At 41.6% G+C, this 144,179-nt stretch overlaps 1 protein-coding gene across 1 annotated transcript; it reads left to right on the forward strand.

Moving 5' to 3' along the window:
• Positions 1-2,243: 2,243 nt before the first annotated feature.
• KCNK9 (potassium two pore domain channel subfamily K member 9) lies at positions 2,244-81,542 on the forward strand (the record flags this gene model as incomplete). The annotated part of the gene is made up of 2 exons (XM_079533104.1): positions 2,244-2,808; positions 80,701-81,542. The coding sequence occupies 2 exons, from the start codon at positions 2,244-2,246 to the stop codon at positions 81,540-81,542; spliced, it is 1,407 nt and encodes a 468-aa protein (XP_079389230.1).
• Positions 81,543-144,179: the final 62,637 nt, after the last annotated feature.

Here is a 144,179-nt window from a genome sequence, read left to right on the forward strand (position 1 = left end):
AGCAGGAGGAGCCCTGGCTGGAGGCTGTACAGTTGTATGGCTGTGGTGTTTGTTTGGGACTGTGGTGATTGGGGTTGAGTGTGTAGAGCTGTGGTGTTTGTGGGTTCCATTGTTTGGGGCAGTGCATGCAGAGCTGTGGTATTTTGGGCTGTGGTGGTAGGGCTCTTTAGAGATTTGGTGCTTGGGGCTGTGTGACTGTAGACCTGTGGTGTTTGGGGCTGTATGTGTTTGGATGCGGAGTTTGGAGCTCAGTGTATATAGCAGTGGTGTTTGGGGCTGTTTGTGTCGAGTTATGGTGCTTGGGGCTGCCTATCTTGACCCGTGGTGTTTGAGGCTGTGTGTGTATTATAACCGTGATGTTTGGGGCAGTGTGTGTAGAACCGTGGTGCTGGGGGCTGTGGTGTTTGGGGTTGTGGTGTTTGCAGCTGTGTGTAGACCTGCAGAGCTGTGATGTTTGAGGCTGTAGTGGCTAGGGCTGTGGTGTTGAACTGTGTGTGTAGAGTTGTATTGTTAGGGGGGTTGCAAATATAGCTCCAGTGTTTGGGGTTGTAGTGTTTGGGGCTGTGATGCTTTTTGGGGCTGTAGTGTTTGAAGCTGTGGTGACTGGGGCTGTGTGTGCAGAGCTGTGATATTGGGAGCTGTTATACTGGGCTGAGGTGCTCGAAGCTCGAAGCTGTGTGTGTTCTTGGGGTATTTGCCTGTACAGCTCTGAGGGTGCGGTGTTGAAGAAACTGCAGCGTTTGAGACCGTAGGGCTTCGCGTACAGATCGCAACGTTTGAAGCCGCGTCGACTGGAGCCGAGTCTTACAACCGTGCCGCTCGGGGCTGCGGTGCGCGGCCGACGGCCGTGCCGAGGGGCGGCCCCACCTGTCCCGCCCGTAACCCTCAGCCCTCCCCGTGGGCGGCAACGAGCGGTGCGCGCTGCTCCGCTCCCGCCGCGATCCGGACCCGCAGGAGCTCCGCACGCCCGGCCCGGCCCGCCGCCGCCGCCACCACAGCCGCCGCCCGGCCCCGCTCGGCGGCCGAGGCGTGGCCAAGCCCGGGGGAGGTGGGAAGGAACCGCGGCGGGGGAGCCCCGCGGCCGCTCCCAGACAGGACGGCGCCGAGGGGGTTAAGCCGCTCCCCGCGGCGGGCCAAGCCGAGTTCCCGCCTCCCGTGCCGGCGGCGGAGCGCGCACACCCGCACACACACACGCGCAGGCGATGGCTGAGGGGCGCGGGCTTCATTTTCCCCGAGATGATGTCAAGAGCCTGGGAGAAGGAGGAGGAAAAGGAGGAGGACGGTTGCTCTTTTTCTTAACGGCTTTGTTCTAAAACCATCCGAAATAAAGCAGCCCCAGCCCTTAGAGCAGCCGTGAAAGTAGCCCTTTTTTTTTTTTTTTCCTCCTTCCCTCCCTCTCTCCCTCCACCTCCCCCCCCCCCCTTTTTTTTTTCTCCTCCGGCTTTGTGAGCTTTCAGCCCCCCTCCCCACGCCGCTCTCTCTCCCCGGGGGAAGGCTCCGGCTTTTTCCGCTCCGCCCGCCCCGCCGCTTCCCGCCCGGGGCAGGTGCTCCGCGGCTGCCGGCCGCCTCCTCGCCGCGCTCCCGCCTCCCTTCTCCCGCCCGGCGGCCGGGGCGGCTCCGCGCCGCTCCTCCCGGCTCCTGCGGGGCGCTGGCTGCCCGCCGCCAGGGCCACGCCGCCTGCCCGCCGCCCCCTCCTCCCGCCGGAGCGGCGGCTCGGCCCGGTTCGCCCGGGGATGCTGCCCTCAACTCCCCGCCCGCCGCCTGACACCGCCGCCGCCTTCTCCGCACCGGACGTCGCTCCGCTGCTCTCTCCGCGGCCACCTGCAGCAAGCCGGCTTCCCGCTCTCCGCCTCGCACCGCGGCGGAAGGAATAAAGAGCTCAGCCCGTCCCGACCTGCCCGGCCGGCGCTCCCTCGGGCCGGGGCGGGCCGGGCCCCGCGGGCTGTCCCCGACGGCGGCCGCTTCTCCTCGTCCCCTGCGCGGTTCCACGCGGATGGACGCGCTGCCTCTGCTCGTTTCCCCCCGGCCGCGCCGCACCGCCGCCTGAAGAAAACTTGGGACGGGGACGGCCCCGCCCGGGCTGCGGGGGACCCTTCCCCGCTCCAAGTTCGCGGAGGGACCCACCCGTCTGCCACAGGACTCCGGGCCGGGACCGCCGCCCAGCGCTCCCTTCCCTCGGCGAGAGCTCGGCGGGGACCCCCTGCCCCTGGCCTCGGTGCTGGGGAGGAGCGGGGGTGCCCTGGATGGCCCTGCGCACTGGGACAGCTTGGTTTGGGCAGGTCTTGCGCAGAGTTTCCCGGCTTCAAGGCACCTGGTCCCGGCGCTCCAGCAGCCTCCTGTGCCTCTCCTCTTCCCAGGAGCCCGAGCAGGCGGGCGGGGAGCGGCCGCCGCCGCAGCACAAGCTGCCCCGGAGCAGCCGCCAGCCCCCCCGGCAGCTGCCCCCCTGCTGCGGCTGCTGCGGCCTGTCGGATCCCCGGGCGGCCAGGGGGGGACATGGTCCCCTCACTCGCCCCTTGCTGGCGGCCATGAAGAGGCAGAACGTGCGGACCCTGTCCCTCATCATCTGCACGTTCACTTACCTGCTGGTCGGGGCTGCCGTCTTTGATGCCCTGGAGTCCGACAACGAGATGCGGGAGGAGGAGAAACTCAAAGCCGAGGAGATCCGGCTCAAAGGAAAGTACAACATCACCAGCGAGGACTACCGGCAGCTGGAGTTGGTGATCATGCAGTCCGAGCCACACAGGGCTGGTGTCCAGTGGAAATTCGCCGGTTCCTTCTACTTTGCCATCACAGTCATCACGACCATTGGTGAGTGTCTCATTTTGGGGAGGGGGCAAAAGCTCTTCCAGATTGGAAGAGGGGCAGGGGGGCTGTGGCTTGCAATGGGTTAAGTGGTGGATGAGTTTTTTGTCTTCCCTCCCGTGTTATGCAATTTGTGGCTCTTCATGGACAACTTGTTGGACTTGGATTTGTCCCGCATCCCTTCCTGTGGTGATGGAGCCTGGGGGTTACCTGGGAGGGATGGTGGCTACTTGGTGGCTATTGCCAAGCTGTGGCACGGGTAGTGAAGAGAAGTAGGAGAGGTGTGATGACACTCTCAAGAGGGGGGTCACATTCTCTGGATGAGGCTCTCTGGGGGTTCCCTGCAGGAAGAATTAGGCCCTGTCATCATGCTCCTCCTGGGATGTGCATGCACCTTCACTTAAGAGATGCAGAGAAATCTTAAGCATAAGGCAGGTGGTTGAGTATGAAAATGATGAAGACGTGGGAACTGATTGAGCTGGGAAACCTCTGGCTGTAGCTGTGGCTAAGGGCAGCCCTACTTTGCCAAACTTTGTCTTGGCATTGTTGGCAGGGGTTCCCACAGCTGTGTTCTCATTGCTGGGCCTGTCCTGGGCATTCTCAAATGTGTTCCTGAAGTTTTCTTTGCAGTTGGAGTGTCAACAGGTCACAGAATGCATCTCCTGTTTGCGGGCATACAGCCCAGAGGAGTGATGTCCTCTGTCACATCTTCGTTGCCAGGTTTCCCTGGGTGTGCCATTTGCCAGGACAATAGAGTGGACACAGCCACAGACTGTCATTTTGTACTTCTCTGATTTGTTCAGCTGAAACAGGGCATTTTGCATAAAGTTTGCTTCCTTGTTATAAAAATAACTACCACGATAACTGGAGGCTGCAGCGTGCACGCAGAACTGTGCTACAACTCTGACTTTGGCTTGATTAGCAGGTGTGTTCTTCCTTATTTTGCATTCAGGGTGCATTTACTAAGGCAGTTGACCTGTCCTTCTCCCAGCTCTTTTAGGTGCTCCCCTCTAACATCTGGGGAGCTCTGAAAGACCCTTCATGCTCAGTGGCTGTTTGGTAGCACAGAGAGCAGGGCACAAAAGACTCACTTCCTTACTAAGATAGAAGGATTCAATTTTTTTTTTTTTACCACTTAGGGCTTGTTGCAGCCAATTTCCATATTGCCACCTGAAGCTACTGGTGATTTTTGGCAGAATATGCCATCCACCATACTTTGAGCTGCATTTACTTAAATTTGCACCTGATTGTCTTGTATGTGTTGCATTAAAATTTTCCTTTGAAAAACTCTGGCAACATGAAGCCTATTTGTCCTTTTAAATAGTAATCTCCTTTTTCTGATATTATATATATATATATATAATAAACATATTAATTATCAGATGGCTTGGACGTCTCCTATTCATTACAACATCAGAACTCTCTTTCCTCCTTTACTTATGGATACTCTTTTCCTTGCTTTGTGTCTTGTCATTTATTTGTGCTAAGTGAAATTTGTGCCCTGGATTACAGCAAGGCTTCCACACACATGCCTGTATACTCATAGTGCTCTGTACTCTTGCCTAAGTGGTGGCTGCAGTACTTTGTGTTCTTAAGCTTGGTTGGTAAGAAGCAGAAAAAGCTTTTTTAACAATGGTTTGCTCTTTTGACCATATTTTACCTGGAAACAAGTGCAACTTGCCTGGAAGCCCATGACATTCTCTCGTGCAAAGAGGTGAGATTCATTTAGAAAGCTCAAAGCACGTCATTGTGCAATGGATAGTGTACATTTCTGCAGGCAGAGGCACTTTGGGATGTCAGAATTGTTTAAGTTTTACATGTGTATAGCAACGGGGAGCCACTGTGAGGGAGGGTGAAAATAAAGAATGGTGGAGAAAGACAGACATTGTTTGATGATTGCTCATTTGGGGAGCTCTGCTCCAGGAGGATATGTGTTCTGTCTTTGGAAAGTTTATTAATAGTCACTATCTTCTTTTTGCCAAGTGTTTTTCTATTTTGTGTATCTCTTCATACTGAAGTAGTTTTGGAATGTTGTGAGATCTGTCGGTTGTCTGTGTAAATTAGCATGCAAGATTTTTCTTTATTTTTTAATTTTAATCTAAAAGAATTTGTTTCACAGGGGGAGAGTACAACTTTATATATTACGGTTATCAGGAAAATAAGAAAATACTTCTTCTCTGTGTTTCCTGCATTGGACAGTTATCTGAGATATTCATCTTAATTTTTTGTGATGGCTCCTATTTTTAGTCTGTGTGTATGCTCTCATATACATTTCCTTCTCCCTCTGAAACCTTCAAGAAGCACATGCAGCGTATGCATTAGAGAATGTGCTGTAATCAGTAAGTACTCACGTAAAATGCCCCTAAATAACCATCTCAGACTGACTGTTGAAGCAGAGTGAGTAAAAACAATCATTGCGTATTCCAGAGTAATAAATCTGTCCCTACAAACTTCTCTTCTGAGAAGTGCAAGAGGAATCAGTGGAACCACATAGTCTACCATTATGCATATAATAGCAGACTAATTTATGTCTGGCTTAATTATGTTCCTTATATCGCCGTGCTAGCAACGTATGCGATCACCTCTTTACCGCGTAGCTTTAATTAAATCAAAGGCGATCCTCGCTATTCGCTGACACCAAGCCGCGGTCTGCTTTCGCCGCGGGACGTGGTGCTGAAGGGACAGCTCCGGCATTCTCCGCGCCGCCGGGTCCGGCCGCCCTACTGGGCAGCCTCCGCCTTGAGTAGGGCTGCGGGGCTTGGTGAGGCTCCGAGTCTTGCCTCCCCGGAGAGCACTGCATTAAGGACCTGTTTGGGTTGTACAGAAAAGTCAAAGCTTCCCGCGTGAGGCAGAGAGGTTTGATCAACTCTCACATTTCCTCAAATCTTCAGCATTTTGCTTTTTATAAAGGGATGGTGAGGAGTTGTTGCTCACTTGTCATGAATACTAAACAAGAGGGAGTTGATCAAGTAAACAGAAGCAGGGTTTCCTTTCACCTACTCCCCAGGTGCACATTGTTGGTTTTTCTTTTTCTATTTTCTTGAACACAGCTCTGGGTGCTACAATATTGGATGATTCTGCTCTTAAAATCCAGTATAAGAAGAGAAATATCATGCGAAGTTTTGATCATATTTGAATTCTATTCTGAGAAAGTTTTTAGGTGATCAAATGAACTAATAAGCTGTTCTTGACTCTCACCAGTTGCTGAGTTTATTTCAGAATTGTAACTACTTTGGAGTTAGTATAATTTCCTATCCATTTACAATTACACAGCCAAAATGATGACAGAAAGTGATTTAAGCCAGTTCTCCATCCAGCTGTTTAACTTTTGTGAGATGCGCTGTAAATTTTGACAGTGAGTTAATCAAGAGGATACAGTGAATGAAAACGCCAACTTTTGAAACTAGAAAGTGGTTGCTAGGATTTCTACTAAGTTTTAATGCCCTTTTCTACAGGTTTATGTGTGGCTAAACTGATTCCATGTAAGAAGGTGTCGACACTGTCAAAATGTGTTGTTGGTATGAGTATCGCCCTATGATTTAGGCCTTAAAGGGTGATAGTCATACTTGATTTAACACCACTGAGCTCTAGTAAACAGTGAATATTTCTGGAGGCTTGTGCAGAATATAAAGAACTGAAGGCTGTTTATGTCACCCTAAGATGAACTGAAACAACAAACAGATTGAGGATTTTTATTTATTTTTTTTCCTGAGAAGTTACTGTAAGTAGAGCGAAATTGAAACAGTGTGTGCAGTGAATTACTTAGTCTCTTTTTCTAGCTTTTAGGCCTTTGTTTTGAGTCTTAAACTTGTTATAAACAGTGGCTGAATGTTCCTGGTGAGCAGAGACAAAATAGTTTTGTAGAATATGGTGCAAAATCTGCAGTGATGAGTGGAATAACAACCTACTGACAGCAGTTTGGCTACTGATATCTAAAGGTTCAGGAAGGGGATGGCTTACTTCAGGCAGATGGTGGCCTGACAGCCAGCTTGAACCTACATTAATGGACTAAGGCTCTCGTTGCTCATCCTTTCTCTGCATCACTTTCCTTTTCTGTAAAATGGGTATAAAATACTCACCAAGATGATAATGTTGCAATCTTTTCTAATTTGGGTTAGAAAAGGTTGTGTTTTTACATGTGAATTATTTTGTCAGTATTTCTGTAAGGCCAGCCTCCAGTGAATGGAGTCAATTTCTGATTTTTCCATAGCCAGTAATATTTAAACGCATTCCAGTGAAAAGCTTTGAGTAGAGAGTAGGGTCAGATGGATAATTTGACATGGAAATTAAGAGAAGAAAGGAAGAAAACAAAATAGCAGAGAAAAGACAGAGAACAAATACATTAATGCTTTTTTCAGTTACCTGCTGCATTTGTGAGTTACCAGGAACCTGAAGATCACAGCTCATTTAAAAAATCAAATCAAAACAAATGAACAAACACCCCAAACAACCAAGTTGTGGTTGAAGTCACTCTGTTATTAATAAACTCAGGTGAAAGTAGAGAGTAAGGTTTTCTGGTGACATGAATGCTTGTAGATCCGCTAAAGTAAGGAATCTATTCTGATTTATCCCATCTGAAGCATCAGTGGAGAATACTGGATGATCAGAATTTGTAAGACTTGCTTGTGGCAAAGGGGTGTCAGCTTCCATGAACCATTTTCTAGAGTTTGATCTGCTGCAAAACTAAGATAGTCTGCAATATCTTTTTGTACTTTATTCTTTGTCTCATAGAGGATTAACAAGAAAAAGATAATTCAAATAATATTCTACTAAGACAGAAGGGACTTTGTATACCTCCTTTGTTCACATGCTCACAGAAACAGTTTTTGAGTTCTTGAAAACTGGTTTTGCAATGATGCCTGACATTCCTGACAGAGGGACGTTAGCAAAAGCTTTTTAAAAGTGGCTGATAAGCAAGTTCAAACTGATGCTGAACTGCACCTACCAGCTGTATGGTTTATTGATGGTGAATATCCAGTAGAAGTTTGAAAACATTTCTGGAAAAGCATCGAGAAACCTCTAGTCACTCTACTTTGTGATGATGTCAGGAGATTTCCTTAGCATCCCCAGTCTTGAGAAGTTGGCATTTTGTATTCTTTTAGAATTTGGTGCCCTCTCTTTTCTTTCTAACTATTCCTCACTTCTTTAACTGAAGCAAGCGAGATTTAAATTAGGCACTAGCACACTCTTTCTGGTTGTCAGGGTAGTTCTGTACAGGAGGGGATTGCCTAAGGAGGCTGTGGAATCTCCATCATTGGATGGTTTTAAACAAGAGTTTAGACAAACATCTGTCAGGAATGGTTAAGTTACAGCTGCTTTTGCCCTTGGGGAAGACAATGGAGTGGCTGACCTCTTGGAGTCTTTATCAGCCTTATGTTCAGCAATTTTCTTTCGCCATGTCTCAATCTCTTAACAGTTCTTACACTGCTTGTTTTTTCTTGAGAAAGAAAACCAAAATATTTTCATTCTGTTTTCACCATTCTGTGGGCTTCTCTTATTCAGTATTTTTCTGTGCAGTGAAATAATTTGTGTGCCTTTGTAGGTGTCACCACAGAAATGTCTGTTTGCCCACTGATAAGGGGTAAGTTAGAGGTGTCAGTGAGTCTTTTGGGGTAGTAATTAGCTGAAAAAAAGTGATTCCCCCTGATACAGATAGCAGACATGTATAGAGCAATAACTGGAAAGGAGAGGAGGTTTTCTAGACTAAGGATATTGGATTAAGTTTGTCTGCTAGCTATTGGCTTGTTTCCACTAGAAAGTGGAACTCCTTTGCTTTCTGTGGCAACAGCAGCAAAACTGTGAGACTTGAATTAAAGGAAAATTGATTAATGGAGAGCTTTCAGTTTGGGCAACGTGTTTTGTGACTGACCCTATTGGTCTGGCTAAAGTGATAGCCAGGGTGCTGTCATCTTCTCTTGCAGGCAGTCTGAGCTGAGGTGCTTAGTTCCTTCAGTGCTGGAGCATATTCCTTCACAAATGCTGAAAACGATGCTCGTGGCTTCAAACTGGAGTTACATGGCACTTTATATTCAGAATGCTGTTCTGACATTAGGTGATTCATCTTCTAAACACCTCTGTAAAAATTACCCTCAATTTAGAGACAAGAAGATAAAATGTCTTTCTGAAGATTCAGGTTGGGAACTATTTCTAATTGCCTAGCAGCTCACTTCTCTGTCTTTCAGACCATGTGGTAGTTTATAAACAGATTAAACAGCTGAGAGGAACCAAAGGCACAGATCCATAATGAATTCCAGGTGATACTAGCAAAGTCCTGCAGCTTAGATCTTCTGACATGCAACAACAGCAGAACTTAGAGTTTTCATATATTAAGGAGCATTTACAATTCTGGCTGTTTTTTTAAAGCCCTTTTAGGGTTTTTAGTTACCTGGTTCCACTGGATTTTTCCTGAGAATCCTTGACTGGATTTGGATAATGGCTACATGAAATATCCTTTGAAACAGATGCTAGCAAGGACAGTTGCTGATGATGCAGAACTAATCTGTAAGAGACCGTGCTGCTTCTAAGTTGAGCTACAGCTTACTGTGAACTTAGAGCAGATGTTTGCTGTATGTAGCAGACATGTTCATCTCTTTCATTTGTAGAAGTTTTTGAATGAAGCCATGGACTAATTCAGAAATTCCACACATGTACATTAGTTTAATGCTAATTAATTGTAAATCATTCATAGAATCATAGAATCCTTAGAGTTGGAAGGGACCTTTTAAGGCCATCTAGTCCAACTCCCCTGCAGTGAACATGCACACGTAAATCAGATTGCCCAGGGTTTGATCCAGCCTTACCTTCAAAGTCTCCAGGGACATCAACCACATCTCTAGGCAACCCGCTCCAGTGCTTCGCTGCCTTCATTGCTTTCTCTGGATAGAGTCAGTGGGATATACTGACAGGTTACATGTATTCTCCAAGGTCTCTACGACTTGACTAGCTACAACTAATGTTGATGTTGACCATGTAGCTGTGGCAGCTTTTTTAATTAAAGCCAGATTAGGGAATCTGTGGGTTAGGGAATTCTGGCAAAAAAAAACAAAAACAAAAACCCAAAACCAACTAGGAAACTGAAATTAATGCATGATCCAAAGTCTGCTGTAAATAATGAAGACGCTGTTTCAACTCACAGTTGATTTGGATCAGGCTATTATTTGACATGACTTCTACAGTCTATAGCAAGGAGCTATATTCTGTAGCAAACCAATTTCCCCAAAATATTTTTAATAAAAATACTCGGATTTATTTTTTAATAATGAAGCAAGCAGAGTTAGTGGAATTTTTGTAAAATCTGAATTTCAAATTGTTGAATTCAACATTTATACTGGTTTTTATTTTTTTTAATTGAAAGTGGAAGGCTCATGTGTATACTTACTAAATACCTTAACTTACAGCAACAAAAATCTTGACAAACACTGATGTGTTTTTATTCTTTTTATCTGTTTTGGTGGTGATTTTTTAAAAATTTTGCTTTCTTTCATTGCAGCCTAACAATCTCTTCTGATCCACTGAGACATTTTTTTGTTTCTTTTTGGTAGTGCAACACATGCTTTCTTTTCAGGGGAAAAAACCTTCCAATTTCTTTTCAGTATTATTATTATTATTTTTGCTTAGGAGTTAACTGACCATTTTTTATTGTAATGCCAGTTGCTACAAGGGGTATATGCAGTAGCCAGTTGGTTAATTAGTTCAGTATCCTTTTTAACTGTTTTCAATAGTGAGATATTTAGGCATATCAGTGAAAGACATATCTCTATTAAGGACTGATGTATTTCTTACTTGTTAGGATGTTTAGCTGGGAATAGCCTGTATTGTCTTTCCTACTAGCTGCACCAGCAAGAAGAGCTTCAGAGAAAGGCAGGCAAATATTGAGGTTAAAAGGTATCTTGATGAGAAGTTGATTGTCTACTTGTTCTCCTGTCGCAGAAGAGGATTGCTCCATTTGCTAACTGTGAGATGTCTCTGACAGGAAAATTTCACAGGGAGCGTTAGGACACAGACTGTGAATGAAACCTACAGCAGCTCTCTGTAATTGTATAGTGCAGAAGATTAGCTGCAAGGAAATGTTTGTAGACTCTTAATTTAGGGATATTCTTAACATACTGAAGGAAGGTAGAAATAAAAGAAAGCTACGCCCCAGGCGATTGACACTGTCATCAGACATATTACCATTAACTCCTAATGGAGATGTTTGGGTGCAGATGAGGTCTTTTATTTCTTCCACCACCTTTTCTTTTGTTTTCCCATTGTGAGGATGTACTCCTACAATGTTTAAATCATCAATCATTGCTGTATTAGAATCCTCTTGCAATCATCTACTGTATTAGAAATTAATCACTGTAACAAACCGATGACCACTGAGAATTTTGAATTTTCACTTTGCTGCATCTGGGACTTTTCAGGACCAGACCCAGTAGGAAAAGGCATCACATACTCTATACTCTTGTTTCAGAGGTCTAGACCTCTACTGAATTAATAAACAGTTCGTGTTTGCTGCTAATTGTTTGGACTATATGGTGAAACAGGCTTGGCTCCACTGAGTGAAAATAGTGCTATGGACAGCAATAATTTTAAAAAATCTGAAGTGTGGTACATAGGTTGACTCTGCTCTGGAAGCTTAGGGGACCTGCAATAAAATGAGCTCCAGGAACAGGAGCCACATGGAACCTTAACTAGAAGCTCCTGTGTGATAGCTATATTGTACTGTACTGCATCTGAAATGCTTTAAAACTCTTGAGGTAGTAAAGGTGATTGATTATAATCTTGCATCAGAGAAAGACATCATACCTGCAGAAGTGACTCAAAGTCTCAGTGCTCCTCCACAGTTATTCTGGTCTTTGGGAACTTTTTGGGTTTTCAAAGGTAGACCAGAAGTTGTAGAAAAGTACCTTTCACTCTAAAAATACCAGTATTTTCTTCTGAGGACCAGAAATAATAGAAAGATGTCATTTCATTATTTTCCAGATTTGTTACAGGCTGACAAAAAATCTGAATTGCTGTAGAATCCTAAGGAGAAAAACAGCATGAAGGTTTGGTAAGCAACGTTTGAGAACTGAGAGGCTGTCCCAGCATTTGAAGACATTTATTCACCATCAGTCCAACATGTCCTCTGTAAAAGGACCTGATGTACTATTTGTTTGCTGCTGAACACCAAACAGGAGCTATACCTATAGCCTTTTCTGCAGTATTATTTATTTGTTTAAGAAATATGTTAAATGCTAGACAACTGACGGTTAAAACAGTGATGGTGGTCTGTGCCATTGGAAACACCTGGAAATGCCAGAGATTTTACCTGAATTCTTTAGTTGACCTTTCAACGGCTATATTAAGAATTCAGTGATGTTCTCAAGCTCTCTCCTTCAGAGTTTCTCCCTTCCTTTTCTGTTTAATGTGTCAATGAATCTCAAGAAGAGGATGGACATGATAGTTATTTGGTCTGTGCTGATGCTCTGTCAGATTTTACATTATTTTTTGGTATTTTTGCCTGACAAACAAATGAGCATTCAGTCTTTTGGCAGCAAAGGCTTAAGCTCATGATTTGCTCTTAAAACACATCCTGCCTAGTAGTAAAAAGCCTGTTATTTAAAGGACACTTTTCGAAACAATTAGGGCTTTAGGAGCAATGTGTTTGCCTTAATGAGTGCACTCTGCCAGTCAGAGCAAGCAACATAAGCTGATACCTACTGGTGTAGGCCAACAGAAACAAATTAGCAATGTTACAAGTCAGTTTGTGAATGTACTGCACATCCAAGAGGTTGGTTTTCATGTGTGAGAAGCATTTGATAGGTTTCAGAATGGCTTTGTTTTTGTTTTCTTCCTAAATATTCTCCACCAATTATATTTTCATTTAGAAGCCTTTGTACCACTCCTGTCCTTAATCTCTATGGTTTGTATTCAGCTCCAGTTTAACTTGTTGGACTGGCACCAGAGATAATTTTCCATAAAGCCTCAGTCTTCCTACACAGCTTTTGCTGTGTGAAGTTTGTTATCAGTGTCCTTACAATGTGGATAGGCTGGCTGCTGGCACTTCAGTATTTATTTGGTGATAATTATTTAATCTTGGATGGTTCGCTTCTGTATCACAGCTTCCAAAGCAGGGAAATATTAATATTTTATGGTATGGTTTTTTTCTTTTATTCCAACTGTTCTTTCTTTTTCGAGACGATCTGTAGCAAAGGCTGGTTGGCAATACTGAAGAGGTAGAAGGATTGGATGCAAACTTAATTTTGAGTATTTGGCAGTAAGTGTCACAAATGAAGTTGCTGGCATTTGAATATTTGAGGTCCCGATTTGGGTGACTTGTAGAAACCTAACTTGCAGGTTGGGTGCTGAGCAGTTAAAAATATTTGTGTGATCTCTTTGGAAAAAAATCCTGCCTGGGAAGCTTTTAATATCCAACTAAAGCCACAGTTTGTTCCTGAAGAGCTTAACTTTGATATAGTGAATAAGAGAAATAGTTAAACAGCAGCAAAGAAGAGTTAGAGTAGCCACAGAGGAAAGATAGTTTTAGTCATGATATCAGTGAAACACAACTATATTGCCTGGGGAAGGTGTGCTCTTCTTTGCTAAGCCTTGAAGAACAGGACAGACAAGCATCTGTCAAGAATGACCTATGCATACCGTCCTACCTCGCGGCAAGTTATGGACTCATCTCCTCCTGCCTTATTTTTTATGGTTCTGTACACACACAGACTGTTTGAAGTTTGTCTTGGATCTTGCTTGGTATCTACACAAGTTTATCATGTCCTTTTTTGCTGAAGGTTTCTGCTTCCCTGAGGGATTATTAGAGCATCCTACCATTTTGTCTCCAGCTGAATGTCTAGATAAGAATCAAACTTTTCTCTTAGCAGCAACTGCTCACTGTCAGCAGCGTCGCCAGTTTTTTTATGGCTATTGTTTGAACGGCTCTACCAGTGGCTGTTGTAGGGAAAAGCAAACACACTGCCAATCTCTAAAAAAGCAACACGAGGAAACATGGGGAGTTAATGCCCAGTCAGCCTAAATTTGATACTCAGAAGTATATTTGACCAAGCAGTTAAACAGTCAGTGTGAAAATACCTGGGGGATAGCAAGGGACAAGCTGAAACCAACACAGATTTTTCTTGAGTAACTCATGTCAGACTTCTCTGTTCGTTGTTTGTTGCTGTTGTTGTTTGTTTTTCTTGGTTTCTTTTTTTTTTTTTTTTTAAGTGGAATAGCTGGTTTCGTTGATATTGGGGGAGCGGTATTTAGTGACTTTTATTGGATATGCTGTTATAAATGTTGCAGAAAAACATAAGCAGGATTGAGTTAGTAGAGGAGAGTGCAAAGTCTGGAAGCAGACATGCTGTAAACTGGAGGTTGCAGTGCATCTGCATTTATCTCATCTGTGACAAAAGAATACTCTATGCAGGTGTATGGAAATTGGACAGAAAATACAAACTGGGTTGGCCTGTACTAAATCTACAACTGGATAATTTCACAGCAGGAGTTAAAAATGCTAAAATCTTTATTCTAGTTTTCCGTAGGGTTGGATGGCCATAACATGTACAGGGGTCTTACAAGGGTTTGTCTTGTGGCTGATACTATTCAATTTTCTCATTAATGGCTTGACTGGTAGAACAGAGAGAACACATATTATTAATTGTAAGGGGGGGTCGCTAGCACTTTGGCGGGCAGAAGCAGAATACGAAATGATTTTGATAAATTGGAAAATGGTCTGAAATCAATTTGGTGAAATTCAATAAAGACAAGTGCGAAGTACTACACTGCAGAAGGAAAAATCAAATACATCCAAAGAAAAATGATGTATACTGACTAGATGCAAGTACTGCAACCAAAACATGGTAATGAAGTGGATTGCAGTCTAAATATGGCTCTGCGGCGAAAGATGTTCGAAATAGGCAAGTATTGGATGTAAGTCACAGAAAGCAGTTATTCTGTTTTGTTGGTATTTGTAAGGCTTCAGCTTGAAAATTGGGGCCAGTTTTGGACAATTTTTTGAGAAAGGAACAGAAAAATCAAAGTATTAGAGAGGGAAGCAAAATGCTAACATGAAATGACCTGGCTTTCATATGAAGTTGTGGTTTAACCCAGCAGTCAGCTAAGCACCACACAGCCATTTGCTCATTCCCACCAGCCTTTGCCAGTGGGATAAGAGAGAGGACTAGAAACAAAATAGAACTTGTGGGTAGAGATAAAAACTATTTACTAAGACAGAAAAGGGAAACAGAAACAAAAATGTGATGTAAGTTACATGTAATATATTTTTATATCTCTCTACATCTCTATATCCACATTTCAATTACTCACCACCTGCTGGCAGATGCCCAGCTTTTGGTGCAACCACTCTCTGATGGACACCCTGCTAACAGCACTATGTCTCACCACCTGCCAACTGATGCCCTGCCAATCCCCGAGCAAGTGGCCCACCTGTGGCTACTTCTGCACAGCTTTATAGCCTTCTGCATCATGTCACATGATATGGAATAACACCTTGTCTAATTCAGGCTAGCTGTTCTGGCTTTGCCTTACCTCTGCTGCCATTCTGCAATGGTGAGCTGCCCAGCCTGGCACTGGGCATACACCAACAACCAAACATCACTGTGCTATAAACATTGTCTCAGATGAAACCAGGACAATACCCATTATTCCATATCTTTTACATCATATTCAGGTCCCACAGTTTCTCATACATCCTGATTAATTGCAGATTCATTCCTATAGTCTGTGGGCCATCTCTCTAATCTTACATATCCAGCCCACTAGTTTTAAGTTTCTGTGGCCAGTCAGAATGGGGTGCTTTTGCCACTAATTCCCAATTAAGCTCACTTTGGCCTCCATGAGTTCTGTTTTGTTTCCAGTTCTTTTATCCCACTTGGGGAGCAGTGAGCAAAAAGCTTTACGGTGCTGAGCTCCCTGCCAGATTAAAGCAAAACAGCCACATTTGGCAACTAACATGGTAGAGATGATATATAATATAGACTTGGGCAGTCAGCAGTTACCCCAATGTCCAGATGACCACAGGTGCCCACAACCCATGTGCTGGAAATTTCTATGAAGTGCACCATTACTGTATGGTAATACACTAGCAGCAATAGCCTGGAAAGTTCAAGAAAAGCCAGCGGTGCATGAGCTGTCTAGCCTACCTCAACAGTACGAAGAAAATCTCTCCTGCTTCCTACAAGCCTGTATCTCAGCTGTTGAGAGATTGTCCCTGGAGTTCCAGTAGTTCATAATTCGTATGATATGCCCAACTTTTCACTGTATGGACCAATATCTCATCTGTTAAAAGTAAGTGTTCCTCTGCTAAAGAGATGGAACATGATAAAGTACACACCATGTGCCAAACAATAACTTTACGTGCATGACCACGGAGGGGATATGAGAAAGTGGGAGGGGAAATCCACCTCGACCCTACAGGCACTGTATGTGAGTTACAGGGGATGTTCATCCAGGAAAATGGCAGCTGTAGTTTCCAGTGGGCAAGCTCTCCAAGCAGTGACCTACTCCTAGCCAACTCCCCACAGCTTTATAGCCTTTTGCATGTCACATGCTATGGAATAACCCTTGGCCTAATTCAGGCCAGCTCTTCTGGCTTTGCCTCACTGCCTGCTGCCACACCATAAAGGTGATAGCTCTTCCCCTTTTGAGTGGCCCAACCTGATCCTAAGTGTGCACCCGTCACTCAGCAACAGCCAAAACACTGGTGTACTATTAACACTATCTCAGCTGAAAGCAGTACTGAAATGAAAAGAGGTATTGTTGTGTCTGGAATAGCAGTATATGAAGGGGGAAATAGTAACAATCTTCAGATGTGTGAAAGTTGTTGTGAAGAGGACAGTGATAGGTTTCTCCCATGTATTTACCCAGAGTGTTTACAGTGCAGTATGTCAGATGCAGGCTCTATCAGCACTGAAAACAGCTGTAATATGATTTGCAGGGAGTCTCCAAAGTGCCAATGGTAGGAGAGTTATCTGAATAGGTTAGTTGCCCAGCAGACATGGGCTTGGTATACTTGAGCCTGCATCACTGCTGAGTGAACTAAGTTACCTGTTCAAGTTCTGAACAACCTCTCAGTGATGTACTGAGATCTAAGAATCCTGCAAGAGCTCAAATATGTGATGAGGTTCCTCCTAGCCCTCAGCTTCTGATCTTTTATACTCCATGGATGTTTCAGAGCACCATGCTAAATGCACAGTAATATTTGCTATGTAGCAGTGAACTTCAGTATGCTTAAGGCTGAACTTGTCTTTAAGAGAACTGTTTTGCTAGAACATGCATCAATATGCTTCTTGTAGCTCCTGCTCATTTTGCATTTTGGGTTACAAATTCTGTCATATTGAAACAAAGAGGTTTCTCCTCTTTCCCTAAATCTCATGCATACAAACCAGCAATTTCCAGAACACAGACAATCATCCAATCTGTTATCTTGGCAGACCCTGATGCCTTTCTACATTGGAGGAAAGATCTCTATCCCATAATACACCCGTGCAATATATGGTGATGGTGATTTCGTTGCTAACCCCTGCAGCAATCAGTTTATGCCCTCAAGCATGGGATTTGATTATCCTTGTCATTATCTTAGCCACAAATGTTATTAGCAGCCATAAAATTGTCCATTAAAGTGAGAGGAATTACTTGCCTGTACCAAGGGGAGAACAGATAATTTACTACACAGATTTTAAACCTAAATTTACCTTTTCTTTTTTTCCAAAAACAGTCCTCCTAAGCCCGTGTACAAGCCTACAAGTCTCCCTTTTTTTTTTTTTTTTTTTTTTTTTTTTTTAATTTTGGCTCTCACAGCTCACTTTCTCCTTAATGAGCTTCATGTCTTGTCTTTTCTTTATACCGTAACAGTAAGATAGATAGATACATGCTATTCTTGAAATAATCCAGAGTCATGACCATATAGTTTTTCATGTTCTATGGTTTAAGTGAATTCTTCCCTAAGTCTGGAAGTGCAGATGCCCAAACTTTATCTGAGTTCTATAATTTTTGGATTTCAGTATTAGCCCAGGCTTCATTACCACATGAACAATTCCAGAGGACTGAGGCTGGCTTGGCATGCATGAATGGACTGTGACATCACTGGCTGAGTGCAGAATCAGTTGATCTGTTACTGGTAGTGTCATTTTTCTAGGTTTTCTTGAAACTGCAATAGTATGTATTTATGAGAGGAAGAGATGATATATCACAGAAATCAAGAAAAGGTGCTGTGGCTGAGTGGGTGAGATGCAGTGTCTGAAGATTTTCTTTGTCTTCACTGGGACTGGCTGATTCATTCCCTTCCCACCACCCCTCTAATTCCTGTTCATATATCACTTCACCACAAAGCTGCTTTTTTATTCCCATGTGGTATTGTGTTTCCACCCCCTCCCATCAACAGGGAGTGGGAGAGATCACCCACGTCTTTCCCAACAGACAAAAATGGTGGAACCTGACAGACTGGGACAGATTCTGATCATAGTTACTCTTTGTAATCCTGTGGAACCTGGTTGCTTCAATGGAATTGTTGGCTTTAAACTGAGATGAATGCATGTAGAATCTGATCTTAGAGCCTGTATTTTAAAGGAAGTATCCCCTCCTACTCACACAACAGATCCACACACACACATAATACAGCATCAATATTAGCTCATGTAGCAAATGGAAAATGTTGCAGTAGCCTGAAAGGAACAGAAAATGTTCTCAAACAGGGATTAAGAAAGTAAATATAGCCAACGCAATCAATACAGCTCCATATTAGCCTTTACAGATATATCTTTGTCTTGATCACACTATGCACATTTCAGTGCTGTTCAAAATGTATAACCCAAGGGACCTCATTTCAGAACTTAGAGCTGATGTATTCAGTGCAGGGTCTTGGACAGAAGGTCTGACAGAGATGGATGTTTAATAACAGAAGAGGTTTTCCCCTTTCTCCCTTGAAAGAGCATTAACTGAAAAAAAAAAAAACCAAGTGTAAATATATATACAGAGTGGATGTATATTCATGGGTTTTCCAATATTATTAGAAACAACTCCTCAAGAACTCATGTTTCCTGAGTCATCACCACTGATTTAAAAAATGACTTTGCAAGAACAAGTATTTGTTTCAGGACATTCAGGAGGGGAGAGTCTTTTACCGTTCTGCATTCTAAAAGCTTTACATTCTTCAGCTGCACTTCTGCTTGAAGGAAATTCTAGACAGAGGAATATCCTTATGCTTTCTGGTCTATGTTTCATGTTCTTCCTTTACACTTGATATCTTTCAACTCTTTCATTAGCATTCAAGCTATTCTTTCAGGGTTCCCTATTGAATTTGTTCAAGCCAACCTGCTCTTGGCTGCTTTTTTCTTCCTTTGAGAATTTGGTTTTCCTTTTGATCCTAGAAGCAAGAGAAATGGACTGAGTAGATGGTTGATGATCTTCCTAACCAGAGGACCTCAATTCATCAGAAGACCATCAACTGTCTCAGTAGAAGTGATGTTAGATTTGAGAGGAAGAAATGCTCTCACGAGCAGGAACCATTCTTTGGTTGTTTGCCTAGTATACGAAATACAGTGGGAACATCCTGTGTTCTTTGGTGACTTTTGCTTCCATTCACAGTGCAGGGCTCTTTGCCATGAAGTGACCACGAAGTCACATCTTGCATAGCACATTGGTAAAGACTTTTAAAAAGAAGGGGAAGTTGAAAACGTATGCTAAGACAAAGTGGACCATTGCATGGAATTATTCGTTCAGTTGATTTTGTGAAACAGAAATATTTGGTTTTGCTGATCATCATGCACGCTTGTTTCCAGGAGACCATGCACTTCACTTTCTCATGACCAGCTTGAGAGAGCTGCAGCCTTGTTTTCTGCGATGAACTCAAGGAAAGCTGGGTCAACTGGCTGTTACTAAATTGGTGGGAAAACAGGTGGCCACAGGATCCATGATGTTGGCCTCCTTCGTAATGCATCCCCACACAAGTGTCTTTGGCAGGGATAGGAGAGACATGGACCTGTTGCAGCGGGTCCAGAGGAGGGCCACAAAAATGATCCAAGGGATGGAACACCTCTCCTGCAAGGACAGGCTGAGAGAACTGGGGCTGTTCAGTCTGGAGAAGACTCCAGGGAGACTTGAAAGTGGCCTTTCAGTACCTAAAGGGGGGTTATGAGAAAGAAGGGGATAGACTTTTTGGGAGGGTCTGTTGTGATAGGATGAGAGGAAATGATTTCAAACTAAAAGAGTGGAGATTTAGATCAGATATAAGGAAAAAGGCTTTTACGGTGAGGCTGGTGGAGCACTGGAATGGGTTCCCAGAGATGCGGTGGATGTCCCCTCCCTGGAGACATTCAAGGTCAGGCTGGACAGGGCTCTGAGCAACCCAATCTAGTTGTAGGAGTCCCTGTTCATTGCGGGGGAGTTGGACTAGATGGCCTTTAAAATTCCCTTCCAATACAAATGATTCTACAATTCCATGATTCTATCAGTCGTAGTATTTTAGTTCTGTATATCAGAAAATATGTGTATAGAATCATGGAATGGTTTGTGTTCAAAAGGACCTTAAAGGTCATCTGGTTCCAATCCATCAGCAAGGATACATTCCACTAGAGCAGGTTGTCCAAAGCCCCATCCAACCTGGCCTTGACCACTTCCAGAGGTGGGACATCCACAGCTTCTCTGGACAGCCTTTTTCAGTGCATCATCACCCTCGTAGTCAGCAATTTGTTCCTTACATCTAATCTAAACCTATCCTCTTTTATTAAAACAGTTAGCCCTTTCTTCTAACTACACTCCTTGATAAAGAGTCTCTTTCAAGCTTTCTTGTATGCCCCCTTTAGGAAGGCCAAAATAAGGTCTCTATAGAGCCTTCTCCAGTCTGAACAAGCTCAGTTCATTCATCCTTTCTTCATAGGAAGGGTGCTCCAACTCTGCAGTCATTCTCATGTCCCTCCTCCAACGGCTTCACATCTTTCTTGTGCTGGAGTCCCCAGACCTGCATGCAGGTAAGATTCTCACAAGGACAGTGCAGATCAGAATAACATCCCTAAATCTGCTAGCTGCATTTCTTTTGAAGATGTCAACAATATGATTGGCTTTTCGGATTGCAAGCATACATGAATGGGTCATGGCAAGCTTTTCATCAATGAATACCACAAAGTGCTTCTCTGCAGGGCTGCTCTTTCTCCACTTGTTGCCCAGCCTTTATTCATGTTTGGTTTTACCCTGACCCAGGTGCAGGACCTTACACTTGGCCTTGTTGAACCACGTATTGTTTGCCTGCCTCTGTAGTCTGTCAAGGTCCACCTGTATGGCACCCCTTCCTTCTGTTTTATCAGCTGCACCACTCAGCTTGGTGACATCTGCAAACTGAGGGTGTACTCAGTCAGATCACTGAAGAACATCAGTCCTCACTGGAACTCCACCTGTACGTCAGGCCTTGTGAGCATGCTCACCAAGACTGCTGGCAAGCCCACATAAGCTGTGTTTCACTGTGTTTGCTTTTCTATTAAATTCTATTAATTACCTGAAATTTGAACATTACATATAGGTAGGTAGATAGATTTCTTCCATATGTAACGTTTTAGTGTAAGATGCTCCAACTCTTTTACAACTGTCCATAGGCATTTTGGGACATCCATAGCCTTTCATCTTGAAGGGGAGACTGAAGGTTTTTGTCTCTCCTCTGGCTTCCCCTTCACCTCCCAGTTGCACTGCTTGATGTCAGTCTTGCTGCTCAGAGTGCCTGCAGTGTGAGTGAGACCTGGGGCCTGGGTTTCCTGTCTTTTTAATGGTGTTCTCTGAGTCTGTGCTCAGAGAGAGACAGAAAGATCAGAGGCTGTGTAAGTGTGCTGTGCTTGATTTCGCTTACACCAATATGAATCGATTGACTTCACTGAGTTATGAGGGATTTACAACTGGGGGAGAACAGATTCTGACCTAATGGCTCCAATAGAGGCTTTTCTTGGATGAGCAATGTAATTAGAGCACTGGAACAGACACATTTCATGACTCATCTGTGGGTCTGCAGTCTTTTCTTTGATTCTAGTAGGGTGTTCACTAATGTCACCACACTTTCATTTCACTCGTGGGCTGATCTAATGAAGGACCAACCTTTGCTTGAACAGACATCCTTGTTCAGCTGCAAAGCATCACCCAATCTTTGTGTCACTGTACAAACTTTATTTACCACAGAGTACCCTAAGAAGAGACCCATCAAGCTCAGAGCTAGACACTGAGATCATCAGGAAAATTTCTACTTCTTTTGTTGGAGTAAAGCAGACCATTAAATAAAGGAAGTGAGACAAGGAGCAAAGAGAATGGGTTAATGACTTCATCCATTCACTAATCCCAAACATCTGTTTTTTGCAAGGGGTAAAATGGTAGAGCACATAATGCCACCATGGACCTACTCTACATAACCAGCTGAAAGGCAGTAGATGGATTTTGAGATCAGAAGAACCTCTTTCAGAGCTGGTTGGAGGTCAGAGGGTGAAATACTTTTGTAAAAGATAACAGAGCATGTGTCTAGAATAAGCAGAGATCAGCATAGTCACAAGGCTATGATCATCATTTCCAAGTGTCTGGAGGCCATGCTGGGCACAAGGGCTTCATGGCCAGGTAGCAGAACTGAAAAGGTGAACATGGGGCTCCTTTGGCTGCCAGTTCTTTGTCAGTACCAGTGTGAAATTAGAGTCATGGGCCTGCTGTTGTAGCTTGGCTGGTGGCCATGACCACGACAACAACATTATAGGGTTGTGTAAAGGTTGACAGGCAGCAGCTCATAACATACATAGTCTCACCACTTCCTAACTCATCCCTTGTTTGATCTGAGCTTGAGCTGTGACAACTCTTTGACATCTGAGCTGTTGCCATGGCAAGAAGCGGTGGCCTTGCTTTGGTCCACCAAAGTGATAAGAACCACTAACTAGTTCCAGGGATAGCAGGGATATAGTGATGCAATGCATTTGGGTCATTGAAGGTTCCTCCAGAAAGACGAGAGGCCATTGATATAGGGAACCTGGGTGGAGTTGTCTCTTGTTTGTTCTTGTGTGTTACCTTTTGAAACTTTCGAGATGCCAGGATGCATCCGCTACAAAATTACAACCTTACTGCAGCTATACCCCTGCTAGCTTTAGCCTTCCTATCTGGGATGCTGCTGGTACGTGCTCAGCAAAGCTTGTAAGATCCACCCAGCAAGAAGGTGAATTGCTGTGTGCTGAATTGTGTGCCTCAACACTTGGCAGTGACAATAGCATAGCTATATCTGCAGTTGGATTTGATGTTAGTTTTCTTCTAATTTGCCACTCTCTGAAAGTAGTCATGATGATTGGTCTTGTCCTTGGATGCATGCCCTGCTGCACCGGGCTCTGTACCAGCATGAAATTCAGGGTAATTTTGAAAAAGTGTCTAAAAGATCATAGAACTAAGGCTCCATTTTCAAAAGTAGCTTTTGCACTTAGGAGGCTAGTTTTCAAGCCAAGTAAGCTCCTACCTGCCAAATATGAGTTTAGAAAACAGGTTGGTTGAGGTGCGAAGTCATTGAGAAAGATGTGAAAAATATGCCTTTCAGGACAATTTAAAGAAAGGATACTTTCTTTAAAGTTTTCAAAATGCTTGGTGACTGAGTTCTTTGGTAATCTCCCTCTTCAATCACGTGCCACAAAAACTTCCCATGGAAGAATTTGCTGTCCACTTGTTATGTGCATGAGGATCAAACTTCTATTGATATTCACAGAAGCTTGGTAAATACCTGTAAAACTTGGGAATAAGTAACTGCCTCGGAGAAATATCTATCACTTTGAAAGAAGACATCAATGGTTGCAACAAGTGATAGGGTGAAAGGGGAAGAAATCATGAAAATATTAAATTGCATGGGTTTTTTTTGTTCAGAAGGTCAGTGTATAAAACTACATTCTCCTAATTGATGTCAGTTGTCACCATCACTACTAGCTGAATAGCCTATCTCAAGAAAAACACCAGCCTCGTGGGTTAGTTCAGGGACATCTTTTCTGTCAAAGAGGCTGTGAAGAACAATGCCTGGAGAGATCTTTTTGGAGAAGCCAAAAAATGCTAGTCACAACTGGCACAAATGGCACTGCAGATGGAGAAGTGGGTGATGAGGTGAGAAATGGGAGCTAGGAAGGATGGAGCAGGGCTCTGAGGTAATGAAAAACTTGAAGATGTTGTAGGTAAGGGAAAAAAACAGATAGAAAATGAAGGGTGAAGTTTCTAGGGTATTGTGCTGCTCAGGGAAGAATTGTTGACATTGATTTGCTTTGGTATTTTTTTCAAGATAGGTGAGGTTATCCTACCTGAATTTGGTAGCCTGCACGAACAGAGCATTAGAACAATTACAACTTGACTCACCTGCCCTAGGATGCCAGTTGGAATTGTATTTGGTTGAGGGTTTTCTTTGCGCCTTGCTTGGTTGTGGGGATCTGGTTGCAGGACACATTTTCCATTCTGAGTGTCTGAAGGTACAGATATGATTTTTAAGCCTCCAGAGATAAACACTACCATAACCATTCCCAGGTTATTTGCACTACACAGCTAACAGTGTAATATAGCCCAATACAAAATAAGAGGTTCACACAGCACACAAAACTGCAGTATAAGCAGGGTTGAATCATGCTAGTACAATATTGCCTGAAACTATAGTTTTTGTGTGTTCTGTGCTATAGTGTTAGCATCAGCTTCATTAGTAGTCCAGCTCTTTTGAATGGTTATTGACATTTTTCAGCAAACTCTGGAGTTAAAGCACTGGTGAGACAGCTGTTAATCTGTTCCCACTATTCTGATCTGTGGAAGTACTTGGCTGTGGAAAGCCCTGTTTCAGCAGGATTAGACAATGTGTGGGGGTAGAAGTGCTAAATCTAAGGCTCATGGCACTGATGCCAGATCATCAATCAATAATCGGCAATCCTAATTTTCCAAGACCAAATATTGCTTTATAACTTCATCTGGATTTATGGATTCAACCTTTCAGGTTTGGGTGTCTTCAAAATGGACCTCCAAGGAGGGAAGCTGCTGTGGCACACACTCTGATCCTTCTTTCTTCAGTCTGAAAAGTGAGGACATGGCTATTTAAACTTTCTTGAAGCTTTTCTCTCAGTTTGGCCACACTTGGAGAGGACTAGATGTTGTTGCTATTGCTTGTGTGACTGAAGAAAGTAAAATTTCCTTGAGAAAAAAGGAATACTGAATCCAATATCTTGACCACTTTGCCCCAACTAAGAATTTTGACTGTGAGTAGCACAACTCCAAGATGTCACAAGGTCTGCTGTCATTGTAAAGCTGAGATAGGGTTGTATATTTTGATCATGTTTCAGTAGTGCTCCGAGTTAACTTTTTTTTCTTCTCTACAATGCCAGTCATTGCCTTTTCTTCATTTTACTGATTAATTGCTTTAAATGCTCGTGCTCCTGGACTGTGAGAGTACAATTTTTGAGCTGTATTTCATTTGAACTTGCTATGCAAGTACAAGTGAACTTGGGGGAGTGCACACACCCACGTATTGCTAGGTAGAGATGGTTGCCAAAAGGACACCAAGTAAAAGAACAGTTAGTTCTTAAACAAGAGTATAATCTAATAAGCCAAAAAAGAGAAAATTACATATTGGAATCTTCAGTGCCTTTCCCCTCCCCCTAGTTTCAAAATTACAGCTAGTACAACCCCTGACTAGAGCAGTGATTTAAATATATATAGACATCTGTGCTTCTAAGAAAAGGAAGAGTGTGTCTGTTTGGGGAGCCGTGTGGAATGAGTTGGTGGATCTCAGTCCAACTGCTGGCAGCCAGGTTTTCACATCACTCAAAGCCATCCCCCTCACCCAGCCCCCTCCAGGGCTCGTGCCAAGCTCTTCACCTCTTCCCCATATGATGCCACCTGCCTTAGCACCTTCTATCCAGATGGAGCATTTATCATTTTCCATTAGTTCCTTCTGGGCCAGTGCTGGGACATGTTGATGGCCTGTCAACCCTGTATGTGCAGCCAGAGTATCTTCTTGCTCTCTCCGCCACACTGCTGATCTTACACTCACGGGAAGCCAACTGCCATGGGATTTCTTCCTGCACACAGTTCCCATGTGTTAGACGCATTTAGCCATACCATGACCAGTTTTGTCTGGTATGTGGTGCCATCTTTTCAGCATGCCAACTAGAAGGCATGGTGTCTTGTCTTAGGATCACAGTGCATCCCCCATGCAGGGAGGACGTGTGGATACGCACCTCTTCTGGGTCTGGTGTTTCAGGCATATCAGGAACATGGGTGTTGTCTGGGATGTGTTAGGACAGCACTTAACCTTTTCTTTACTGTGGCTCATGCTTTGCTGCAGGCAAAAAGCTTCAGGACTTGCAGCAAATGTAGCAGCTAGGAAACAGAAGGTTTTTTTCGGCTGCCCGGAGGTTACAATTTCCTCCTCGGTTCCTAGGTGAAGAATCCATGGCTTGCTGCTGCCCTCCATCATCTGTTCTTAGGATGTCCATTGCCAGGACCCTCAATCTGGTCTTGTTTACGTGCTGCCTTCCAAACCTCACTGTGTGAGTTACTTCTTACAAATCTGTCTCTATGCCTGGATGTATTTAGATGTTTAACGATCCTTCTGTGCCTCTTGAAAAGCACAACAGCCCTTTCTGATGAAAGTGGCACTCTGCAGGCAGAGTGCTTTTACCTTCACTCAAAAACTTTAAAAGGAAATGTTAATTGCTTTTGTGGGGTTATTGTTGAAAAACACATGCTAGGCAGGCTATCTTGAAAAGATGAGTTCTGGTGTTGATAAAGGGAGAGAGCAATCTATGCAAGTCTTTGAAAAGTCAGTAACGCCCAGGGCAAATTCAGAAGTGGAATGAAAATACTTCAGTGATTTTTTTCCTGTTGCTTTTGTCTGGAGATGGCAGATCTGACTGGCATCTCAGCACTATGCTAACTTCTGCACTGCTTTGTCACAGGCTCTGGGCTCCATGTGCTGCTTGTGCTGCTTTTCACTTCTATGGCAGGAGGCCAGATGGAATGAAAATACGAAGGGAAGAGGGAAGAAGAGACTTGAGAGATTTGATAAGTTACAAGAATCACAAAAAACATGAGAAGGGTGTATGTCAGCTCTTCTTTTACGCTCAGAGATGTTTGGGTGGATCAGAACCATAAAATCCAATGTGCGCTCAAGCCTTGGGGATTGGTAAGGAAAAGGTCAAGTAACTCTCAAGGAGCACAGGCTCAGCACCAGAGCACACGCCAGAAATGTGAGGATGTCCCAGCTAGTTCCCTTTTCCCAGCTGCCATTTTGCCATAAAACTAAATCAGCATGGTCTTTTAGATGCTGGTGGTTTGAGATGTAGACACAGCATCTTCATTGCTCCGGTTTGTTCTTTGGTGCTCATGTGCTCTGTTCCAAGTAGTGAATTCTCTGCACTTCTAACGACTCTGCTGCTTTGTTTTGTTCATATTGTTTTTTTCTTCCAAGCCCCTAAGAGAAAGTTTAGAATTTTACTCTGTGAACTAGACACATAGAGCATAGGCATTGCTTTACCTCTGTTATGAGTGCCCAAGGACCTTTTTCTAGCCTTTAATCTCGGTTCCCTACAAATGAGATAGGTACAACCTGTTCCTCCCTTTTTTCTCCTTGTACAGTCTGCACTGAGAAGGAATCCTTCGTCTTTTATGTTTGTGATTGGTTGGGGTTTCAAAGCCCATGTGAAACCCAGTAAACTAATGCATTATTTTAATTTCTGTACACACCTGTTACCATTCTCCAAATTCCTGGAGTTTTGTTTTTTTTTTTTGTTTTTTTTTTTTAATGAATCCATTCTAATTCTCCCTGAAGAGGTCTTAATGGGCAGGGAGAATTGAAGTAGACAGACTGTAAAAATCCAGACACTTAAGGAAAGCAGCAACCTAAATTATTACCTCAAGTTATCGCTGTACTGTGTAACTGCTTATCCTACAAAGTGCTCTGAACTGTGATGAAGCAGGTGGTTTATAATAGTGGAGCTGTCTGGTATCAGGCAGAATCAGAAATACCCCATTGCATTCTAAGTGGTAATGGTGGTCTTCTGTATGAGAGCATGGTGTATCAGGAAAATGCTTCCTGTCATAACATAGCTACAATCTAGCTATAAATGGCTTTTAATTAACAGTATCTCCAGCTCATCCTACAACATACTCACAAATATAGCTCATAATCAGTTAACCTTAGTGCTCACTGGTGGTAATAAAGCAGCACAAAAGTCATCCTGGGGGACAGATGGGAAGGGAAAGAATCTGTAGTTTGTAGAATGGGAGATAAATTGGTGTGAGTTGAATGTTCTTCTTACTAACATAGCCAATTTTATTGTCTCCTTCACTGTCAAAGCAGCCTCAAATTCAGCACGAGGGCTTAGTACCCCTGTGCAGGGTGCAGAGGGCAGAGAACCTCCTGGTGCATTTTGGCTGGGAGGATTGTGCAGGAGGCATGGACATTTGGTTCCAGTGCATCACAGGGCCAGGCTCTTGTAAAAAAGGTAATCTCATACTCTACAGAATTCTAGGCAGCCAGATCATCCCCTACTCTTTTTTTTTTCTTACCAAACTCACTCCTGCTGTGTTACTTAGCTTTTTTTGACTGTACCTGAAGCCATACCTCTCACATACTCTCTTTTTGATCCTTAGTCCATGTAATGTGTAGTCCATGTTTCTATGCAGGATCAGGTTCCAAAGGATTATACAGAAGGCAGCTGTTATGTCTCTGAACTATGACTTGCAAGTGAACTATGATGGCTAAGATAAAAAAAAAAAGCCAATTAATGCTTGTTTGAACTACTTGGTAGCCAGAACTGGATGCTAGACATTCATAATATTCCCAGGAAGACCAGGGCTTCACGTTTCACTGGGAACTAACTCTTTTTTTTGGCATGTGACTTCATTTGCAAGTAAATGAAGACCACAACAATGTGATAAAAATGCTATGGCAGAGCAGTGTGGCTGCTTGAGTTCAGTGCCACAGTTGTGATGGTGACATTGGTTTGCCAGAGTTTCCCTGGGCTTACAAATAATTTTCTATTGTCAGAATGGTCATTTTTTCTTGCTTATCACTGCTCTGAAGCAAATGTTCAAGAGATGGGTGAACTAGTCCAGTAGCAGATAGTCTTTGGATGAGATTTGTTTGTGACTTACTGCTCTACTAATGTCTCAGTTGATTGCATAAAGGAGAACACGTCAAAGGGAAAGGGAAGGAAGTAGTGTTATTGGGAACTTGATACTGTGAGGCCAGGGTTGAAATCCTTCATGAATGGAGCTGCATGAATGTTTCTAACAATAACGCTTTCCAACCTGAAATTTCATCCTGCTCCTAAGAGATACTGAATGCCAAAAGTAGTGTATTCCCAAGCAAGGAGTCAAGGGCTGAATGGACACTTCTAGTGAGAAACACTAGAAAATTACTGTATATTCGTTATCAGTCTCGATTGCTGCAAGGGACTTCAGCTGGCCTGTGGGCACTAGTTCTTCCCTACATCACTCAGGGAAAGCAGCAACCTTTCTAGTGCTAAAGTTGAATGCAATCCTAGTGCAATCAGTTCTGCCATAGGGTGAAAGACAGTCCTTAGTATGTTCTTACAAATTCATTCTGAGGTCAAATCTAAGCAGGCAGAGAGAAAGAAAGAAGAGTGAATGTCTTGTTCAGCTCAAGTGATAGGGACAGGTCTGTCCTCACAACTTTGCTTCAGTTGGTGACTGTAATTAAAAGAGCGACTGCTCTCCATACTCTGGAAGAGTTGTTACTACCAGGCAGCCACAGAGAACAATCCAAATGTTTGTCACAACATTACAGCTGCTTGAGGAAGTTTGCTTTTTGAACCATTAGTGAGCCATCTAACTGCAAGAGGAGCCAAAGGGAACCATACAGTGGTTTAAAAGTTTTGGATGTGGCCACAGTGATCCTGGACACTGGGGAAGGCGTCTGGAGAGTGTTTCCCGAAACATGCCCTAATCTATCAAGGTAGGAGCTTTGTTACGACAAACTTCAGGGAGACAAGCATTGTGCTTCAGCCATTTCAAAGTCATCTAATGCATTTTCCAGTATCCCGTGAGCAGGAATATTGTAACTGTAGTGCTTTTTCTTTTATTCCTGACATTCATCACAAAGACGAAAGCAATGATGTTGTGACTCAGCCAACCTGAACGAGCCTGACAGTTCTTCTCTCTGATGGGCTGTGACTGGGTTATGATACAGAGTCATTTACTCCTAGTTGACTTTCAGGCAATAAGGACTTCAGAAATGTCCCTTGTGGGGTAAGGATGAGGGCACTTAGCAAAAGTTGATTCTTATCTAACTGACAAATAAAAGCTGTAAGAAGCTCCTTATTCCTGGTAAAAACCTAAGGTTGACACAAACAAAAAAATGGAGTTGAAAAAATGCCTCATACCAAAGTGTGTTTATCCATGGTAAAGTGCTTCTACAAAAGGTGTCTTGGGACTCCATGTTTACTCCCCCTCAATGACTTCTAGAATGGATTTGCTTGATTTTCAAGTCATTTTTTTTTTTTTCAGCTACCAAACATAGATTTCCAGTGAGATTCTTTATATCAAACAACACTGTTTTCCTCACAGCTACCATCTCCAGCAGTATTCAGCAATCAGCACATAGGAAACACCTTTACTGGCAGTACGTGAGCCAGTTTAGGAACCAATTCATTCCCAACTGCAGTGACCTTATAGTGTTAAGGTTCCTCTAAACAAATCAGGAAGACCTATTTTAGGGACATGTCACCTTGAGAAAGATGAGGCTGCTCTTTACATTGACATGGTGTTAACTACAGAATTCTGTCTTTCATTTTCAGTTCTCACATTCATATCTATAGTTCACTGTGGTAAAAAAAGTGATGCATCTGTATCTGTTGTGTAGTGGGGAAGGAGAAAAGCCCACACATTTAAGTTTCTTTCCTCTTTCTAGAGGAAAGAATTCCCCACTTGTACATTAGAGAATGTGTAGGTTAGTGTGTGCTGTGTCCTGATGGCTGCTGTTCAGACAGTGCCTCAAAGAGGAGCATATAAAGGTGGCATTAGATTTTCATTTCTATCCTTGGGGCTTGAAGGGGATGTTGTGGCCAGTTTAGAACTTGAATGGTATTACGGAGATGGGGAAGAAGGAGAAATTACTTCTGACACAACTCTAAATCCATTTGGTGTTTCCTGTGGGCTCTTGATCCCAATCTTGATTCCAAGTTTGGATTTGGTTGAACTCTTTCTGTAAAAAAAGAGTGTCTTGGGTTGAAAGGCACCTCAGATGGCCATCAGTCCAAGCCTTCCTTCAAATCCAGTCCTGGATCAGAGGTTTGTCTGGCTGCATATTGATCATCAGTCAGCTGGAGATCTCACCTTTTCTGGGCTCCTATTCTGGCATTTGTTGTATTTTTTACTATAACTGAACTGGAATTTCTCTTTCCACAATTTGTGACCATTGCTTCAGTGTGTCCCTCCGGGTGTACAGCTCTTTCTGTGCTAAATAGAGGGGAATAATCTCTTCTCTTGACCTTCTAGTTATGCTCTTACTAACGCAACCTGGTGTGGCTTGTTCTTGTTGCTGCAAGGGCACACCACTGACTTCTGCTCAATTTATTGTCTACTGGGACCCAGATCTTTTTCTGTGAAGCTGCTTGCTAATCAGTCGTGGTGATTTTTGGGCCCCTCATGACTGTTTTCAGCATTTCTACTTCCAGGGAATTATAGAAAGGGCTGGAAATCTGTCTGGATGAAGAAGAAAGGAATGGAAAATCATCAACGCAAGATCTGACACCGAGATGCAGAGCAGTGTTGCTTCTTTATATGGCTGAAGTGACGCTTTTTTCCTCTCCTACTATAGGGCTGCTAAAAAATTGCACATTATCAGTTGTAACAGTAGTGTTACAATTTGTGAACATGCTATGTTAAGCAGTTAGTGTGACGCTGCACATCAGAGCCTGCAGTTCCTCGACTGATTTCTGCCGAATCCTTGTAGATGAAAGATGTTATTGAGACTACATCCATATTAAATAAAATCTTTTGTTTTTTTCCATGATGACTTTCCTCGAGAGACTATTTCACTGATGTATAGGACCAGTGTTTGGCATGAGCTCCTAATTTTTAGCCTTCTTTGTTTTGTTTTCATAATATCCTACAGTTCTTTCTAGTTTTACTGCCTCAAATGAAGTGTTTACATCCTGCCAGTATTTACTGACTGCTATAAAATCCACACCGTATTTTATATTTGGTCAAACTGTATGTTTATTTGATTGTGTTAATCTCCCTTTGTTTGCCAGTTCTTTCCAGAACTGAAATAATTTTTCATGCCTATCTTTGGATTTCCATATCTTCTACAATTAGTCATCTTCTTCTGGGACTAGGGGTACAGTGGAGAGGCAATCAGAGATGTGCTTTTCTCCTCTTGTTTTTTCATCAGAATATTGACTTCAATTATACCTCATCAATGTTTTTAGTTTTTGATTATGCCTTCCCTGATGAAGGCGTGAATGCAAGAGTGCAGCTATGCCAGCAAAAATCTCATTGAACTTGAGTCTTCTAAAAGCCACATCTATGACTCAGGTTGACATGGAGGAGCAATGTGCAGGCATATTTCCCTCTGTTGGGAAACCTCATTGGAAAAATGGCTTTTCCCAGACTTAGCTTAGCTTACGTCAAGGACTGTCACAGCCCTAAGACAGATCTGCAACAGGGATGAGGAAAGCATGGCCACAGATTTCTTGTTCCATGGAGAAATAGGATGCACAACATGCATTCCTTGGTAGGCTCTGTTGGGGATGGTAGTGCCACGTCCTTCACAAAATCATGGCAACTCCTTCCTTCTCCCACCTTGAAATGGCAGAGCAGGAGAGTCCACGATTCAAGTGCAGCATCTGAAATGTGTGCAGTGCATCTTCAAGGAACCTTTTCTGGGGGAGTTGCTTGAAATGATTGCTGTCAAGCTGGCACTTTTATATATACCTTGGTGTGCAGACCTTGTAGGGTCCTTCTGAGCAGGAGGTTGTCAAGTAGCTGTGATTCACCATGGGTACACCAGTGAACTAGTCTGCTCCTCAGTGATGGTGATAGTTGGGATGGGTGTTGAATGACTAGGGTGGCATACTTTGAGATTAGTTCATTCCAAAGCTATTGGAAATGCCCAAGGCTCTGAGGAACCACGCAGGAACTGGTGGGAAATGTGCCACGTGGGAGCAGGTGAAGCAGCATTGGCATCCCTGCTGTTACCTGTGGTTGTATTTGAGTGGCTTAGCCAGGGATATTGCCATCGTGGACTTAATCCAACGAGCACCCCAAAGAGATTCTCACTGAGAGGAAGGTATCAGGGCTTGATTTTTGTGCTCAGCCCTTGTCTTTCTATTTACTCGAGCTTGCTGACAAGAGGCTGTAACACTGATATCTGACTTTCCAAACTGAATTTCAAGGGAAAGAGGATGCTTCTTTTTTAAACGAGAGATAAAGGGGAGAAAAAGCTGTTCTCCTCCTGTAATTTAACAGCATAGAAAGCGAAATGGTAACAGCCCCGTGGGGGGAGAACTGTGGTTCCCGAGCTCCCCCCAGAGGCGTGCCTGCTCCCCTCCAGCCTCGGCAGGGCTTCCAAGCCATTTTTCCTTATTTATTCCCCTCTTCCTTTCGTTTCTTTCCCCCCTAAGCTGTAGATAAGTGAAGCATTTCTGATCTTCGGCAGAAATGAGTACTGCCTGCACATTATTTATTTCCTTACAGATGGATGCTTTTTTTTCCCATAGAATAAGGCATTCTTCATTATCTGCAATGCAAAAAATCCCTAGCCCCAAGTACCAACCCAAAAAGAGAGAGAATAAAAGAAAATAAAGGAAAATGAAGGAAAAGAAAGGAAAAGAAAAGAAAAGAAAAGAAAAGAAAAGAAAAGAAAAGAAAAGAAAAGAAAAGAAAAGAAAAGAAAAGAAAAGAAAAACCCCAAATTCTATTTTAAACAATTTTAACTGCTTAATTTTTGACTTCAGCTTTTTACAAGAAACTTCAGGTTAAAAAATTTATAAATGGATGAAACTCATTTAGACAGACTGTTCCAGTACAATAGAGGATATAGAGCCAGACGGGGTGTTTGTGCATAGTCCTTTGAGGGATACAGTTGTACTTTAGTTTTGGCTCTTACGGCTTTTGAACAGCTTCCTGTTAGAGATTCCTACTGACTCTGGGTTCCTAGTCAGTGTAAACTCCCACTTTTGGGAATCACAGTCTTGTTTCTCCAGGTAACACTCGTTCCTGCCTGAGTCCTTAGGACTTCCACAGGTTTGTGGGATGTGCTTGATTAAGCTCGTGTTTTTCTTTCCATTTTGCTGTGGAATTTTGTATCAGTGCCTCCCCCTATCCCACTCCTTTTGCTTGCCTCCCCAAAATGGTAGTTGATGGTGGAAAAGAAATATAAGCCAGAAAGAATAGCAACATCAGTTAGACTAATATGTTTTGGCCAAGTGAATGAGTGGAGAGGGCCAATACAGTCATGAAAATAATATTTCCCAGGGTGTCTTCAAGTTCCGTGGGTTTCATGTAAGGGATTGTACAATGAGAGATGCTAATGCTTTGCCAGTACTAAACTCCCAAGCCTATGTTACAGTGTTTGGTACGTTAAGATGACTTTTGGTTGACCCCGTTAGCCTCTCTGAGATGAAGGAGGAGAAGACAGAAATCTTTGCATTGCCACCAAGACCTTGGCCAGGCCTCAGAGAGTAAGTGAGATGAAAGTGAAGTGCCTTATGGGGATGCCAGTTTATTTGCAGTGAGTTCCCATGTCAGTCTGGTGGCTTTATTGACCGTCATTTCTCAGCTTGTATTTGTTTTGTTTGACGCTCTGTGTACTCATTCTTCCCACTGTTAAATTTATTACATATTCAGCTGGGATGTGCACAGACTGATGGATTCTCTATTGGATTGCTTTTTGGCACTTGGGATAGACTTTTTACAATGGACTATACACTTACTAAGGTTTGTGTTCTGGTATTTCCTTCTTCATTTTGTGCAGTTTGACTGTTGCCTGTCCTGCTTGAGTAAAGGCTTCAAGTCAGGCATTTTTATTCAAGTCACTTAACTTGTTGTACTGTTTAGGGAGTAGAGCTTGAGGTAGTTTCTCCTTGTCTAGTGAGGAGTTCATTCACTTCTTTACTGTAGATTTGAGGCCAATGGGAAATCTGAGCTCCAAGCCCTCAGTAACTCTGTCAGTTAAAATCTTCTCGGGGTTCCCATTCTCATGTGTTGTGGGACAAGATGTTTTGTGGTAGAAACTACTGCGTGCTGTATGGATCAACCAAGGTAAACCTCTGAGTTGCTGTCAGGAGGTTCTCCATCAGGCATTACGTTTTTCAAGTCAATGGAATTTATTTAGAATTTGCTTGAATGCTAAAGACTGGAGCATGTTCTGCAGTGACTGTTTGATGTCAGTCCAGTTCCCTAAATGAGCTGTGTGCCATGGCATCACTGCAGCCACTGGTTAACAGAATCATAAGAGTGGACATCGGAGACGTTTTGGCACTTGCTGCAGTGAAATATCTGCCAGAGCAGAGCAGACCTAACATTCACTTGTCTGGCATTTCTTTCCAACAAACCTGCCTTCTTCTTTGTCACCATGCCCAGTGGGGATGAAATTGGAATGCCTTTCTTTTTCTTCTCTAAAATATAATTTCAAAAGTTTTGGTAAGTTATAATAAATTAACAGGTTTTTTGAGGTGGAGACATATAAGCAAGAAATAAATAGTTGGTGTCTAAGAGTAATGTTCTGAATGCCTCTAAGATCTGAATGCCATGAGTGATAACGGTGAACTAGATGAAGGGAACATTAGTAACGTGTAAAACTGTTTCAGGGTGTGCAGATCTCATATTGCATTTAAGATGTGTTGTTTGTTAGCTAAAACCTAGTTATATTTGACCTGCTTACTGACTATGCAACACCTAAAAAAAAGATCGACCTCGTTGAATGTTCATAAGCAAATACAGATCAGATTATATTCTGGTTAACAGATGTTTAATAAAACTCAGAACCTAAGTAAATGCAGCTTTATACTTTTCATTTAAAAGATTATAAGAGAGCATAAAACACTGTGGAAAATAGACTTTTTTTTTTTTTAACAGATGCACTGCTTTAACTCGAGGAGATTTTAATATCTGAAACCACTTTAAACCATTGCAGTACTTATTTTAAGTATATTACAGACTCACAGAATTGCAGAGGTTGGAAGGGACCTACAATAGATTGCACAGGTAGGCGTCCAGACGGGTCTTGAATCATCCCGATAAAGGGAGACTCCACAAATAATGGAGTCAATATATAGTCAAACACATGTTCACAATGACCTAAGCATTTCACAGGAATGATGCAGAATTAGGTCTCTGTTGATATTTTGTTACAGGATTGATTTTTTTTTTCTCACTTTCTAAACCACAAGGTTTCAATAAAAGAAAATAAAATTGAAGCACAACAATGGCATTCACATTCTGAAGGAGTTGACTCAAATAATCAATTCTCTTGTCTGAATCATTCAACTTTTCATCAACAGATTCATTTCTCTTCTTTTTTTCCTTTGATTTGACTATTCAGAAGTGCTGCTACTTTATCATAATCATAAGTGACCATTTTTAGTATCAGCAAAATGATTTTTGGTGGGAAGAGGAAATGAAATAGTGAATCCTAGTGAAGACAAAAGATTTTTTTTTCTTCCTAGCCAAGGTGCTACTGAAATATTAGGTGTAAATAATGAGATGTTTATAATTAAAGCAACACTTGCTGCTTGTTCTTTCAATTAGGAATAGAAATCAGTCACAATCTGACTTCTACCCCACACTCTGTGATTCTCATCTCTGATGCATCGTGATTCTCCTCTAAAACTAGCTCCAAGCTCACACAACCTTGCAAGAGCATAAACCCCTCCAACCGAAATCCACATAACCCTCATTTAGTCCTCATTTGTTCTTCTTTCAGACTTCTATCTGCTGTACTATCTATTGGATGCAGTCTACTGACAGCCAGCAAGGAGGAGGGTGAACTTGTATTTATGGTATTGTTAGAAGGGGTGACCACACTGGTTTTATTTTTCTCTCTACAGACATTGAGAGGGACAGACAGACCTTCCAAGGAGTCCTTTTCTGCCCCATGGGTGGAGATGGCCTTTTGAAAAGAGGGAAAAAAGCTATTTCAAATAAGTGCAGATCATTTTATTAAAACCTGACTAGAAAGTTGATTTAGTGGGTAAACTGGGGTTGAGATTCTATTTTCTTCTTCTCTCTTTTGTCTTATTGAGTCATTCTGAATAAGTGGCTTATATTTGTTGCCTCAGTTTCTTCTCTGGCTATAATAGTACCCCCTGCTTTTCTTTGTCTATGCTTGATGAGGATTATTTAGCTAACATTTATACAGATCTGTGGGAGGGAAGAAATATCGCTGAAAGTGCTAATTGTTAACCCAAGTATCGAAACACTGTTGTGCACAGTAATTCATTTTCTGCTGAATGAAATTGGCTAGTGGCAAATTAGCTAAAATTCAAAACAATTCAGTTGCTTAGCTGGGTTTATCAACCCACTGAATTATTAGCCCAGCATATTGTTACCTATTACACAATGAAGCTATCACATATGTATCCGTGAAGTCTCTATTAGTAAGACGGGATGCTGTAATACTGTAAGTTGCAGCCAAGCCCAATTACCACACAGGAACACCTCTTGTGTTTGGTGGCTGCCAACCATTTCATTGCATATTCATTCATTTATTCATTAACTTCATTTAAGTGCCTTTGCTATCCTGTTCCCAACTCCCTTTTCTCTGGCAGTGGTGCTGCATGTCTGAAAGCCTCCGTCATTTGGGTGGGTAGACATAGCAAGCCTCCTCTGCACCAGTCTCCCCACAACTTTCCTTCCAATCAACTCACATCTTTTCCCAACTTTTCATTCTGTGTTTATTTCTGCTTGGATTCTGAGCAGAGAAAACCCACACCACTGGGCAAAAGGTCAGATTTTTGAAGCCAAAGCAAGTGGATCCATATGATGTGTCCTTCTCTATGTTAGCCCTCTGGCTGTTGGTACAAAAGAGAGATTAAGTCCACTTTTGATCCTCCCAGGTGTTCTGAGGCCAGACATGGTCTTTTCTTTCAGGAATAGTTGGTGAAAAGATTTTAAGGATTTTATCACAGCTATGCTCACAGGCGAATGGAGCGTTTTGGCTGTCCCAGGCTGTGAATTGAGCTCTGAGAGAAGGCTTGAGGCTAACTTCAATTTTTTTTTTTTTTTTCTGATGATGAGCAAGATCTGCTCTAAAGAAAATCTCTCAAAACTTGCTTTCCCTACATGCTTGCTTTGCAAACTGAGGACCAGCTTTGACCCAATGGAGAATGAAGTTTGTGCCATGAAAGAGTCTGTTTTTGTCTGATTTGAGATACTTTCCATAAGCAAATAAACTATTTTAGTCTCTTTTCAGCTTGTGGAAAAGCACTCAGAGTAAATGAATTGCCTTGTTTTAATTGCTGTTATTCTATAGCTAGGGATAGTGCTCTTTAGTAATATAAATATGATATATTAATTTCAGTGCAGGCTATGGAAATTTTGTGTAGGATCTGGTTGATGAGTGCTACTTCTGAAGTTACTCCTGAATAACAAAATAGTCAAACTGTAGTGTGTGTGGTCTCTCCAGCCAGTTTCTCATCCTCTTTATGACCAAAGGTACCTGCTTTGTCCATCCCTGTGAGGATTGCGTTTGCAGAGCCTAAGGGAGAAATCTATGCTGGTTACTTGGAATCAGTCGCTCTGGATATCAGCGCAGTAAAAACCTCTGAAAATGACTTTGAAAAGTGCCTTTACCCTTTGTTGGTGTTGTTAGACTTGCCAAAAATATCCTCGGCATCTACTGTAGAAAGTGAGTTTTGGGGATCTTCTGGAGATGGACAAAGGTTTTATCCCCAAGCCACAGAGATCCTGTAATACTCCTAGGGAAGTGTCCAAAAATGGACAGGATATTGGTGTGAATGAAATTTTTGGGAACTCATATGGAACTGCTTTTTTTTTTTTTTGCTTGCTACAGACAGATGGTTGCTCAGAAGATATTTTTGCACTCATACAATGTCTTTGCATGAGTTTAACAAGAATTCAAATAGGTCTCTTGGTATCAGATCAGTTCATTAGCATACCCCCACACTGCTAGTCCTTCAAAAAGCTTTCTCTCTTTTTTCTTCTTTTTAGGAGATCCTCACTTGTAACACCTCACTTGTAACATTTTCATTCAGATATAACCTGAAACAAATGCTCAGGTGTCAGAAGTATTTAAACTAGGAAAGAATTATTACAGAATTCAACCTTGAACTACCAGGGGTTACAGGAAAGTACAGAACCAGATATGAATTATGGGGAAATAGATGTGAGGTGAGTGATAGGTAATAATTTTGGTGTCTTTGTGATTCCAGGAAAGTGAAATGAAAGTTGAGCCAAAATTAGAGACCCTTTGGTGACCCTAATAAATCTGAGGGGTGCTGATCAGTGCAAGGTTTGAGAGCAGCTTCCCATCTTTTGTGCAATTGAGGGAGAATTCTTCCTAAATCAGTGCACGCTAACCTGGTTCTCACCTCATACCATCATTTTCCACAGAACTGGACATAAGTCACAGAATCTGTTTCAGAAGCATTTTACCAACCCTGTGGACAGATGAAAGGGAAATCAAAAATCATGGCAGTTTTACAGAATTTTGTCCTGTGACTGTAGGATTTCATTACACAGACCTGGGTCCTTTGGCATGAAAGGACAGGCATAGCCTTGGCCATATAAAAACTTGAACTAAATCCAGAGCAAAAAAGAATTTTCTGGCCTGTGACTGACATGTGGAGATGCTTCACCCCTTCTTATGTTAAAATAGTTAGAACAGTAGCAGATCAAGGGTCCTGTTGGGATGTAATTTAGATTTAGATTTAGATACTGCACAGAATAACACTGTGTGCAGCCTTTTGCTGGAGCTAAAGCTCTCTGTGACCTTGACGAGATCAATCCTCACGTGTGCAAGTGTGAAAACAGAATCCAGTCCATATGTTCAGCCTTCCATGTGGCTCCAGAAGTGGAATGGTTGGTTCAATATTAGAGTCATATCTCTATCTCCTTGGGTAGATGGAAGATTGCCAGAACCAGAGGGGAAAATGTTAGCTGATATTCATAAAAGCAAGGACATTCATGATTTTTTTTCTTTTCCCACCTGAGTTAGATACCAGGAGAACCTGAAGAGTTTTCTCTCTTGTTAATGAGAAAAGAGATGGAAAGATGGATTATGATTTAAATGTCAGATGACAGAAATAATTGCCTTGCCAATGCGTTGGGTGCTCTTTTATTTAAAAGAAGCATCTGTGCAAGAGTCAGTGCTCACAACTAAGCCAAGGTCTCAGACAATGAAATGAAAGTGATTCTAACCAATTAGTGAACATAAAGCACAATTATGACTTAATCTGACTCAGAAACTTCAGCTGCTCTACAACTGAAAGATAGGAGTGACACATTTTCCTAATCCTTGAACTCCATACCAAATTGTTCTGCAAAGATTTATTAGCCATGCATCTGTTTACACGGGAGATGAGAGGCTGGGAAGATTTAAGAATAGTTTACAGTGGGAATAATATTGTTTTCTCAAGGGTTGGTTACTCATTTGGTTTTGATCTGATGGGGTTAGTAGGTCACTGTCCATTTCTAGGCTCCCCAGTAGAGGAGAGACGTGGACATGCTTTAGACAGTCTAGGAAAATCCACTAAAATGGTGGAAATCTCTCACTAAAATGGCTGGAGAATCTGGGTGTTCATGTTTGAACAGGATTTGGATCAGATGGATCTCTATTTTATTTGTCTGTGATTCTTTGTAAAGCTAATGGTTCAATTTACTGAAAGCTGTTCCTCACTTGGGCTTGTTTCTGAATTTCAGCTTGGCCTCACATTTCTTTGGGTTAGAGGTGGGCTTCACCAAAATAAAGATCCTGGCTATTGCAGGGTGGGAAACAGAGCATGTTTCATATCTGGCAGCCTTTGCAAGGATAGATGTTGCCAGCCATAAACAAGGAAATACATCCTGATAACCACAGTTATGTGACCACACCAATATCTTTGTTACACAGATCTCTAGTAGAGGATATCTCAGTTTCTAGAGGTCCAATTGGAAGTGTGGATCTAGCCCGAACTGTGAGACAAAGATGGACTGGTGTTGAGGTGGTGCTTCTGTAAGTCATCATTTCACTCTTTGTTCCTTCCATAAATTGGCTTTGACACAGGGATTTCCCTGCAGTGGGAAAACCTGGCAGCACCAGGGGTTTGGGTAGCAGCAGTGTCCTTAGGCAAAGGGGGAAGCTGCAAACTCTCAGCCTCCATCCCAGGTGGGCAGGATGGGAACTTTGCAGCATACCAAAATAGCAGTACAACATGCCTGAATAACCTTCTGTATTACTGAAATGCAGGTGAAATGTTGCAGGTGACCCAGTAAGGGTTAAATAATATCTGCAAGCCCACTGATGTCGTGTGGAGAGGTCTGAACTATTGGTACTGTGTAGCGTGTTGGAATCATAGGAAATGAGTCTTGATGCGAGGGAGGGTAACAGTAAAGACTAAAATCCCTTCTAGATCAAGAGTTAATACAGGCCAGACCAGTGAAGCGTTGCTGATAGAGGTGCAGACAGGCCATGAAAAGTTCACAGAATAACAACTCGAGCCTCTGTCAGTTTGCAAATTGTTGACCTCAGTCCCCCAAGCCCACGATGTCATCACCAGGCGTTAGATGCTCTGGAGAAGAGCGAGATGGGGAGCTGATGGCTGTTCAGCTCTCCCTGCAGTGTTGTTCCAAGATCTGCTGCCTCACTCGGTCACTCACTCAAGATCAGTGTCTCACTCAGTGTCATTCTGAATATGGTAGGATGTCTGATCTGTTCACTCTGAAAACGTATGGCCAAGGCCTCACCAGAGGGTAGTCAGAATGGGGTGGACTAACTGGATTCTGTGCTGCACCACAGAATCATAGAATCTTTGAACTGTTTGAGTTGGAACAGACCTTCCTGCAATGAACAGGGATGTCCACAGCTAGATCAGGTTGTTCAGATCCTGATCCAGCTGCCCTAATTGTAAAACATTTTTTACTTATATCCAATCTAAATCTTCCCTCTTTAAGTTAGAAACCATTTTCCCTTGTCCTGTCACAACACAAAAGAGTCTGTCTCCTTCTTTCTTATAGCTCTTCAAACCATGGGCTGTTTGACCACCATCGCCCTCACTGGAAACAGCAAGATTACATGTAATCCTAAAATATCTTAAATATATAAATTCATAAATATCCTAAGTCCCAAGTATCTCTCCTTCACTCTATGGCACACACGGTTCTATTTGGCACAGCTCTGGCATTATAACTACTTAACATTTCTTTTTCTTTATTGATTCATTTTCTTCTCTACAAAATTGCTGGTCCTGTTTCTCTATCTGAAGGAAGCACTAATGGAAGTTCCCTGTCTCACATCTCTGCTCACCTCTTCATGTGCCCTTGGAAACATAGGTTGTTTTTATCTCTTTGAGATGTAATTCTCTGTGCCATGCCCCGCTTCTTTACCTGGGCACCATTGAACTATGACCAGAAAAGCCAAATCCAGCTGATCTTCAAAGATCCGTCAGCTGACCACTTACTCTCCCTGGCACTGAAAATATGATGAGGGTATAAAACCAAAACACTGAGGGATGTTTGTGTTCTTTCTGCAGACAGAACTCTTCCTCTGTCTAAGCCTGATGGTGACAGATGGCCTTGGCTGCTGTGCAGTACTAGATTTTCACCCTTTGTGCTCAGACCACCTCTGCCTGCTAAGTGTTAGTCTCTAGCTGGTGTGCAAGGCATTATCACAGGAGACTTTGGCTATGATTCTTGGCAGAGAGGTAAATAGACGCAAAACATACAGCCCAAGCAAGTTGGAGTCTTCTTAGCAGTTTCCAGCAAGGGTAGTGATTAGGGATCTATGTGTGTTGTGAAAGCTGAAGTGTCTGCTTGCAAAGTAAGTCAATCAGAAAGATGTAAAAGATCCAATTAAAAAAATCTCCTAATACATATTGATTGAATACTGGCTGTTTAAACACAGATTGCAAAGCTTCCATTGAACTGTGTCACTGCAGACCTCAAAGATTTTACTGCTGGAAGTCATGGAAAAACTTGAATATGTGAAATGGTAGTAAATCAGAGCCTGAGAAAGTTTTGGTTTTAGTGAGTCAGTGAAAAGCATGGAAACAAGCCCAAGCATTTCACCATCTTTCATATCACTTTCCTCCCCATCTCCCTTCAGCTTTTGTGCTTTGCTATAAGGAATACTGAGGAAGGCTGCATAACATCACTTTTCCTAAGATTAGTCCCCAGGTGATTTTTTTTTCTTTCATTTTGCACGTATAAAATTTACTATGACAATAAATTGATAGTGGTAATAAGCTCCCCAATTTACTGGTGAATTCATGTATTAAAATGGATGTGAAATACAGCGTCTATACTTCTGAATTGTAGCTTAGTAGCAAGGTTGCTAGAAACTGTAGATCCCCTTTCCGCAGAGGTGGGGACCCCTCCTACTGGCTTAATTCATGCAGAGGTTACTGGGCTTCTCATAAAGCTTTGTGGGCTTCCTAGTGATGCATCATTCAGATTCATTTCTTGCTCAGGTTAATAAACAGTTGATTCATGTCATTCTTCCTGGCTACAAGCTAGTTGCAGTGATTCTAAATACTGGACTGTCAAGGTAAAAGGGAGGCAATTGTGGACAATAAAATGGCTGCAGAGGAGTTCAATTACTTGTTAGCATCAATCTTCACTCTAAAACTGTGCTCATATTGTAACTGGAAAAGGTTTGGGTGACAGGGCGAGAAGAGATGTGTGGGAGGGAATCCCTTCCTTACCTGGGTTTGGATTTCTGATCTGCTCCTACAAGCAAAGCTCAGTGCCTGTAAGCCAGAGTATTTCTGACATAATGTCTCCCCTGCAAATGCATCATATCAAAGCAACTAACAGACTGTCCTGACACTGGGTGTTTAGATAATCTGGGATCCCATTTTCTGGCTTTTTTCTTTCTTTGCTCATGCTTTGCCTACGGAAGAATTAGTGAGGGGAGGACAACACAGAAACTGAAAGGAAGCCAAAGTCAATATGGCAGAGGAACAAATGGAGATTGTAAGGCTCCAGTTCTGTTAGAAGCACATTATGGGCACGCCGCCATAACCATCTGGTGAAAAGGAAGAATGATGCAGTTAAAATGTAGTTTTTGTATTTTGTGGCTGGGATCATTTACCTTTCTTCAGTTCACTTTGTTCTCCTTGCAAGTACGTTGAGAGTCCCAAGAAATTAATGAAAGCACCTTCCAATTTTCAAAGTACAGTGACATTCAGTGTTTCATCGATGATAAATAAATTTATCACCAATCAAGGATTTTCCAGCGTAGTGCGTGACTTATGAGAGCAGTTATAAAGGATCATGGATTTGGGGTACCAACCTGGAGCTGATCATTACAAGTGAAGAGTCAAAGAAGATTGGTTGCAAATAACTTAAGGTCTATTGCCAAATCCTTATAAATAATCAATACATTTAAAGAAAATCAGATGGTTCCAAACATTCTGATAACCAAAAAGGGTTTTATTCGTAATAAATACTATTTATGATGAATAATTTGACCAGGGAGGACTGGAGAGAGGCCAATGTATCCATCTATTTAATAGAAACTAAGGGTGATCCAAGGAATCACAGACTTCTCAGTTTTATTTCAGTTGCTGAAAGGAAAACTGAGAAATTAGTTTTATAATGGGCAATAAAGCACCAGTATAAGTTAGAAGTAACAAATTTCTGTGGTTTTTAAGGGTAAAATTCTGCATGCTTTCATTTACATTTTCTAAAGTAGAGTAAAAAATTGTTCCTTTCACTGTCTTTTCTCTTTTGACTAGGGTTGTGAACAAATGGATGAGGACTTTGCCTCGGTGTAGACAGTTTGCATGTTATGGTCTAATGTTTGCTGATGTCTTTGAATGCTGCTGTACCTGAATACAAATAATAAGTGATGTCTCTATTGTTAATAACCCCCCAATCTAATCTTTAGAAAGATTAACAGCACAGCAGATAAAGGAGGACTGGTAAAAATTATTAATTTAGATTTTCAAGATGTTTTAGAAAAAGCTCCTTATGAGGAGCTATTAAAGAAATTTGGTGACTGTAGAGGGAGAAGGAAGGTACAGACATGGCTTCAGTATGGTAAAGAGGAGGGCTAAGAGTTCAATTCTCAGCATGGGAAGAGGTTAATAACAAGGTCCACCCTGAATCAGGTTAGTGAACACTACTGAGGAATGAAAGCTACTCCATAAAGGCCAAATAAACCTGAAAAAAATGCCAGTATGAATTTCAGTACAGCCAAGCACAAGGCAATGGTTCTCAAAAGGGCTGATTTAAATGCCTTGTACTCAGTGATGATTTCTGCATTCATTTTAACCTAGACCTCAGGGCATCGTTGTCAACATCTGAAAGAAGGGATTTGCTCAGTACACAGTGGAGGCTTTCAGCAGTGGAAGGACCATTCAGCTGAGTTGAGAAAAGGATGGAGGAAGCTGTGGCTAATAGTAATGATGTGGCTAATAATAATCAGATGAACTACTGTTTCATCTTTACCACCTGCTGTATTCAGTCCTCTGTTGAGAAGGGGAATGACAGTGCAAATAGGAAAAAAATGAGAGAGGAGCAGCATGTGGTTCATCTGTACAGCAAGAAAGGAAAGTGATGGGGCTTAATCCATGTGGAAAGATGAATAAGTTAGGTCTGACGAATTTAGCAGGGTTAATACTCACATGGAAGAGTTCGTTTGCCACTTCTTTTGTTTTGCTTTTGGCCTTTTAATCCTTTTCATGAAGCGGTAAGTACAGAGAAATGTGCAGAAAATTAAGGACAGCTGGTTTCAGAAGGGAGAAGTTCTCAGAGGTTGTATGACAGCAACTTTCAGTTTGTGGACCATGGTGAGTACAGTATTTCTTGGAGGCAGATGCATATTTTTGTAATTTATGCTTATATATTTAATTAAAATTTACAAATATATAAATATTTATAGTAAATATTTAGGTAAGTATTGTTGAATACTCAAGATGTGGACTAATGTAGACCAGGGAATGGGAAGGTATATCAATGTGCAAATGTTACCCTGTTCACAAAAGCTGCTACATGTAAAAGCCCTTGTGCACAGCTAGTATCACAGCATGGGTCTCCTCCTTCCAAACTGCAGATGGCTGAGATCTGATGGTAGTTTTGAACTGTAGTACAGGCTTCCTAGATGTGGACCCAGTGCATAGTGTACAAAGATACGAAGATAATCAGGGCACTGGAGCTCCTCCCCTATGAAGACAGGCTGAGGGAGCTGGGCTTGTTCAGCCTGGAGAAAAGAAGGCTGCGGGATGACCTCATTGCAGCCTTTCAGTACCTAGAGGGAACCTACAAACAGGAGGGGAATCAACTCTTTGAAAGGGTTGATAACTGCAGGACAAGGGGAAATGGTTTTAAGTTGATGGAAGGGAGATTTAAGTTGGAGGTCAGGAGGAAGTTCTTTAAAGAGAGAGTGGTGAGGTGCTGGAACAGGCTGCCCAGAGAGGTTGCGGATGCTCTGTCCCTGGAGGTGTTCAAGGCCAGGTTGGATGGGGCCCTGGGCAGCCTGGTCTAGTATTGAATGTTGAGGTTGGTGGTCCTGCATGTGGCAGGGTAGTTGGAGATTCATGATCCTTGAGGTCCCTTCCAACCCTGGCCATTCTGTGATTCTGTGAAATCATAGAATCATAGAATCCTTAGAGTTGGAAGGGACCTTTAAAGGTCATGTAGTCTAGCTCCCCTACAATGAACAGGGACATCCACAGCTAGATCAGGTTGCTCAGAGCTTGGCCCAGCCTGACCTTGAGTGTCTCCAGGGATAGGGCTTCCACCGCGTCTCTGGGTAATCTGTTCCAGTGCCTCACCACCCTCACTGTAAAACATTTTTTCCTTATATCTAATCTAATAACATTCACTGATAATGTCTGTCAGTCTTTAAAAAAAAAACAACAAATAAAACTCTAACCAAGATTCTCTGTAGTGCTTAATGAATCGTAGAATCATAGAATCCTTCGAATTGGGTAGTCAACTCATCAAATCCATATCTTTCCTGTTTGAAGAGAAGGATGTTGTGGGGTGCCATTCCAGAAGCGTCTCTGAAGTCCAGACAGATGACATCAGTGGCTCTCTCTTGTTCAATGATGCAGTTACAATATCATAGAAGGCCACTAGGCTGGTCAAGCAGGACTTGCCCTTGGTGAAGCCATGCTGACTTTCCTCTGTCACCTTCCTGTCTTCCATGTGCATTAGCAGAAGATCTACTCCATGATCTTTCCCAGCTCAGAAGTGAGACTGACAGGTCGGTAGTTCCCCTGGGTCATCCTTTTTACCCTTCTTAAAAATGGGTGCGGTTTTGCCTTTTTTCCAGTCACCAGAGACTTCATCAGAAAATCACTTGAACAGTGGTGTTTTTTCTTTGCCTATTTATGGCTGCAGCTGGGAGAAATCCAGCAGTCCTGATTCAGGCTCACGCTCAGTTTCTGAGCTCATTTGGATCCCAGTGATAAAATTTGTGCTGTTTGATTCAACCCAGCTCTCAGACAACTAAGTGGCAGATCTGTTCTGCTGAAGAGGTGCAAAGGGAAATCTACCCAAAGGTGAAGAGTGCTTAACTTTGACAGTGTTAAGGATTTTGTAATATCTCTACAATATGTTTATCAGAGGTTTTATTTTCTCCTTATTATAAGTCACCCGTGCAGATGTTCTGTTTGGTTTGAAAAGCTTGATCTTTCTGCACCGCCCTTTTATTTTTTGCTCCTGCCAATGTTGATTACAAAAGCACAAATGGTTTCCTTGGAGCTGCAACGAGGAAAGACGAAGAGAGGAGAGTTTAATGGATATCATCAGGGCAGAAAATGCAGAAGGACTGTCAAGGAAAAACACAGATGTTTGTGGCTCTGGAGGTGATGTGATAACTGCGCATTCAAAGTTCCTCCTCACACTGATGTGCCTTGCTGCACGCAAAGCCATCATTTCGTGATAATCCCCACTGCTGTGCTCATGGGACAAGGCTATGAATGCTCAGTCCCAGATCAGAAAGAAAGCAGAATTATATTCAGCAGTTTCTGGCACTTTTATTCATATTTTTCCTGTAATATCTCCTGGCCACACAGTCAGGAGTTGTTTTACCAACTCATTTTTGGAAAATCAGAAATAGAATCATAGAATCATAGAATCACCAAGGTTGGAAAAGACCTAAAAGATCATCCAGTCCAACCGTTCACCTATTCCCAATAGCTCCCACTAAACCATGTCCCTCAACACAAAATCCAGTCTTTCCTTGAACACCCCCAGGGTCGGTGACTCCACCACCTCCCTGGGAGTCCATTCCAATGCCTGACCACCCTTTCTGAAAAGTAATACTTCCTAATGTCCAGCTTGAATCTCCCCTGCCGTAGCTTGAAACCATTCCCTCTGGTCCTATCACTAATGACACGAGAGAAGAGGCCGACCCCCAGCTCACTACAACCTCCCTTCAGGAAGTTATAGAGAGCAATGAGGTCTCCCCTGAGCCTCCTCTTCTCCAGGCTGAACATTATAGAATATATAGAATTATAGAAATAAGAAAGCATGGAATTCAGAACAGAAATTCTTTATCTCAATCAGGAATATACTTCACCAGGAACTGAGAGCTTATTGGCTGCATTCAGTGTCCAACTACCAGAAGTCCATTGCTGAAGATTCAGAGTTTCCTGCTCTTATAGCATGGTTGCACTGAATATGTAACACAAGCAGCTGATTTTGGTTTTAACATGTTTTCAAGGCTGTTTCACAGGCAGCATTGAGATCCCTATATATATTAATGCTTAGTGTCACTGTAGAGTTCATTCTGTCATGAAGATCATACAGGGAGAGCACTGCTTCAGTACAGACCCAGGAGTATGAGTTTGAGTTTTCCTTTATGTCCTTATTTGCAGTTAAGCATGTTTCAGGGTGGTGTGAGGAAAAAGTCCGTAATCTGAAGAGCTAATTATACAGATGGACAGCATTCAAAGGCGAAGTGAGCAAGTATATCTCTAAACTTCAGCCAAGTGGGGAAACTTGCTGCCTTTCCTGGGCTGTCCAGTGTTGGTCAGATTTTAGTTGCAGTGCTTAGGTGACTGGATCTCACAGCCTTTGATTAATATAACATGGGAAAGTGGTAGCTGGGTAAAAATATAGTTTCATGGTGCTTAAAGGGACTCTTGGGGATTCTATGCCTGTGTCTGCTGTCTTCCTTCTGAGGAAGGTCTTGAGGAAGAGGAACTATGCAAATTTAATGGGATAAGTTAGTAATTGTCTGAGTGTCATGCAAGACCCAAAGTGGCTCCGTAGAATGGAAAAGACACCCTATTTGCAGGAGTCATGCATTAAGTAAAGTATGGAGGCCTAGGAATGCAGAAGGCAAACAGGTATGGACAAATTCTTCTTGTTTCATCCTCTAACATTCTTTCTGTATGTGCTCTTTTAACAAAGAAACTGTTCTACAAACATTTTAGACAGCTGTAATATATTAAAATTAGATTTAGATTAGTATCCTCCCACTTGGAAATTGAGGTGCTTTACTTACTGTGAGTTGAGCTCTGTAGAGCTTGGAAACAACCATAAAGCTTCTGTGAAAAACCTTAAGTAGCTGTTCTGCACATATAAATGCTTCTCCTTTGAAATCAACGACCTCATTTGAGAACGAGTGATATGTGCTGCTGTGCACAGCTCTTCTTCCCTGGACGTGAATTGCCCTTTTCTTCTGCTGCAGAGTCTGAACCAGGGCACAGAGTGGCAGTTGTGTACTACATACTTCTGTCTGGTTGAATTTCCCTTCTCATTTTTATGGAAGGTGCAACTGGGCAGGGGAGAATCTTGAAGGGCTAATCTTGAAGAAGGAAGGAAGAGGTATACAGAAGAACTTTTAAACAGAAATCAGTGTTAGTCATTTGGAGGAGATAAGATGGTTGAGGGGTAACATCACAATGTTCTTGTGATCATCAGTGTTATCATAATTATCATAATAATCCTGCCAGAGTACTGTAATTAAGCTTGTGAATGCTTAGAAACTGTACAGCTTATGTGGTCATGGCTCTAAGTTTCCCTTAATCCACATGGCAGCACATTGGACAGAGCAGCTCCTCCTCAGCAGCATCTCTGCTGGTCCCTGGGTCAGTACTGCTTCCAGGGAAGGACTGCAAATGAAGGGGCTATTGCTTAGTGTCCATTTTCTTTTGGCTTAGTATTGGGAGGCTAGATGTAGAAAGCTCCCAGCTTGGAGGAAAAAAGCAAAAAAGACAAATGGAAAAGGATCATTGGATTTTTCTGTCAGCCTGAGGAGTTGAGTAGTTGGAGTGTGGAGTTAATTCTGACAAGGAGGCCTAACCCAGTGGTCTTTGAAATCAATGCGAAACCTTTATCTGGCTTCAGTGTCTCTTCATTCTGAACAAGCAGAAGATTTTGGAAAAGGGAAACAAAACAATCGCAAGTCTTAGACCTGAGGAGTGCTCATGTGGCCTGGGCTATACACAGGCAGAATTATCTATGTCGTTTTTTTTTTTATAACAAATAATATGTCTGGGGGAATTGGATAGAGATGTCTGCAAAAGTTAAGGATAAAAGGCTTAGTTCTTCCTGTTCCATTCTTCACCAAACCTGAGTTTAGAAGCACTGTAAAGTAGTTCAAGGAGTGGAGGTACCAGCTGGAGTTCTACAAGGAGATGGTTTGTATAGTTGGCTAAATGAAAGCCAATTAATAACTTCCTAATTAAGCAACTGAAAAGATTTGTTGGAGAGTGTATAGGAGGGAGTATACCCAAGATGGCAATAAATTGAGGATAGACAAGTTGTCTTGGAATCTTAAACCTTTCTGGTTGTCTGTGAATATAGCAGCCATCTCCTCCAATAATTAGAGCAAGACAGTCATCCTATAGATAAGGTAGGAAACCAGAGCAAAACATGATGTAACAAGAATGTTGCTTTGCATACGTGCACCTGAGCAATGCCCAGTTACTTTGATGATGGGCACCAAGTAAGGTTCTCTTATGCATTCCTTACCAATCTGTAATGCAGAGAGTAGTCTGAGAGATAGAAGTGAGCTCTGAACACAGGGGACCCAAACTCTCCAGCTAGAGTATTTCGTGAGGCATGGCGAGACATCAGCTTATAAGCTTACAGGCACAAGAGTAAATACCCTGAATTTTAAATTTAACAAGGTGCATCAGCTATTTAAACATGTGTCTGCTTTTAAGCAGCCAAATCCACTATGTAGGTGCTATTAATATCCTAGAACAGCCAGCGAACTGAGGGGAGACCCACAGTCATCAAGTTGCAAAGGCATCTTTGGAAGTTGTCACTCCAGTCGCCCGCTCAGACAAGGGTAAGCTGCAGCAGAAAATGAGCAGGAGAGGGAATAACTGTACTCATCAAGTGTCCCAACTTGATGCTTTGATGGCAAGACCATGTTTTCTAGCCGGGCTCAGATATGGTTCCCTTCTCTGACTTTTTTTTCCTTGCTTAATGAAAACCTGATTGGACTGATTATCAGAGGTGGGGAGTTTGATGAGTCACTGTCTTGCAGAGCAATGCAGTTTTGTGTGAAGCACTGCCCCAATCTGCCTACCTATCTCTGGTGAAGATTTATTTATGGCGCTCTCTGAAGTGATACTGTAATATCCTTTTCTAGCCCACATTCCCTCTGGTGTCTGTTCACTACAATATTTTTTTTTTTTTTTTCATTGTGTTAAATAAGATTATAACGCATTGAAGTTGAAGGGAGCAGGATATTGTTAGGATTTTTATCATCAAATTACTACTTTAAGCAAGCTGTAAGTCTCTGATCAGTCATTTAGAGCACAATGTACTGGTCCTGGCCTTGATGTCCTCTCTCCTCCCAAAGCCCCAGCAAGATTTAGTAAGAATCTAAGGGTTACCTGAGGTAAAGGTAGAAAACATATTGGTATGAATAGCTGCTACTTGTACTGGCTCCTTCACTCACAGAGAAAGTTCAGAGGTGATAGATTTGTTTTTCCTGCTTGCTAAGTTGTGCTTTACTGAAGTACTCCTCTACCAGGTGGCTATTTGCAGTCTGTGCCCATTTTGACAATAACAGGAGCTCCTCTCCTGAGTCCTCTTCAGACCTGAGAGGCATCAGATGTTTGCAGGCAAGCATGAGCACTTGCAGCACATGCTGAAGTTCTTCACCTCGAGTCCATGCAGCCTTGCTTCCACCAGTGAGTGTAAGCACCTACCTGAAGGACAGGAGCACCCGAGGTTTTGCCTCAGCGGTCCAGGTCAGAGCTGTTTTCTCCATTTTTAATGCAGCATGAGAAAAGGGATCCACAGAAGATGTCTGTGACAGGCAGAGCTTGCTGACTGCCAGCTTGATCTGTTGCAGGCACAAAGGTGCTCCAGTCGCATTTAATTCTAATATAAAAATAGGATGCATTTAGAGGCAAATCCATTGTGCTTCCTGGCAGGGGACTTGTTTTGCCCTCCATGCTGAGAAGTGTGGACTGCTATGTGCAAGTGATAATGTGGTAGTTTCCATGTCTCAAAAGAATGTCATCGTTTTCCTTTCTACAGCAGACTGGTGGATGCATGATGGTGATGTTCCTCTCAACATCTGAAACCCAAATTTGGACTTACTTTGACTCATATTGTCCCTCAGTACATTCAGTATCTTCAGTAACTCAGAGGGCAGCAGTGAAATAGTTAACAAGAAGGGACCACAGGGAGATAAATGAGATGAAACAGGATTATCCAGGCTAAGTTGTTTCAGTTTGCTGCAGAGGGATGAGTCACTGGTGATGGTGGCTAATGTAGACCGTGAGAGATACATGTCTTCTTTTCTGAGTGAGCTTTTCGATGGACAAAATGGTTTATATGTGAACTCATATGAAACGATGCAATGAGGACAGTAAAGTGCATATGCTAAACTGAACAGCTTTGTAGCGGACCACATGGTGAAAGGGCTGATAGGTTATTTATTTTAGATTACAGGGGAAGAAATCAGGCTCATCAGGGGCAAGGGAAATTAAATGTTATTCTCCTGTCTCTGTAGGTGTTGAAGTGATTCTCTTGAAGCATGATTTAGCTCTTACCTCTTTTGATCATCATGCAAAGCAGACTATTGCTCAGTGGATGAGGCCAAGTTTTGGGAGTTCTAGCTGACTAATTTTGAGGGCAGAGATAACATATTTGGTTATGAATTTCAGAGTAAAAAAATGTTTTCTGCATAGATAAAGAAAAAAGACATTCCTGACAGGTAATATATCAATTACTCACTATGGAAGAGTTTTTACGTGAAGAGAGCTCCTCTTTGAACCGTTGTATAATGGTGCTGCTAGAAGCATAATGCTGAAGAAGATCTACCATTTTCTTTGTGTGTGATTGGTACAAAATTGAGATTGTTTTAAGTTTCAGGCTAGATTGCCCTACTTCCTATAAGACTTAATCTTACTTCTGTGTCTTGTAATTCCACACCAGTAGAATACTGTCTTTACAACAAACATGTCACAACATTGATCAAAGTCCTAAAATCCCATTCTGAGAATATGTCAGCTAATGGAGTTGTAGTCATATGCTTAGTATCCAGCCATTGATGCTGCTTTCCAAATCCTTCTTAGATATTTAAGCCTGGTTATGGTGAAGGATCTGCACAGAGAGCTAGTGCCCTTGGTGACCAATTTGATTGGTCCACTAGACATATCTCACCTTGGAAACAGTCATCATCAACAAGCTCATCTGCCAACACTGTTGAAGACCCATTATTTCTGAGACCTGTATTTCTTAAGTGGGTGTTCATTCTAAGCATCTCATGCTTTATCACCTACCAAAATCCAGGTGTAAAAGAACTTGGTACATGCCTATAAGTTCTGTGGGCCATTGCTATACAAATGATTAATAGTGATAGTGTGTATGCCATGGCTTCTGTGGATGTTAATACCAATATCTGGCAGGTTTTGGCAAATTGCCTGATGGCCATCCTGTACGTGTTATGTAGTGCAAATAAGGGCTGGCAAGTAGCTAAGAAGGTAGAGCTGGAAAGAGCGACTGTTGCTTTTTCATTGGCAGAACAGGCAACAAATCCAAATCTATCCTATGGTAACAGCTAAGATTTTTCTTGAGTCTGTGTGCAAGACTGATCGCTTTTTACTAGAGGGACATTTCTACTGGAAACAGTCCTGTGGCTGGCCAATGAGGTTCATTGCATTTTGCTTATAAAAATATTTGTTATATCTATACAAGTACTAAGGACCCGGGTCTGTTCCTACCAATGGCTGTGAGTTTACCAACCAAAGAGCACTCAGCATTACAGAGTGATTCAAGAATTCCGGACAAGATCAGCAGTCCTTGCTGGGAGCAGTCTTGGCATCACAAACAAGGCATTTAAACGCAAGCTGAATAGATGGGACATATTGCTTTATGCAAGAGACAATCTTATGGAGTTGGAACATGGGCAAAAAGCAAGCTAACCAGTTTAGGAAACAATTAGGCTGTGGCTGAGCAGAAGGATAGTCCTGTACTTTAATTACCAGCAGAGCTGTTGGATTGGGGTTTTGCTCCTAACTCGGCTGCAGGCTCACAGCCTCCTTCATTTGCTATTGATGCTGCCCTCAGCACATCCTCATTTCTGCTTCAGAGCTGCTGAAATACAGAGGTGGTCATATATGGAGTGAAATGTTTTGCTAAAGACTTTAAGCTTACGGCAGTAATGGTTGGGTCTTGGTTGAGAGAGAAATGCTGGCAGCAAGTTTGGTTAGTACTGTATAGCTATATGTGTATATATATGTGTATGTATACATATGTGTTTATATAGTGCTGTGTGTATGTGTATGTGTAGCTGTAAAGGCATCATTCTTGCCTCTGCCTGTCACTTGGGCATGCTCTCTAGGAGATGGTGGGGAGATAAGAGTGTAGCTATACCCATGTCTTCTCTACTCTGACGTCTTCTGTTGGCCATGGAGAACAGTAAGACTTCCAGCAAGATAAAACAAGAGCTGATCATGACCACCCATCAAAATATGCCCAATATCCCTTGCCAGTCATTTCTCCATGACACAACCAAGAAAATAGGAAGCTAACCAACTTCACTGCATGCCAGGTGCCTCCAACACAGCAGCATCAGCCACAGTATGCCATAGGCATGCTGTGCCCCAAGTTAGACCTTTTTCTACCCTGTCTTACTGTACCCTAAATCAGACTTTGTCCTCTGTTGGTTTGGAACTCCTTGCTCAGATGGGATGAGAGGATCAGACTGCCAGGAGACAGAGTGTGAAAGGCTCCACTAACCAAGACAGCCTTGTTTCATGTATTCAGGAGCAAAGCTGAATATGACATCATCAGAGCTGAAACACAAGACAATGCGAGGACCACTATCTCTAATCTATCAGTCATCCAGAGCTCTAGTGATGATGAGGAATGGCAAATGATGTACCAATAGAGAGAAGGACTGAGCATGCATGTCCTGCTCTATGTTAGCAGTGCAGTTATTTCCTGCTAGCTCCTGCTCCCACAAATGCACCAGAGAAGATCTGCTGAATAGGCTGAGGAAGCTGTTTCCATGCAAAAGTCAGTGAAATAGCAATTCTGGCAAAGAACAAGTTTTCTGGAAATGATTTGCCAAAAATTTGACCACTGTCTGGGTAAAGAATCCTGCAGATTCCAGTATAATGTTTGCATCACCTGATGGATTTCTCCTTGTTTTGACAAATGCAGCAGAAAACATCCTGTGAGACCAAATTTGGCATCTCTTCCCATGCACCTTTTCTGCATGGCCAGTGAGGCCACTGATCTTGCCACTTGATTACATCCAGAGATCAGAAAATGATAGTCATGTTTAAGTGGATTATGTAGTTTTGCTCAATGGCTTCATGTGGAGAATAGAACCTGGGAGCCAAGATTTCTCGTTCTCTGCACTTCCTGTTGGCAGTGGCTGAGTTCTTGCAGCATGTGAAGTTGCTGCCTGCTTTATCATTTGGTAGAAATGTTGGGCCTCCTTTTAATTCATCTTCCTAGGAGCCTGTCTTTGATCCCATCCACAGAGCTGGGAACCTTCTCTGTTTATTCCTCACCTCTAGCACTTTCCTGTACTGAGGTGCCCAAAACTGAACACAGTGCTTGAGGTGAGGCCTCACCAATGCTGACTACAGGGGCAGGATTATCTCCCTAGTCCTGCGCATCACACCGCTCCTGATACAAGGTGCTGGAGCAGGTCCAAAGGAGGTCAACAAGGCTTGTGAAGAGCTTGGAGAATATGGCCTATGAGGAGAGACTGAAGGAACTGGGGCTGTTTAATCTGGGGAAAAGGAGTCTGAGGGGAGACCGTATTGCTCTCTGCCAATATCTGACACTGGGAAGGAAACAAGGAGGCTGGTGTTGCATCCTGTTGAGAAAAGGGATTCCCCCTTCTCGTGCCTCCAGTAAAAGCACATATTCAGACTTCATTGCACTGAAATAAAAAAGATATATATATAACCAGGAAATGCAGAAAAAGCACTGGGAAGGTAGTGTGAAATATTAGTGGAGGGTTAAATCTGGAGAGTTTATCCAAGGGATGAGTGAAAGGGGTTTTGATACCAAGCTGCAAAAATACAATGGATGTAAAAACCAGGGAAAGAGGGGAATGATTTGGCTTAGTGAAAGGGAATAGCACTTAGCAATAATAAGGAGAAATTATGCAGTGTTAAAATCCAGGTTGAGTACACTATGAATTTGTGGTCAGATGTGTCAGTTTAGAAAATAACCACCCATGACGATGTATGGTAGTTGGCTGGTATTTTGTAACTAGGTAAGTGCACAAAAGGGGTAAAGGTGATTGGGCATCTGGAGAAAGGAACAGTGTACAAGCAGGTCTCTTGACATACGAATGCATGTGAAGCTGTGTTGTGAGATATTTTGCCCATAAATAACATGAACAGAAGAGCCTGGGAAAATCCAGTGGGATGGTTGCCCAAGCTGCTGTCTCAAGGAGGACTCTAACAAGAAGAATCACAAATCATCACACTTTTTTGGGAACATTTTTGTGTTTTCACATTTTGATGGACAGATACCAATTTACAGAGGCAGTAAAGAGCAGGTGTGGAAGACCAGGACTCTTTGTAGTCACTTTGCTGGTTTGCAGCTGGCCAGAAAAATGATCTTATGTCCTATAATGCAGTTTTTTCTCTGAAGCATATCACACATATCCCTTTTTCCATTTCCAGTCAGTACTGGAACCTGCTGTACCAAACTGCTGCTGGGAAGCTATCTTTTGGAAGGAGTTAATCTCCAACTGAATCATACAAAAGATTGCACCTGTCAGGCTTCAGTACAATTTTGGAGACATTTTAAAACGCCTTTTAAAAATATTTGAAGTTGTAGATGACCCTCCGGACCCAGATGAATGGATGTCTGAAGTCCTTTAAGCAATCACATTGGCAACATCATCCAGGGGACAGCAGCTTTCTTTGACTTCTTATTGAGAACATCATCCAGGGAACAGGCAGCTTTCTTTGACTTCTTATTTTTACCTTTTACTATACCCAGTGTGAAGGAGCTGTTGTATTCTAAATTTTGGGAAGCCAGAAAGTTCATGTGTTCATTCACTGATTTTTCATAGATACAGTGAATAGGAAACAGCCAATGGCTGTTGTTGCACCACGATCCAGAGAGGGTGATGACTGGAAATAGGGGATTAAAAGTAAATCCCTTGTCTAGTTGGAAGTTTGAACGATTTGAAATGGTCAGAAACAGAGACGTCTGTACTTGGAAGGGGCTGATCAGTAGCTAAGAAGTTAGTCTAGTGAAGAGTCAGCCTAAGCTGCAAACAAACGTCCAGAAAATAGGACCAAAGGTCCCTTTTGATTAACAGGCTCACAAGTGATAGTAAAAAATGACTAAGTACCACATCTCTAAACCTTTACAGACCAATAGAGCCATGCCCTTCCACTCCATCTGCCTTTGATATTGATTGATGACAAGGAAGGAGAAGTCATCTCTCTTTCTTAAGGTCTATGTTTGATCACAATAATCTCCAAATTGTTACCTGGAAACAGAGTGCCACCAAGTTCACAAGTGTACAAGAGAACTAGTATGATGGTGGTGTGAAGGCAGGATTTGCTATAAATACAGTTGGCAGCCCAGGAACCTGCTGCAGTATGATAGTTGCTGCGAACATACCAAGGGTTTTATTAGCTACATAAGGTTAAGCTGAAGAAGGGCTATGTAATGGCTTCCAGGAATGTCTATGAAATAGGATGCAGTGCTTGCTACGTGCCTCGATCTGAATGTGACTGTATCTGACACCCTCTGCTTACAGACTTTCCAGGAGCAAATATCCTAGGCATGCAAACAGCAAGATCTTCTTCCTGCCTGAGATGGGATTTTTTTCTTAATTGGTTAATGCCAATTGCCTGTGCTTCCTGATAAGCTAAATAATTGCAGTTCGGATCATCTTCGTGGAAATTTCCATATGCCCCTTGTGGAGAAGCCAATAACCAGCTGTCAAGCAATGAACTTCAGCCCAAACGCCCAAGGAGGATGGCTGCTAAATGGGTGTGAAGGGAGCAATGACTCCACAACCACATCTAGTTCTTACCCCCATGTGACAGGAGAGTTGTGGGGTTGCACGACTGCACTGTGGGATCATGTTGCTGTCAGGTGGATGTCACAGTGGTGCGAAAAATTCCCAGATAAAAATGTAGGAACTGCTGCTGGACTGCTCGTAGGTTCAGCCCAGATGAGGAGAGAGAGGATGCCTTTGTCATTGGTTCCCATCTTTTTTTCAACAGAGAAGTAGAATGAAGTGCTGTGATTAGCAGTGGTGAGTTAGTAGTCTTTCTTGGTGGCCAGCAGTCTGCAAGAGTGGTCTTGCCTCCTCTAGCACCAGCAGAATTGTCAAAAGTGATAGCTGGATGAGCCTGGCTTTCATCATTTACCAGTTGTGGACCAACACATTTATTGCAGCTTTGCTCTTTCTTCTCTTGAAGTGTAAGCTAGTATCTTCTATGTCCCTTACGCTGCTCTAGGAGTGCAGAGATGGTGTCTTTGGAGTATTTAGAGTAGAAGTTTACAGTTATCTAATCTGCACTAATATCTGTCAGGATATATTCAGGAATGTAGAGATTTGTTTTGTTATTATTTTATTAAAAGTGCATTTTTTGGTAACGGGGATTCTTAGCCAATAATCAAATAAGAGAAGCTGCAGATCATTAGGAAAACAATAAAGGATCAGACTAATGACTCTTAGGGCCTCATTTGCTCTCCAGTTAATTAAACAGACAACACAGATGCTGCTGCTGTTAATAATATCATTCAATTACTGTGCAGCTAAGTATTATGGTCCCTGGGAAACCATTACCCAGTGCTGATTGAGAAGGGGAACTGTGAAGGGCTACTTAGGGGACAATAAACCATGTCTCTGTTGAAAAGGGGTCTGAAAGCAGTGTTTACTGAAGACACTAGGTGCTCTAACACAAGGAAGGGCAAGGTTGTTTGAAGTGATGGAAGAACTGGAGAGCAAATCCAAAAAGCTGTGCTCCTCCCCAAGGCATGCAAGCGAAGGTCAGAAAAGCTGGGCAGGGGTCAGTGGTAGATGATTTTGTGAAGATGGATCTGGGGAGGAAGTCTCTTTGTTTGTGGAAAGATTAAAAGGGAATTGGAATTGGAAATGAGTGTGTCTCAATACCCCAGTGTATACTAAGCATCTCTCTTTGGGGGACAGGGGATTTCAAAAAAGCCTCATTGAGCAGTGCAGGTAATAGATTCCCTTGCCTAATATTTCCACTACTCTGGTTTGCGGGTGAGTGTAAAATCCAGAACTAACAGTGCAGGATTGCATTTCATCCCTTGGGACTACATCAGATTTGTCTTTCTTGTTCAAGAACTGCAGCAACAGGGACTATTGAGCTGGAGGAGCACAGCAGATAGCAGTCCCAGGAGGCTCCTGCTGCTTCTCTGCAGACTCATGGCCTGAACTCTCTTCAGTTGACAACTCAGAAGTGCAATGCGCAAATGTGTGAGAGTGGAGGGGATATGACAGCTTTTGAAAGGAAACATTCTTCCAGAGTCCTCATGCCTTCTTCATGGACTTTTTCAGGAGTTGGACTCTATGATCCCTATGGGTGCCTTTCTACTCGGGATGTTCTATGATTCTATGATTTTCCTCTATTCTATTCTATGATTTTATGTTCTGTGATTCTATTTTATGATTTTCCTCTACACCTGTCTGTTCAGTATCCCTCTTTTCCCCCACAATAGCTAAAGGATACTCCTTTTCTTTTTTTTTTTTCTTTCTCATTTTCTCTCATTCACTTGTGCAAAAGGAACTTTTATAGTATTTATCTGTATTGTGGTAGCAGCTGGAGACCCTGACAGGATGCAAGGGAGCTTGTATTCTGTGATACTCAAGCTGGGAGGTGGCAACAGTCTGGGGTTAATCATCTGTGTGCCCAGTACTTTCAGTTGTTCTTTGGTCCCCTGGAAGTGCCTTGGGTAATGAACATAATAGCTTAAGTACTATGAAGAAATGTGTTGGAAAATGCCTGCCAGTAACTCTGTGAAAGAGAACTATTCCTGAGTGGATGCACTGACATTTTGAGCACAAATGCAATGAGTTTGCTTCTCTATCAGGCTATGTCTTTGTGGATGCTGAGGGTAAGTGAGCAAATATGGCGGGTTTGGGGTGGCAGTACTCCATCCATGAGGAGGTATGATAGTGTGAGGAGCTGCATTACAACTGGTTTTGTTAGTTGCTGGAGAATCTGCCACTGGCAACGTAGAAAAAAACAGGTTGCACTTTGTCCACAAAAGGTGAAAAAGATGTTTTTGCATGAGTTTGTATATTTTAATAATGCTTCAATCCCAAACTAATAAAAAGGGAATACTATTCACTTCTATGGGATGCTCTGGAAAAGTAGTCAGTTTTCTTTAAATGAGAATTAAAAAAAAAGAAAAAAGTTTATTTTTTTATCCAGACTTGCAGGTATTTACTCATGTTTTGTTTTGTTTTGTTTTAATTTAATATAAAAGGAGACTATAATATACTATGCTGAAGTCATTTTCAAAGGCTTTAATCTCACGTACAGCTGTGCCTCCACTGACTTGGTGTCTGAGCACCTTAGATATAGACCACAAATATTGTTCTGTGCCCTGAGTCTTGCAGTTTGATTGGCATCTCTAAGATCTCCAGCTAAGTCCTGGGTATAGACTTGGGAATACCCTGAGATCTGAGATCTGGGCACGCACCACCATCTCACCAAGCCTGCAGCTGGAAGGGACCCATGAAGGACAGAGGCCAACCCAGATCTCATGGTGCTGTCACAGGGTAGACCTGTGGCTGTATGTAGGAAGAATCTCGTACTGGGACTATCCAGGTCCCATGTCTTCAGCATCTCCAGCTCTATGTGCCACCTCTTTCTTGCGAGCAGGAGAGCGTCTCATCAGCTAGACTATGCCAATGGCCAAGGAAACTCCAAGACTGAATCTATCAGAATACTGCACTGTGGCAAACACAGGCAGTGAAAAATTTAAAGAGGAGAACACCATGAAGTAGTAACAAAGGAAATTTGGACCCAATTCTGCACTTAAGTACCTTAAACTGGGAATAAATGCAATCAGTAGAATTAAATGCATGGAGGAAGAACAGCCCAGCTTCTTGTTATGGCTGCTGTTATGAAAAGAGATTTATCGTGAATGAAATCACTCTCTGGGATGCCTTGGAGTAAGCAAAAAATCTCTCATTTTCGTACAGTTTGTCTCTGCTGGCTCTGACCTGTTGAAGGACAGCTCTGGATCTCCTTTGAGATCCAGGGCAGGACTGGGACATGCTGCTGTGTCTGCCTGTTCACTCGGAATGCACTCAGAGATTAAAATGTTTATACCATATCATTTACAGACTAGGGGATGAAAGGTTGGAGAGAAACCCTGGATAAAGGGGTCTATGGGTTCTGGGCAAGACTTGTAACGAATGGTTGTGGTCCCTTGGTTTGCTCAGCCCAGAGCAGAGGAGCTGAGGGGAGGCCTGATGGCAGCTGCAGCTCCTCACAGGGAGCGGAGGGCAGCGCTGAGCTCTGCTCTGTGTGACAGCGACAGGGCTGAGGTAACGGCATGGAGCTGCGTCAGGGGAGGGGAAGCTGGGGATTAGGGAAAGGGTCTGCACCAGAGGGCAGTGGGCATGGAATGGGCTGCACAGGGCAGTGGTCAGACCCTAAGCTGGTGGAATTCAAGGAGTGTTTGGACAGTGGTTTGAATTTTGAGTTGGTCCTATGTGAAGCCTTGACAGTCCTTGTGGGTCCCTTCCAACTCAGGATGGTCTATGATTCTATGATTTTCCTTTCATTCAGCTCTTTGTTAGTCTTCAGGCTGTGTCTTGTAGCAGGGAGGTCTTGCCTCTTATACTGTCAGGGGTATCTGGAGACAACCTTCCTAGTGCTCGCTGTAGTTTTTGGTGGTATGAGCCACAGACTCCTCTTTGGCTGTGGGTGTGTTTGTGATTCACTAGCTGTCATCTCTCATCGCTGGTATCCCACTTCTATCCAAGAAATGAACATATTAGCTAAGAGGAGCCCTACCTGAAGGAGCTCCATGTGTTCCTGCAGGGATGGGACCTCTCTCCAGCTCAGCTTTAGCTTCAGAATCCACCAGAATCCAGCCCTGTGCCTGCAGCCTGCTGTGGTCCATGGATAGCTGCCCCTGCATCATCTTCTCCTTCCTCTGACGTTTGTTTGCTTATCCATTGTCATGCTGAAGTCTTGTCTTGCTCATAAGCTTCCATACAGAGGCATCTCTTTAACCACAAAACACATCCATTAGCACTTTCTGGGCCAGTTATCTTCCTTTCCACACAAAATGTTGGCATTTCTTATTTAATCCGTTAGCATTGCTCATTTTCATTAGGGATTCTGCATGTGGAGCATGCTAATTATCTCGCTGGAATGCAATAAGGAAATGCCTGCAGTTTCTTTTTTTTTTTTTTTTTAAAACGAGAATTCTGATATGAGGTTATTCAGTTTCTACATTTGAGGCACTGGGGAGCTGTTCAGGAGTTGTTACCTGTTCTCTACCCCAGTTACCAATCTCTGTTTTGTCTGGGTATCAAGTAATCTCCTTTTTGCCGAAAACCAGAGCTCTTTCCTTTTGCTCTAGGTGCCTTACTTCCTTACGCATCCCAAACCCCTTCTCTATTTCCTTCAGTGTTAGACAGTTCTCATTCCTTCATATAGCAATTTAGCAGATATGTATTTGTTGATTTGTCATTTTCCCATTCTATTTAAATGCTTCTGTCAATTATTCTCTTGCAACAAGTACTGCAATCTTGCGATACATGGCAAGATTTATTGCAATAAGTAATTATTGTAATCTAGTCCTAGTATTCTTTGTGCACTTGTCATGGAGAAATTTCATGTCCTCTTTTCATCATCCTTGCTCTGTTTGTACCAATTGACTCACTCCCTAATCCCTTTATATTTTCATTAAGGATTGGGTACCTGCTCTTACTTATCCTTCCCTGTAATTTAAATAGAACTGGTCAATACTTGATCAAGCACTTTTCCATAGTGTCCTCACTGTTCATCTCAACCAAGTCTAAAATAGAATTGCATCTTGCAAACTGATACTATTTCAGGGGGGAAAAATCTGTTTCCTTTTCTTTCAGGCAAGACAGAGCCTAAGCATTGCTATCTACAATAATTCTCCACTTGCAGTCTAGAAAATTGCCAAATGACACATTTCCCAGCATTATGTATCTTTCTAATAATTTCCCGGAGATTTCTTATCTTGTACAGATCCAACAGCATAGATCCGCGACAGCTTCTCAGAAAATAAGTTGTATTCAGATGTATCCTATTATGACCATGAGATTTTAAAAAATCCTTACAAGTGATCGTGTTATTCAACTGCAGCTCTACCGCAGTAGCTTTTATTTCTCCTCCGATGATGTCCCCCAGTGCTGTGCTCTTTTCAGAATGTTGATCATGTCATGTTGCTGTTAACAGAGAAATGACTTACTTCAAATCCAGCACCAGCAGTTCTAGTCCTTCCAAACAGTGTGTATCCATCATTTTCCACAAACTTTTCCTTGTCTTTTCCTTCTCACTTTCTCTACCTCTGTTTCTTCATGTGTTCTATTTACACCTCTTCTCTCTGTCCATTTCAACATTTTTTCCCTATCTTTTCCCATTTCACTCTGCTCTTTTTCTTTCTCTCTTTCCTCTCTCACTGTGAAATAATTCCCATGTCCTTATAAATCCATTTGCACTTGTCTCTGTGCTTTAAGTTTGCCTCCAAAAGACTTGCAGGGAAACAAAAGTAAAGGCATTTAATATGTTCTTAGTCCATAAATTGTGGAGCACACTCAAATACAGTGAATCTGTCTTTGCTAATGTCCTGGCATGTCAATGAGAGTTAAACAATTGAGGTCTCTGCCATTTGGGGCTTGCATGCATGCTGGATTACTCCAAGCCCCTGCACTTGTTACTTCTGTCAGCCCTGTTTGACTGTTTTGCTCATGTTCCTTAATCTTGCTGATTTTTACACCAAATTGCCATTGCTACAAGTGGAGGAGGGAGTGGATGTGTCCAGTCTGAGAAATGGAGGAAAATGTGTAGAAGAGGAGAAATTATGATGAGGAAATGAGAAGAGGGTGGAAGGTATTGTGAGTGGGGAGGGGAAAACAGGTATGGCCAGAGATAGGGTGAGAATGCTCATTTGGGCATCTGTCAGCTGCTGCCATATTTCTGAGTGCTGTACTACATTTCTGGGTGTCAGGGAAGGGAAGAAAAGAGGGCACAAAATGAAGAGGATAGTGAATATGAAGGGGAAGGTCCTGGAAAGGGACTGAGAGCTGTAAAATGTAGAGTAGAAGGGAGAGGGGAAGTGGAGCACTCTGAACTCTGCACACTTCTTTACAGCAAGAAGGTGCCATTCCCTTCTTTGGTCCCATTCAGTTTGTGGGGGATGCCAGTACTGTCCAGGCAAGCCCTTAGTGCTTTCTCTCTGCATTGGAAATGCCAGTAACAGCAAAACAACAGGATCAGAGCCGGTGACCTGCTATAGCTAAAAACTGAAACAAAAAGAAAAAAATTATATGCATAAAGAAAAGAAAATGAAGCAATGATGGGTTGGGCAATTAAGCTAAAAGCATTTGAGAGTGTAATCCAGCTCTCTCTATCAATAATTCAGGAGTCCGAGATCAGTCTAATTGATTGAACACCTTCCACAGTAGTCAGCCACTAATAAGACAAATGAAATGTCTTTTTTATTGTCAAATCTCCATTTCACATTCAAGCAGGCAAAGTCCTGCAGGGCTTTTCATTTGAGGAGGTTGGGTATTTTTTTCTCTTGATGGAGATAAATAGAGGGCCAGCATCTGTTTTTAAGCAGCCATAAATTAAACTGATCTGCCCCTGAGTTTTGATCCTTTGGCTGTGGGTGGGTGGAGAGCTGTGCAGAACAGGAATCTCATGTAAAACTTGTGTAGGTCATCACAGCTTGAACCAAGTTCCCAAAGGACATGCTATCACTCTGTAATTATTTGAATGCCAGGATGTTTGGCCTTGACAAACTTCAGGAGATCTTACTCTAAAAACAGCATCTTGTCTGCCCTTTCCTCTAAAGGACAACTTCAGTAGGATCCTTGGTTTCCTAGTAGTGGTACTAATGCTTGTCTTTTTGCATTGGAATAGATATGGGGACCAGGCAGATGTTAAAGTTTTCCAATTCACAATGAACAAAACATGTTGCAGGTTGTATAAAAACTGTTGGGTTGAATTGTTTTACGGTTTGAAACCTTATTTCAAAATCATGTCAAACGCAGTGATCTGGGGGACCTGTGTGATGAGAAAATAGGGCATGCTTTGCAAATGTGCATATTTTTTTCCATTGAATCGTATGCAGGGTAGAGGGATGAAATCACTCCAGCAGGATGGAGCTTGTGGATGCCAGCTCCAGAGCACTATCCACTGAGAATCAAAAGCTGATTTGGAGAAGAGGTGAAGCTTGGGTTGTGATCCATATATATACAGATTCATGTTCTAATGATGAAAATCTAAGTGAGCAAGGCTTCATTAAACCCAGATTCCTACCAGCTACGCTACCATTCTGCTATGTGCGTAGAGGTTTGGGAATTGGATTTTTAGCTGATGTAAATCAAAGTAGCTCCTCTGGGGCAGTCTGCTGACTTATCTGAGCTGGGGGTCCAGCCCTGAGGTGAGAGAACGGCTCTTATTATGATGCGTGTGTGTGTGTTTAATTAGGAAAGACCGCAAGCTGTGTGCATTGCTCTAGTGTCCCCATGGAGCTAACCTTTTTGCTGGAGTGGTAGATGTTGCCTTCTAAGCAAACCCAAAGTCTGGGGATCTGAAAGTGACATTCCTCTGCATTTCATTTGCTATTGCTACATGAGTTCCCCACAGTTTGTTAGGGAGGCAAGAAAGGAGGAATATGCCTAAGAGCGGCTTCATTTTGCCTGTATTACCTCTGAAACGCTATATAATGTGTTCAAACACTTGAACTAACTGAGACGTGGTTGTTTTACTTCCTAATCTAATAATTTCATGATATCTGTCTCCTCTTAGCTTTGCTCTAGCTTGACTGTGCAAATGGTATTTAATTGGGTTCTTATGAAAACTAAAGGCCAGAAGCTTTGCCAAGGATAGCTAATTTTATAATGGATCATGCCAGAATTAATCCTGTCTGCAAAGATAAGGCCGATGGTTTATAATTGGCAATTATGGTCATAGAACAATTGTTGTATAGATTGGTTATAGGCTGTGAAGTTCTCTTAACTATTGTGAATTGCCTAAGGAGGCAGGTGTAGTCAAGAAAAGAAGATAAAGAAGATGAGAATGAGAGAGGAACATGGGCAACAGAGGGGAAGAGTACAAAAACAAATGAAAACCAGTAGAAGAAAAGCAAAGAGAATGACGTGAGACAGATTCATGTGGAGCAGGAGAAGAAGAGGAATGGATATCATCAACAAGAAGGGAGAGGTTCTGGAGAAGCAGGAGAAAGAAAATAGTGGAAGAAAAAGGGCAGCAAATATGGGAGTATCTGAGATGCTGTGCAGTCATAGATGATTTTGTTTTAATTTGAATAAAGACAGCTTAATTGTCTTCAGGCTGCTTTCCACCTAGTTGCCTAGTAAGAGAATCAACTGTTAGCGATCAGATATGCTGATGCTTACTGGAGTCTTCCCCTGGAGACACGTTTTTTTCAGGCTGAGAGCTGGCCCTCAGCAAAGACAAATAAAACATTGCTAAATTTGAAATTCTGCCTCTGCAACACAGTCAGGAAGTCAGGAGGTCTTCAGTACTCAGGAACAACTTCAGCCTCAGTGGCATCAGCTCATCAACCTGCTTCGGGTTTTGCAAAGCAAATTAGACCCAGCAACAAGTGAGGTAGCAAGTCTGAAAATGCATCTGATATAACAACAACCAACCAAGCAAATAAAGAATAGCTATTGATTATGTGTATTGATTTCAGGAAATGTGCAGATGGAGAATGAACTCTGACTTCACAAAACTGTTCTCAGATCCTTACTAGGGTCTGGTCTGTATTCTTCATGATCAGATCCTCTTGCTGTCTTGTATCCCCATTTGAAAAGTGTGGATGGTTGCTTCCAATATGGGAGAATTTTGAAGAGTCAGGGATCATCTTGTGTTATTCTGGTTGTTGACAGTCACTACCACTCTGGTTCTCAGGTATAAGAGTTGTTCAAATGTTGGCTATGTCTGCTCAGAAAAATCACGTGGAGTATTTTGTCAGTTCAATTTATTGGGATACATTATGTGGAGGAGTTCAGGGATTAAATGAAAGAAGGAACTCAGAGAGTTATGGTACTAGAATAATGCAGTAACATACTGTTTGCAACCCAGCAAAAGAGAAGTGGTGAAGGGTGGGGTATGAAGAAGTTTATGGAAGTGGCTTTGCATTTCTTCCCACTCATTTTGACTGTTCCTCTTGGCTGGGAGTAGAAAACTGAAGTGATGGATTGCTCTGATTATGCTTAGTCAGGTGCATTAAATGGTGTCTCAGTCTGCTGCCTCCTGCAATCTTGCTGCTCAATGTGCTTATCGGGGCTGACATGGAAAAGGTAGATGTCTGTAAACAATAAAGAAATAAAAGGGGAGGTGAAAGATCTTAGACTGGTCTCAGCAAAGGAATTTCCCGAGAATTGGAAATGTGTGGAAGAGGTTTAACTGAGCCACTTTTAGAATAACTAATTGGGACATGCCTGTCAGCTTCAAGACCATCCTTCTTTTCATAGGGTGTTCACTGGAGAGACTGACTTGCAATTAATGCAGTGTTTCTTCTTAGCATCCATTTAATGCTAGCATATTAGCTCAAATACTTGCCTTTAGTTAAACCATAGTCTTGTGTGCATTTGAGTTACGGTGATATGAGCTCATGGTCTCCAAGAATTACTCAATTTTCATCAGTGTGAGACAAATTAAGTTCTCATGGATTTTTAGTATTGAGATCCAAAGGCTGATAGGCTCAAGATTCAGCACTTTATTTCAAATTAAATGCAAGTTCTATCTCCAAGATATGTCTAAAATGGTATGAAATATTATTCTAAAATTGTATGGAATACTATTCAAAGTCTGCACAAATGGAGCATTGTATTTCTGTTCTTCTGTATCTAAATTTGGGTTGTTGATGTACAAAAAATTGTATTGAAGCTGAAAAGACACAAACTGCTATGAAAATGAAACTGTCTAATGCAAAGATTAGCAGGGACTGGTTTATTCATCCTAGAGGGAAAAAAAGGCTGTTGGGGTATATCTGCTATTAGTCTGTGAATAGAGAAGACACACTGGGGGCTTTGTTTTTTATGTGAACAATCCATGAACAAATTTGGTTTTAGAATAGAGAAATTTTTAGCTGTAACAGCAATGAATTTAGGGGCAGCCTTACAGCTTGGTTTGTGGAGTCAAACGTCTTTGCTGAGTTGGAGCTCCACCTGTTGAGGAAGGAGGTTTTCATTGTATATGAAGACAAGTTCTGGATTTACTATCTCTCAGTGTCCAGTTTCTAGTACGCTTGACTGCTCTTAGACATTTTCAGCTGGCTGGGACAAAATGCCATGGGAAGAGGCTCTGGTTTCATCTTGATGCAGAAAAGTATTGGCAGTGTACACTCCTGGCATGTGCTAGCTTAGTTGAGACAAATGGTGCTATTAGTAAAAAAAAAAAAAGAGCATGGTGAGGTGACTTCTTATGAAAGTGCCAGCCTAGAGAGTTAGACAGGTATAACTGCAGCAGTGTTACTGCGATTCCAGAAAATCTTCTTGTAGACAAACCCAAAAATATTGCAAAACTTTGACCTTCACGTTTTAGCTCAGCTATTCTGTCTTCAAAGTGCAAAGATAAATTTAACTCTGAGGTAGTACTGGCTCAGTGGAGAACTGAATAGGACAGTCGAGTTGGGAAATATATTTTCATAAACTTTTTTTTATGATATGAAAAAGTGCTTTGTCAAGAATAATTTAATTTCTTTTCTCACAGAAGTATTGTGGTTGAATTGTTTCAATTTTTCAAAGTCCACTGTGAGAATACACTTAAAATTTGTAAAGGAAAATTTAGACATCTCTTTTTACGTGTATTCCCAAATATAAATCTGTTTCGGGAATAAGAACAAAAAATCTGAAATCTTACATTGGTGAGAGTGAGCTTAATCCAAAGATTTGAACAAAATGTTTTTCTTTTTTTCATTAAAAAAACCCCAAACGTGTATCTCTTGGATGAAATCTGTCTATAAATTCAATTGAATCACTGCTCGATCTGTATGTGATGTGATGTAATGGGGGAATTTATTATCAACTTCACTTGCTTTGGCTGTCAGTTCACTGAAGTCAAGTTTCAGCTAATAAAGCTGCTAGAAAATTAGTGTCTGTGGGGAAAATAGCCTTGGCCAAAAATGCAGCCAGCCAGATTGAGGATACGTGTTTGAGAGCTCCTTGTTCAGAGAAGGGTACAACAAATGCTGTAACTGATATGAAATCTGTAATGGCAGAGACCTAGAAGCAGGGAAGCTTGTGTCCATTTTACTAATTCCTTACAGTGGTCACGAACAAAGGGTCAGAGCAAAGAAGGAGGAGAAATTGGTGCTTCCACCAAGCTAAACTGCCAGGACGCACACTATAGTGCTTTTGCATCTGTATAACTATGTCCAGATCAGAGTTCATATAATATTATCTGTGTTACTAAAAGTAGTTCTCTTAAATGATTTATTGACATGGTTATCTAGTGGGGACCAAAGCTGAGCACAGTGGGAATCTTTAGTTGCCCCTTTACATGGCGGAAGCCCTGCTTTCTCTAGCAGCAGACAGACTGCTCAAAATATTATGTGCCTATTAGTATTTTTGTGAAGATTTTTTCTCTGGTATGGGAACAATCTGCAATAAACATGTCACAGGATAAAAACAGATAAGCAAGCAAATTCATGGCACGTTGTCTGTGCTCTTCCGAATCTCTTCATTGCGCAGAGGGAGTCGTGGAGGCAAAATGCAGTTGCTTGAGTGAAATCACAGCTGAACAGCTTCACTGAAAGCCACTTGCATCTTTCAGCAGCTCTGACAGCTATGGATATCATTAATTTGCAAATAGAGCTGCGTGGACTGCTACGGATAATGACATCACAGGTACTGGGAAGGTGATTACTACAGCAGGAATGATTTGTGCCTGATGTTTTGAGCCACTCTGCTATGTGCTGGCCTTTGGTAACATTTATTTAGTGGGGTTTTATGCTGAGATCCCGCTTCCAAAGCCCTGGGAATGTCAATTTGAGAGAGGTCTCAGGCAAGCCTGAAAGACTTAATGCCATGAAGGCTTAGAGTTGGTGTGCTTTTAGTTTGAAAAGAACTAACCCTCTAAACAAAGTGAAATCAGAAATTTCCTATATCCTGTTTTCTGTCATCAGAACAAAATGAAGGAAGAAGAAACATAGTCATTTTGGTCTCTTGTTAAGGCATAAGCCTCTGTGAGGCTTCCTTAGGTATTTCTTCCTAATCCCCTGGAGTGCTGGTTGCATCATCTTGCCAGCCCTGCAAGTGGAGAGTGCTTTCTCTGTCTCCCCTTCTGGAGAGTTCCAGATCATTGCCAAAAAACTGGGAGCAACCAAAACAACTGAGGAAAAAAGTTAGAATTGCTGAAGAAAGCCATTTATAGCAGAGATTGAGGAAAAATGATACTTACAGCAATAATGTGCAGTTTGGAATGTGAAGAGATCATTATGTCATAGTGATGACCAGTCTTTCAAGCCCAAAGAGGGTATTTAGAAATTCGGGGAACTGATAATCATGCTACCTTGTCCATTTGCGTATGAGCACTGCACATAACTCTAGCATAAAGCTCCTGAAAGTTTGTGGAGAACAGAACGGATCTCAAAAGTTATAGAGTAAAAATAACCACATAAGCAGTTGCTTCTAAAGCAACATTCAAAACCTGAATCTAATCTGTTTTCTTCCCTGCTGCAGGACCAAAACAACTGTTCATAGCTAATATTGACTAAGGGATGAAGCTGTTACTGTTTCCAAGAAGCATAAAGGAGTGAAGAATGATGTGAAGAAATGGGGTGTGTTGGAACGAGGGCAATAGAAGAACACTGATAAAAGACAGTGTAGAAATATACAGGCTGTGTATAAAAAAAGTCATAATAGCTGGATTTCTTAGATGAGGGAATAATTTCCTAAGGGAGAGAGCAGAAACCCTGTTATTTCAATCATTTAAACAAAACTGGACAAAGCCCTGGAGAACATATTGTAGGGAACAATCATATGCTGGCCCCTGGGAATGCATAACATGACCTGGTAAGTCTTTTCCTAGTTGTTGCTACAATTCTCTTCAGATTGAGATCTTGTTCTGGGCATGATTTGTCTTGGGACTATATGTGATGTGAGCCTCAGGTCAATCCTCAAGACTGTTTCAGAGAACAAAATGGAGATGTGGAGAATAGGCATACAGGAGCAATCAGAAACAGAGAGCACAAGTTGAGCAGGAAAACGTTGACTCAGAAATGCTTCAGGGCTTTGTGCACTCACGTATCTCAGTGCCAAAGAGATACAGAACACATTGGTCCAGATACAAAAGTTTTATGCCCAACTGGTGACACACAAGCTCCAGAGAACCTGATCATTTGGTACTTACCACAAAGCTCCTGACATATAAAACTAGAGTCACTGTCAACCATCCTGTCATTGGAGTTGGAGGTTTGTTTGGCTTGTCATCATGAGAATCCAGCTTGCTGGCTGATATGTCTTTCTAGGCCTCTGTGATGCACACTTGTTCTCCTCCTGGTCTGTCTAGCTGCAGATTGTGTACTGCTGTTGATTTCTTCAGAAAAGTGGCCAGGCTCAGCCGCAGTCCAAAGAACTGTTGAGCCGGAAATCCAGAACAGAGTGTCTGTTGGTTTCAGAAAGTGCTGGAGAAAGGTATACCAGAAACATGGCCCAAATCACTGCCAAATCAGTGCCAATGTACTCGTGGAGCTGGAGAAGAACATCATTTCTCTTCCTAGTCTCTTTTTCGAGGCAGAAGAAATTGCGGTAGAGATAATGTTGTCATGTCTGGACAAAATGAACTGGCAAGTGTTGGCATCCCCTATTTCCTGTGTGGTTCACCAGGTGGCAGTTACCTTACATGCTCTGACTTCTTATCCAAAAGAATTGACAGTGATTGCAGTTATTTTTTGTGTAGCAGTTAAAGTAGACACTTTTCAAGTTCAACAAGAAGAGGCTTCAGATAGTGAGATCTTCTGCATCTGCAGCACATTGATAAGCAGGAAGATTGATTGTGATTAATTGAAAATATCCAATTTCCTTCATTTACTGGTCTTTTTTAGTGAATCCATTTATAACATAAATTTTAAACACACTCAAAGAAGGAAAAGTTTCACATGCAAAAGAAAAATAAGCATACAAAGCCCAAACAAGCACAGAACTCTATTTTTATTTTTTTTAAGCAACATTTTTCAAGTTTTAGTTTTTCCTGAGCACCGAAACTAGCAAAGCCTGGTTTCATGTGAACTCTACTATAATTCCCCAGTTTTCCTGAACTCTTATCTACATCCTCATCTTTAGGGGCATCACATCACAAGGAATCTTATACAATGATGGAGATATCCTGTTCCTCCAGTTTTCTCCAATGCCCCTGCTTCTCATCACATCGTGTAGGACCTCCAGCTCCTGATTCTTTCATGTACATGAACAGAAAAGGAGTTTATCACATTGCAGCTGAGTCTGTGCTATGTGTATGTTGGGTTTTTGGCCCATTTAGTGTATTCACAGATCAGCCAGATGGCATGCCCAACAGAACAGATTACTATCAAGTTCACATTTTCTTTTAAGTGGTAGAAATGGATAAGTAGCTTCAAAACTACTGGGAAGAAAAATAGAAAAGAAAAGAAAAGAAAAAAAAAACCCAGAATGATTTAGAAAAACAAAAGTTTCTTGTGTCTTGGTTTAAACTTGTTAGACTGTCCATTCTGGGAGCCTGAGAGGGGGCAAAAGTGGCCAAATCTGTGCTTCCTATTTTGAAGGAGATCTGAAAAGGGTGGAACTGTGTTCTGTTGTGGGTTGAGGTTAAGGAAGAATATCTTTCCCAGAGTCAACAAAGAAGGACTCTCAGCTGTGGGGAGGGTGGCAAGGCTGGGTCATACAGCTCTGATAGGCACACAAGTGAATGATCAGCACTTCCAACTACTCTACCCCAATGAATTGAACAGATTTTTATCCCCACTGTCCCAGGTAGGCATCCGGCAGGGCATAGGAGAGACTATTCTGTGTACAAGTTGATGGTGGACTCCAGGCAGGGAAAGAGGAGGAATATCCAGTCTAAGCAGTCTGAGGACTTCAGAAACACTGTTCTCCAGCATGTCCCATGGAAGTAACCTTACTGAGAGCCTTACTGGGATTGGGACACATTATTTGCTTTGATCTTCTAAGAATCCAAGATAAATCAGCAGAGTACCTTCTTACAGGTAATAATACTGTACTATGCATCCAAAAGGAGTGTAACAGTACATGACTACATTTCACTCAAATAAATTAACTATCTTTGAACCATTATAATTTAAGGTAGTCTAAGAAATATATTGTCTTCCAAGCTGTGCCACAGAAGCACTACCAAGAAGTTTGGCCATTGCATGGTTTTGGTTCTTGCTCTATCATGGCTACAAGACTTCAGGATTGTGTTCTTGGGCAGTATGGTTTACATATTAGTTTTCCTATGGTTGTGACTTCTAATGATACGTAGTCAGTTAGTACCTGTAAATTCTACCAGCAATTTAGGCAATGAAAAATATTTACCATGCTGATTTTTACTGCAAGAAGGTGTGGAAGAAAAACTGTGGAAAACAATTGCTGTCAGTAATGATTCAGAGCAGGAGGCTCAAGTTCTATAAGAATTCTGTAAGGTGGGAGATGATGTGTGGTGACTGCAGACCACACAAATGGAGGCAGTGAGGATGGGTGGCGTGGAAGCTGCCTTTGGATGACTTGGTAATTATTGGTCTTATCAGTCTTTTTCTATGAGCCCTTCAGCTCTCCTGGTGGGCTATCATTTGCTGAGCTTGGTGACCAGCAGAAGTTATTGTTCTGGGGCAGTTTTTGAGGCTGAGACCTCTGTCTGTCCTGACTGATGGGTCAGAACATGGTCAGGGTTGGCCACTCACCCATTATAAGAATGGCTTCAGCTTTCCCCGATGTGCCAGTCATTAGATCACACAGCAAAACTATTTCTTCTCATTTCCTTGCTGGGCACTGTCTATGCTTATTTATTAAAAGCTGCCTTGGAATCTGGTTTTTATGAATGCTCTCATTGTTTGATTCCAACATCAGAAAGAAAAGACTTCAGTGCTCATGGGGAGAAGAAAACAAGAGAAGCCAACTGTGTCCTTGGGCATCCAGAATAGATCTTCTGTAGGGCTTGATGCAATGTAAAGCAGTGCATGTAATTTCCAGCATGGCATGGCCTTACCTGTACAGTTAGGATGTGGTAGCAGTCAGAAGAGAGGTGAAAGGGATTTCAGATCTTACGTTGCACATTGGGTTAGCACATCCTGTCTCCTATTACACAATGTCCATTTCTTTTCAGCACACGGTGGTATCTTCCCAAACTGCTCCCTATGCCTGTAGAGAGCTGTGTACAATGCTTTGACCTGACAGCTGTTTTTTTGGGGCAGGATGGAAGGGGAAACCCCAACAAAATTAGGAGAGATTATGGAGGTGATATTCTGCAGTGATATTGACTGAAAAGGGAATGAAAGAGAAAGGGGATCCTGCAGATGCTTAAGGGGTAATGTAGCAGGATTAGAGATAGCCCAGACCTAGAAAGAAAGAAGGAGAGTTGCTTACGTGCTAGGAAGTTGGCATTTTTAACACAGCAACTTTTATCCACATACAGCAGAACCAGTGATTTGTTCTTGATTTACTTGCAAGAGAATGCTTTTGTCCTATTAAATGAGTTACTGGTGAGTATCAGTTATCAGATGATTTATCTCCCCAATCCATCCTGTACTGTGGAGACAGTTTTGTTTCTTTTCCACATTGAAAGCACAAGCAGCAAATCCAGCAAGAGCCAGACTGTTTTCGGTGGCAGTTTCCCTGGCACAGCTGAGCCTCCAAAGTGAGCGTATGACATCAGGAAGATGTTTTAATCTGAATTACGTTTGCCCATTGGAGCAACGTTGCCACTATCTTCTTTTTGCTATCTCATGTCCAGAGTTGCTGTCAGCACGAGTAAGGAAGGTTTGACTTATGGGGATGGAGTAGTTCATTTCTTTCTGGAGGCTGTTGTCAAAGGCGACCATGCCCAAATGTCTGTCACAGGAGCGAATGATGTGTAGATAAATGAATGGAGAAATCTACTCCTGAGTGAAAAAAACATCCCTCATGAATAACACAGTGACACAGTGTTGCTTCAAGATTCATTACATCTAAAACCTGTTGTACACTGAATGTGAAGTTGAGACTTGGCCACGCTGCAGCTACACACTCTCCTGAACATGAACTGTAAGTAGCTTATCACTGCCACATTTCATTTTTAGTCTTTAACGATGACTGATATTTTGGTCTGGTACCAGTGCTCATCTAGAGACACATCTGGACAATACTGATTGGCCCAAGTTAAAAACGTGGTGGAATGATGGGATCTATGCTGATATAACAGTGTGGATCGCCACAGGTTGGTGCTGGAATCAACACATTGTCCCAGTTTAGTTTGCTAGCACTGGAATCACCATGCAGTCTTAGAGGTAGTTACAACATACTAAAAGTATTCAGGAGTTTTCCCAATAATTCTTTATTTTCGTTGTATATTCATTTGTTCTTTGTAGTCTGCATCACTGCAAAAGCACTGTTTATTCAGATGATTGCTCTAGAAGTAAAGTATTATTCAGGAGCAGTTATGTTGGAAGACATGACAGATCTTCTGGGCCTGTCTGTACCCTGCAGCTGAGCATGGTGCAAAGATCACTGATGTAGATCTAAGCAATCTGCTCTATCCACGTGAGACTGTCAGTGCCAGAAATATTTGCTTAGGGCCCGAGTGTAAGATACCAAGGCATGACACTTGTCTTGAGAATGTAAATAAATTCATGAGTGGCACAAAGAAGGTTAAGAATGACTGTCACTGGTCTCTTCCATAGTGGTAGTGGGGATTCAAGTAACAGTGGGAGAGAATTTTAGAATGAAAAAGTAATGGTAATTTTTTGTTGATGTACAGACCTTCTTGCTGCAGTTGCTGAAAGTTTATACAGGGTGAAGGAGGAATACCCAAACCCATGGGTGAGAAATTCATTATTCATTACTAAAATCAGTGAAACCATATCTGGGTTTGGAAGTCCATGAGCACCTGAAGAAAACTGGGTACTTGAATACTTGGAGGCATAATGTTGCATATAGTCACTCTGTTCTTATAGTCTTCCCTGTCCATCTTCTTTTGGTCACTGTTGGATTCAGGGTGGGTGAATGAGCACTGAGTTCTTCTGCATACTGTATTGCACAGTGTCCCTTAGGAAGTGAAAGGAAGCAGTTGGGGTTATCCACCTCACAAGTGAATTGTAATGAAGTGTTTCATTCTGTGTCTCATTTGAAAGCTACCATGGAAAATATAGTTGAAGGAGGCTGAGTAGATTTTCCATTGGCTTTCATAGCTATGCTCTTGAAAGCAAGAAAACAGTTTTTATATTGGTGCACTTGGTCTTTAAGAGGTACGGTCAAAGAGTACAGAAGGGCTGGAAAAAATTAATGGCAGAAAAGCCATCAACAGAGTACTAATCTGATGTCAGCCTCCGTGCTCTGACTCTTTGTCTGTCCTGCCTACACCTTCCTGTAGTTCTGCTTGATGCTTGTAGCACAGCTCTTCCGTAACTGGGAGAAGATAGTTTTTGTGATGGATTGGTGCTCCATCCTCCAGAACTGGAATGACACTTTGAGACTATATTTCTTCATGCTTAACTGTTCTTCTTCATGCCAAATCAAATGAGTTCTGTCTTGAAAGCCAAACCATCTGAGAGGGATTATAAAAGAGAGACTACTAATGGCTGCTGTTGATCATTCAAATGATATCTCATTGAATAGTAGATGAATCTCCCTGCTGAGGTCATATTTCTGTATTGTGGGACCTCAGCAAACTTGATAGTGTACTCGAGGAGTATAGCTAGTATTAGCCGAGCAGTGACCCAGTGACTTTTCTATATATTTTTCACTGCTATCCCAGTTTCTTGGCTTATTATGTGATGCATTTGCTATATCTCATATTCAAGGACTTCTGTTTGGTCTTCCTCCTTAGTCACAGAAGAATAAGAAATACCAGTGTTGTGTTTCACCTTTATATTTCTCTTGAAGCCTTGCATTCTTGCATTTGTTGTAGTTCACATGTCTTTACACTTTGGCAAAGGGCAGTAGCATTTTTGTGGAGGAAGTTATGCTGAACTTAAAGGCTGAAATCTGCTACCAAAGCAGTTTCTTCTGCTTCTGTCTTTCCCTGACACAAGTAAGCTGCAATGCACTGTAGGGAGATATTTGATGTTTTTGTGCCCCTCTTGCTCTTGCAGTTACTGACCTTCTCAATTTTCCTAGGGGCACTCTCTGATGTTAAGACAATGGTGTTTTGTTTTAGATTTGAGATATACTGAATTTCAGAGAGCATGCACTGACGGAGCTTGCTTTTCAAATATTATTGTGTGTATTGGACTGATTCTTAAATAGAGAGCTTAGTCTTTCTTTCGCGTGTTTGGATTTCTCTCTTTCTAGATTGCTGAAGGCAGTGACTAAGGTGACTATTCCATAAAGCAGCATTACACTAGAGAAATGCATTTTTCTCTGATCCCCTGTATATGAAAGTATTTGCAAAATCTAATGCCAGCTTCATGACTGAAGTCCTTCCTTTTCTCCAACGTCGTAGTCAAAATATGGTAAAAGGCATGTATCTGATATTGTAGTATTGAGTATGGAATGGGATGAAATAGAAATACAGATTTCTGGATTTTTGTCTACTTATGTGAACTGGACAGAAATTACAGCCTGCCTGTGTCTGTGCTTTGCTATCTGTGGAACAAGGATATAGTATATTCCTTTCTTAAGAGTACTAAATTTGAGTTAATTGCAAAGTCTGTGATAAATCTTAGAAGTTCAACAATGACGTAGTGTGAAAGTATATAATATTAATATTTTATAATATCTCTAATCTGTCTCTGTGGATATCTCTAGTAAGAGGGATATAGTATATCAATATATAGGATATCCTATATATTAGAATAGAATATATAGGAATATATATATATTATATTATTATTCTATATATTAGAATAGAATATATAGGAATATAGGATATCAAAAGAAGTCTTTTTTCACCCCAGCCGTTTTCTTTAGAACGCAAACTGAAAGCTGTTTCCACCAACTGCCATCTCTGTAACCATCTGGAAAATAACATTTTCTGAAGCTTTCCTTCTCTTTATCAGCTGTAACTAAAACTATAAAATGAGAAGATGTCCCTGCTTTAATTAACACCCCTGTAGTTCAGAAGCTTAGTAATGAGAGGCAATTATAGCCTTTATTGAGGGACAGTCAGGTGGAACAAATTCAGCATCCATATATTGAAGACACTTCCCCTTGCAGGTAATTTGGAAACTGCTTTTTACAAAGAGCAGGCTACCTATCCCATTATAACTGGTGAAACAATTTTTTTGTCACCTGAAAAGTTTGCTGTTTTTAATCTATATATTTGGTTTGCAAATTATTTCTTACCTCCCATGCAATTCCCAATAACTAGCAACTGAGCTAAGGAAGTAAGTGTAACTTTTTGGAGGATGTTCTTGCTGGTTCTTTCATTTTATCTCCTTTGTTCTGTTGTTGCTTTTCATTTTGAAGTTTGTCGGCTGTATACCAAGTATTTCTTTAACCATCCCTGTATGGATATCATGGTAACTGAGGGGTTTCAAGTTATGCTAGATGCCTCTGTGTGGATTTAAATCTTCAGTATCTACAACGCAGGCACCTACGTTGTGATAGTCACTGAAGGTGGAGCTGTGCTTTTGATGAAGATGCCGATGTTGGGGTGTTTCCATGTGGTTGTGAGCCTGTGCAGTAGATACCTAGAATCTTCTGAAGTCATTAGGTATCTACTCAGTCTAATGGGGACCTAGAGAATACAGTCAATGGAACAGTCAGTAGTGTCTCTACAGCGTAATGTACAGTAGACAGGTGTTGGAATGGCAGTTAAGTAACTCATCGCTGCCTATTTTCATTAAATCTTTGTTGACTGTAAAAGTACCCTGGACTCTTAGCACACATGTAGATACCTAGATTTATATATTTTAATCTTCAGCTGAAGTCTGTTGTGTGATTTCAGTTATAATCACTGTAGAGAAATAGGTGTATCCTGAGAATAAGTTAGTGACTTGTTTTAGGCATCTAGAGGTAGATGAGAAGTACTGCACTTGAGAGGTATGGATTTCTATTCATTGTCTTTAAGGGAAATCTATATAGTGGTACCCACATGGTCATTGCATACCACGTCTGCATGATTCCCAGCCATCCTATTTTGGAAGCTTCGGTACTATCACTTGCAATCTTATGAAATGTAAAGCAGTGTAATGTGAAAAAATTGACATCATTTTGAAACAGAATCCTACGCTTGTTGGATTTAGAATGAGGGTCTAGCTGTGATTTTACTTTCTGGAAAATATGCTGTGAACATTCTCTGTCCTGGATTAGTTTAGCATTGTGGCAAAATAATATTTCCCAGATTGTTTGAAAAAGCTGTAAAACTCTTAAGAGATGCTGGAAAGTTCTTTATTCTTCAGTAACTGAAGGTGGAGCAGATATTAAACCCCTAAAATCCTATGGCATTCCAGTTTTCAGAAGTGAATGGCTTTTAGAATGGTGCCTGTGAGAAAGGTTTATTCTGTATGGAAGACAGTTTTAAAAAGACTTCCATTGATCTGTGTCTGCTGGCAACAGTGCTGTTGACTCACCCTTGCCAGCAGACACAGAATTCAGATGCTATTGGTGTACTCTGGTTTTGGGGCAGGGCAACACCAACTCCTTTCAGAAATATTGTCGAGGTCACCTATTTTCAGTATTTCCTGTACTGTGTGTGATGCAGGATGGACATGAAATTTCTTTAGCAAATAAATGCAGTATTTAGAAGACTGCAGAAGTAAGGTGGATTGCTGATTCTTTCATCTTTCCCAGTCCTGCGTGTACAATTCTATTTTAATGTGTATTGTTTGCTGTGGCTAGGGGATACATGTGAAGAAAATGTGAAAATCCTGTGACGGTGATGCCCTCATAGCCGCTGTTGCTTTGGACCTGCCTGCAGCATTGGAGTCACTGTGATTTGTGCAGCCTGTCTGAACAGGGAGCTGTTAGTGATCAACTAATTGCTGACTGTCCTGTGTTTTCATTCCCCCTCCCAGGTTACGGGCATGCTGCCCCAGGAACAGACGCAGGAAAGGCCTTTTGCATGTTCTATGCGGTCCTGGGGATCCCACTGACACTCGTCATGTTCCAGAGCTTGGGCGAGCGCATGAACACCTTCGTCAAGTACCTCTTGAAACGCATCAAAAAGTGCTGTGGGATGAGGAGCACCGAGGTCTCCATGGAAAACATGGTCACTGTGGGTTTCTTCTCCTGCATGGGAACACTCTGCATTGGAGCAGCAGCCTTTTCCCAGTACGAGGAATGGAGCTTTTTCCATGCTTACTATTACTGCTTTATAACATTGACTACGATAGGTTTTGGAGACTATGTGGCCCTGCAGACCAAAGGGGCCCTTCAAAAGAAGCCTCTCTACGTGGCTTTTAGCTTTATGTACATTCTAGTGGGGTTGACAGTCATTGGGGCATTTCTAAATCTGGTTGTTCTCAGGTTCTTAACCATGAACAGTGAGGACGAGAGGCGGGATGCTGAGGAACGGGCGTCCCTGGCAGGGAACCGCAACAGCATGATTATCCACATCCAAGAGGACTCCCAGCATGGTCGGCCACGGTACAAGGCCGAAGTAACAGACCTTCAGTCAGTTTGTTCCTGCATGTGTTACAGGTCCCATGAGTACACCAGCCGGGTGGTGTCCCACCAAAATTCGTTCAGCTCGAAGCTGAACCCCCAGTACTTTCACTCCATCTCTTACAAGATAGAGGAGATCTCGCCAAGCACATTAAAAAACAGCCTTTTCCCATCTCCTGTCAGCTCCATCTCACCTGGGTTGCACAGCTTTACAGATAACCACAGGCTGATGAGAAGGCGAAAGTCCATTTAAAATGATTTGTCTTTTGCTTTCCTTGTTTTCTCCAGTCCTTCTCTGTTGTTTTGTTTTTTTCCGTTCCTTGAGTGAGACGGAGTGAGGCCAAAGGGAGTAGAGAAAGCCAGTCCTCCTCTGAGACTCAGCTCTTGAGCATGAAGCATGGATTATTACTGTTCCAGCAAAGTATGCCTTACATTACCCCCTCGGTGGATGTCAGAGGATTCAAGGTGACGTGAAGTGGGTACCAAATCCAAAGTTGCACACACAGCTGGGAGCCTTCATGTGCCACTGGCACTCCTGACCTAATAAACTATTTTCCTCATGGGCAGGTTGCAGCGTGCGTGTGTGCTTGTGTGTGTGTTGGGTGTGTGTGGGTGTGTGAGCGTGCAATTCCACAACTAGTGCCATGCGACAAAAATTAAAGCATCAGGTATTATTTTTTTTCCCTTGAGGCAATTGTGTTCCAGCCTGCTTTTATCTTTTCGATTGCTTCCAAACAGAATGGGGAGGTGGGGAGGGGAGCCAATTTTTTTTTTTATTTGCCAAGACAAGCATGCGCCATAAGCAGTCAATATACCAGGTGTATCATGGTAAATTTTTTAATGCTAGATTTTAGACTGTATTATCATTACAAAAAGGCAGGAAATGATGGATCATTTTAACTTGCCAGTTCAAAATTTAAAAAGTAAAATAGAGCATGCACTTTGTAAAACTGGTATGCATAATAAAAACACAAGAAAAAACTAGCAATGGAATTAATAATCAAAAGCAAGTAATCCTATTGATTTAACCATATTTACTTTCATCATTTGAAACTGTTCCAACAATTTGCAGATGGAATTATTTAAGGTAAATTGGAAAACCTGTTGGAACTAAGGAGTGTGTTTTGTTGTTTTTATTTTATTTATAAAAATTATTATTAATAATATTATTTTTATTTTATTATTATTATTTTATTGTGCAGCAATTACCTGCATGAATAGGAATTCTATTTTTTGGAATGCTTGGATTAGGATGGGTATAAATAGGTGGATGTATATTTTTTCTTATATAATAGTGACAGAGCATTCCTTGTTTTAAATAAAAAATAAAGATGATTGTCTCTAAATGCTTTTGATTTGTAAATAATGGAAAGCCTTTGTTGGTCTCAGGAAGAATTCAAGGGACAGTATCTTGTGTTTGGCTCACTGGGAACTTGTGAGATTAGATGTGATATTGCTTCTTTCCTATGTGGAAAGGCAAAATGCATTTAGCACTCATGGGCAAAATCAGCTTTACTCCAGTATTTAGAGGTTACCACTGGGAGTAATTGCATTGGCAAGCTGTAGTAGACAATGTTGAGACCATGTGATAGAGTTGTTCCTTGGAGATCGTCCATTGCTTGGTTACTCATCTGGACCAAACAGATTTTACAAAACCAAATTAGAGGCCTAATCCAGCTCCCTTTTAAGACAATAGGAATTTACAGTGATTACATAAGATTTAGTGCTTTGGGAGATTTATCTTTGATTTGACGGGGGCAGGACTGGGAATTTTATAAACCTGCAACGTTGTCTTTGATTTAATCCTATCTTTTAAATCACCTTCTGTGTTAATTTGTCATACAAAGCACATCTTTTTTTGGCACTATGCACCTCCTGCTGATTCTACTATTTTGTGCTTTCAGTGTAAAAGCAATAATCCTCTATATTTAACCGTTTTTTTTTTTTTTGGTAGATAGTGTGTTTTCACAAAAAAACCCAGCTCTAAGCTCTGTGTGCTAATGGACATTGATATCCTTTCAAAAGGGCATCTATAAAGAGCATTAAAAGGGAGAAATAAGGAACACCCTTCTTTTTCTGTTCTCCTTGACCTTAATTTATTAACAATATCAAACACATTTGTGTTCTCCTAATTTTGATATTTGTGTTTCAACAGGTAAATGAAAAGCAAGGATCCATACCTTTAAGTTCAACGTGTAACTTCCTTCGGGATTTTAAAATGCTGTGGCATGAAAATCTCCATTTAGATTACTTAGAATTCGTAATGAGGATGGATGAGAATGAACTTTTCCAGCCTAGCATATGGGAATAAATTTTGTCAGTGTAGTAGGAGAGCATGCTGGATGCATTAATGATGTGCTGCTTGCACCATGTCCTGAGGCAAGTGCTGATGGCAAAAGTGTTGAAGCAAGAGTACCTCAAAAAGCAGCTTCAGGATGTATTAAAGCACTCCAGTCAAAACCACCTAGAAGCTAGTTTCTGAAGAGTGGCCCATAGGGTTCACAGTGCTGTCAAATTCTCTTTGATAGCTTTGCTGACAGTATCCCAGAACTGCAAATAATTGTAGCTTTCTTTTCCTGCTAAGGAGAATAGAAAGAGTATATACATGTCCACATCATGTAGAAGTGCTGATGTATACGTGACACTTGGGAAAAGCAGGAAGTCTTTGGGATGTTACGGATTTCAGGAGGGTGAAATGCCGTCTGCCTATTAAAGAAAAACATTTGTAACAGGACTTGTAACCAAAACTTTGAACAGTTTGGTCAAAAAGCAGTTACGTTTTTGAAAGCATCGCTTCGCCTTTCATTTCTTCCTTTTAGAAAAAGAAAATTCTGTTTCTGCTGCGTACAAAAATAATTCTAAATGTCCTGTAAATCATGTTGAACTCCAGAATTTCAAAGCTATATTCCAGCTGAGTTATTACTCATTCTCTTCTCTGAAACCATAAACGAAGTTAAATGAAGGGTATATTTTAGTACAGGTGGTATTTAACCAGGGGAGCAGCTTATCTAGTGGGTCATGGGCTGTCTGCCAGTTGGAGTCTTTGTGTTAAAGCACAGTGGCCTTCTAAATGCTCTTGTGTAGCGTAGTCATAGTTTCTGGATGTGGATAACAAAATGTATGTGTGCTGATATGAAGGGGCCATATCCACAGTGATGCTTTTCAGACGGTGAGTTTGTGGGAGGGCATTTGGGAAAAGTGTCTGCATTCCTTAGGATTTAGAACTATTTTCATATGGTTCTACTTTCTGTCTGAAGAACTCACGATTCTGTCCATTCTGTATTTCTGGTGCGCATGAGATTTTGAAGTGGCAGGACATTTTCTTTGCAAGCCTCCTTGCATTCAGATACTCACATGAACTCCTACAGAACTTTTCTTTGTGAGCAGCCACAGATACAAGAATGCTTGTGTGAAGCCTCGGTAAACCAGGCAAAATATGCTGAAAATGCTTCTCTCTCTCTTTTTTTTGGTGGTACTTGACTGATGTGTGAATAATGACTTGGGCTGTCTGGAGCTAGAACAGGCAGCATCATAAAAAAGTTGCTTTTGTCAGGGGTTAATACCAGCTTTCCAGCAGAACATGCAAAATCAGTCAGTGAAAGGTGATTTTTGCCTGTTCCATTTCTGACTACTTACTGACCTATGTGAATATCAGCTTTCTTCCACAGTGCTGCTTTTCACAGCATATTTTCTCTGGTACGCTATTGGTTTTATTCCACTTAAGGTATTATTTCTTTCAGGAGAGCCTTTCTTGCTGTCTAGTCACTCTTCAGAAGCAGGTCTAGTCATGAGAAGACATTCTAATATCCAAAGTACCTAACCTATGTTTCCATAGCACACAGACTTTTGATATCACTTTGTGATGCACTGTCATTCCCCAGAGTCTCATTTCCCCTATTATTAAACATTAGAAATAATAATAATAAATCAGATTAATCTATTTATGTCACACTAATGTGCTGTTCATCAAAACAACACAAATTTAGCTCCCTGCTGTCAACTTTGATTACATAACAACCCTATTATCCTATCATATTTCATATTATTATCAAAGGAAAAAAAATTAGTTTGATCAGTACAGCACCAAAATAGCTTTGTCTGAGCAGGCTGCGATGTGGAAACAAAAGGGGAAACAATAGAACTGTACAGACACAACTCTGCTTGGTCTGCATCACTACACAAGGAAGGTCCCAACTGACCTAACTAGGGCTTCTTTGCCAGAACTTTGTATGTATATATATGCTTTACAAGGATAATTGTAATGGGACTTATCTAGATGGGGTGTCTGGATGTTAGTTATAGGATGCAGAATAGCTCTTGGTTGTTACTGTATGGAGAAGATGTACAGTGGTATTCAGCAGTAGACTTCTTTTTGGATTCTTCTGTAGTAGCTCATTAGAACAGAATCATCAGCTTAAAGGAAAAAAAAAAGAAGTGACTAAATTAATCTACTGTAATATAGGTTGTCTCATCAGTTTCTTAGTGCTTCGGTTGAAGAATCATGATTTCTGTGCATTCATCTTGAGCAAGATAATTTCTTGTTTTCTGTGATAGGTTTGAAGCTTTTGTTATGGAAAGAAAAAAAAAAAAAAAAAAAAAAAAGGAATCATTCATTGTAGAAAGCTTAAGAAAGAGCAGCCAATGTAATCGGGATGGAGAAAGGAAATGTTCCTTTTCCTTGCTCCTCTGCGGACCAGAGAGCAAGGGCTTGGGTGGAAGTAGCTTTCAGTTGGAGTTTATGTCCTCATTTAGCTTTATGTAATATTCCTGTTAATATTAGGATCCAATTAAGACAGTCATTTAAAATCTTTATGAGGAAGCCAGACCACAGAGATGTGTTGGAGTGTGTCCATTACACTAATGTTATGGACTTTTTAATGCATATTTCAACAAGACACTGTTATTGACTGGAATCTGCACAAATTGCAGCGAGAATCATGCCACCGCTACTGTCAACAACTAGAACTGCATAATACTCACAGAGCTGAAAAAGAAATAGTCTTTCTAAGCAGCCTGCCTGTCATCTGTCTTTAATATCAAACTTTATTTTAGGAACTTCAGTAAGACAAACCATGTGAAAAGGATTAACCACCATAATGATGCACCAAAATAAAAATAAATAGAATAATGACATTGGACACAGAGAAATTGATTACAGATGGAAGGCACTTTGGGACGCTTACACTAGTTAATCTGAGCTCTGAGACTGAATTAGAGCCATGAAAACTGTTGGCAGCCTTCTCCAAAACGCAGTCTGCAATTATTTAAGATATAGATAACATCTACGTGGCAGAAAAACTTTCACCATGAAAAGAAAAGAAAGACATTGTTCTCAAGAGGAGGGGTAGTCTCCAATCAAAAACACCAGTGAGGTAATTCTGAAGACTGTCATGCTTTGATCTGGGTAGAATCAGACTGGGAGATGTTCTCTGCTCAGACATAGTCTATGCTTGGCCTTACTAGCTTGAACAAAAATTGTCTTGTGGATGATTTTTGCTCACCACTCCTGTTTCCTAACCCATATCTGAGTTCACATTCATGACTCTCCTGATCCGTGGGTCAGGTTTTTACTGCTTTCTTCAGTGAAAGCAAGACACTATTCAGCCTGAGTAATGCTGGGTTGTTTTGCATACCTGAGGTGGATGTTACAGCTGTTGAGCTGGCCCTAGCTGGACTATCCTCTGGAGTTGCTGTCTTTATGTTGCTGTGAACTGGTAAGCTGAAGAGAAATAAAAGTCTCAAGGGCAATTTTTTTGTCATGTAGTCTTTCAGTATGGTAACCTAGCCAATTTGGTTGCAACACCCAAAACTAGGATGAGTCTCTATTTATACATCTCTTACTGAAACTGCAATCAGAGACTTTTTCTACATACTCTGAGATATATCTGTGTCTCCAACTAGTGCTTGCCGTGAACAAATTTTCCTAAACCTAATGATGGGAGTAGAAAGACTTGAAGATAGCAGTCAACATGTACAACTTATGCAATTGTAGTTTGCTTTATGGAATCCAGGCAACCAAAGCTGGCTGCTAATTTTAGGCTTGAAATATTATCCCCAGAGCCTTCAGCATTCTGTTGTCTCTCCTTTTGTGAATAATGTAATTAGCAAATATCCCAGAGCCCTCCTTCACCTTATTTTCTGACCATGTAAGGAGTGTTGTCATATATCAGTACTCAAAAGAGATTGGAAAGACAAAAAAGAGAGAAAAGAAAAATTAATGCTGCAGTTTTATTAGTAATTAATATCTACAGTTCGAAACTCTTTCGTCTTTTAGTTCACTTTGAGAAATGCAGAGCAAACAGCAGCATGATAACATTTATTATAGCTGGCTAATTCACAAGTGGAACAAGCAAATATAATAATTGAAACTATGCACCATAATGCATCTTCCTTGTGCATGAGTTCTGATACCGCTAGCCTGGCTTTGATTCATCGTTTATCTTGTCTGTGGAACAGCTTGCAGTAATTGCTCTATCCTGAGCAGTATACTTGAGGCTAGAAGAAAGATCCATTGCACAGGCAGTGTCCCCTTTGGCTTTTTCTGTATTTCCCCCCCCTTCCCTACTCAGACATTAACTCATTAGCTTGCCATTTTGTAGATGTATGTTCAAACCCAGGATCACCACATTCTGTACTTTCCCCCGTCATGCATTAATGAAAAGCATTATGTTACAGAACTGCACCCTGGGGAAGGAAATGTTCCACTCTAATTACTACTGACAAAAGAAATCTACAGATTGATTAAAAACAAGATGTGGGGAGTCAAATACAAAATGCGAAGTGCACAAACCTGCATGGGTGAAATCCACTTTTGCCCTGACTGGGATGCCACACATTAGCCTGCGTGGAGGGCTTGGGCATCAGCAGAAAGTGCAAACAGTGTAAGCCTGCAAAGAGGCACAGTGCTTTAGTCACTGTGTGTAGATAATGTCTGTGATGTGGTTCCAAATTAAGGAAAAAACACGTGTCTTCTGTGTTTAGCCTTTTTGCTAGCCATCTACCATCGTCCTCCGAGGCAGGAGTGGCAGGAGATGTGGGAAGGATGGAGCAGTTTCATGGTGGAGTGGATTGTCATTGGTGAAACCACATTACAATGTTGATGTTAAACTGGGAGCAGGAAGGATTGTGTCTCCTAAAGCCTCTTTGCTCCACTGTCCTTTGGAGAGGTCAGCAGCATCATCCATCCTGTCGCCCAATTAAAATCTGTACAGTGGCTCAGAAAGACTTGGATTGTGGTGTCCCTGCTCATCTTTGATACCACATCCCCATAATTATTCATCATTATTATTCATAATTATTGTTAAAAGGCTAATTAATTTGATAACATTATTTAATTAGATTAGCTGAAGTAGAGCATGTAAATGATTTGGCCTCCCAGAGTCTGAGATCTCAGTCTGAAGTCTACTTTCCAAAAGGCCTGCTTGGTAGTGTCACCGCTGACATGGAGGTCATGCCACAGGTGTCCTGTTGACAGTGTCATCTTGGCACATTGACTGGAGCTGCTCATGGGAGCATGCAAGGAAAGGATTTCAGCTCAGATCTGATATATGGAGTGATGTGTTTAACTCCCACTGAACTAAATAGAGGTTTAAATGTATTTGTGGAGGTCGGCTTTCAGCCTGATGTCTTACTTGCAGAGAAAAGAACCAGAGGTGTGTCTTTGAGAGATGGCATGATCTAGAGGGGTGAGTATTTCAGGATGGAGCATGGTACTGGTACCCTTTTAGAGCATCTCTGAAGGTTCTCAGCTGTGCTGTGTGAGATTGCTCGTGCTTCTAAGGGAGAGCCCAAATCTGTCAGCCTGGGAGGGCTAAGCATAGGGATGGTTTGCAAACTGGTGAATGGAGATGGTACAACTGAGTTCCTCCATCACAAGCTGGATTGACGAGGGAGCTGATTTTATAGTTTATCTTCCCAAGCCCTCTCTGAGTAAGGTTACAGAACAACAGAGTGGATTTCTTCCTGACTTCTGAGTGAAGGTGCTGAAGGTTGAGGCTTATTTCTAATACACATTTCTAGTGCACCGGGCAAGAGCTCAGAGCAGCAAATGCCTGGGAATCCAAGACCATCTGCATTTCTTTTGTAAAATATGAATAACACTGCTTGTCTTCTTCATAGGTGAGTTGCAAAGATTGACAAGCAAGTGTCTGTCTTGGATTGTGAAATTAGGGCGTGCTGGGTCTCATTGCTCAGCATTTGGCTTAGTAAAGAACTGTGATATTATGTAGGAGAGGGGGAAAAGCAACACTCTAGCAATTTGTACTTTGAAAAAGGAGGCAGATTAACATTTATCTTTTTCTTTTCTTTTCTTTTTTTCTCATTTGTGACTTCTCTTGAGACACCATACCTGTTACAGGAAACAAATTTTCCCGGTGTCACAAAGAAGCCAGAGTTTCTGTTGTGTTTGTGGCAGAGCCTTTGGACAGATCCATAGTCTTTTTTTTCTCGTGTTTCTTTTAAAGAGCTTTATATGCTCCTCTGATCTCTCTGATTTGAAGCAGTTTTCAGCTTCTTGGCTTCAGTTGCTTTTCAATGACAGCTCTTTCCATGTGATTACTCTTTGTAGAATTCCTGTCACATACATTTTCCAGCAAAGGTGGATATCATACTGCTCCTTCTTAGCATATATTTTCAATTCCCAGCGTGGAATGATACTGCAGTCAGAGATGACAGTAGGAAACTTCTCTTTGTTGTTAATACTGAGCTGTTTCTATTTTTTTCTGAAGATCAGTGCAACTGATCTGGTGTATTCGCCACTGAGAACTCAACACAATTTAGTGATCCTGATCTCATGCTGATTTACCTCCTTTTTGACTGCTCAGTTGCATGTACATTTTGCCCAAGTTGTTAGTTGTGCAGGAATATTATGCAGATACTGCAGAGTAGGTACACTAACTGTGTAACAAGATTGAGATCCAGGTATCCGGGTTACATGAGGATTGAGACACCGTTCCACTAGCAGTAGATTTTATTAAGATATTTCCTGGATATCTGGGTGCCTCTCAGTCTTTAACAAGTTTGGTCAGTCCACCCAAAGTTAGTTTGGATGCAAGCACTGTTGGGTTAAACCCTGTATGATAAAAGCAAACTCATGAATGTTTCAGAAGAAGTTCTGCCTACTACAAACCTTTATAACAAGTACCTAATGAAGAGAAGTAATGAGAAACTGGCTCGTTCTTTAGAATGCAACCCTAATCTGAATTTCTTTTACAGAAGGTAAAAGCAGGAAGGTTCTTATAATGTGCTATACAACCAATAATCCATCTGCTGCTTTTCTGCCTGGTCAGGAGTGATCTGTGGAAGAAAAAAATGTTTTCTTTTTCCTCTTCCCTTGACTTGTTAAGATTTGTGTGGCTGTTTGTTGCCATTGAGGAGTATGGACTAAAACTTTTGATCTAGTGTTATAACAGCAAACAAAATTATTTGGAGCTGGATAGGTCAAAGGAGAATGGGAGGGGGGCTTAAAAGTTGTTTCCAGTAGGCCAAAAGAATGTGGATACTGTCTCTTCAAGGTGCAATTTCTTACTTCAACAAATTGTTCATCTAAGAGAAACAGGGATAAAAGTGTTCAATTTGGGACCTAAGGAGTTTGTATGGAAATTCTTGGATTTCTTCCAAACACACATACATGTTGAAATTAAATTGCGATTCCTACTTTGGAGACTGAGCCTTCCTGCTCAGACAGAAGCGCGTGTGTATGTGTGTGTTTGTGAGTGTGTGTTGATGCTATGTCTCTTTTGGATCTCTTGACACTTTTTGGTGCATTTTTGTACTTCTTTGAATGTGCATATGCGTACTTACCGATGGCATATTGACGGCATTCTAAAGGCCCTTGACAACCTGAGACAGAGCAAAAGTCCCTACATTTCTGCCCTGGTTGATACATTTTCTGTGCAGCACACGGAGCACTAGAAGCACAGTCCTTTGGAAAGAGGAATGCTATAGATGCTTGGCTGTGGACTGCACTGAGAATTTACCTCCTGTAAGCAGTTTTCTCTGCTCATTTCAGACCTCTAACTTCAACATAGTTGTTGAGCTGGTCCTAGCAAAGGAGAAGGAGAAGGTCATAAGCATCAAGATGTGATTTGTGAAATCAGTGATAACGTGACTACAGAGAACCAAATTAAAAACTCTTCTGTGTTTTCATTTCCTTTTCTGGCCTTCTCCATAATGGGAGAGGATGCCTTCACACATGGCCTTAGAATGCCGTACTGGAGTTAGAATGCAACAACAGTGAAATGAAAATAAGATGTATTGCAGCTTACATAAAGAATGAAAACTGTATCACACAAATGTTTACAAGTCCAAGTAGACAGCGAACCCCTGTACAATATGTAATTTATGCAAGGGATTGCATCTTTCTTTTGTAATGAATGCACTAAGCAACCCTGTATATATTTTACAATGTCTTTACAGAGAAGAAAAAAAAAAAAAAAAAAGAATCATTTACTGTAGTGTTGTAAAATAATGCACTTTTCTAATTTTTTCATTAAAAATCCTATGGCACGTTTTCAAATGTATATTGTTTCTTTTATATTGAATGTGGAAATGTTAACTTCCTGTAAAATTGCACTACAGAAGTAAAATCCACTGATGGAACCTATTTTGTTAAAGAAAAGTTCCTTGACAACCAACAGATGTTTATGATAATACAATATGTATGTGTGTGCATATATGTGCATACAGTGTATATATGATGTATATATATGTATATGCACACACACACATATCTAGTGCTATGTGTATATATAAAAAATGATATAGGTCCAGATTTATATATGATTGTATTAATATAATATCTATAGATTGATAGATATATAGATATGTATATATATTCATACATACACTCAAGAAACACAATGTAAAAACCCAGAAAGGATTACTCATTAAATTTAAGGGGGTTGGGGGGGAAGAAAGATGTCATATACAGAGGATATTTTGCATTGCAATAAAAGCTTTTTTGACAAAAGTACGTGCAGAGTGAAGTATGAACCTTCATCGAATGTCCAACCATGCTGTGCCCAAAAGATTGCAGCACAGAATAAGGAAAAGGAATGTGTTTAGGGAAGCACTTCTAAGGACAGTCAGTGTATGGTGGTGAACTGTTGGGACTGCCCCCACTTCACCTTTGTGGAGTAAGATCTTAGGACACTGAATTCAACAGCGTAACTTCTCCTGTGAGTTTCGCTCATAAAATTATCTACTGCTTCCTAACAGAAGATGGGAAATGGGTCTCCATACTAGTTTTAGCTCCCTGCTACTGCAAGGCACAGGCATGATTTTTCATTTGGGACAGAGCTTTGGGCAGCCTTTACTGTTGTTGCCTTCCAGGTAAAACACAACTGATCTCAGATACAGGATATCACACTGTCCTTATCATGTGATTTCTGCCCACTGCAACTCACTGGCTGTCGTAGCCTTAATCTGTAGATCAGATGGTCATCATTGTCTTCATCTGATCTTGTTTATGAGGCTCACTTACAAATGAATGAACAGGGCAAGCATATCCTATATGGTGGGACACAGTTTTATGTACAACCTGGCCTACATTAAAGCGACAATGAAAAATGTTCATAAAGACTTCCTAATGTAATGGGGAAGACAAACTCTTAAAGCACAGAGATAAATATAACTGAGTAATCTCATATACATTTTCTGTGCTACATCAGATAACATCTCTGCAATCAATTAGGGTCAAAAATTTCTTTGGTTTGGAAGTGGTATTTACAAGCATATTTTATAATCTCAATTTATCCAGCATAGAAAGACAAGCCAAAGAGTCATTGAACCCCGTCCACTCCTTTTGCAAGCAAAAAAAGCCTTTTAGAGTAATTAATTGAGCAATCACTAATAAAGACTTGAAAACCACATTTTAAAAGGGACCCAGGTAGCAGAGGCATACACAGAAGAATCTGAAAAAGAGCATGTGCTCTGAAATTTTCTTAACAGCTACAGGAAAATTAGACATCTCGAAAACAGAAAAATAAAAATAAAACATAGAGAAAAGAAATCCAGCATTTTGTCTATAGGCATAAAAATCTTGGTGAGGTATTGGAACAGGCTGCCTGGCAGGGTGGTGGAGTCACTGTCCCTGGACGTGTTCAAGAAAAGGGTAGATGTGTCTCTGAGGGACATAGTGGTGATGGGTTGATGGTTGGACTTAATGGTCCTTTCCCACCTTTATGATTCTATGATTCTATGAGCTTTATAAATCTGAATCAAAGTCACATATGCTTGACTACTTGAAGTTTGTCCACCATAGCGTGCCCGGGTCCTGTCTAAGAAGTGGAAAGAAATTAAGCATCCTACAGCAAAATGTGAGAGCCTGCTCAGTATGCTTCAACTGGCTGACAGCAAACAAAATATTTCACTTGCTGAAAATGGGTTTCTGTCTGTAGTCACGCTGTGACCATAGAGCTGCAGCCTTCTCACCTAAGGTAATGTCTTCAGTTCAGTTGGCCTATTGTAAAAGCAGTGACATTTGACAGGGAAAAAAAATGAAGGAACTGTGTTGGTGGCATACAAAATAATGAGCAGTACAGAACAGGTAGATGAGCTCTTCTCTGTTATGCTTTCTCACTCCACCAGGACAAAGCAATACCCTATTAAAGAGAAACCAAAACATTTAGAACCAAGAGAAGGAAACATTTAGTTCAGTTACATATATATATTAAAAGTTTTTTAGGAAAAAGAAAGTTACATTTCTAGGATCTTCAGAGTCAAGAAAAAAGAAAAAAGATTATAAGGCAGAAAACCAAAGTTCTGGAAAACCTTTAGTTGAGATTTCAGTTGAAGTTCAGCCACTGAAGGAGATACAAAGGACTTGTTGCTTCTTATATTCTGCCTAACTTTGGCTCTAGCAGTTCACTGCTGGGAAATTCTGACTTGAAGGAAGGGAAGAAAATGTTCCCATAGATGAAGTCGATGTACTGTGCCGCTTACATAGTGACTATTAATGGAAACTCTTGGCTTTAACACTTGATACAGTTTCAGACAAGCTGCCATTTCTTAGCATTATGGTTATGTGTTACAGCTCTGGCTGAGCTGGGAGTGAATAAAAGGAGGGCATCCAATACATTTTGATCACAAGGAATTTCAGAGCTGGCCCATGCTCTGTACCCACTCTGCACAATTCTGCTGTACAGGACATGTGAAAAGGGAGCTACATCATGGTGCTCAGAGCCCCATCCAGCCTTACCTTGAATGTCTCCATGGACAGGTCATCCACCACATATCTGGACAAACTGTTCCAGTGCTTCACCACCCTTATTGTAAAAAACTTTTTTGATGCTCACATTTGTCCTATTGCTATGCTGTCCTTTCATAATTTCTACATTATAAAAATTTGTTTGTATAAATAAAAGGATGCTAAAACATGCACTCAAAGATTTCCTTGGGAATGTACTCTTCTCTGTCTTTGAAAATAAGAATTGAAAGAATTTTCTCAAGATAGTGCAAAAACACAATCTTCTTCCATTCTATACTGGCTTTGCCATTGTAAAACACTGTCTGTCCAGTATGAGTGTTGGGATGGTATGAACCAAACCAAAGTGTTCCTGTTGACTGGGTTCCAGTTTGTGCTTTTGTCCCTTCCCCTGTCACGGGGCACCACCAAAAAGATTTGACTCCAACTCTTTTAGATATTTAAAAGTATTCATAAGATCCTCCTCTCAGTCTCCTTCATGCTGAGCAGTCACAGGTCTCTCCCAGTCCTTCCTCATATGGGAGATGCTCCAGGCTCTTTATCATTTCTGTTGCCCTCTGCTGAACTCTTTCAAGAAGTTCCCTTTCTTGAACTGGGGAGCCCAGAACTGGACACAGTATTCTAAATGTGGCTTCACGAGGGCAGAGTAGAGGAGGAGAATCACCACCTTTAATGTGCTGGCCACTCTTTTTTTAAGAGTGTTTTTTGTCCTTGGCTACAATTGTACACTGCTGGTTCATGGCCAACCTGTTGTTCACCAGGACACCTGGGAGCTCTGTGGAGCTTCTTTCAGCAGGTCATTTTCTAGCACTATGTAAAGCAGTTTAATCTTCGTACATCCTAGTCTGACGCTGAAGTTTGCTCATTTGAGTAAATCTAGCAAACGTGCAAATTACACCACTGTGCTCGTTCTATCTGTACGGTGTTCCTGCCTGAGCTATTCACACTCTTCCCTGTTGTTTTTTTCTCACTCTTCCAGGACAAAGCAGTACCCAATTAAACAGAAACCATAACATTTAGAACTGGGCAAATCCCAGCACTGTTTGCATCACCAAAGGCCTGAACCGTCCTTCGTTCTGATTTCACACTCATGTTATCTTTCTCATCCTAACACTAACAAAATTCACCCTTATTTTTTTTCCTTTCCAAAATGCCTCCTGAAAAGACTTTTTCATTCATATTGTAGATTTGACTGCTTGTAAGATGTGGTCATAAAGGAAGAGCCCTCATGTAGCTGTAAAATGTGTAGATGGTGGTTATGGATGCTAATAACTTCTGGCTCATTAACACAAATGCAAGTATCTGTGGGAGGTAATTGCTGAAAGGGTAATAATGTAGAAAACATCCAAACCATCGATCTCTGTGTGAAGGTGAATCCCCAGGCGCTAAATCACTTATATTAATCACCCAGAGCTGTTAGAGGCAATGATTAGTGTCTGCTCTCCTGAGGGTGAGGGACAGAAATAGAGAAATCCAGAACAGAAATCATACCATGTTTATTGTCCTGTAGATGTTCTCCAGTTGAGTCTCTTCCTGCAGTGGCCTGTAGAGCAATGTGGCTTTGCGAGACACCTCTGTGAGGCTTCCAAGAAGCAGACAGGTCAATTGAGTTTGACAGATCCACTAACAAGAAGTACAACTAGACAACCAGAGACTGAATGACTGAGCTCTGGAAGCCTGCCCTACAGGTATGTGAAAGTCCAAATGAATTGAAGACCTGTTCTATAGAAGCATGGTGTAAGATATTATTCTGTCAACGTCTGTGTCTCAAAGTTTGCTGGATGGACTTGTTCAAGTCCAGACAAGTCCCGAGCAAGGACGGTGAAAACCTTTGTCTTAAGGAGACAGATGGACAAGTCCAGGCAAGCCCTAGGCAAAGGTTGTGAAATCCTTTGTCTGGGGGAACGCAGATGGGCAAGGCCAGGGGCAACGAGAGCGAGATGAACTGCAGCTAAATAGCTGTGAAGTGCTCCTTTGTGTGGACCTATCTCAGGATGATGGGCCATCTTAGAGGGTACTCAATGACTCTTGCTCGAAGCCCATCCTTGTCACGTAGGCAGGAGAACAAGGAGGATAAAAGAGGAACTGAAAACCACGAGGAGAATTCAGGGAGAGAGGAATTCAAGGAGAGAGAAGAATTCCGGAAGATAGAGGGATTCCTGACGATTGAGGTGATTCCTGCATACTGTTGAACTCTCCTGAGCCTGCTGACGGACTGCTGTTGCTGCTTCAAGAATTGGCTCCTCGACTTCCTCGTCTACCTGCCTGCTGCCCAAGTCCGGCCACGCTGCTGCTCCCCGTCTTCTGCTGCGTTCTGCCCGTGACCTTCAAACACCGTGCAACGGGACCGCTGCTGGATCCTGCTGGTGACTATCCCCGCTTTACGCAACTCCTGCTTCTTTTCCATCTTTTCTATCGCCCTCCTTCCCTTCCCCATCTCCCTGATTAGGTCTTAGTAATAAACTGGATGCAACAACATATGAACCGTTGTTTCTTAATCTCACACCGGGTATACAGATATTAAAGAACCTCATCTCCCTCCTATAAATTGGAGCGAGACACATGGATTCATAAAATGACTTGGCTTGGAAAGGAATTTAAAGTTCAACTATTTACAAGCCCTCTGCCATGGGCAGGGTTGCCTATCATCATATTAGGTTGCCCAGGGCACCGTCAATCTGGCTTTGAATGTCTCCAGAGGCATCCACAACCTCTCTGGGCAACCTGTCTCACCACCCATGGAAAAAAAAAATTATTCCTAACTTCTAACCTAAATATCTCCTTTATTAGTTTGAAGCCATTTCTGTTTGTCCTGTCTCTGTCAGACCATGTAATAAGTTGGTCCTCCTCCTGCTTGTGAGTTCCCTTCAAATACTGGATGGCCATAATAAGGTCTTCTTGGAACCCTGTCTTCTCCAAGCTAAACAAGTCCATCTTCCTCAACCTTTCTCCATAGGTGTTCCAGCCCTTGGATCATCTTCCTGGTCCTCCTCTCGTCTTATTCCTACAGCTCTGTATCCTCCCTTGCTGGGGGCCCACGGCCTGGACACAGTACTCCAGCTAGGGTCTCACAAGGGCAGAGTCTGTACTCACATCTGGGTTTGCCTTGACCCGAGTGCAACACCTTGCACTTGGCCTCGTTAAACCTCATTAAGTTCTCATGTGCCACTTTTTGAGCCTGTCTAGGTCCCTCTGGATTGCATCCCTACCTTCTGTAGTGTCAACACTCAGCTTGGTGTCATTTCACTCAAGTCTCTGTAGAAAACTGGTCGTCTCCCATATCCAGTTAATAATTGCAATGTGGAAAAGCCAGCTCACATCCATTGTTTTTTCGAAGAGCAGGAACAGAAGCGCTCTTCCCATTTCAACTGCTGCTACCTTCTAACAGAGCACATGTGAGTTGAGACAGCTAATGGACCCACCTGGAAATCAGCAGAATTGAGGTTGTTCCAAATACACCAGTAGAACTGAGGTTGTTTCAAGGCACAGAAAAAAGCAAGTGCAGAAAGTGCCCCCTACTCTTACTTCAGTCTTCTATTCATAATTCTATGTTATTTTGACTGTAGTTGTGCTTAATGCCATGCAAAAATGAGGCCATTCAGCTCGGCGGACAGCACTGAGGCAAATTGCTTCCTTGAAGTGTTTATAATCTAATATGTTAATATGTACCACTCTCCTGAGAGTCTTCCTATGAATTAATAGAAAAATCCTAACAAACCCACAACAAAACCACCCATGTAGTCATAAGCAAGTAACTTTTCTCTTGCTCACACCACTGCAGGGGGACATTTCCTGAGGGAACTGTGGCGGAGGGGAACCCCATGGGAGCAGGGTGCTCCTGAAAGGCTGTTGGTTGTTACAGGGTCCCACTCAAGCAGAGAAGAGTGTGAGGAGGAAGGAACTGCCCAGAGGGTTGGGGATGGGCTGAGTGCAATCCCCTTCCCATTCCCTGCACTGCTCAGTGTCCTGGGGATATGGAGCAAAATTGAGCCTGGGAAGAGGGGAGAAGTATTGCTTAAATTTTTTGTTGTTCTTCTCACAATCTAAATCTATCTGGATAATGGGTTTGCCATGAGCCAGCAGTGTGCCTTTGTGGCCAACAAGGTCAATGGGACCATGGGGTGCACTGCAAAGAGGTTAAGGGAGGGCTGTCTAACTCCACCCTGGTGAAGTCGTATCTGGAATACCATGTCCAGTTCTGGCCTCTCCACTTCAAAAAGACAGATTGATTCTAGAGAGAGTTCAGAAGATGATCACGAAGACTATGAGTGGCCTGGAGCATTTTATGAGGAAAGTCTGAGAGACCTGGAAATGTTCAGCCTGGAGAAGAGAAGACTGAGAGGGGACCTCATCACTGTTTAACTGACAATAAATTAAACTAATTTTCCTGAGCTAAAATCTGTTTTGCCTATGACAGCAGTTTGCAACCAATCTCCCTGTCCTTATCTTAACCCACAGCTTTCTCATCATAATTCCTTTTCATGTCCTATTGAGGAGGGACACAGAGAGAGCAGCTGGGTAGGAGTTTGGCCTTTGGCTGGGCTAAACGACCTCAGCACAAAACAGAAAAGAGTCACCTGCAATTAAGACTAGTTTGATAGATATAATCATAGAATCATTGAATAGCTTGGGTTGGAAAGGACCTCAAAGATCATCGTCTATTCTCCAGGTTGAACAGACCCAGCTCTTTCATTCTGTCCTTTCAGGAGAGGTGTTTCATCCCGTGGTTCATTTTTGTGGCCCTCCTCTGGACACAGGTCCATGTCTCTCCTGTACTGAGGACTCCTCATCTGGACACAGTACTTCAGGTGAGTCCTCACCAGAGCAGAGTAGAGGGACAAGATCATCATCCTTGCCCTGATGGCCACATGTCTTTTGATGCAAACCAGGATACAGTTGGCTTTCTGGGCTGTGGGGGCACTGGTAATTATCACCATATTTACGCCTATTTTCTGCTGGACACAAGACCTTGCACATGTGGCTTCATGGCCTCTCTGGGAGAGCTGTGTGAAGGCTGTGTAGGCAGACATTAATCATTCAGGGTGATGAAGTGACGGATGGCTGAATGAACAGGGTGCTCTCATTCTCAAAGAAGACTGTGATAAACAGGAGCCAAGGTTGTTAAGGACATGATTATTAGTGTAACTGTCTGATTACCAGAGAAACAGCAACAAAACACAATCTGTTTGCAAGTGCTACCCGAATGCCTCTCGCTGGGGAAAGGTGAAGTCATGCAGGAGATAAATGGCCCTGCAATGGTTGCTGCCTGCAAAGCAGAGCTGCATGCTGAGCGGGGAGCAAAAAAAAAAAGGAGAGGGCTGTGTCCTCTCCTTTTAGGAGAAGAAAGTGACTCTGTACATAAGGACAGCTGAAAGTCAGCCTTTCCATGCCACCCCCACTCCTGACTGCATGGAAACTGGGAGTGCCGTATACTCTTTGATCAATAACTTGGGAAAGGGCTTGGGAAATTTGAGGCAGAGAAGCAACTGCAATCATCATCGTTGACACCTCTTGCTGGTCCCCTGGGAAGCTGCTGGAGGCCCAGTGTTGAATATGAGCTGTCTCATCTCAGGAATATATTTGTGCTCCATAACAGTGGTTTCTGAGCAGAGAGCAATACCCCACCTTGCAGAGACAGGCAAGTGTCAGGGTCATAAAGACAGTGTTCAAAGTGATGCCAAAAGTTTCCTTTAGTGGAATTCTCAATGGAGTGAGAGAGATTAGGGATCTGAAAAGTAACAGCATTCTTTCAAAGACAGGATTAGGTCTGTGGCATATGACTTCAAGAGAGACCAAAATCCCTTCTAGACTTCAGTGGGAGTTGGCAGAAATGATGCTGTACGTAGAAATTGGCATCTTCCAATTAGCTGACTTATTCCCATTGACTTAATCAAAAACCATGCTCTGGTGTCTCTTATTAGAAAGAAATCTGAATAAATCTTCCACATTAGCTGGGAGACTCATAGTGCTCTCTCTGGAAGCAGAGGACTCAACTTTGTGGTTCAGAAGATCTTGACTCAACTTATTCACAGAGACAGTGACCTTAGAAGAGAAAAATGATGCCTGTATGTTTGTGAAGACTCTTCTACACACTTCATCCATTTGAAAAAATTCCCCTCCCTGAAACATAACCAGGAGGCCACATGACTTACACATTCTAGATTCTCTGCCAGCAGCTGATTTCTTGGCTCTGCTTATCTCCAGTACATGTCTCCTTCCATTTAGGTTCAGCCTGTTCTATGTCATCCACTGCTGAAGGATGAAACTATTTTTCATATATTAAGCTTCTGGACAGAAAGCTGTATGAACTCACACACCACCTCTAAGGATACTCCTGGGGGTATATGCCATGGCTGTGATTTACAGCTCCAGAAGTCAGAAAAGAAATGTTTGCATTCAATTTTCAATAAGCAGATGGTACACAGCTTGTTTAATATCACTGTAAATTTTGAAGTCCCTACTGAAAAATAAGAAAAGTGAGCACATTTGCCTTTATTTCAAACTTTCCTTGTTTCCATGGCAATATATCAGTGAGGTATCAAGAGTAGATGCTGGAATATGGGGTATTTTTTCTCTGCCTCTTGTAAGGCATTGCTGATGCATACATGTTAAGAAAAGCAAGTCAGGAAATGGTGCAGGGCTGTTGAAGACTTATTACACTGAGGATTATTGCTGAGAAAATACAACATCATGTGAATGCACAGAAGGATGTGATAAATTCATCCCTTCATTTTAGACTAGTGCAGATCAATTGATTTTCAGTAGAGCTGTCTCAGAATTGGAAGGATGGAACGATTCCCACATGATCAGTTCCCCTTTAAACCTGAATTATTTTGTTATTCTATGATTCCCTGTCACAAGCAGATCAAGAAGCTCCTTTTCTCTACTGCGTATAGAACCACAGAATCATAGAATCCTTAGAGTTGGAAGAGACCTCTAAATGTCATCTAGTCCAAATTCTCTGCAGTGAACAGGGATATCCACAGCTAGATCTGGTAGCCCAGAGCCTGGTTCAGCTTTGCCTTGAATGTCTCCACAGGTGGGGCGTCCACATCTCTGGGCACCCTGCTTCAGTGCCTCACCCCCCTTCACTGTAAAAGAGTTTTTCTTTATATCCAACCTAAATCTACCCTCTTTAAGTTTGAAATCATTTCCTCTTGTCTATCACCACAGACCCTCCTAAAGAGCCTGACATCTTCTTTCTTGTGGCCACCTTTAGATACTGAAAGGCCATTATCAGGTCACCTCAGAGTTAAGTACACTTAACTGAGCTCTGTATTTCCTATTTACTTCAGTGACTGGAAACCTTTGATATCAGACAGCCAGACAAGGAGATAACTTTTTAGATAAATGTCCAACTCGAGCATCATTAGCCAATTGCATTAGTGTACCACAGTCAGAGGATAATACAGTTTGGAAAGGATCCACAGGAGATCATCTAGTTGAAGAATACAAGGGAAAATGATTTGCACAGAGATTCATGGAACAGTGTGGAAGTATCTCAGAAGAGTCAGAGTACCTGAAATTTAACAGTGGTAGAACAAGGATGAATGGCTTTAGCCCAAAAGAAGGGAGATTAAGATTAGATGTTAGGAAAAAAATTATTACCCAGAGAGCAGTGTGGCACTGACACAGACTCTCCAGAGAAGCTGTGGATGCCCCATTCCCAGAGGTATTCAAGGTCAGATTGGATGGGGCCCTGGGCAGCCTGAATTGGTGGTTGGCAGCCCTGTCTCATGGCAGGGAGTTGGAAATAGATGATCTTCAAGGTTCCTTCCAATCCAAGCCATTCTACGGTTCTATGAAAGTTAGCAGGCATTTATTTGTCTTCTCTAGTAACAATGAAAGTATTCTTAGTAATTTATTATTTTTGCAGTCATTTTAATTACTATTATTATGAACTGAAGTCTCAGCTCTTTAAACAAAAGGGTATAAAGTCTAGGTTGGAAAGAAAGATAAAATGTTGAAGAAAATAAGCATATTAGATTCATTATTTTACAAACTGACAAATTAAATGACATTTCTGACACTGGTACTTGACACTGGTGAGGCCGCACATTGAGTACTGTGTTCAGTTTTGGGCCCCTCATTACAGTGATTCCATTGAGACCCTGGAGAGGGTCTGGAGCACTTATGGGGAGTGGCTGAGGGAACTGGGATTGTTTAGTCTGGAGAAAATGAGGCTGAAGAGAGACTTCATCACTCTCTATGACTACCTGAAAGGAGGTTGTGGTGAGGAGGTGGTTGGCCTCTTTTCCCAGGTAATGATAGGATGAGAGGTGATGGCCTTAAGTTGTGCCAGGGAAGGTTCAGGTTGGATATGAGGAAAAATTTATTCTATGAGAAAGTGGTGAGACATTGGAATGGGCTGCCCAGGGAGGTGGTGGAGTCACCATACCTGGAGGTGTTCAAGAAAATTGGAGATGTGTCACTGTTGCAAAATCTTAGAATCCTTCACCAAGGGAGAGGATAAGAAGAGGATTTTATCTGGAACTTAGGAAAGAAATTGAGATCTCTTTCACCATGTAGTAAACCTGAAGCTTATTCTTTCAATGGGACATACCCATGAACATGGTTTTTTCCATTGCCATCAGTGGTCAAGGTTTTTAGTAACATTGTCTCAATTATTAATATGGAGGCAATAGAATGAATTAAAATGAATTAATGTATTTATTACTGATTGAGTATGGGCTAAATAGCCTCTCTAACAAATTCTAATGAATGCACAATAGGCCACTTCTCCAAATGCAGCAGATATTACTTGGTGCTCGGTTCATAACCTGCAGCTCTCCTGGTCTCTCTCAAGGTCACACTGTGCTTCTCTTGCTCTTCCCCTCTGTTCCCTATCATTGAATCATTAAGGCTGGAAAAGACCTTTAAGATCATCTAATCCAACCGTACACCTACCAGCAATATTGCACACTAAGCCATGTCCTTAAGAATCAAATTTCCACATTTCTTTAACATCTCCAGGGATGGTGATTCTACTACTTCCCCGGGCAGCCTTTTCCAGTGTGTGATTACTTTTCCAGAGAATTTTTTCCCAATATTCAACCTGCTCCTCCCCTAATGCAACTTGAGGCCATTCTTTCCATCTGCCCTGCTGTGAATGCTTCTCTTAACAGAAATCCTATTATGGAGTACCTGTCAGGTACATCATGACACATACACTGATTTGTGTCTAAAAAAGTGATTCTGATCACCAAGCTTGTCTGCTTCTTTAGTTAATCCCAGAAGGAAACTGTATGTGATGCTTACCACCTTCCTGCCTTTTCTAGGGTTGACGGAAAGGGCTGTGGATGCTTTCCTTGTAGATGGGACCTTGAAACAGGCAACAGCTCAATTTTAGTGGATAGTTTAAGTACAAATCTGAGTCTGCCTTCCCAGAGAGTGAGGCATTGCTTGAACTCAGGTCCTAGTGACCTCTTACCCCATCAAAAGAAGGATCAAAGTGGACATCCTAGTTCTCACGGAGCTCAGATTCTTGGTCTGCAGAAGAAAAATAAAAGAGCAGTCAAAAAAAGTGAGACAGAAATCTTGGTAGAGCCCAATCTCTTATAATGGGAACAACATTGTCTTCTGTAATGTAAGAGAACTGACAGCTTCAGAGGTGAGCAATGATTCATGACATTGGGATTGTCTTAGTTCTGCAAATTGTTCAGTTGAGATCATTGCATAGAATCATAGAATCATAGACTTACCAAGGTTGGAAAAAGCTTCTAAGATCGTCTTGTCCAACCACACACCTACCACCAATATTGCTTACTGATCATGTCCCTCAGTGCCACACCTGCCAGTTTCTTGAATATCTCCAGGTATGGAGACTCCAACACCTCCCTGGGTAGCCTGTTCCATTGCTCAACTACTATTTTGAAGAAGCTTTTCCCAATATCCAACCTGAAACTATTTAAGTAGTTGAAAACACATTGAGAAAAAGCAGGAATGTTGTTCAAACTGCAGGAAATACATTTAGTAGGTTGAGCTGACATCCACCATCTTCAGGCTGGTATGTTTTAGCAAAAAGCATGATAATAAATGTTTGGCCAAGCAGGTCTCGTCTGAACACTGACCACCCTCCAGGAGTACCCTGAACACCAGACAGCACCAACTGTTCAGTAACTATTTAGGAAAAAAATGTTTTCAATGAGCACTTTCTTTTGTACCAACAGATGGCTTGAAGCTGCCGCAAGTCAGAATTCTTAACAAAGTCCTTCTAGTGGAGCTCCTGCAAGAGGCAGAGGAGGGAGAGAAACATGCCCTATATTCACAAAAGTGTTCATCCTCACTGGAGCTGTTCTGTGTCTCAGATATAAGGGAAGGGGCAGAGTCTCGCTGCTTCCCTGCAGAGAGCTCAGCCAAAAAAGTCAAGTCAATGCAAAGTGAATAATTTTTTTTAAAAAAGATTTGAGCTGTAAGGTGGCTTGTTTTCAAGGTTCATTGCTAGTAAATTTCTGTGGCGTGTGGAGAATTGAGATGGAGCTTTTGTATCTGCGAAAGCAATGACGTGTGAGTGGAGTGCTGTGGAGACAGCATGAGACAGAGAGACCCCTTTGTCATCTCTGCTGCAGAATCTCAGAAAATCAATACTAATATTATTAACATGCAGAGAGGCTAAAACAAAGTGCGTGCACCAGGGCTGTGGCATTTTAATATGATCTTTTCAGTGAGCAATGAAGGATAGCAAAATATGAGAGGGAAAGCTGTTCTCCGATCCAGAACAAATAAGGAAATTTGACCCTTGAAAATTACTTTCTGTGTTATCTAATTTCTACTCTTCTGTCTGAAAGTATGGAAATGAGATGTCCTGAAGGAGAATTTGAAATGTCCTACAAAATACAAAACTGGGAGGTCAGTTTCAGAGACCAGAGGGCTTTGCTGCCATTCAGAGTGTCTTCAACAGGCAGCAAATCATGTGCCAAAGAAGGGCTAATAGGCACAGAGATGGTAATGGCCTGCTCTGTGCTCATTGTTGAATCATAGAATCACGGAATCATTCAGGTTGGAAAAGACCTTAAAGATCATCGAGTCCAACCATGACCTAACTAACAACCCTCCAGTAAATCATGTCCCCGAGAATGTCTGTCTAGTTAGATGCCAGGGGTAAGACTCTCGTTAGATCCAAATTTTCTTTTGGCATTCTTATATTTCTCATAAAGAAGCTTGCCAGCTGGGATGCAGTCTGGTTAGTGGTAGGTAGGATAAGTCTAGCATTGTTCCGTTGCTGTTTCCATCAACACCAGAATTTGTGGGTCATTTTACCTCAGATTGCTTGACAGGTCATTATGGACTTGATCAAAATGCAGCAATAGGCGACACACATCAGAACCATTTATTTAACTGGATAAAAAGGTATTGTCAATTTATATGACTCTGAAGATGAATAACAAGGCTTCTCTTTGGCACATGAGTAGAGATGGTGCAGGAAAGAATATTTTCTTTTACAGTGACTTAATAATTTATCATCTGACCACAGGAATATTCATTAATCGCAATGATATTCTTAATAATGCCTTTACTGATAGCCCCTGACCACAGGGATATTTATTAAATATCATTATTGACCATCTGGACAAACAGAAATTGCACCAGGCTTTGTCCAGAAGGCATTACTCCTTTGAATGCTATCAGGGTCATGCCATGGTGTGGGGATAGGATGCTGCAACAAACTTCTTGATTGGGTGGGAAATATTTAGATCTGAAGAAAACTGCAAGAAAGAACTTAAATTATAAAAGCACAGGGCTGTATGCACAGGTTGCCTTTTGTAAGGCAGCCAGATGGTGAATGAGTTGTGTGAGTCCTTGAATAGGAAGGCTGAGGAGCATCTCTCAGCTTATTAGCTGAACCACAGAGTGTGAAAGAAACTTCAAAATCTGCTAGACTAGAAAGTATATTTATAGAAATGTCTCACTAAACTGTATTATCTATTCCTACAGTGTGTGCTCTATCTCACATTACGAGTGTTTGCTCTTACCTTAGACCAGCTTGAGATAAAGTGATATGGTTGGCTAGTAACAATGCTTTCCAGTCCTGAAAATGAAGTTACTGAGATGATCCAATAGTACTGAATTCCCAGGAAATCCCATGGGAATCATAGAATATCCTGAGATATTATATCCTGAGGAGGAGACTCACAGGTATCATTAAGAATGGTAATATCAGAAACCTTGAAGATCATCTAGTTCCACTCCCATGCCAGGGGATTTGGAACTAGATGATCTTTGAGGCCCCTTCCAACCCTAGTCACTCTGTGATTCTATGATGTGCATCTCCACAGAGCCTACTGGATGCCAGGCTGCATTGTACTTAGAGCAAGGAGAAGTTTCTCATGGCCACTGTTAAGATAAAGCTCTTTGGTGTGCAGCACCCTGGGAGCCCTGTGCTGAGATCACTGATTTTGCAAGGACTATACGGTAACTTTGCAGAGATGTCGGCAACAGATGATATGGGATGGAGACCCTGAGTCCTGAGAAGATGGTGCTCTCCTTGGAAGAACAAACCCAGAGCTGAACTGTATGGGTTACTGGCACAAAAATACACTGAGGTATTTCAATGTGCCTGAGAACCAACATCAGCATGTGCAGCTGTAGAAAGGGTCCTGTTCTTTTAATTAAGCAGCTTGGTAGCAGATAGTGTCACCAGTAAAATAAAAGCAGTGAAGAGTATTAGACCTGATTGTAAATGCATGTGCTGACAGGTTTTTGGATCTTTCCTTGTGTGTGTTGGTTCTTCCTTTTGCACAGGGCAAGGTCTGTTGCCAGAATCCTGTTTCCTTTTTATGTAGCTCTGAGCTAAACTAGGCTGACTATTTGGACTGTGTTTTTAAACTAATCAATGCTTTCTAATGGTCACAACTGGAAAAGAAAAGTGTTGAAGTTAGTTAGGTTGAAAAAGTTTAGTCTTTCCTTTCATTGTAATGATGTAGTAAACAAAATAATTGAGGTCATAAAGCTTTCCTTCCTTGAACCCACAGGGGTATGGCAGTCCTAGCAAATCCCTGCTAAGGCCGGTGTTACTATCAGGCAGAAATCAACATGCTTCTGGCAGCACAGTCATTCCTTCACTGAACCAGAACAAGCGCATGCTTTAAAATTTGTCTCTAAGAATGTAATTCCTAAAGTGTTTTGCTGTGAATGTTTGGGAGGACAGGAGGAGTGAGCACCCATCCCACCCACCATGGGTACACAGAGCCCAGGTCTTCCATAGAACGTCTCATTTTAGGCACAAAACATACTGAAAGCTGACTTGTCTTGTATGTTTTCTACTCCAGTAGGTCATAGGTAGGAGAATGTGTTTCCCAGTGAAGCACAGAGCAGTGAGGCGCTTTACTGCCTGTACCTATTGAAGGCAGAAGGTGTGCATATGATTCTATGATTCTCTTGATGTAGAGAATTAGTGGTGGTATCAGGGATAGATACATCCTTAATCAATCAAATCCTATTCAATAAGAAGTAGATGAGTGTAAAGCAGAAGTTTCATCCTAACAAAGGGCCTCACCACTGCAGAATTCTAAAACCATCTCTTGTAGTCCTCAGTGGATGTTCAGCTAACTGTCCCTGTAGAAATCTAGATCTCTTGGCAGAGAGATTGATCCACTTGATTCCCTGCTGAAACAAAGCACCTGAAATGTTGAGGTCTGGATGGGATAACACCTCCATCTCACATTATACAAAGACTGGTAGATTTGACTCAATGTGTAAAGGGATAAGCAGGGATAAAAAAGAAGAAGGAGTGGGGTTAAGCAGGGATTTTCACAGAATCACAGAATCACAGAATTGTAGGGGTTGGAAGGGACCTCCAGAGATCATCGAGTCCAACCCCCCTGCCAAAGCAGGTTCCCTACACCAGGTCGCACAGGTAGGCATCCAGACAGATAGAGCCTAATTACAGGCAGATGCATAGAAAAGTGTGCAGCATAGAATGGTGGAAGTAGGAAAGCCAGAAGGAGCAATGGGAAGAAGCTTGGTGAGAAGAGAAAGCTGGGCAACCAAGAGGGACTGTCATCAGATAGGGAGCTGGGGATGCCTTGTGAGGGAACAGGAAACATTTATTACTTTGCAGCTTTTATCTCAAGCCTTTTTTAACGCTTATCAATTAACACTTACCTGTGCCCTGCAGCAAGATGGTGCCTGCTCTTCTGCCCACTCCCATCAGCCACTTTCAAAGTCACTGCTTTCCTCATTTTGCTGGTGAGTGAAGGGGAGAAATCCATATCTCACATATAAGCATTGTAGATGCCTTCAATAAAAATGGTGGCCTCATCTCAGGATTTTGGGGGCAAAAAATTATGACGAGTCAGCCCAGCAGTGAGTTATAGTGCCACAGTGCAAGTGTGCAGTCACTTCTTGGGGTGATGGGTGAGTGCACTGATGCTCTCTCCTGATGGACAATCATTACTCAGGGCCTCAGTGTGAGGTTTATAAGCAGGAATTGAGAACTGCTACGAAACTATGAGTGATCTGATTACTACAGAGAATGATCACTTTTTGGATTTTGGAGCTTCGTTCTCTTAAAACAAGCCATGATATTTCAAATCAAGGTGCAAAATATTGCTTAAGTGGAAAAAGGCTAGAAAAAAAATTACTCAAAAACTTAGAATTGATTGCAGGCATCCCATATAACCACCTGGGAACCTGGGCTTTTGGTTTTAAATTTCTGTACTCTGCCAAAGGCAAAAGATAAAATCAGATCTCCTGGGGCATGAGCAGTCTTGTGTTCCTTCATACTTAATCTGACTAAACAAAGGGCCTCCAACCATACCAGCCTGTCTCCCATATACACAAGTGCCAGCACAGGGGTAATGTGAGATGGGCTCCTGCCTCCTCTTATCTCCACAGGCTCCACATGGGGTATACAATATAGAGAGTGGCATCGCCATGGTTGAGCTGACTGCCTCTGTGGAGACAGTGCAGCAGTGAGTTGTTGAGATACTCGAACATGGTAGAGAAGCTTGATATGGATGAGACCTGTGTTAGGCCAAAACTCCAGCTCTGCCCTTTGGAATGGTAGTGTAGGAACAAGCACTGTAATTCCAAGCTCATTTTATTCCTGGCATAACATCTGAAGACAGCTAAGGCCAAAGTGCTAAACACTAGCCGCAAATTCAGCAGAAGGCACCATACCTCAATGTCAAGAAGCTTGTAAGTTCATCAATTCTAGGTCTGACATGATTTTTTTATAGGTTGTAGGATCACAGAATCATAAAGTGATTTGGGTTCGAAGGGAACCTAAAGATCACCCAGTTCCAATCCCTTCACCGTGAGCAAGGTTACCATCCACCACACAAGGTTGCTCGCATTCCCATCCAAATGGCCTTGGAGACCTATGGGTATGGGGCACCCACATTTTTTTCTGTTCTGTTGAAGTTATTTTATCAATCACACTCCGTCGTTCAAACTGATGCATAAGCTGTTTGCAAAGTGCCTAACACAAATAGCAGTACCTGAGTCTGCTCAACAGAAGTAATAGAAGTAACAATGCAAGTCAGTGGTGAACATCCTCCATCATGTTGTTCACAGATATACTCTGTTCTGTACAAGCTCATGTATCACAAGCAGATCCAAGGTCTAGTAGGAAGAAGGAAAACAGCAGCCCACATAGACAAATACAGATCTTACCTTATTTTAAGTCTTCCTGAAATTTATAGTGAAATTTGAATGAAAAACATTATTTCTGAAAATAACTTCAGTAGTTAGAAAGAAATATAGGAAGGCAATGCAATCTCCCTGCAGGTGCAGATAACCTTCTGGGACTCACACCTGGGACAGAGAAGGCAAAGTATAACTCACAGACAGTGTAGAAAGGAGGAAAAAAAATCTCTGAAAAGCTTTCATCAAAGAAATTGAGTTTAGGGGATGAATTTGCCCCATAAATCTAGGAGTAAAAATAGCCAAGGCTGGCTGATAGTGGTCTGAAAAATGAGTTCAGTTAGAACGGTCAAAGCTGTGATGGATAGAGGAGCTGCTTCTTATCAGGTCAGGCCAGTAATGGAAAGGCAATGGGATAATCATCAAATAATTCTTTTTACTACCTATCAGTTACACATAAGTGGTTGCCTTACAGAACCAGTTAACTACTGACAGTAAATCTGAACAGAGTCTGTATGCTACAAATGAGGATCTCCTTTTGCTTGTTCCTTACTCATTTGGTTGTATTTTGTTTTTCTATCTCTAGTGTTGATTGAGTTGGCTCACACTAAATGCCACTGTCATCTGATAGTGTCTTGATACCTTGGGGAAATGTGCTAGAGATGCCATGCTAGTTTCAAGTGAGACATGCATCAGCAGCAAATCCCCCTCCCGAATCTGATCTGGTTTCCCCAGTGTGACTAAGCTGAGGTGCTTTGGGAGATTTATTTTTCAGATAAGAGTAAAGGTGAACTCGTGACTACAGCGTCTAAGAATAATGCCCTTGTTACTATCATTATTGCCAGGCTACTACTGCTATTACTAATGAACAATACAGCATACCTAGCAGTGCTAATGAGAAAACAAGAAGGAAAAAATAATAAAGATAATTCCATCTCACTCTTCCTGAACACTAAAAGTTCCCTGGCAAGAATAAAAAAGTTAATCCTGACTCCTGAGCTCCAACTGATTTTGGATAGCTGTAGTTTATCCATGTGAGAGGTCAGTGGTGTGAGAGAAGAGCAGTATTTTAGACTACTTTTATTTGTTCACACCCACATGCTTAGAGTTGAGGGGAGGAGGGTGTGAATGAAGATAAATTCATCAGTGGGAGAGGATGACCTGGAGTTATAAGTAATAATAAACATGTTATTAGGGTGCATAATGATAAAATTCTGACTAAAGCCTCATTCACATCAATGTGTTCTGAACCTCAGTGATAATTTTCAAAGCAGAAAGGATGTCCATACAGCCAGATGTCTGGCTGCTCTCTGTGTTTACAAGTTGAAGTACACTCATTTTATAAAACATTGACCTTTATAGTGTTCTGAGTCTACCATTGTGCTGGGGCACTTTGAATACACAAAATAGCCCAGTGAAGAGCTTGTCTGGCCCCTGACACCCATTGTTTCCAGTCTAAAGGAGATAAGTCCAGAACTGGGCAGAAAGGGGTACCAGACCGACACAGTCCTTGTTGTTTCTGTTTTTTAGGATGCTCTTTTTGTTGAATGGCAGACTTGTATCCACCAGTGAAGTTACCAAGCACTTGTGGAGCAAATGGAAATCCGCCACCATGCCTGGCATTCCCCACTCCCTTCAGCTGCAGAATAGAAGACTATTTTGTTCAGTAGAGTCCTATCTTTATTAGGCTTTGCTGCTATTCTGTTGATGTAATAACTGTTCATAAAATAGAAATACTCATTTCTTTATGCATCTCTCTCTCCTTTTATACACATGCACGCACACACACACACAAATGCTAAAAAAAATATGCACCGATTATTAGATGTTGTCTTTGCAGTTGTCATCATTAAGCCTTGTTACAGAGCTTCAGCTATTCAAAGCACCACACTATTTGGTGAGGCTCGAGACAACTCATGAGTTTAATTAGCTATATGACTCAGGAAAAAACACAGCTGCAGTTTTCTTGATGCCATGTCACACCACATATCTGTCAAAGAGGCTGTGGGAGTTTCTACGAAGCGCTTGCCCTACCATTCAGAAAGCTAAGGTCTTTCATTCCCTTCACTGGCATCTTGGCTTAATAATTAATACTTAGCACTAAGTAAACATGAGTTAATGAATCCTCATACTGCCCTTAGGCTAAGGCCTTGTGCTCCCCTTATGTGAGACAGCTCTGAGCCATAGCAATACCTGTTGAGTCTTCTGTAGTTACACTGGCCTAGGAAACTACACGACTATGATGCCTTTATACCGGAAGGCCTGAGATAGCCAACTGAAACAGGAGAATTTGTTGTTCAGAGATAGTAGAAAGAAGAATCACTAAGTGAAATAGATCTGTCTTTCTGGGCCCTGATCTTCTTCACGGAGCAGGACGTGACTCCCATACTTCCCAAATATAGGCAGAAATTCATGCTGCCATGAGTGGGGTTGGCTATTATAAATCCCGCTTCAGCATCAGTTATTCTTAAGAGACTGTGACTCTCATGGCAGATTCTCCTTGATCTTTCTGAAAATTTGATGTTGAGGTCTGACATATAGAGTGATTTGTGAGGCTTGTCACTCTCTCTCACCTCATAAATCAAGAGAAGTAATGCATCCTTGAAAAGTTCAGTAGTAAAGTGCAGGTGCCAGGGTAAAATAGAAGATAGAAATGAAGTCAAGGAGAGAAAATCCAGGTTCATATAAAGGAAAAAATCTCAGTCAAATGATAATCTGTTGAATCTCTTAAGAATATGAGGCCCACCTGGAGTCTCTTGCTGTATTAAATAACCATGTGGAATTTGGAAATGTTGATGATGCTCTCACGCATCACAAGTCCCTAATTGTTCACAAGTGTTCCTGTACTATGAGACGTTCAAATGCTGTATCCAAAATTCAATCCTACTGGTAAGATGGGCAGGACAAGCCTATCTGCCAGATCTGAGACATCTGCTCTGTAGAGCTGCTCTGAATGGCTCATTAGCTGGAGCTCCCAAGGCATCATAGAATCACTGAATCATGAAATCATCAAGGTTGGAAAGGATCTCTAAGAGTACCTAGTCCATCTATTGCTAATACTGGCCACTAAACTATGTCCCTAAGAACCACATCTACTTTTACTTGAACACTTCCAGGGAAGGTGACTCCACCACGTCCCTGGGCAGCCTGTTGCAGTGCCTGACTATTCTTTCAGAGAAGTTTTTCCTAAAATCCAACCCGAACCTCTCCTGGTGCAACTTGAAGCTATTCTCTCTTGTCCTATCACCGTTACATTGGAAAAGAAGGCAACTCCCACCTCACTACAACCTCCTTTCAGGTGCTGGTAGGAAGCAATAAAGTTTTTCCTGAGCCTTCTTTTCTCCAGACTAAACAATCCCAGAAATGTAGGGTAAGTGTCCCAGTATGTAGATTAAGGGAAGCCCAATCAGTAATTTTCAGTACATTGATGCTCAAGCAATGGCTTGAAGTGCCTCTGTGGTCAAGACAAAAACTGAATGTCAGTGGCTAACCCAGTTCACTCAAGCTTGTAGCAGAGCCAAGAACCAGATCTTCCATAACCTCCCATATCTGTACACTGAGCTCAACATAAAACCAAACCACAGTTGTGTCTGTGCACTTCCAGTTCTTGTTTTCATGTCATCAAGAGCTGGAATTAAACAGCCAAAATTTTTTTTTTATCTAGCTGTGGATGGCATTAATGTCTTGCAGGTTGATGCAAAGTTTGGCAGTGAAGAGACTCAGGAGAAGATGAGGCCTCTTCATCAAAACAGCTTAATTTTCTAAGTGAGTTGAAGCGGAGCCCACTGCTGAGTGTCATCCTCCCCTGCCCACCTCAGCACTCTGCTGAGGACTAACAAGATGGCTTAAGCTTCTCCTTGTGACTCGGGCTTTTCCCTGGTGAAGTGATGACACAGCAACAGCAGCTCAGTACTGACTCACTCCATTGATGTCGTTGAGAGAAGCAGGGGCAGGAGGGAGACCTGTGTTTCCTTCATTTATATTCCAGATTTTCTGCGAAGCTGGCACAGACTGCCTGAGACCATCTGCGTCTCGTGCTAGAGAAACCTTCGCTCTTGCTTCCTCTGGGAAGATGCTGTTTGCACCCAGCATCCCTCTGAGTGAGAACTGATTGTTTCACTGGACATAGACAAATGCATCACAGGGGAAATGGGGAAATGAAAATACATTCAAAGGATGGTCACTGACAGAGCGGTGAATGCTGTAGCTTTTCCCACAACACAAGGGAAGACAAGACTTAACAACAGAGGTATTAGCATATTTGTGTACCAAAGCACTATAAACAGCTGCTTGTCGCACAGTCTTCCCCAGGTTCCTGTGGCAGTTTTCTTGGGATATCTGATAAATCACACTTGTCTCCAGGTGAATTAAAAAATGCTTTTTTTTTCTTTTTTTTTTTTTTTCAGTGCATGTGTTACTAAAATGTTTCCCACACTCGGATTCATCATCTACAAAGTGAACATGTGGAGGAGCCTCCTGGAATCCTTATCTCAGTGCCTGACACGGTTTTGCCCTGAACATGTTGTGCCTTTGCAAATTATAATCCGATTTGGAAGTGATATTTATCTGAAGCGGGCTAAATGATTTACAGTTTGTAATCCTGGGCTTCGATAAATGTCTAGGCATCAGATACATAATATCACTCATACAGAATGTAGTGTGTAGGGCTCTTATTTGGGTGAAAGGATTGAATTTCTTGTGTGTAGTACAGACATCATAGCTTGCACGATCCCCTAGCTTTCTGCAGCTTCATCTTCTGTGCTTGACTGCAGTACTTTTATTTCCCAGGTTTGCAAAGTATCACAGCTATAGCTTTCATCATCAAACCAATGGTGACATTGATGTTGCAGAGTTCAAAGCTTTATCCAGCTTGAGTATCTCTGCAAGAAAACATCAGCCAAAGAGTAGAAAGGATATTGTCACATTCATTGAAACAGGAGGCTTCTCTATTGCATTTTTGTAGGTTTTTTTTTTTAACTGTTATTTATTTATTATTATTATTTTGTAAAATGATATTGTCATCCATGAATGGGAGTGATGCAGATCTCCACGCATGCACTGTTGCTAGTATAGGGAAAAGCCATTTGGAGGAAGACCCCGCTGTGCTGGTGGTAGGGTTGTCTGCCCTGGAGGTGTTTGGAAGACAGGAGATGTGTAATGCAGGGATGTGGTTTCATGAGTGTGGTAGTGATGGCTGGACTTGATGAACTTGGAGACTTTTTCCAACCTTAATGATTTTATGGTTCTATGATTCTAACCTGATGCTCCGCACCAGTTTTACATAGCAGTGCCCTAACCCTGTACAGATTGCATATTTGGTCTAGGGCAAGGAGATGCACAACTCTATTGGGGAAGCAATGTTGTATAATCAAGATGTTATAATCACAATATAATTGTATAATCAATAGATATCAGGATGTTATAATCACAATATAATCAAGAGAATTAGACAAAGTAAACAACAATCACAAAAGAGAATAAGTGGAAGAGCTTACCCTTCGGCTGAGCTCACCAGAAGACACCAAGAGAGATGATCTCCAGAAGAGATCCTTCCCCTCTGGTAGCCAGCTCTTAAATAGGTCCAGGAGGGGTGGAGCCTGGCTCCACCCCTTCCGGCAGCACAGGTGAATTGCCTTCACCTGTGCTCCTCTGGCTGACTCATGGCTCGCCTCAGGTAATTAATCAGAGGTTCAGGCTGTGACTCAGCAGTTCCCATACACAATGTTTAGCGTGGAAAAGCAGAACCAAATTTGTTAGGCAACAAAGATCCTGCAAGTATAAAGCAGAGAAAGAATAATATGAAACAGGAGAAGACAGATGAAGAATGACTGAGGTGGATCTGAGGTAAAATTGTGACCTGTTGTGTCCAGGGATCCTTGCACTGAGCAAGAACCCCATTCTTTGGGACAATGTGGGTCCTATAGAATCAGAGAAAACCCAGACTTGGAAGGGACTTATAAGGCTCACAGAGTCCTGATCCTGGACATCACTGTGCATAGGCACCTGAGATACTCCCTGAGTTTATCTCAGTGAGTGCCTTGGCTAAGGCCAGATACTGGCTTAGATTTGAGTACACTGTAATGTTTTCCTACATCCTTTTCCAAATCTGGCCAACCTTGAATAACCTTTCCCAAGCAGCTCTTTCAAGTCTTTTCTTCAACAATCTGAAAAGAAGACAAGTGTTTCCAGTTCTAGGATGATGCTGTCCAGACACAAAATGAAAACATTGTGCTTTGTTTCTGATCCTCTGGTTGTGGCATGTGAGATGTATTGAAACAGGTCTCCAAAAAGCTGCACTGAGGAGAAGAGGAACAAAATGAGTTTTTTACCTCAAATGGCTTCTGAAAACCTGCTTTGGCAGGGGGGTTGGACTCGATGATCTCTGGAGGTCCCTTCCAACCCCTACAATTCTGTGATTCTGTGAAAAGAATTTATCTTCCTTTACTTTGGACACTACACCGATGGTATTAACAGAGTATGTACTCCACTGCCTTAAGACATAGGAGTGATATATTCTGCTTGTGAGACCCATTTAGTCCAGATTTTCCACCACCATATGAATCCCTGAAGAGATGGTTCCTTACCTCTTGCAAGTCTCACTTCTATTTCCTAGTGCTGCAGCAACACAAAACATCAGCTTTCACACTAGCTGTTGGGTAAGGTTTATCCAATGACCAGATAAGAGCAGGATTAAATCCCAAACTAAGGGGTTTCATTTTTGAGGCAAGCAGATTTTACTCTTTCAAGGCATTGTAGAATCATTAGAGTTGGAAAAGACTTCTAAGATCATCTAGTTAAATTCTCTTTTTTCTTGTTTATTTATTTATTTATACAACCGAACTGGAAATTAAGTAGTGGTTTGAGGACAAAAAGCAGTGCCATTTCCACAAATATGCTATAGGCAGCCTCTGGAGATGGTTGATGCCAAGTCTGTATCTGAAGAGGGATTTAGAGGATCTATTTAACCCACTGCAGGTTTCAGAATGAAGATTGGGATAGCTGTATTATTCATGACTAGCTCTCATATTTCTGTTTTGTTTATGCCACAGGTTCTTACAGAATTATGAGTTAGAGAATTATAACACACTGTATGGTCTGTGCATCCCTCTATAAACCCAGGTTGCCTTAGTTACCATCTGGCTAACTGCACAGGTGAAGAGAGGGAGAGAATTAGAGGAAAATGGAGATAGTAGTACTGATGCATTTTTAAAAGCTGAAAAGATCCTTTGAATCGCAACGTTGTGATACTACAGAAATCTTTCAAGACCCAAATAAGGCAAGAGGACTATAAAAGCAAAGGTTCAGAATGACAGCTCTTTGACAGGATGGTAAACAACTTAAATCCATATGGTTAAATCATTTTCCCACACATTTAATGGGACCAGGAAAGGGCATGTTAATATGAACTAAGACCACGCCATAGGCTTTGCTGGCAATTAAATATTTATGACAAGCTTATCTGATTTAATGCAAACGAAGGCATAGGCAGAAAAGAGAGCCTTCTGAACACCTTAAAAATGGTATAGATACTTGAACAAAGCAGTCTGGGAGGGTGGTACTGGTATTCTTGTGAAGTTTTGTGACCCAGCTGTAAGTCACATAATGGCTGATGTTTTCCTTAGAACAAGTCCCCACTGCCAGAATCAACTGTAAAGACTTGATATTCACAGCCTTCATTTGAAAAGACAAAGAAAAAGAAGACAAAATCAAATAATTCAAGTGTACACTGTCATGAAGGAAAGTTTGCATGAATGGAAGTCCCCTGTGGGCAGACAGGCCAGAATTTATAAAAGCTGTTATTTTAAGCTAAGATCATAATCTTCTCAGAAGATTTCTCATTTCTTTGTGGGAAGAGCAGTACCACTAGCAAGTTGGATTCCTTTGGCTCCTTTTGTTTTCTGTATCTGCTGCCCTGTGCATCCATAGTAAACTGAATTGGCTTTTTTTTTTCTTCTTTTTTTCCCTTTTTTGGTGAGGCAAAATGCACCTAAACTTGAAAAACTTGGAAGCGAAAAGAGAGATGCTATTCCACGTCTGTTCACACAATCTGGCACAGTAGTTGTGGCTCATTATGCTCCTGGATTGGCTTTTTGTTTAACTGCTTCTTAATAATATGGCCGTATAAGTTGAGAGATGTATATTGAATTCCATGGGAGTTTTAGCCTACAGGGAAACAGAATACAGATGTTTGCAGTCACTTTTCTTGAAGCGATTCCCTTGTGATAATTTATATTCATAATGATAGCTCTTAATTGTGTCCTTACAGAAATAGTTTCTCTAAATTGGAATGCGGAAAATGGGTAGAAATCATGGTACATTTCCTTAAATCTAGCCTGACTTCCTACTGAAACTAAAGGTTGTGTGGACATGTGGACATTCTGTCTCTTTGTCTTTTAGTATCTCCTAGTCCTTTTTAAATTTGAGATCTCAGAAATAGGAATTATCTACATATTTAGAATAAAAGATGTTAGTAATGCTTTTTCTAAAAGAAAGATCATGGGTATGGTAGCGCCTACTACATGTAAAAGAATTCTTGCAGGAATACAAATTTAGGACATGGGACTGAGGCCAATTTGCTTCCTATTCAATTATCCCTAAACCCAAAGACTCAAGGAGCTTCTGAATAAAGTACCAAAAGGTGGGATCCCAGAAACAAATACATACATTAGGAATCAGTGGAAAAAAATGCTCCTGTTTTGGGGGGTGGGAATGGGAAGGAGTGAGCTGGGATATTTCAAATGAATTGGACTCAATGATCCTCATGGATCTCTTCCAACTTGGGATGTTCTGTGATTCTATGATTCCATGAATCTATGAAAATGTATCTTGTTAATGTACACGGAAGTAGACAGTAGACAGGAAATAGACTATTTCATGTCAAAGGTATGAAACATTCAGCCACTTAGTTGAGGTTCTAGCTGGTGTTTTGCATATCACTGAGGTTTGCATAATTTTTGGACTTTTCACCCTACCAACATTCTGCAAAATTTCTTGATTCACCCTTGAGGTTTAACCCCAGCAGGCAGCTTCCTTGTGTTTGGGGAAAAGAATCAGAAGGGCTAAAATGAGAAAGCTCACAAGTTGAGATAAAGACAGCTTTATAGGTAAAACAAAAGCTGTCTGTGCAAGCAAAACAAAATATGGAATTTATTTACTGCTTCCTACCTGTAGGTTTAGCTATCTCCAGGAAAGCAAGGCTTCATCACATATAACTTGGGAAGACAAATGCCATAGCTCCAAATGCCCCCCCGTCCTTCTTTCTCTCAGATTTATTGATGAGCAAGACATTATACAGTATGGAATGCCCTTTCAGTCACTTGGGGACAGCTGTCCTGACTGTGTCACATTGCACCTTCTTGTGCACCTAGCAATAGGTATGGTAGTGAAATGTGAAAAGCTTTGACACTGTATAAGCACGGTTCAGCAATAGCTAAAATATCAGCGTATTATCAGCAATATTTTGGTCACAAATCCAAAATGTAGCACCCTAGAGCTAATGAGAAAATCAACACAATCCCAGCCAAAAGCAGTACACTCAAATATCACATATTATGGTCAGAAAAAAAAAAGCCCCACATCTTCATGGAGATTGCTAAGTTGATGTGTTTCTTGGAAGGGAGCAGGATCCTCCATTTAGGTGAAGGAGAGGTGGACCCAGGTAGGCACTTGCTCTTTCACCAGTAACTCAGTATGGCTGGTGGTAGTTACTTAAGAAAGCCAGAAATAGCTTTCAAATAATATGATGGTCTTCTGTCATGAAATCTGCTTCTTGGAATAATAAGACCAAAACAGCTCTCTTGGCAACAGTGTGGGGTGAAGGCAGAATTTTCAAGGTTCATTCACCAACAGAGGATTTGGACTTCAAATCTTATTCTTCTTACCCTTCTCCATCATGAACATGATCACATCTTTCTAACTATTGAGACATTGAAGAGATTATAACAGAAAAGTTGCTTTCAAAGTTTAACTATTAGAATTATTTATTTTCACTGATCACTGAAGTAGGTAAAAGTAAACATTAGATTGCAATACAGAGCTGAGCATCAAATAGTCTCCAGTACTTATTTCACAGGCTTCAGTTTCCTTCTCTGGCTTAATGCCTGAAATATACTGGACAGATATATATTTTTTTCTAGCAGTGTTAAGTATAGATATGTAATTGTTATGGTCTTTAAAAACAGCTCAGGCAAAGCACTGCCCATCTGCACAACTAAAGCACCTATAACTACCATGTCTTGAAATTGCCTTGCTTCTTTTAAGGGCTGATTGTTTCAGCAACTGAAGCTTACTGAAACAATAAATATGGCAACACCGACATTTCTAATGGGGTGAGGAGCTCAGAACTGGTTAGTGTTAGTTTACTCATTGAGGTGGTTTGAATCTTGACAAAAATATAGTGTTTTGCTGTTGCTGTTTCATTTTGCTGGCTGAGCATTTCTTTAAATGCTTACCGCCTATGCTCAGCAATATAAAAGCAAGATTGCTTTTTATTGCCATTCTTTTCCAACACAAGATTGTGTCTGGGTCTCTTATAGACTTAGTTAAACTTGGCAATCTGAGAACTTATTCTGTAACTTGCCCTCAGGCTGTATTTATTGCAGTAGGCCTCTGTTGCACAGAAACTGTGTCTCAGAATCACAGAACAACGGGGGTTTGAAAGGACCTCTGCAGATCATCAAGTGCAGCCCCCGTGATAAAGCAGGCTCCCTGCAGGATGCACAGGTAGGCAGCCAGGCAGATGTTGAATACCTCTAGAAAAGGGTGCAGTAGGAGACTGAATCCCCCTTAGGAACATGGGATGGCAGAGGGCTGGCACAAAAGACCCTCTGTGCAGGTTCTGAGGATGATGCTGTGGTAGGTGGGCTGTGTGCTTTCCCTTGTCACTCATTTGATGGGATGAAGCCAACAAACTGCAGAAACCTGGAACAGTGGTACAAATCAGGGAATTATCTTTGCTGTTTCTGCAGACTGTGATTCTGCCTCAACTTTGTTCATGGCTCTCCCAGCCCAGGTTCTTTCCCTGTGGCTCCACGTTTCTCAGGCTCCTCATTGCATTTCCAGTCACAGCCAGGTTCTTCTGCTCCTCTTGGCTGCTTGTGGATCAGCCTTCTCACTTTCACTCCCATAACTCTCCCTATTGCTCAAAAGAAGCAACCAAAGGAAAAAGTTATCTTTCCAAACTCTGGGATAGAGCATGCTTACTAGATGAGAAGGACCAAGAGGCTCTATGCAAGTAATCCAAGTGACACTGCAGCTCCTCAGGTATGGGGAAAGAACAGAGGACACTGCTGATAAGTGAGGCATGGAGGTGAGCACGAAGGTGTCAGAGAATGACAGAGTTGTTAAAGTTGGAAAATACCACTAAAATCACCCAGTCCAACCCCAACTCATTACCACCATGTCCACTAAACCATGTCCTTCCATGCCAATCCTCATAAAAACTGAAAGAATTGTTTCCCCACAGTGGCTATAAATTAGTATAAATCTATTTCTATCATTTGCCTCATTTCTGCAAAAGAAAGAAGATATTTTCTGAAATTTTCTAAGATCCCTGCTTTTTCCACAATCAAAGCACACTTTTAAGGAAAAGCATTTAAGCCTTCCAAACCCAAGTTTGCTGTTTGTAAATAGCATCCAGGACATGATAAATGACTTTCTGTAGATTTCAATGGAAGTCGAGGACAAAGAAGGAAAGCTGAGACAGGAACACAAGAGACAAAAAGGAGAGATCAGTCAAAATGTGTCAGATCAGTGAACACATACAACCCTGTCTTGATGGCTCAGTTGTGCTTGTTTTCCTCCAGAAAAAAAAAAAAAAAAGTTAAAAAAAAAAAGTGTCTTTTTTTGTGAGTACAGCCTGTGCCTCTCAGAAGATGCTGAGAGGGAGAAGGGGGGGTCTTAGAGGGTAGCTGAAAATTGGAGGAAAAATTCCACTCATGATTCACTTCTTCACTTGGAACCTGAAGTCAAGGCTCAATCTTCATTTAGAGGGTGATGATTAAAGCCTAGGGGAGGTTCTGAAGGGATTTTTGCATACAGAGATGGATAAGGGTGCCTTGATGCACTTGCAAAAGGAGACAAGCAGGGTGGGTACATAATCCTCTATGATTTTTTTTCTTTGGTTCTTTTGTAGTACATATTGAGTTGCTATCTCACATCTTAATATGCCTTTGTAAGCCTTATATAATCCTGTATTCACCAAATTCATTTGCTTGGTTGTAAAGCAGGCAGTTATTTGCAGCAATACCCTAAGAGAACAGTTGATGCTTTCACGCAGCATTTGCCCAGAATAATTTCCTTTCTATAAACTGCTTTGTCCTCCCAGTAATAACAGCATCCCTCTAAGAAAAGCAGAGAAGCAGGGCATTGCATATACCGAGCATTCCCCATATTTGTACTGTACTGGAGCCAGCACGATATAAGTTTGCTCTCACTTACCCAACATTCGTTGTTTGAAATAGCTACTTTTCCTGAAAGTTTATGTGTATATATATATATATTTATATATGCCCCATTTTGATGTCTATTTTTAGATGCTACTGCTGAGTACTGTGAAATACCTCATGTGAACAATGCACTACAGGTCGATATATATAATCTTTGCCTTGATTCTTACCTTCTACTGCATATGTGGTGAAGAATATGGCTTGAAATGAATATGAGAAACTCAGTTTATGATTGCTTGAAAGATCAAGGAGGTTTTGTTAAATTAATTGACTTTGTATTAAAAATAACTATCAAGAAGACTAAATAGAGTGAAGCAGCTTTAGAAGAGTATTGTTCTTGAGTATTTCTCTGAATCTCTATATGGTACTGCCTGAGTTTCCGAAATGTCAACAAAAACGGAATTCATTAATTACAGGAATAGGTGCTGTTCACTCTCATGCTCTATGAAATGTGTAGAGGCCTCTAGCAGTAGGCCTCCTTGATGGAACTGCACATCATTTTTTTTTAACTTCTTTTACTCAACTTTTTTCCTGTATGGCTTCCTCAAAGCATCTGGTGAGACATTTGAACAGGCTGCCCAGGGAGGTGGTGGAGTCACTGTCCTAGGAGGTGTTCAAGAAAAGGGTAGATGTGTCACTGAGGGACATGGTTTAGTGGGCATGGTGGTAATAAGTTCATAGTTTGACTAGATGACCATAGTGGTGTTTTTCAACTGCAGTGATTGTATGACTATGATTCTTCCCCATCAATGAAATGTCTGTGATGTTTCTTTGAGGAGATAGGCTGAAAACCTCTTAATCCATGCTTTATTTCCACATGCTTTTATCCGCATGTGGTTATGAGTAAGCCTAACTTGCAGAAGTGATGCAATGACAAAAGGGTTGGGAAGTGATGAGAGGAAGGCCGTGTGTTGAGGTAGTGGAGGGTCAAGGGAATCCCTGCTGAATGCTGGCCTGCAATTCAAATGCAGATGTAATGGGCAGAACCAGAAGCTACCCTGCAAGAAGTTGGGATGAAAGTCTTTTTAGGGAAGGAAAAAGATAATTGCACATTTCCAGAGAAGATAGAAGGTTGAACAACATGAAGTCTGGAGAGATGAGAGTGCAAGTTATTTGTGCAGAAGAAAGAGTGACTGAATGGTTCCAAGTTAGTATGAAAAACAATGTGGGAGATTTGATCTGAAGAAAGGAAGGGTGATGAGTGATGTAATCTGCACAGAAGCCTCTCCTGATTCACACTGTTACCCTAGAGAGCCTCTTACAGCTCTCTTTCCAAACTTAAATAAGGGTTTTCTGATGTGCCTCTTGACTTCTCCACCCACTATACCTGTTCATTATAATCTGTTGGCCTGAACAAGAAAAAAACAGAAAATGTCTGAATTTTCCTACTGCACAACACATATGTGTGTTAGCTAAGGCTCTGTTATGATCAGAGATTTAAGACTTCATTCAGTTGTCTGAACATTGTGTGTTGAGTGTCATCTCAGAGAAGTCAGTTTAACCTATCAGGTCTTCTCATGCCAATCGAGGAGGACATAAATTCTTTCTTTTGTGTATCCTAGGATATTTCAAGGGGCTCTACACATCTTCTTTATGGAAAATGAATTTCTTGCTTAGTCAAAAAGAGCGATTCAGTTCATTCTAAAAAAGACACTGACTGGTTAGTTAAATTGCACTTTAGAGTACATTCTCTGTACAGACTAGTTTGAACTGGATCATAATGAGATTTTGGGCCACAGACACAATTTTCTCAACTGGGATTTGATTCTACCTGAACTGTCAGATGAAAAGTCATGCAAAATAAGGATCCTATTGCTGGTACTTCCCAGTGTTGTACCATTACTTTGGATTTGGATTTCCACTGGAGTGCCTTTCCCAAAGCTGCATTAAACCAACAACCAGCATCCTCTGTTCCTGTATTGAAGTCACGGTTCCCACTCTTTCTCTACAGGAAATCCTTCACTTAAATGTTCATTAAAGAAAACTATGGAGGCCACAGCTTTAAATGATAGTCTTTGTGAATTTGGGGATCTGTACACCCTAAGTCATGTTAAGTGTACCCAAAGAGAATAATTTCTGTCTCGTCACCTGCTCATCGAAGTAGCATCTTTTAGGAAGGCATGCCAGACCCCAAGCAAATATTTTAGCTCTCAACTAAGAATCATCCTTTTTCTCAACTTCTTTTTCTTCCTCTCTTTTTTTTTTTTTTTTTTAATTTTAAAGCACAGACATGAAAACTGCATAGAGCACTGCAGTAGCAGCTTTTCCAATATCCTATGTATGATGTGATAATTCTTCTACTGCTATTTGTGTTCTTCTACTTGTACATCTTGTCTGAGTGAAAAAAGGAGACACCAATCACACCAATGCAGTTTCTCAACAAAGTTCTTAGAAAATGCTCCTTGCAAAGAAAGAAAGAAAGAGAAACATTTTGTTTTCTTCTTTTGGTTTCTCCTGCAGTATGTCCAGAAATATTGCTCTAAACGTTATCAGTGATATAAATCTAATCCTGCTTAGAAACACTTGTTTAAGAGATAAGAACCACAGAAAAAAAATATACAAAGCCTTGATGCCGGATCTGCAACAATTGCTTCACAACAAATGATAGGTAAGATTTCTTTTTTCTTGTTTCCCCCCTTGGGAATTCATACCTTTTGCAATATGACAAATAAAAATATTTTTAATAACTGCAGAAAGAATTTGGTGTGTGATTCTTAAAACAAAGCCATTTCCAGACCAAGTAGAGTACCTGCCCTCCTTTCATACGAGTGCACTCTTTTCACATGAGTGTAAAGGACTAGCAATGCTAACTTAACACATTCATATTCAGTCCCTTTTTTTACACTTCATTTACTTTTCTTATTATGAAGCACTGTCAGACAAATAGATCTCTGTGCTTTATGGTTCATTAACACCCTTTCCAAAACACCCACAGGATTACCAAGTGCTGAGACAGAGTCACTATTTGCACAAACACACATACACACACATGCTACTTAGATTGAATTATTATTCATAAATTAGTCTTAATTAGACTGTTCATCAGGCTGAGAGATTATGCTCCCCAGCTATGTGTAGCATTAAATTACATCTTAAAATTCATTACTATAGCCTGTTTTTCATGTATGTTTTTCCATATAGTTTCAAAATAGCATCCCCTTAGTGCTAAGACTGTTGATAAGATTTTGATTTTGACATTGCCCTGCTTGTTGTTAACTCCATACTACTGTTTTTTCCTTTGGGGACAGTTATGGGAGAAAATCTTACCTAGGAAAACTAGCTGATGGGGAAATGCAGAGAATCATGGAATGGCTTGAGTTGGAAGGGACCTCAAAGATCATCTAGTTCCAACTCCACCTCAGGAGCAGTTGCCAACCACTAAATCAGGCACTAGATCATGTTGTGCATGGCTCCATCTAATCTGGTCTTGAATGCCTCCAGGAATGGGGTTTTAACAACTTCTCTGACCTGGCTTGTAGTCCCAGAGGTTTTGTACACTTTTCTCTCTCTAGATCTTTTCCTTTCTAGGGAGAGCCCTGCAATTCCCGCAGCCTTTGTGATAGCAAACTTTCTTTGGAGGAGAAAGCTTCACTGAATGTTGTGCTAAAACACTTAGATCCTGAAGAATAGGGGGATTAATCTGTGCTTACTGTTCCCTATTTCCTAGCATGGGTGCTCTCAGCTTTCATGTGTGGTTTTGTTAGATCCTTTCCAGAGAAATCTAAATCCCCTTCTCCCCTGCAGGAGCCCTGAGCACTTACCCCAGGTGCATGGCTTCTGCTTTAAAGCCACACACCCAAATTAGGATTTGCTATCCTGAGCCTTGCAGCAGCTGATTGAAGCCTTGGGAGAGGGGGTTAGTGAGGATGATAGGGGGAATCGTTTCTTCTTCCTTTGCTCTGTCTCATGTGATTTATTGCCAGTTCTTCACATCACAGCGTAGCTGTTAGTAGGAGAGCAGTCCAGTCTCCTGTGCCTAGAAATGGATCTTTGGCACTGGCACATGCAGATGCAGCTGGATCTCTCCCACCTTTTTCACTAGAAGGTATTTGCTTATGATACATTCAGCTGGGCAATCAGCATGCCCAGCTCTCCATGTTCCCTAACAACCTGCACCATCAAAAGCTTATTTTATCAGCTTGTGACAGGGTGAAGATACAGGCAAGAAAGCTCAGAAAAAAAAATAAAAAAATCACAAGCAGCCAAGAAGAAAAGACAAAATAAATCCTCCCACTAAGGAAGAGAGCTCAGAGCTCATTTATTTCAACTTCCAACTTACGCTGAGATTTTCCAATTTGCTGACAATGAAAAGTACATCGAATCTTGGCTGAGGTACAAGATCTCAAACTCTTTTTTTTTTTTTTTTTTTTTAAATAAGCAGAATTTACATTTACATCTGCACAGAAGATATATAAAGGAGGCCAGATGAAGCCTGCCCTTTCCAGGATAGGGAATTTGCACAATGCATTGGCTCTTACTGTAATGAATTTCCGAGAAAGAGAGCTGTCTCCTTTGAGTTTCAGCTGTGTTGTGCTATTGAAAACCATGAAAAAATAATTTCCTTTTTGGGAGAACTGTGAGTGAGGAAAGAGACATTAGTGGCTTATTTAGCCCATTGCTATCTTTCTTCCTCTCATGACTTCAGCATGAGTGATCTTTCTTGGTGGTGACCACGGGAGAGTGGGGCTTGATCTCCAGACATCCCTTCCAACCCTTATGATACCATGATTCTATGACTTATCTAACTGTGATTTTTAAAGCGGCCTGCCAACCTACTACCTCACTTCAAATTAGGTTTCCAGATAAAAGGAGGATAAAAAATCTGTTAATCTTGCTTTTTCTCCATTTGAGAACTACTTTGGTAACTTGATATGCATGTGACTCGACTGAACCCCAGCAGCAGAGCAGGAACCAGAGGTAATCCAAATTCACAGCAGCTCTGGGGAGCAAGCTAAGCTGTTGTAGTTTATTCTCATTGCTTAGCTCAATCGGTCCTGGTTCACATGCACAGAGGAAGGATTTGCTATGCAGCTGCTGCCCTCCTTATTTCATTGTCATATCCACGAGGCTGGTGTCAGGAGTGTAGAGGAAAGCAGCAGACTCATCTACGAGCTAGGAAGCCAACTTGTAGCTATTCATGTTTGCTCTAGGCTCTTGAGGCTGAACTTCTAATTACTAAGAATGTAAAAGATCTGGGACTCTGATCTACCTACTTGATAAGCAACTTCCAGAATTTATCTGTATACCCACAGTTTGAAGAAATGAAACTAAACCTTTCTAATGCTCCACAGTCATGCCATGAAATATCCTAAGTTATGACTCTCCTGTAAGATCCGTGCAATGCAAAACAACTCTAATCGTAAAATTTTCCTCAAATTTGTTTGGATGACAATATATAATTATAATTGAATTTTAAGCTAAAATGGATTTATAATGTTCCTTAAACTGATATGCTGAGTTACTGTTAGTTTAAGACTTTTCCTTTCATGTGTAATCGACGTCCATACTCAGGTGCTCCCAGGCACACAGCAAGAACAACGCTGGTATTTAAGCACTGAGATGTCAAAAAAGTACATTGAATCATCAAATCACAATGGATGCACTACCATACACTGCATCTAGTGGGAGAAAAGAACATGTTTTTCAACTTCAACTCCATCCTTTTAATAAGGATGTAAAAACCCTATGATAGCAGTGCACAGACAATAGCTGGCTGTCTTTGGTGATCCAGCTTCCAGAGTCCTGAGTTTACAAGCAGCATCAGCCAAAATGACTAAGAAAAATGCGGAGACGGATTTTGAAATCTGAAGATTTTAAGAGCAGAATGAAGTTCCTTCCTTGGTAACTGGGTGACTATGACATCTCCTGCACGGCTCATGGGAGAGGGGTCAGGAGTCTAGGGGTGACCTCGGAAGTTTGCTGGTAAAGCAACTTGTGAAGACAGATGTTCAGACTTCATGCAAAACATTTAGGATCACAAATATTTTTCAAAAATGTGACTGACACATCACTGAGGACTTCTAAGGGCAGTGTTACTGAATACCACATCCTCAAATAGGGCCTGAGTTTACTGACTCTGGGAAAAGTTATGCAGTCTATATGGTAGCTTCAAAGTGCATTTTCATGGCAGTAGTCCCAATGAGAAATTGTATTTAGTGTTATTGTGACCCTCCAAGTACAGGAATAGGTTCTGCTAGCACAGTTTCTTTGCCTCACTGCTCACACTTTCAAGATCAGTGGACCACATCCTTATACTGCCTGTTCATCTAGATAGATTTTCTCTCCAGTCCCCCAGAAAAGTATTTGCGATGGCCAACATTTCTCCTCAAAATCCTGGAAAACATCTTTTTCTTGCTCAGCTCCCTACTTGAGCTGGTTACGTGGAGTAGAAGAAGTCTTTGAGAGACTGAGTTGTTACTCTCTTGAGCAACAGAAGGTGGAGGCAAGTGGGTAACTTAGAAGTTTTAGTCATGTCAGTTTGTTCCTTTCTAGCTATCAGGAGATAACTGCCTGTGATCCTATACTCCTGTTTTGGTCCTAGCAGAAAAACAGACATCACGTAGTTTCTAGAATAAAGGCATTTAGGATCACTCCAGAGTGTCTAAAGATCTTGCTTGAAGATGCCTTTCCTGTGTCTTACCCAGGCAGCTGCCTCAAATACCACAGGCATTTCAAATGCTACTTCCTACCTATTTTTGGGAAACTGAATTGAGCCCAAGGACTCAAAGTGGCAAAGAAGAGTATATCTCCTATTCAGTCTTTCCTTAAAACTCATGCTTTGACCTTGATATTTTAGTATGGAATGCACAAAAGAGAAATAATAGCTTGACTTTTTTAAAAATTCAAATCAACAGAGGAGTTTTACTAAATACATAGCAATCTCAGTAGAATCAAAGAATTGTTCTGATTTGGAAGAGAACCTCAAAGGTCACCTAGTCCAACTCCCCTGCAATGAACCTACATCTAGATCAGGCTGCTCAGAGCCACATGCAACCTGACTTTGAATGTGTCCAGGTATGGGGCATTCACCACCTCACTGGGCAACCTGCTCCAATGCCTCACCAACCTTACTATAATTTTTTTTTTCCTTATATTCAGTCAAATGATCAGTGGAAGTACCTGCATGACACTGACTTGTGTCTGATCCAAGAGGATCTGATCAGGGTTACACACTCTGCAGAAAGGAGGCTGTGTCTTTGGAATAGGAATGCCCATAAATGACAATTGAGCAAGAATGCCCATAAATGACTATTGAGCAAGATGTCGAAGTCCCCTAAAGGAGTGAGCGGATAATCTACTTTAAACCAAGATAAATGGAAAATTGGAACAAGTGCAGTGGAAAGTCCCATGCACTGACAGTGGAGTTGCTCTGCCATGCTGTTTGTCTGGAATTCTTCTGATTTCATGATGGTCAATCTTCCCTCGGTAACTTTCTAGACCATTACAGTGCAGAGCAACTTGAGACATGGAAATGGTAAAGAAAACCTGCTGCAGGGAATCTGTTTTAGTAGGGGAGGTTGGTTCCTTCCAACTCCCAAGATTCTACGAAACGGGAAGTATTTCTGTATTCAAGAAACACGTAGATGTGTTACTCCGGGACATGGTTAAGTGGGTGGATGGTTGGACTAGGTAATCTTAGAGGCCTTTTCCAACCTTAGTGATTCTATGATTCTATGAAATGAAAACCACAAATGGAATTCTCACTGAAGGCCACTGACAGGAAATAAAATTAGTGAAGGAGAAAACAAGATAGAAGAACAAAGAGTCCAGGAAATTTCTCTGAGTAAGAAAAAAGTATAAATGAAAGTAGATTAGTGTACGTTAGAATAGGATAAGAATGCACAGGAGGCAGGTATGGGCAGGGTGAAAGCCACTGAAGAAGAATTAGTGAACATGGAGCTAAGTTTTTTGAATCAAGAAACCTAAGGTTTCCCACTGGTTCAGTCATGATTTACCCTTAGGTGAATAGTTTGTTTGCTTTCTCTGCCCATGTAATTCCTCTTCTGTGCTTTATCTATCAGCCTTTAGGTGTAAGGCTGGTAGGTGATCTTAACGATCTTTCCAACCTTAATGATCCTTCCAACCTTAATGATCCTATGACTTGTCCATGATTGCTAACCCAGCAACAGTAGTGAAGACACTGTAAAGTCTCAAGACAAGGAGCAGCACCTCTGGCAGAAGAAGTGGTGGGACCTAAGTCTGGACGTGTTCAAAAATGACTGAATGTGATGACAGACTTCTCTCCCATCTCTACCTTCACACTTTCCCAAGTCCTTCATGCTGTCCCCTTGTATCCTAAAAGTGCTCTGGTTGCCTGGATCATATGTTTTTAGAAAACTCCTGATGCAAACTAATAATAAACAAATGAAAGAGGTTATTGAAAACATTACAGGCCATAATTTTAATAAATGTTGGCTCCTGTCACTGTGTTCTCCAGTATTTATAGTCTTATATACTGCCAACAGATCCAAGTGTTTTGTCTTTTTGACAAACATTTCATGCAATCGTAAATTAACTCATTTTTCAACAAAATCTGACATCAGCAGTTAAGATGTCAGTACATAGAAGTACTAGGTTTTCAAATCTTCATCTCATAATGAAAACAAAGAGCTTTAAATGAGTCCCAGACAGTGAGCTAAGTGCATGCAGGCTGAGCTTGCTGTTGCAGGTCACACTGGCCACAGATCTGACAGGCGGGGTTTCTGCAGCTCACACATCAGCCAGAGTAGCTCTCACAAATGCTTTCCTCGTTAATAAACCCATACAGGTGTGGAGGAACAACTCCTGAGCTTTCAGCAAAACCGTGGGAGTTAAAGGCTTTTTGTAAGAGTAAAGAGCTGGCTTGTGTTGAGCTCCACACAATTGCTAATTTAGGTTGTTAAGAGGAGTTCTGCAGCAGGTATGTGGTTATTTATTTATTTATTTACTTACTTACTTTTTATGCAGTGCTGAGAAAACAGACTATAGCATTTTGGAGGATTAATTTACCCACTTGATTCTGGGATTTACTCGCTTCCTGGCTGAGCAAAGTACTTTGGGTAGCTAGATCTGATACTTTCCTTTTGAGGGAAGGAGACAGAGCTGCCATGAACTGTAGAAAAGCTCAGGGAGAGATTTTTGTATAGCTATAATCCATATAAAGCTCTAATTCTGAGCAAAGGCTTAAAAAAACCCAACAACACATTGGATTATTTTCATCGCTTTTTCCATTTCTCAGTGTTCTTACAGAGAGTTCACCCACTGCCTCAGAGGGAACGTTCTGCATGCAGAAACGTGCCTGAGCAGAGTACTGCTAAGGTAACCCTCAAAAAGGAGAAGCATTGCATCATCCCAGCACCCTAGAACACCTCCACAGAAGGTGGAAAAATGCAGAAAGCAAGAGCGGTGAAGAGTAACCTGGCTGCTGCCAGCAGAATTGTGCTTGAGTGGAGCTAGAGAGATGTGGGCATCTGCAGACCCCACAGGAGTCCTTTCAGAAGTCTTGATGTTAACAGGTGTTACCCAAGCTCGGACTTGAAGGTATGATATTAAAGGTGAGAAGCAGTTTCATCCCCAGTCCAGATGTACATCTCCTGAAAGAAATGGCTGATGTTAGCCTTTCAAGTTGGATATTAGGAACATTTTCTTCTCAGAAAGGATGGTAATGCACTGGAACAGGCTGCCCAGGGAGGCGAAGGAGTCCCTGTCCTTAGAGGTTTTCAAGAAAAGAATAGATGTTACACAAAGGGACATGGTTTAACTTGCATGATGGTGATGGACTGATAGTTGAAATAGATGACCGTAGAAGTCTTTTCCAAACTTAATGATTTTGTGATTAACATCAGAGACTAATGTGCGAGCTCCATTGCCAGTCCATGAGGCTGGTCATATGCCAGATGTAGGATCTGTGATCCTGCTGATGGGATTCTTGGGAGACCAGGTTTGCTCGGCTGGATGTGGCACCTGCACAGCTACACAGTCTCTCATGGAAACAGAATCACTCCAAGCTAACTGAGAGAAGGACAGAACAAATTCTTTTTAGTGGTGCATGCTGAAAGTGACTGACTACTTCACCAGCAAACCCAGTCAAATCACAGGAGATAAGGGGATTGTAGAATCATAGAATGGTTTGGGTTGGAAGGGCGTTTAAGATCATCTAGTTTCAACCCTTGTGCTATAGGCAGGAGCACCTTCTGCTAGACGACATTGCTTAGAGCCCCATCTAGCCTGGTCTTGAATGCTTCCAGAGAGAGGGCATCCACAATCTCACTGGGTGACCTGTTCCAGTGTCTCACAACCTTGCAGTAAAGAATTTCTTCCTAATATCTAGTCTAAATCTTGTCCTGGCTCTACATGCCGTAATACAAAATCCTCCCTAGCTTTCCTGTAGGCTCCCTTCAGATACTGAAAGCCACTGTATGTTCCCCCCAGAGCCTTCTCTTCTCCTCTCCAGACTGAAGAGCCCCAGATCTCTCAGCCTTATAGGAGAGGTGCTCCAGCCCTCTGATCATCTCCGGATCCGTTCCAACAGCTCTATGCCCTTCTTGTGTTGCGTCTTCAGATCTGGATGCAGTATTCAAGTGGATGCAGTATTCAAGTATCACAAGAGCAGGATACAGGGGCAGAATCACCTCCTTTGGCCTGCTGGTCACGCTTCTCTTGATGCTACCCAGGATACAGTTGGCCTCCTGGGCTGCAAGCACACATTTCTGGCTCACGCTGAGTCTTTCATCATCCTACATTCCCATAACCTTGTCCTCAGGGCTGCTCTCAAACCATTCTCCACCCAACCTTTATCTGTGCTTAGGATTGTCCTGATCTAGTTGCAGGTCCTTGTACTTGGCCTTGTTGAACTTAATGAAGTTGACATGGGCCCACCTCTCAAGACTGTTCAGGTCACTCTTGATGGCATCCTTTCCCTCTAATGTATCAGCTGTACCACTCAGGATGGTGACAAGAATTTGCTTATCATTCACTTAGTACCCACCACATAAACGTAAGTATAGTCTTATAAGTTTTGGCATCTCCCACTTGGTATCCCTAGAATCATGAATCTTCCAGTAGATCCATGTCATATCTCTGAATGTCCAGGACACCTTAGGGCATTTCACAGTGGAGTCAACCAAATATATCTGCGGATGTCTCTTGTATTTTCTAGCTTATTCATTTTGTCACAGGTTGTGGCAGCAGAGGACATTTAATTAAAAATCTCTTCCATTCAGTTTATGTGGAGTTAACTACTAAACTGAAAAAAAAAAAAAAAAAAAAGGGATTTTATTTCAATAAATGGCAGACTTCAGATTTGCTAATGACAATAAAAGCATTACCATGCTCCTGCCTTACTTTTTTGTTCAGTGCTTCTGCTTCAGTGAATGTCTACTGTTGTTCATCACATCTTTTCAACAATTTGGCTTTCCTCCCAGGCAGGGTACGTTTGATTTTTTTTTTTTCCTAAAAGAAATAGAATATAATAGAAACTAATTTTGTTTAGTTGGTGGGGAAATGTACAAGGAGATAAATAGTACCTGAATCAATAAAGGGTGAGACTGCAGGTGTTACTTTCCTAAGATTTAAATACCACTTGTTTCTCCTTTCCTCCGAAGTGAAAAAGTTGAGATCCTTTAATCATTTGAGTTTGGCTATGGACATGTATTTGGATGAGACGTTTGTTTATCTGTCTCTAGTATGTTGTTCCTCTTGTATTAACTTGTTTAATATCAAGTCTTTTACAGATCTTTTCCCTCAACATGTCTGTGGAAGAGTGCGTGGAGTTCTTAATACAGTATAATGCTTAATGTGTCACTGACATCTCACTTACACAGCTGTCGATAGATAACCTTTCCTTTTTCCCTTTCCCCTTTCCCATTTTTTCCCTTTCCCCCCTGAGGAAACAAAAGAAAGCAAGATGGAAAGCAGCATGGGAGTATAGGTGGTGATTCCCTGCAGCAGCACTAGGCTAGGAGCAGATTTGGTAGTCCTTCACAGTTTTGGCTTCGAAAGTTTTGGATCTTCACTGACTTCCAATCCTAAGAAATCTTCATACCATCTCACTTGCACTCTGGTCTTCTGCTGTTGATCCCCTAAGAGGAAGAAGTACCAAAGAAAAATGTCTTGGTATTTCATGAACATGAGAAAAATCATAGAATCATTGAATCACTAAGGTTGAAAAAACCACTATGATCATCCAGTCCAACCGTCAACCCGTCACCAACATACTAACTAAACCATGTTCCTCATAATGTTTTATAACATGTCAGTATGTCGTGCTAGCTCATATAAGCCCGCGTCCTGTCTCTTACAGTAACGTGGTTGTTTTCTGCTCCTTAATAATTTCTGCTTTCTAGTAAAGTTTAATAATACTGTGGAGTCAGACCTCACAATGGAGAGCCCAGGCACTGCCAGGTATTAACCCAATATCCCAACATAAGGGATCAAAACAAATTTAAAAGTCCCTAAACATAAAGAAGTCCTGGCGTATTTATTAACTTTGTCCTCCAAAGTCTAGAAAAAGCAGGAGTTTTTAGAAACAGAAGTACCTTTTACTCCTACAGTCTGGTTCATGTTTATCATAGGTTGTTGGTGGTAAGTAGAGTTCTGGGCTATTTCATAGTGAAAAAAATTAGTAAGAACTGAGAGACTTGTCTTGGTATCGTGTATGGAGGAAAAATAAGGCAATTCTCCAAAATGATGGACCTTCAGCATTAGGGAGCCTACAGAAATTTAGAGATCTCATTTCAGAATCAGTCTGAAACATCGAAGCAGCTGGAAGTGATGACTAGGCCAAGTCAGATTCAGATGCGCTGCAATATCAGTCAGCAGATGAACAGCTGGAACTGCACCACAGGTAGAAGTAAGAATACTTTCTAAGGCAGCAGTTTCCCATTCCCAGCTGGTAAATCTGAGTCCAATTATATAATAATCCTTTCCTACATTTTGATGTATCTGAGCACAGTGCCAGCCGCGTGATTCCCTGATTCTCTGTTAATGGTAAACATGGGGAAGCCCTTACTCCACTAGCCAGTGTTCTGTGAGACTTGTGAATCCTTGCAAATCCAACCTCATAACCCTGTCAGTGCAAGCAGTTGCTTTGGAAGACACATTCAAATGCATCCCATATGCAACTTTTCTTCTATTGGGCTTATGTGACTTGTCTAAATCTGGATTATCCTGCAAATTCATCACTTCAACAAGTAGTTAAAACTTGGACTAATCTAGGTTGTTGTAGTCTTTATGCATAAAAGAGTGTGACATTAATTAGAAATTGATTGCATAAAGGATTTGAAAAAATCAATAGAAAGACTTTGGCTGATTGAATTACTGGTCACACCACATTGAACATGCAAACATTGGACTGCACTGCACTACTTGGTTCAGCAAGTTCAGTTTCTTCCAATTATAAACAAGTGTGTAATGACTGTGTAGTATAGGAAGATCCACAGAACATCTATTCCACCTGCCTTCACAAGTCAATAAACCAGCCTGTGATCAGACTTACACTCACAGGCAAAATGCCACTACTATAAAATGCCATGCAGAGAATACCAGAGGATCTGCTAAGAAATCCTCTAGTGTTCAGAAGAGGCAGAGAGAGCTCCATGCTACAAATGAAGGCAAAAAATCCAGCCCCAACTGCTTCCATCACTCTGATCAGATGAGCAAATGCCCTCAAAGTATGTGAGTGTCAGTAAGACTCATCAGTGAAGAGACAACTTATTACTTATGCCTCTCTGTAGCAATCTCCAGTGATTCTGAGGAAGGCAAAATTTTCCTCTAAAGCACTACAGGAGACATATTATACCTAAGAAGGAAATACTTCACCATCATCCTTCGAGACAACTAGCAGAAAACTTGAAGACGGGCAGTGATATTATATTCATTGATTAAGGCTTCCTCATCAAACCAATGGCATCATCTGAAACCAGATCTTGTCTGCTTCAAAAGAAGTTAAAAAAAAAAAAGGAAGCATCTAAAAAGCAATGAGAGAATGGAGGTGGGTGGAGGCTACATTTGAGATACAAATTCAGATCATTTTCAGAGTTCCGATACTATAACTATTATATGAACAGATGCTCTGCTGAAAAATGGCTTCCCCTGGAATACGTAATGCCTGGAAATACAGCCTATGTTTCTGATTTATGCCAAGCAGCAGTAGAAATGCAGATTCAATAGGTGACTGTCAAGGAATGGTCATTTTGAGTGAACAACAGCATACCAGGTGTTGGGTTGTTATCTTCAGTATGTTCAGATGTCATTCATACAGCAGCACAGTTAGCAACACAGATGCAGACTATCTTTTAGATAGAGAAGGAAACATACTTCAACAAAATAGTTCCAATCTGATATTCAGAGATGAAGCAGTAATTAGAAGTGGAGGGTCATAAATCAACCTCCTTAGCGAAGCGGTCTTTAAAGCAGAAGATTCACTATATGCAAAATTCCATATCTTTATTAAGAAATAGCCATAGCATTCTATAATGTCATCACTGGCTGGGTAGATGAGGGAAGAACAGTGAATGTTGTGTTTCTTGACTTCAGCAAGGTGTTTGATCCCATCTCCCACAACATCCTTCTTGTGAAACTTAGAAAATATGGGATAGATGAGTGGATGGCGAGGTAGATTGAGAACTGGCTGACTGACAGGGCTCACAGTCTATGGGGCTGGATGAAACACATGACAGGGTTCTGAAGGAACTGGCTGATGTGGTTGCCAAGATGCTCTCCATCATATCTGAAAAATTATAACTGTCAGGTTAAGTCTCTTGGAAAAAGAGAAACATCACTCCCACATTCTAAAAAGGTAGAAAGGAAGACCCGGGAAACTATAGGACAATGAACCCAGTGTCTGTGCCTGGGAAGATCATGGAGAAGATCTTCCTGGAAGAGATGTTAAGGCAGAAGAAATATTGAGAAAGCAACCTGAGACAGCCAGTGACAGCATCACTGGACAAAGAGATGACAATTGATGTCATTTATCTGGAGTTATGTGAGGCCTTTGAAAAGTTCCTGAATCATATTTTTATCTCTAAATAGGAGAGAGAACAGATTTGAAGGTTGGACTATTAGGTGAATAAAGAATTGGTTGAATAGTCATAGCCAGAGGCTTGTTGTCAATGGCTTATGCCCAGGTGGAAGCTGGTCCCCACAGAGTTCAGTCTTGGGACTGGTGCTTTAACATCTTTATCAATGATATAGGCACTGGGATTGTGTCTCAGCGAGTTTGCTGATGACACCAAGCTGAGTGTTGCAGTTGACACAATAGATGGGAGGGACACCACCCAGAGGGGCCTGGACAGGCTTAAAAAGTGGGCACATGAGAATGTAATGAGGTTCAACAAGGCAATGTGCAACACCTTGCACTTGGGTTGGGGCAAACCCACATGTGAGTACAGACTGGGGGAAGAACTCATTGAGAGCGGCCCTGCAGAGAATAACTTGGGGGTTCTGATGGAGGAAAAGTTGACATGAGCCAGCAGTGCGCTGTTGCAGCTGGGAAGGCCACCAGCATTCAGGACTGCATCTACAGAGGGGTGGCAGCAGGGGCAGGGAGGGGATTGTCCTCCTCTACTCCTCCCTTCTGAGGCCTCATCTGGAGTTCTGTGGCCAGGCCTGGGGCCCTCAGCACAGGAAGGATGTGGAGCTGTTGGAGTGGGTCCAGAGGAGGGCTATGAAGATAGTGGAAGAGCTGGAACACCTCTTCTGTGATGGAATGTTGATGAAGTTGGGCTTATTTAGCTCAGAGAAGGCTCCAGAATCCTTGTTATGACTTTCTAGTACTTGAAGGGTTCTTACAAACAGGACTGGGGCCAACTTTTTACTTAGTTTGATAATGATAGGACAACGGGGAATGGTTTTAAACTAGAAGAGGGGTGGTTTAAGTTAGAAGTTAGGAAGAAATTTTTTACTCAGAAGGTGGCACTGGAACAGGTTGCCCAGTGAAGCTGCGGTTGCTCCATCCCTGGAGGTGTTCAAGGCCAGGGTGGATGGGTCTCTGGCAGTCTGATTTGGTGGGTGGCAATCCTGTCCCATGGCAGGGTTCTAGAACCAGGTGATCTTCAAGGTCCTGTCCAACCTAAGCCCTTCTGTGATTCTATGATTCAAATATGCACCAAAGAAATTTATTTAGGGGAGAAGTAGACTCAGAATTTTCCCATCAATTAAGAATCTTCTGGTTGCAAATGCTTCTGATGAAGTTAATGAGAATAACACTTTAATCATAGATAGCTGCTCTTCTGGAAATTATAATAGGCACATTATTTGGTCTGAATTTTTGCTCTGACAAACAGAAATTTAAATCATAATGGTCAAATGTTTGGCTCCCAATTCTCAGCTGAGTCAATTAAAAGTAGAGAGTAGGAGAGCTTTTACTGAGAGATGAATGGACCCAATCTCTTTTCAAAGAAAATTCTTTTGTTCACATCTCTACATATTGATTTAGGAAGTTAACATCGGCTACTGAATTTAAATTAAGAGCCAAAAGACACCGCTCCACTTTTATGAACACTGTTAATGAATTAAGCTTTCCAGTATGCCCTCAAGATAAATAACAATCATTATTTGAATTTTAGAAGTGCAGAAAGCTACGTCCAAGTAATCTCTGAAGTATCCATTAATACATCTAGTTCAGGAAACTTAACTTTTGGTTTTCCAGAGGCTTGCTCAGGACTTTGCTGATAATAGGTGAATAATTAAACCAAATTACAATATCTGGAATTACAGCATAGGCGCTTCCAAATCAAGTATGGGCAGGTGAAAATCTAGATACATGTGCACCTCTCCTCCCAACCTGCATGAAGAAGAAAAGTCTTCAGGGGGACCTAAGAACAGCTTTCAGTATCTGCATGAGGATCGTATAGGAAAGAAAGGGATTTAATCTTTTTGCAGAGTCTGTTGTGATAGGACGAGGGGAAATGATTTTAAACTTAAAGAGAGGAGATTTAGGTCGGATATAAGGAAAAGGTTTCTTACAGTAAGGGTGGGGGAACACTGGAACAGGTTGCCCAGAGACGTGGCAGGTACCCCTTCCCTGGAGACTCTGAGCAACCTGGTTGAGGTGCAGTTGACCCTGTTCAGTGCAGAGGAGTTGGACTAGATGGCCTTTAAGTGTCCCTTCCAACTCTAACAATTCTATGCTTCTATTTTCTGGAAGTTAAGTATGTTATGCAGATATCTAGTTGTGTGGCAGCAAGAAAAACTGTAGCTGTAGCAGAAAAAAATCTGAGGGGAAATTGAAAAAAGTTGGAAGCATGAATGCTCACCAGCTTCCTCTCAAAAAAGTCAGCAGCTGCTGTTGATACAGCCCAATAGTTGTTTGAATGATATCCACAGATCATAGTTTCAAAGAACTGTTTAGATCTCTAACAAAAGAAAATACTGGGAAGAAGCATTTCCTGGCTATTTAGAAGATGGATGGAAGATATGGATATGCTTATTCCAGAGCTAGTTTCAATAACACCAGCTGGTGCTTTTCCCTTGCTTCAGTGCTCTTCTGCACAGGAAAGTGTTGTTTTTTCAAACCCAGTAAGTCCCTGCGCAGGCTCTATGCAGGCCTTCCATAGCACAGATCATCTTGAAGACAGCAGTTTTCATCCTTGACAGATTCCATTACTTAATTTTTTAAAACAATATTTTATAAATTCACATTACAGCTACATACCTTCTCTATACAACAGTTCAAAAGAAAAGTAAAAAACACTGAAAAAAAAATCAACATCTTCCAGAAATATGCCACTTCTTGGATGATAGAAGTAAATGGTATGAAGACCTCAGTGGTCCTCCACAGCTGTCTGGTTTGGCTTTCACTACTGAACTGACATCCACACTTCAAGTCTTTAATCTCGAAGTTCAAGGTGAAGGAAAAACTGAGGCTAATTATTTCATCAGTAGGTGCCTTCAGGGTGAAATTCAAGTATAAGTGACTTAGTTTAACAGAGATTTCTTTTTTCTGTATTTCAAAGAAAAGTCAAAGAAGAAATGCAGTTTCCTAAGATGATGTAGTCCGAGTGTTTTGAAGACGTTAGAGAGGATTTTGAAATGTAACTTTCCACATTCAGCTACAACATACTCATCTGTTTGCACATATCTTAGTTGCTAGAATTACAAGCAGAATTTAAAATCAGATGGAAAGTATCTTGAAAGTAAATGTAACTGACCTGGAATGGAAATGATAACCTTGCAAACAGATGTGCAATTAAGTGCACAGTTATGTTAACCATATTTTTAGCCATTAGTGGAAAAAAATCAGCTTTCTATTTCTAAGTGAGTCCTCTTTTGATTAAGTGCATGTCTCAGGTCAACATGTCTGAGTAAAGCTGAAATGTCCATGTTGAAAATACTGGAGTCCAAGTTCACGTCAGTCCTGTCTGATGACTTACTTAATGACTGCAGACAAGTAGCAGTGACACATTAAATATCCTGAAAGTTGGCTGAGAATATGCAGTATTGGAATTCTCATTATTGCTTCTCTAAGGGCATTTTTTATGACAGTGATGTCAATAATATACGTTTAAGTCTGTGACTGCACTGCTTTTTAAAATATAGTTATTATGAGAAATTTAAAATAATGTAAAAATGAGTTAATTATAAGCTACATATTATTTTAACCTCCCATTTTTGTGCAAAGTGCAGGCCTTACTAAAAATTCTCACCCTGGCATTGGACTTGAAGGCAAACATTTGGTAGGTACACCACAGCCTCATAAAGCAAACCATAGAATAAATTTAGAGATAACCATGGTTATCATGTTGAGATATATTTATTGTTGCTGGATCTGACCTGGCATTGTCATAAAGCTGTACTGGGTTTTATGAAATTACTGGCTTGTTTGAGGATCTAAATTACCTGAAAGGAGACAGTAGTGAGGTGGGGGCTGTCCTCTTCTCCCTAGTGACTAGTGGTAGGATAAGAGGGAACGGCCTCAAATTGTGCCAGGAGAGATTCAGGTTGGATATTAGAAATTTCTTCTCAGAAAGAATAGTGAGGCACTGCTCAGAGAAACGGTGAAATCACCATCTTGGTGGTGTTCAGCAAAAGGAAAGATGTGACACTGAGAGGCATGGTTTAGTGGGCATGGTGGTGATGGTTTGACAGTTGGACTAGATGATCTTAGTGGTCTTTTCCAACCTTAATGGTTCTATGACTCTGATCCTTCTTCAGCACTTCATTGTGCACTGCAGTTCCATGCAGTTCTGGTATATGTTGGAAGCACTTGATTGAGGAATGTTTATACTTCAGGTCTAATTCAATGGCTGTATACAGTCAGTGGAAAAAGATGAGGAAAATGGTGGTATGCAGAGTGAATAATGCATTTATCAGATAGGCAATGTTGGATCATAGTAACAAGCTGTGTGAACTATGGTGCATTTTGTGCATGTACTGAAAAAGGTGTCTTGAAGAGAGTGTGGTGACAGACATGGTGACTGCACATGTTTTTTTCACTAGCAAAACATAATGTAGGTGTAGAAGCAGATGTGACATTATTGGCAGGTAAATGTGCACAGCACATTCCCTTAACTTTTCTCCTCCACAGTAACTCTTAGCTAAACCAGCTTGTTTTTGAATAAGTGGGATGGGGTGCACTGACACCATTTACTCTTCTAATGGGTCTGAGAAACCAGTGACATCTACTGGGGAGCCTGGGTGTGCAGGAGCAATAATCTCTATGTTCACTTCATGACATCCTGGTTGCCAAATTGGAGAAAAATGGATTTGCTGAATGGACCACTGTCTGGATAAAGAATTGGCTGGAAGGTCGCATTCAGAGAGTTGCAGTCAATGGCTCACGGTCCAAGTGGAGACCAGTGACAAGTGGCATTATTCCTCATAATGGCCTTCCAGTACCTGAAAGGGGCCTACAGGAAAGCTGGGGAGGGACTTTTATAAGGGGATGTAGTGATAAAATCAAGGGGAATGGTTTTAAACTGGAAGAGGGTAGATTTAGACTAGAAATTAGGAAGAAATTCTTTACTGTGAGGGTTCTGAGACACTGGAACAGGTCACCTAGTGAGGTTGTTGATGCCCCTTCCTGGGAAGCATTGAAGGGTAGGCTGGATGGAGCTTTGAGCAACCTGGTCTAACGGGAGGTGTCCCTGCCTATAGCATGGGGGTTGGAACTAGATGATCTTAAAGGTCCCTTTCAATCCAAACCATTCTGTTTCTATGATTCTGTGATTCTGTAACTGAAAAACAATGTTACTCAAGGCTTTAGGAAAACAGAAATACCTGGACTCCTGATCTTCTGTTTTCAATGTCCCTAAAATCTCAGCTTTTCCAGACATTTGAACAGACATTTATATCTGCATATCTGTGAACAAAAGGAAAGCAACTGGAAATTAGCCACATTTTCTCTCCTGAATGCAAAAGATCCACATTGCGCTGTTAACGGCTTGTCCAGTTCAGCAGCATCTATTTTCTCACTTAAGTATTCCATTTTCTCAAATTTCTACCAAATTGGGCTGATCACTCTTTGTTCCTGCTGTATGAGCTGTCCCAACTTGAAAAATGCCCAATAATAGGCACCTGAGTTCAGTGCTGTGATAATGTATTACATCTATACATTAGAAACTATTGGATGATGTTCTTACAGAATAAGGCAGCTTAGTAATATGTTATAAAATATCCCCATCATAAAACACAGAAATGGTGATTCTTCAGTTGAATATGACATGAATATTTTGTCATTTGTTTATTATGCTTCATAGTGCAAATCATGGCCATAAATATTACTCAGATGACTATCACAGGGCAGGACATACAGCAATAGTGCTCTTTAGATCTGTGCAGATGTAGAACAATCACAGCTTTCCCCTTCCCTTCCCTTCCCTTCCCTTCCCTTCCCTTCCCTTCCCTTCCCTTCCCTTCCCTTCCCTTCCCTTCCCTTCCCTTCCCTTCCCTTCCCTTCCCTTCCCTTCCCTTCCCTTCCCTTCCCTTCCCTTCCCTTCCCTTCCCTTCCCTTCCCTTCCCTTCCCTTCCCTTCCCTTCCCTTCCCTTCCCTTCCCTTCCCTTCCCTTCCCTTCCCTTCCCTTCCCTTCCCTTCCCTTCCCTTCCCTTCCCTTCCCTTCCCTTCCCTTCCCTTCCCTTCCCTTCCCTTCTCTTCCTCCTTTCCTTTCATTGAATTTTGTGTAACTGCTCTTGGCCATGAGGATGTCAGGATCTCACCAGAGGAGCCAAAATATTAATTTTTGGTAAAACATATCTGGTGATGTTTCTCAAGGAAGGAGAGTAGGAGAACTGACCATAAGCCTAATCTTCCAGCAGAGTGAAGTCAGACGTCCACTTTTGGTCAGGATCAGTCAAGTGCATTTTCTTTACAGTATAGTTGGAAGGCACATCCTGGAGGGTGTATATATATTGGTGGATATTTTATTAGTGTACAGTGTCTGGAAAAGTTGAGCACTGGGCACATTACCTGGGAGATTACTTTTAGAGATTACTTTTTTGTTTGAATACTTTCTCCCCAAGGAAGACTGAGCAGAAATTGTTGTAATCTAGTACTGTATAGTACTTGGAAATATATTAGCTAATTCAGAAAGAACACGCTACAATATAGCCTCTGCCCCAAAAGAATTGCAGTGAAAATAGTCTACACACAGAATTATTTCTGTTGTTATTACCAGTAACTGATGGGGCGTCATAACAGGGACCAGCTTCAGCTGGGAAGGAGTGCAGGTAGGTCTGCCTG

The sequence above is a fragment of the Tetrao urogallus genome (assembly GCF_951394365.1).
Source record: "Tetrao urogallus genome assembly, chromosome: 3".
Taxonomy (NCBI): domain Eukaryota; kingdom Metazoa; phylum Chordata; class Aves; order Galliformes; family Phasianidae; genus Tetrao; species Tetrao urogallus.